This window comes from Lagopus muta, chromosome 14 (genome assembly GCF_023343835.1).
Source record: "Lagopus muta isolate bLagMut1 chromosome 14, bLagMut1 primary, whole genome shotgun sequence".
In the NCBI taxonomy this organism is placed as follows: domain Eukaryota; kingdom Metazoa; phylum Chordata; class Aves; order Galliformes; family Phasianidae; genus Lagopus; species Lagopus muta.
Window position 1 is genome coordinate 6747508 of NC_064446.1, and position 144179 is coordinate 6891686.

At 36.9% G+C, this 144179-nt stretch overlaps 1 protein-coding gene across 2 annotated transcripts; it reads right to left on the minus strand.

Annotated features, from left to right (window-relative positions):
- Positions 1-29756: 29756 nt before the first annotated feature.
- GABRG2 (gamma-aminobutyric acid type A receptor subunit gamma2) lies at positions 29757-98483 on the minus strand. Of its 2 annotated transcripts, XM_048960406.1 has the most exons (10): positions 97631-98483; positions 72610-72758; positions 70646-70713; positions 69498-69718; positions 66587-66669; positions 65757-65894; positions 37198-37350; positions 34969-35174; positions 33129-33152; positions 29757-31721 (listed from the first exon to the last, which is right to left on the minus strand). In XM_048960406.1, the coding sequence occupies exons 1-10, from the start codon at positions 97735-97737 to the stop codon at positions 31446-31448; spliced, it is 1425 nt and encodes a 474-aa protein (XP_048816363.1). In that variant the 5' UTR covers positions 97738-98483; the 3' UTR covers positions 29757-31445. The 2 variants fall into 2 exon arrangements, with proteins under 2 accessions (XP_048816363.1, XP_048816365.1); XM_048960408.1 differs by lacking the exon at positions 33129-33152.
- Between the last annotated feature and the right edge of the window lie 45696 nt (positions 98484-144179).

Genomic DNA, 144179 nt, shown 5'->3' on the forward strand with positions numbered 1-144179 from the left:
GATGCAGAATGAGTCAGTGCTAGCCAATGGGAAAAGTGGGTGATCCATCCTAGAATGAAATTGGCCATGTGTAGCAGAAATGCTGATTCATGGCTTGTAACAGTGATTGAGCACCTGGTGGGAAGGCAGGGCCAACCCAGGGATGCTCAGGTGTATGTAATGACCTCATTTAAGGGTTGGCTTTGGGCGTGATGGTATCTTGCTAGAGATCTTTGTGTGCCTGAGGTCTTCCAAAGGTAAGCAGCAGCTTTTCTTTATTTTTGTTCCTGTGGCTGTTGCATTTGAACAAATCTTTACTTTCTATAGCCTGGGACCTTGCTGATCTGCGATCTTTGCTGTGCTTTCCATCACATTACACCATGATTCAATTGTGTGAATCACCAAGCTTCCATTTGAATTCTGGTTTTAATAGGGAAAATGGTTGCGTGAAGTTGAGCCTTTAGGCCATAGTGTGAAACCAGCTGGACTTGAAGAAGTCATGCCTATTAATTTGAATGAGTGTTGAATTAGCCTCACAGTAAATAAATATAACGACCTATAAAAAGCAAATATGAAATGTAACCTGTCAGCCTGGTGATGTGCACACAAACATGGCAACCTAGTTTATTAACTCACTATACCTTTCCTTCGCCTATGGATCACTTAGATTCTTAGTTCTCGGATATAATGAAGTAAATAGGACGCCGTGATTGATAAATGAATATTGATGAGGAAATGACTCATGATTCTTAACAATTTATAATAAGGATCAGAGAGGAGGGTGCCTGAATTCATAAAGATGTTATACAGAGCTGTGCGGCATGGAGTGCTTCCTGATAGTAATGCTGCTAGACAGAGAGGAGCACCAGCACCTGTTCCTGAGTGCTGCCTCCTGCTTCTACTGGGGTTCTGCTTTTTGGTTACAGTCTTCAGCTTTGAAAAAATTTCTACTAAGGAAAATAAGATAAAGGAATTGAAGATGATACTTGAATTCAAAAAGAAAGGTCCTTTTCTCCTCATAGTTTGAAATGTGAGTTGTGTGGGATTCCTTTTAAAGGGGAGGACAAGTTCTCCATGTCAAATACTCCCCTGCTTAAACTAGAACACCTGATTTCTGTTCAGGTCAAGATGCTGTAACCAGTGTAAGGCAGTTAATTTTCTCAAAGAACAAGGACCAGTGGGAAACTTATGAAACAAAAATTGGCAGCTATGTGGGTGTTGTTTTCTTCTTCCTAATTATATTCTGAGGGAAATGAAAATTGGATGCACTTGAGAAGTTATTTTGTAGATTTTCTCATTTATTAGAGACTTGCTAGTCTGTAAGTCAAGAATCTTTTAAAGAAGGATATATATATATATATATTTTTTTTTCTGTGGGAACTTCTAGACGGAAGCAAAACTGTGTTTATTTCTAGACTGGTGTCTTAGGAGGAAGGGAAATGCTTAAGACAAATTTTGTAGTTGAGCTAGGAAACAAATCCAGGTTAGAACCTTAAACATATCTAAATACGGTGTAATTCCATGTTCTCTTAATCTCTTGTACCAGCTTTACTTGTTACCTTAGTTGTTCAGTTACTTACACTGAAAAGCACAAAAAAATACGCTTCCAACTACATGTCTTATATTACTTCCCCCTGTTTTTGCTTTTCCTGTTAGCAGATCTTTTGTCTCACAGATTTGTCTCTATCTTGTCTGGTGTTTAGCAAGGCTGAAGTTGCTGGGAATTTTTTCTTCTTTTTTCTCTCTTCCATCTGAATCATCTTTCTGCATGTGCCAATTCATAGCAGATGCTGAGCAGCACTAGTATGTGAGTGATTGTATTAGTTAGACTCATTTGGGAATTTTTGGTTTCTCTTAAAAAACTTAGCTCTGCTGCTTAATGCAGGTGGTAGTCCTTTGAGGAGTTGCACATCTTCTGTATTTTCAAATATTACTTGAATTGCTATTGTATATAAGACTGCTCATATACAAATTGAAGTATGCTTTGCTGTATGTGTTGCTGTTCTTTGCAGTAACCTGATAGAGAGAAGGTTTTTTTTTAAAAAAAATTTTTATAATTTTTTTCCCTTACCTGCCTTTAAATTGATACTGCTAATGAACCTACAGTTACAAAAGTTAAACAACTTTAACTTTAAAATAGTAAAGAAGGAAAGGGAAATACTGTAATTTGTTCCCAAATCATGAAATACCATCATTTCTATATTCCTTAATCCATGACTTTGAATCCATGACTTATTTCTGTTCTTGACTGCTAACAGTTGAGAGGACTCCTGTAAGGAGTAGGCTGTTCCCTACCTGGCTCATAGTCTGACAGAAATGGAAGGAAGGCTGCCCCAACTTGGCCATTTATCAAACCTTTTACTTTATTGACCACAGTTAAGATAAATGTCTAATGCATAGTTTGCAAGTGAAACTGGTATTGCATCCCTCTTTGGGCATTTTAAGCCCATTGTTTTGTTCTATGTGATGATGTTTTCTATTGCTTATGACAGTCATTAATGTTTTATGAAGTGCTGCATTTATTTGCTTAATGTTATTCCAAATCTGTTCTAAACAGCCCTGAATCGGGCATGCCTGACTGCCTGGAACACTGACAAATATCAGTGCTTGTGGATGGTTAACTAGGCAATGAACTATTCACCACCCCAGTGTGGAGCATACTGCATTTTCAAAAAGGAGTAAGAACGAAAGTATTTTTTTCTCATGCAATACAGAATGTAAATTAGGTTTATAACTGGCAATAACAGAAACAGCTTAATTGGTGTGGCCAATGCAAGCTAAGTTTTGCTAAACTTCAACTGAGGAAAGAGTGCTCAGTTAAGAATTGCTCGTTGTGTGCCTGCATACAGGTAGTCTTGTTGTATATATTAAGTAAACAGCTTCTTCACCAGTTATATAAGATCCTGTTTTACTCATGCAAAAGGGTTTCTTTGTTGCTTTGTTTGACTTTTTCTCTAGTACAGCCCTGATTTGAGTCTCCCTATGAATGATGTTGACTAATGAATATTTCAGTAGTACCTTTATTTCCTGAATTGACTGAAGTACTTGATATTAAAAATGAGTACTGGACAGTATCATTTAAACTGTGTGTATGCCCTATGAGATTAAGATAGCCAAGAGCTCACGTGGCTATTCCAGTGAACTTCCTGCTTAAAGATGGTAATTCATCTAAAAAAATGTACATCCACAGATGTCAGTAAGGTTAAAAAAAGAAAAAAAAAAACAAGGGAGGAGAACAAAAAAAACGGAAAGAACAAAACAAACTTATATGCCTTGGTGTGGTTGGTATGTACTGAAGCCCTTTGTTCCAAAACCAATAGTAGAGATCAGGGCAGGTAGAGCAGTCTTGTCTGTGAGTCAGTCTCCCTACAGTATCCAGAGTATGGGCCAAAAAGCAATGGCACAGTCAGCGCAGCTTTACAGAAAGCACTAAGGCAGCAAAGCCGGGGGTTTCTCAGCACCACAGACCACTGCACTCAGTGTCATCAGCTCAGGTTCAGTACCTTGCAGATCAGAAATATTGAGTATGAACAATGAAAGTGTGTAGTCTGCATCCCAAATTCTCTGACCAATCAACATGCACAACTTCAAATTACCTTGCAGGATATAATTTTTTTAAATAAAAACTTAATATGAGCATTATTTTTAGAAGCACTGTATTGACTTTGCTGTAGGCAATAGGTGGAAGTATAATGACACTGTCTCAAGAAAGGATTGTTAGCATTCAGTTAGAGTCGATGACTGCTGTTAGGATTCAGCTGGAGTAAATTACTGTCGAGAGACAGCTATGCTGCAAGCTCTTCAGCTGCTGTGTGTGTTTCAGTGTGACTGCGTATCATTAAAGAGCCTTCCAAAATCTTGCATTCAGTCTTTGAGAATAGATTATCAGAATATCAGATTACTTTTTCTGTGGGAGTGAAATGAAAAAAGTCTGTGTATATATATATAAATATCTATCTCTATGTAACAGGAATAAAGAAAAATCTACAGTACTTTTTCAGCAGCTTGAGAAACAGTTAGGGGTCTGGATAGTTGTTTACAATCAAACAGTTGCTTTCATGTTAATTGGAGAAGGACCATGAGAGGTTAAAGACAAGATGTGGTTGCTTCCTTTAATGCTACACCACATGCACTTGGCCAGCTACAGGCAGGTTTCGTACATCCCAAATTTTATTTAATGTTGGAACAGCAGGAGTTTACTGAAAATAACTGAAATAAAAATGAACCGTGTAACTCCTTCCACAGAAGATATTTATTTCAAGAGATGCCATGAATTTAGAAAAACTGCATGTCTCCAAGTTGTTCATGGGTAATGGCACTATGGTGGTCAAATTGTAGAAAACAAATGCAAAACAAGATGATGATAAATTAAGTTGTGCTAACGTGAGGCCAGAGAGTCACTTTGTGTTTTCTAATTTACTGAGAAGGATGGCTTTGAAAGATTTCTGTGGGCACCAAAATACAATCGCATGGCCTTTTCAGCTTTCATCATTCAGGTAGAACGTGCAGTCCTTCACAAACCAAATTCTCTGACCTCTCAAAATGTGCACCTTTGGGGTGGCTTCTAGCATGAGATTAAAAAAAAAAAGAAAGTCAGACAAAGGCAGTGGCTATTGAAAGTGGCAGCCTGCTGGAGGGCTTGATGGCTTTCCACCTGACTTGGTCTATGCAGAAGGAGCCTGACTTCTCAGCATCATAACCTACCAAGCAACCAGTGCCCAGCTCTTGCCTTCAGCCCGCTGCTGCTGCAGGACAGAACCCTTCCCAGCACTGTAGGGCAGCAGCAGCCACTGCTTGCAGATCTTTGCAGCAGCGTTGGAAACAAGGCACCACAGCTGATGAGAGCTCCTGATCCAGGGCTGCCAGCAGGGTTTGAATTGTTAAGTCCTCAGTACTACTTACATGTGTTTTTGCAGCAGTATTGCTGCCAGCTTTTAACCGTTCTGAATCTTGGTCCCTGTTTATGCAGCTCTCTGCAGGCTGTGATCAAAAGACCTCAGCTGTGTGGAGCCCTGAGAAGAACTGAAAGCAGATTTTTTGGGAACATGAGTGTGCCTGAAAGAGTACTTCAGACTTGCAGGAGGGAAGATAGGAGAGAATAATGCAGGAAGTCTTTATAAATTCAATTAAAAAGAAAATCAATGTATGATTCTATATGACAAAAATCCCTCAAATTTGATGATTTACCATTACTTTTAAGTGTGTTCATTATTCTTTTGAGCTCTGCAAGAAAAATAACTGTTAACAATTTATACAAAAATGCATCTCTCTACAGAGCTCCCTCAGCATGCTTGCTCATACTCATTTAAACTTATTTTTTTCTAAAAACAAATATTACCTGCTACAGATGTTAGGCATACGGATATATTTCCTGTACTAACTTTTCCAATTCTGCCACAAGAGTGTTCTTCCTGTGGAGAAGCTTAAAATTCTTTCCCAATCTAACTTTCTAAAGCCAAGAACTACATATATAAAGGAGATGTTAATGTATCTGATTAAGTGCATACAAGCATTCTTATGTTGGCTACAAACTAGGAGGGTAGATGGATCTGGCCATCTGCTGACTGAATATGAAGGGATTTTGAAATATATACATTCTGGAGGAATTTATACCAAGAGTGGAAGGCGCATGTTCTGGTTATCTTGTGCCTGCTCAAACCAAGGTGCAATATTTACCAGGAAAAAAAGCGAATATGCAAAATATGTTACCCACTGATGGACATCATCAAGAAAGATGATTGCCATTTACTCAGTTTAAATTTTAGGCCTCCAGAGAGGGGGGGAAAAAACCAAACCTCTGTGTTATCCTCAGCCCAGTGGTTACAAAGAACCCTAACGTGACTGATGTTGGCATGCTCCAGAGTAGGTTTTGGGCTCAGTAACTGATATGTTGAATATCTTTTAAGTTTAGAGCATCTGAAAGAAATTGGTTATAGTGTAGAAGTAAGGATTATATGGGAGCAACACTGCTGAAACAGTATCTCATAAAATCAACCAGAGGTAGAAATTCCTTTGTATCCTAAAGTGACAACATACTGCTTTAATCATAGACTCTATGCATAAAGGCAGGATTGAAATACAGATCCTGATAGTTTCATGAAACTGGTCAAATTCAGAAGCAGGCGACCAAGTTTTTAGCTGGCATAGATTAGGGGAACTCCATGGAATGACTATCAGGAAATGTATTTTGTTAATACTTGCACTGTCATAGAAAAAGGCTTTACAGGTTCACACTGAAATTCAGTTTTTTGAGGGCTGTAACGCAGTACTTACCTTGCTCCAAAAGAATGCCTGGTACTTTTTTTCAATGCTTTGTTGCCATTACAGTAATTTGTTCCTTGCTCTTAAGCTGGCCAGTATAGCTCAGTGTCCATTAATAGCTGTTGAATAAAAATGTAAATACCCAGCACCTGAAAGCACCTGCTACTATGAGATTTCTTCTACTTTGAAATTTGCTGCTTGAGTTAATATTTCAAACAATACATTCTTGAAGAGCTCTTACAAATAAAGGGGAAATTTAATGTCATGGAAATTCTTTTAAATAGATGAATTAAAAAATAGATGACCTGTTACTCATTGCACAAAGAAATGAGTAACAAAAGATTTCTTGGTACTCAATAATATATGCTTGGTTTTGAAACAAAGAATGAAACTATTTCATATTTGCCCAGAATTACTTATTTGCTATAACATTTCAACATATTTTAGCAAATATGTGTGCTGTGCGTTTTTTATTTTGGAAATAGATTATCTGGATTACAAAGTTAAATCACAGGCAACTCTTTGTACTGTGTAGATGCACTGAAGCAATGATGAGTTAGTGTTGACTTCACCATTTCTCCACTGTCTTTGCATAGTACGTATTTTGATGTCCTGGGTGGTTCTGGAAGTTTGTGTGTGCAATAGATGGACAGCAGTTATTTCTAAGCTGTAACTTCTTTCCTATGGGGCAAGCTTTCATTATGTATTTCTTGTTCTCCTTTCACTCTAACCTTGACCTCTGCAACTGGCTGTGTAATTCAGGAAATTAGCAATTTAGTTCGTAGTTTATAGCTTATTTTTTCAGAATTTCTCACACAATTGCAGGAAAATTGAATTAAGACCTTCTGAGTACCTTCTACTATATAAGAGGCTACAGATTATTTTTCAAGGGAGCACCCTGATAGTCTGTGACAGCTCTTCTCAAGTGAACAAATTTAAATCTGGACCTTTCACCTCTCTTGTCTGTATTCTCTACCAAAAAAAATGCAGATGTGGATGCAGATGGAGTGCCTTGTGGCTTAACTCCACGGCTGCAGCTTGTTGTCACTGGAGGTCCTTTGAAAAGCCAGCAATACTTTTTAAGTTTCACTGGCTTTTTCAAGAGTGTGGCTTGTCTCTTTTGAAGATGTCCAAAAGTTAAAATTTTACTTCCTTTTTATTCCTGTTTACAAATATTTCTCATTTAGTGATGCAGTGTCAGCAAAATGAATAGGAGCACTGCTTCAAGTGCATCTGCACTATATTTGCTTATCAATACTGAATATTTGAACAAGCTAGCAAAGTAGAATAAAAGCATTAAAATAAATTTTACAGCACAAACTGATGTTATGTTGCCAGTATATACACAGAATGAGTTTTCATTTTAGGTAACCCTTTAAGATGAGTAATCATCTTCTTTCCTGTCTGGAGTGTTAACAATCACCGGCTATGTTCTTTGATTTTTGTTTTGTTTTTAAGAAAAAGAAAGTCTACATAAAGAAAAAAATCTGTTGGACATGAAAATCCCAATGCTCATTTTTACTGAAGATTAATAGCACAGTGTAACAGGCAAACTTTCATTGCTGTGCATCCCTTTTAAAACAAGCAATTCCTCTAGGCTATCTGCCAAAATTTGGTAATTGTAAGATCTGAGTTATTTTTTTTCTAGTCCATTTGGAATATTCTAAATACTGTATCTGAAGAGATGAAATTTGGCATTTTAAAAGGGATTTAGGGAGCAATAAGATGACTATATTAATTACTAATTTTATTATTACTACTAGGCATAATATCGAGTATTAGTAGTCACAATACTGGTAGTACAGCAGGTGAAAAGCCACTTTGAGGACCTTTCTATTTACTTTACCCATGTAACAAGCTACTATAGATGATACAGACCAAAAATATGTTCATAGAAAAAAAAAAAAAAAAAAAAAAAAAACTTTATAGCATTGAATGCAGTCTTACTGCTCTACCAATTTAACTTCATTGGGATTGGTGTCTCAGCAAGTGACAGTTCCAAAAAAAATCATTAGTAAAGATAAAGAGCATAAAGAGCAGCCTGGAACAGATGTTAACATCACCAGTAAGGAGTTGGGTTCCTAATTAAAAGATAACTGTAATTTTTACATATTTAATTTACTTTTTGTCATATCGATATATGATTTTATGTGGAAGTACTTGAAAAATTAATTCAAGTGAACTCTGCCTTGCAAATGAATAGGAGTGCAGCTTGGAACGAGTTCTGACTCACCTAAGTAGTCAAATACTGAGATACAATATTACTAGCACCAAGTACATTTGCAAATGCAAACAGTGTATAGATGAGAAAATTATGTTGATAATGCAGCAGCAAGACCCGTGTTGTTCTGCTATGAATACCATAATCTGTGAGCAACACTTATCTATGTACTCCTGGTCATTTCACAAAAGAATTTGCACTTTAAAGAAATACTGCAGGCTGGGAGTACCCAGCCTTGTGTGTATGTGTATATATATATATATATATATATATATATATATATATATATATATATATACACATACATATATACATACATATACATATACATATATATATATGTATATATATATATGTTATATATATATATATATAAAGCATATATATATGCTTTATAGATAACGGAGCTACACACAGGTGGGTGCGAAAAACCCTATGCATCAATATTTTCTAAAGAATCTGTCAGTTTTAAACAAATAGCCTCTTTGAATTCAAGGTGAAATGTAGTGGAAAGGACTTCAGTGCTTTTGTGAAATGCGTCCTGTTTGGTAATCATCTCGGATGTGGGTTTCCTACGGGAAGCATTCCTGTAAGTCTGAAAAGAACTGCAGGCATCAAGAAAATTTTTTATAGTGACAAAGTTTGATCCGTTATTGAGAAAATGAGAACTCGCCTCTGCAATCTATTGAAAATGTGCTGACTTGTGCCGACCCCAAGATTTAGTGAAAGACTTTTAAAGTAGGGAAGTTTCTCAGTTTTCTTTCTCATGTGCTTCAGAGAAAAAGTATTTCCAGGCACATTTATTTACTTCAAATGAAATGTTTGCTGCTCTTCTTAAACGGAAATTGTTTAAATTTATTCATTTTTACTCAATTAGGAAATGTTCTCATTTAACTTGCTTGCAGCACAGATGAGTATTGCAAGGTGAAGTTATGTTGCTCATTGTGATGGCTATGGGCACCTACAAGATGTAGCTCTGAACCAACTCTGTTCCGTCTCTACTATCACAGAACTAAGAATTATGTATATAGAAGCTAAACTAGCTCATATAATATAAGCATCAGCTTTTAAGTTGTGTTAATATATTTGTGTGACTGTAACATTTATTTGCTCATGGAAAATTAAAATAAAAATAAACTTGGTACAAATAAAAACAGAGCTTTCTATGGCAGCTGGGGAGGAAGAGGTGCTCAATATCCAGTAGTGACAGCAATTCTGTTAGGGAGTTAAGTTTAGGTGGTGTATGCAGTCATACAAAAAGATCCTTCAATCTTTCAAAAGGAAGTACTCTCTTTTCAACCTCATTTAATTTTTCAAGTAGTTGTTGAGTATAAAATTCTAAATATAATTTGCGCAAATAATGGTCTGGGATATAACTACATGCCAGAGTTTACGTGACCATGTATTAGAACATAGGCATTGTGCTGATCAAGTAGGATTCATTACTGTGAAGGTCAGCACACTTGGCAATTGTTTCTCTGTTGTTTGAAATTTGCTATACTTGTCAAGGTTGCTCTGATTCCAGGATGGATTATAAATGGTAGCATATGGATATTCTCACAGACTATAATGCCTTACCTGTTATGTTATTCTAATATAACAAATAAAGGTGTAAAACAATTAGATCAGTATCAACAAACTATTATTCTAGAGATTTCTTTCTCATCAGGCTAGGTAAGAATGAAGAATCTACTCTCATTGTAGAAAGCACTAAAAATAGAAGGATGAAAATTCACTGACTTGACATTCGACTGTTTTGTAATGTTTGTGATTGGTAGGCCCATCTGCAAGCAGGTGTTTCCCAGGCAACCACAGCTCAAACACAGCCCCAAACAGTTTGAGAGAAACAACATCACGCTAATTATCTGGCAGTAATACATACAAACGTGAATCTGCTCATCATCCTTCTTCACAGAGGGCTTGTAGGTTGTTTCTATAAACAATAGGCACCCAAATATACCAACTCTGTTGCAGCTCTGAGATACTAGTGATAGCCTAGTTTGTATACAGTTAGGTCATGAGGTGTTCTGCAATCCCATCAAATTAATCTAGCGTAATGGAAGTACTGAAATACCACATCATGTTATTCTAGTAGGCCTAGCAGTTATATTGTCTTTATTGATCCCCTAGGTACAGCACTGGGATGGTGACAGTGCTGTTTTCTGTTATGTACCTGCTGAAGAAAAACAAACAAGAGTTGCTGTTAGACTTTAATTAGAGACTAGAAATACACAGATTCTTTGTGTTTAGGAGAAAATAACTATAACCTCTAAGATTCCAAACTGAATTATCAAATGTCTTCACAAAGAAAACCTCAGAGAGGATGCCTGTTCACAGCAATCCAGAAGCAACCTTACATTAATAAGTAATCCATTAAAAAGAAAATTGGGTGAATGCTTGGATTCATTACAGTTGCTGTTACCTGGTGAAATTCACCTGCTTTCTGGCTCATTTCCTGCTTTTTATGTGACCGCTCCCAGAATGGGCAAGGACAGCTTCAATGACTTAGCCATGTTATTGTTTGTGAACAATGTCTTTCAGAGGTTTTGTCCTTTGCCTCAAAGTTTGAACTCGAGTATTAATTACACAGTAGCTCTTTTCAGTAGCTCTACTCGTTAGCCACAGAAACTAATGAACATTTGAGAGTGTTTGAAAGAAGGAAATGAGTTTTTGAGCACAGTTTCATAGTGAATGTCACAATCTGTAAAAAGCTTGTGTGTCTGCTTTTTTTTTTCATATGTATATAAGACTGATAATGATGTATGCCAGCTGTATGACAGGAATCTGTTTCCATTAAATATAAGCATTGGCTCCTGCTCAACACAGGTTAGCTTTCTTTACTTACATGGCTTTTTCTGCCTTTTTTTATGAAAGAAAGGAACCGTGGGGTTTGAACGGTGTTATATTTAAGAATCGTAATTCAAAAAAAGCACAAGAACCCTGGCATTTGAATTTCACCGTTCTGCTCCTCAAATACAATATTTCTTTATTTGACAGAAGAGTTTGTCTGTTCCAAGTCGGTAATATGAAGAATTTGCTTTTACTCACTGTTGTCAGAGTTTCTGGTCCGCTTATGGAACATATTGATGTACAACTGTGAAGGAAACAATCATTTGTAATGTGGATGAAAGCTGCAGCTCAGTAATGAATTTCAGAAAAAGGAAAATGGAAGAGTGCTTCTACAAGTAGAATTCAACCTCCAGTAGCTGTTAAAGTAGCAGAAATTGTGTATTTGTACATACTTGGAGGAAGCTATTCTTTTTCCTCGTATTCAGCAAATATTCTTTTCAATGTTCAGTAAAACAGTGATAGAGTAAAAATAGGTAGGAATGGCAAGCAAGTGGTGGTGATACTGAGATGGTATAAGACAGTCTTATAGACTGCAGTAATCAATAAAATACAGTAACTACTTTCCTAACTTTATTTTCCAAAATGGCACAGGAAAGGTATGGAGTTTGGAGCACTGCAGGGCAGCTTCTGGGCTAGTCCAGTAGTAAAGGAACACACACAGGCCTCAGATTATCCTAGGCCCCTTGATATCAGGGGTATCAGGATATCAGATATAGGATATTATTCAGTAGATTTCAATGAAACTTTAATATAAGAAGCAATAATCCATGATAAACTTTCTGTCCTATGTTTTCTTAAGCAAGGGTCAGTAGCTAAAACTTTTAACTCTTCTGATTTGGCAGAGAGAAATGCCAGGTTAATTTACACACAAACATTTCTCTGAAGTTACTCTGTTCCATATCTTCTAATTAAGGTTTATTAAATTTTTGGATACTGCAGGCATTTTTAGGACAGTTTTACTGATGGCCCTTGAGTACCACCACTAATCTATTTAACTTTATAAAAAATTTCAGAGAACATGCATTTTACAGAAATAATAATGTCAAGAAACTCTAAGAAAATTTAATATTATGTTATCTGGTTGTTTCATCTATGAGTTTTTAAGGTTTATGCTGGTTCTGCTCTACCTGCATCTTCCAGAGTTTAGAATGTTACTGAATTAGTGCAACAGTAAATACTGAGTGGTAAATTAATAGCCTGACTGCATCCTTTACAGCTGCATGATGTTCTAGTGCTGACAGTAGAGCCTATGTGGGTTTGAGATTAAACAAAATGCCATCACACTAAGAGGAAAAAAAGACTGAAGGATGTGAAAGAATAGATTGAAAAGATATTTATTCTAATCTTGATATGGCTTTTAACATACAAACTGTCTTATGCTACTCTGCACTGCTAAAATCACCACCACCTAGCATCTGCTAGTACTGTTCCCATTTAAATAGGAGATTCCTAGCAGGAAAGTCTCCTTAGGCAATTTTAGTCCCATGTCAAGAGTAAGAGTTTGTAGTATGACAGGGAGGGTTACTGGGGAATCAGTTTGGTTGGCTTCCCAAATACATTGTATGTACTCTAATAACTAACAACTAAAGGCACACCAGATAGTATATAGACTAGTATTAATTGCTACTTGCTAGAATCATAGAAATATATGAGTTGGAAGAGACCTTTAAAGATCATCTAGTGCAAATCCCCTGCAATGAACAGGGATGTCTACAGCTCAGCCAGGTGCTCAGAGCTCTGTCCATTCTCACCTTGAATGTCTTCAGGAGTGGGTCATCCACCATCTCTCTGGGCATCCTGTGCCAGTGCCTCACTACCCTTATTGAAAAAAAACTCTTCCTTATGTCTGGGTAGAGATGTACAGAATTCAGACAGCTGACTTAAACAGGCCTTAGGGATATTCCATAGCATATGGCATCAAGCAAAAGGAGTTTTGAAAGAGGTGGGGAGTTCATCTCTCTCACTCCTGCTGCTCAGGGGGCTAGCTGGGCAGCAGTCAGGGACTGGTAAGCAATTCTTTGTGCATCATTTGTTATATGCATTTATACATACATGTAGTCATAAGTATTTTCCCTTTTCTCTCCTTTGGTAAATATTTTTATCTCGACTCGTGATTGACTTTGTTTTTTCCATTTTCTCTCCTGTCTCACTGGGAAGGGGGGGAGTGGGCGAACGGCTGTGTGGTGCTGAGCCACCCACCAGGTTAAACTCCCACACTGGTGTATGCTCATTAAATTTAAATGCTGTAACTTGACAGAAATGCATTTGCAATTGAAATGTAATTTGTAGCAAACAGAACATTCTCACTTTAAGCAGTATTGGTTATTTATATGAAGCAGCTAATCAGAAACATTAAAAAAAAGAAATGGCGTTGCATAACTTTATCAATACTTCATATATTTTAAACATGAAATACTCGTTACGAGCTACTCCATGTGAGGTTCACAGACTTGGAGTTGTTTGCTGAGGGAAGGGATTGAACATTTCAATTGATAATCACAGGCAATTTGAAGATTAAAAGAGGAAAAATAACGATCTGTACACTGGAGCAAGTACGCATCAGCATTCAGGAACATTATTAATAATTTACAAACTAAAAATTATGAAAACACATGTTTGTTCTAGCAAGATATATTTTGGATGAAGACATAGATGGTTTAAAAGGAAACTATTCTTGCTCTTGAAGGCGCTCTTCATCTGAAATGGGTAGAGATATTTCTGAGGCAATGGGAGTGAAGATGCTTAGGTTTTCATCCTGAATTGTCTGTTGCCAGTAAGAGATTTCTAGTGTGAGCATAACTACTTTCAAACTGGCAGCTACAGCTGTCTGTCGATATACTGTACCAGCCATGGTCATCTTGGATCTATGTGGGAAGATGCATGGGTGGGCTAGCAAAAAGTTATCTTATATGATAATGAGGTGTAACAGCCTGGGAAATGCCTTTCTGTAGTACGTCTGGATTGACAGCAAGCCAGGCACATCAAAGGAACTAAATCCCTGACAAGGGGGTTGAAAAATAGGTCTGGACATACAGAGAAACAAGAACCTAACACACATAGAAGGAAATGAAATTCTGATGGAAAACATCCGGAAAAATAATGCTTTGAGAATGGACATCTCTTTCTAGAATTCAGTTACTGCTTTAGTGAATGCTTTCTCTGAGAGGGGTTTTCAGAAATGTTATTTTCTGTCACCAATTCCTCCTACACAGCTGCCACTTTCTCCTTTATTTCTGTTTTTAATGAATCTCTTTGAAAATACCTTTTGAGAATTAGACTGGCTTGTACAGTTTGTCACCTACAGGAGAATAAAATCCTTTCATGTATGAGGAAAAGTAATAAAGGATGAAAGCTTGGAGTTTGGAAGCTGGTATCTTTCTCTTATTTGCTGTTTTAAGAGACTTCAAAAACAAAGCTGACATAAATGGGCAAGAAAGTTGGTAAGGAGAGATCCAGGAGCAGCAACTGGCAGTTTTTGTGATGTGAGCTATAGTAAAATCATCTGAGTTTTGGCAAAGAAATTGAATTTGGTATCTTTTTTTCAGTCATGCCACAGTTGTTCTTGGTTTTGTTTTTATGGCTGTGAGAGCAGAAGTAGGAAGTAATGCTTGAATTGAAAGTACCTAAATGAGAGAAGTGAAATGAGGGAGATTTCTAAAGTATGCCTCCGTTCTCAAAATTAAATGTTATAAAATATATATTCCATAAGACTTGGTTTCAAATCTCAGTTTTATTTAGCTGTACTAGTTCTTGGCAAATGCGTGAAAAGAGACCTTGGAAAACAAGTCAGAGAACTGACTTGCTACATTTTTTTGCAGTAGTTCTGACTTATAGAAGAAAACAAGACAACTGTCTTTATTAATTTAATATATTTTGTTGAGCTACTATTTACATATACCTTCTCAGCAATGTATATTTGTCAATGTATTTGTGCTTGTCTGTATGGGCATGGTGCTTAATTAAGGCAACATAAAGCAAAAATAATTTTCTAGAGTTATAAACTTTTTTTGCTATGTTCTCAGTGCTTCCATTCATCTCCTGTCCCCAAGGCGTGTTCCGTTCTTTTTAATTTACATCCATTCCACTGTAAAGTAATAGAGGCAACTTTCCAGAAGTCTTTTAGGTGTTGGTTTTTTTTTTTTGTTTTTTTTTTTTTTTGGCACTGCTTATTAGTGATAATTTTTCCATCAAGTCCCTTTTTTCTGTCTTGCATCAGCAATCATTTTTAGCACCTGACTATTACTGGGCACTTGGCCTAAAACTTCTTCAGGTTGTTTCCAGTGACCTGAATTTCAAAACCTGAAGGCAGTTGAAGCTGTGGTGCTCAGCAGCTATGGAAAACGAAGACAAAATTAGCTAGTGTGAATATAGTCTAGTTAGGCTTTCATCTGCAAAAAGAATTTCAATTTTGTTTCCAAAAACTGCAGTGACTTGCCTTTCTTACCAAGCTCTATTTTGTAGTGCGTTCAAGGCACCAGCAGACCTGTCAATACTCTTCTGGCAGTCCAGCAACTTGTGATATTATGCCCTCTCTAATAGATTCATGCACAGTTAATTACGAAGGGCTGTTTTCCTTGACCACAGCCAGAATTCAAAGCTTTTCTCTGCTCCCAGAAGATGAGGGCTATGAGGTTTGCTGCTTATCCATACTGCAGATGGTAGCAGTGCCAATTTCTGTAGAACCAACTTACAAAAACACTGATGTAGAGGATCAATCCTTTGAAATTAAAGGTTAATTAAAGATCTCACACTTTTGAATTCTACTTTTTTGAGCAACAGTGCTGATTTAGTTTCATTGAGAATTCAAATAATGCCAACTTGCCAGCATCAACATATGCCATGTATCTCCATTATCTTTCAAAAGTCTGAGATCCAGATTCTGCAATCTGACTAAAGCTATTTTATTCACACTGTGTAGGACAACTTAGAGCAGAGGGAGATAACTGTAGAGACTTGGTTTTCATTAGCAAAACTATAGTAATAACTATGGAGAGGGTATAGTTAGGTCTATCTTTAAGTATAATTTTTGGCTTAAAAATGGGGAAGAAAAAAGCACAATAAATTTGAGTTCAGCTGTATTTACTTAATATTTAGGAAAGAGGAGACACTGAGCAGGATACTCTCTATGATTTGATGCTGGTTTGAACAAACTTGGTTCACTGAAGCCGAGTTATCTAGCAGCAGTATAATTGTTGACTAAGTTTTCCAGAAATAAGTCACTGAAAGAAATAGCATAGACTCTCAATTCACTTTTGGGGTATTGAGAGTATGGTGGCACAGCTGAGAAATCTATTTCACTCTAGAATTCTTGGGAAGATTTTGCTCTGACACAAACAGAAATCAGAGGAAGTTTCTAATCTCTAAGTTTTGGTAAAAGTCGTAACTTCAGTCTCAGTCTGAAGAGGAGTGGAGGGCATCTGTCTCTTGCTGCATTTCCACTTACCTCCTGAGATTGTATCCTCATTGTACTGGGGAGACTCAACTGTTTATTTAAGAATTTTCATTCTTTACAACAAGACACATTAGGCTATTAGCATAAACTAAGTCAGTGCCTGTTTAATGTGTGATGGTTCAACCATTACTTCATAAACAGCTGAGAAGTCTCTGCAGGGAGAAAATGAACTTTTCAGAGGTAGATGTGAAAAAAGCCAGGGAGAGGGTTCCCAAAGTTTCTCACTGTGGTGAAGATGCAGGAAGCGTAGTGAAAACCCATAAGTAACCTCCTGGTCTTGGTGTAAGTCAGTGTTGCTGCTGTGAGTTATGAATTTTCAGTAAATCTATTATCTTGAACTTGTCCATTCTAAATCAGTAATATTTCTTTTTTTTTTAATCAGTTCAATTAAAGTTTATCAGACTCTTAAGATGGAACGTGTGCAAGTGTGCCCATGAATATCAGATGCCTTTCCTAAATTCATGAATGAATTTTGGATACCAAATTCTTCAAGGAAAAAAAAGAAAAATAACAAGATGTCTTATTGTTCTGGTTTAAGGAAGCTAAAAGCATTAAAAAAAAAAAAGTCAGCATTCTCATGTGGAATACTGCGTCCAGATGTGGAGTCCTCAGCACAGGAGAAACTTGGACTGGTTAGAGCACATCCAGAAGAGGGCCACAAAAATGTGAAATGGAACGTATGATAAAATGTAATGCAGAGATGGCTTGTATTTAACTTAACCTAGTTTTCATGCTCCCTTTTTTCACGCAGCGTGTGCTGGCCTTAATGATATCACCCTCCTTTTCAGATTATCAATTAATTCAGTTAGACGTCTGACATGCCTTTAAAATCAATTTGACAGTATAAAAGAAGGCGTTTTTCTTCAACTATGTTCTGCTGTTTGATTCTTGAATAATTTAATGTAATCAACTGACCATCTTCATTTCTGTGTCATAATAGCTGAAAGAGACACAGTCATGGACCAGTTAAATAATGGGGCTATACTGTCTACAGTAACCTTTCCAGTAAAAGGAAACCTGCAGCCCATGAATGTGCCTTCATATTTAGTGGGGGAAAAACAATTTCTAAACATTTTCAGTTTTAATTAGGATACTGTATCCCTCAGACCCTCTTGTATACTGGTTCTCCATAATCACTTTTGCAAGTGTGACTTGGTTTGTGTGAATGTTGATTAAATAAAAATTTGATACGATACTAAGACTTGAGTAATCAAAGCAAGACTTCAGCAAGTGGGAATAGCTTGCAAAGGTCAGATCACATAATCAGGAACAGAATTGGTCTAATGTGACTTTGGTGATCACTGTAAAAGGACTGAGTGCTTGAACAGCCTACAGGTTGAAATCCAGAGCCTAAATAAATATATATACATATGTATACATATATGTATACATATATGTATATACATATACATACATATATGTATATATATGTGTATATATATATGTATATATAGGGAGAGAGAGAGGGAGAGTTTAGTTTCTTAAGAGTTCAAAGCAAGAAATTACACAGAGAGAATGTGAAACTAATCAAGGAAGTTTGAGAAGTGAAATAGTGAGCAGAATGTTTCCTGATGCATGAGTACACACTGAGGATATTTTAGTATGAGTTTGCTGCTAGAACAGTAGAACAGCTGGGTATTGAAAATTAATATAGTAGTTAAGAATCATTTGTAAATTATTTTGTCAATTTACATTTACTATGGAAAATAATGTCATTTAGATGCATCATTAAATCTGTAATGTAAATATAACCTAATATCTGAAAACTGTTAATGATAATAATATCTTTCCTTGGGTTCTTGTATGTTTAAATGACTTAAAAGTTTCAGTCTCCTAATGGCTACCACAATTGGAGGCTGGAAAAGGAGAATCAGCTGAGGAACAAAATACTAATCCTCCAATCTGAGAAGTTAGAAAAAGATTTGCAAATTTCTGTTTTCCTAGCAATAGATCATAACAACAGTTATGACCTGCTGACAGACTGTTTAACACAGAACATCTGAAAACAGATGTGTTTGCGATGTTATAAACTGATGTTAAATCTTCAGGGAGTTGCAGATGTACAAGAAGAGAAAGATGCAAAAGCAAAAATGTACTGTGAACTTGGGGTTTTTGGAGCTAAGAGCATCAAAATGGTGCTTTGCATTTCTGCAAGAGGAAACAGTGATTGAGATAGAGATGGATGAGGTTAGGTTGCCTCCCAGTTGCAGGAGGTTGTCACCCCCAAAACGATGTGTTCCATACACACTTTTTTCAAAACTCAAAGGAAAAGGAGGTAACATTCTATCCGGTGTCAGGCAAGGTCTGCAGTGCGTTGATATCAGATAGCCATGGTTCTGAAAAGAGCAAAAGCAATGATCTTGTCACCTCTCAGTAGTCTTATCGGCACTGTAAAATGGAGAAGGAACTAACCGCATGTGTAATTTGCAAAACAGTTAAATTGTTATAGGGAAACAGAAAATGGTGTCTTGAGTCAGATCACTGCTTGTACTGTGTAGCTGTAGTGCACAACTGAAAAAGTTCCACTGCATCTTCTGAGTCTCAAGATGATTTTAAGTAGAAAGCAGATCAGGAATTCTGGCTAGTGGTCTGTTTTCTACTCTTAGTGAGACTTACTGTGACTCCATTCTCAGTCATGGTCTCAGCAGTACATGTGATGCTGGCATACACTCTCAGCAGGGCTGCTCTGAGCATAACTTGTACTAGAGGTAGTAATCTGTGGGTTTCCATCCAGTCTGGCAAAATGCTGTTGTGGTCCAGTTTGTGTGAGAGCTGTTCATCGTTAGCTGAGGTGAAAGGCTCCCTAATACACTGCATTTAATATTCTTTTTGCCCAGGTTTACAGGTTCAGACACCGGGAGTCCTAGTGCACTTTTGTCCACGAGAAACTTCTGTTTACTTTTTTTTTTTTAATTTTATTCCATCCCATGCCTGTTATTAAACCTCTGTGTGACCTTAAGATACCAAGAGAAGGGGAATTAACTGCCAAATCAATATAATTGTGAATAATTTTAGGGTTGTTCTGCGTCCTTCTTTACTCCAGGAGTAGTTCTGGGGAGGAAATCACAAGAGTTGCAGTAACTTTTAAAAACTGCTCATTTATTTGGGAGATTTTGCAGAAAATATTAATTACTACTTGTTAACGCATGACAAGATTTTTTCACTCTTTTCATTTAAACTGAAAACTTCCACATTTGAGCAATATGCTGCTTTACTCACTTGCTTGATAGCTTACTCTTTTTGCTTTTTTCTATTATTTCTACTTCTTATGCAGGAGCCCTCTCAACACTTTCACTTTGCTCTCTCGAAGCAATTTGTTGTTTTTCACAGTTTGATCTTCACTGACAGTTTCTTTGCTGTGTTTTCTGTGCATAAAGAGCAAAACATACATTTCATTCTCAGTGACTTTCATTCTAGATTAGGAAAACTAAAATACAAAGTGAGAACAAATAAAATCTTCATGAGAGAGAGAGTGAAGAATCTGTAAGATCTGCAGTTTAAAACCCTCTGTAAAGCCTTTCATCTTTAATCTTCTTATAATGCTGTCACTGGCTGACAGGCAGGTGGAGAGATTTTTTTATTTTCTGGCATAGAAAGACAGATATGTGATTAAGGCATAGATTGAGTCTCAAAGGATTCTAGTTCAGTTTACATCTTTTGGTATAAACTTTGTATGTGTGTCAGTTCAGACTTCACATTGTCTGTATCTTTCTTTTCCTCTCCTCTGTAATATGGGGATAATAGTGTACCTCGGTCTATTTAGATGCTGTAGTCTGCAAAATGCCTATGTACTGGAAGAGCTAACCTTGCTATAATCTGAAATTTAGGCCTGGTTGGTGTTGCATGATATCTCCAGTTCAGGGGAGCAATTGTGCACATGCTAATAATCCCTTCAGAATGTGTGGCTGAGGGCATACTCATTGTAGGTCTCTTCTCTCACCTGAACTGACGAGGTATTCCTGAATGAAATAAAATGCCAGATATGTCTATTAGCAATATGAAATATAGATAGCAGAAAGTAAACATTAAGCAGACTTCAGTGATGTGAAAAGAATGAGGATATGTTTGTATTTCAACATGTAGATGTCTCTGATCTGTAAGCACAAATGAAAATTCATCTTTCTGATGCTGCACAGACAGCAGTGGCTATTTCAAGGGCAATATAGTAGCATATAAACGCAGGTCAACACTTCAAAACACTCCCATTGGAAGTTATTACTTTTTCACTTGTGATATCTTACTGAAGGCAATTTATTTTACGCCATTCTCATTTAGTTATGGATTGATATCTCATCTGACTTTCATCTTGTTAAACTCGCAATGAAACCAGATTCCTTTTCAGCTGGGCGTTTATCTCTTGCTTAATTTTAACCAATTTTTCTTTTTTGTGTATTGGAAGTATACAAAAAATAAGAAAGAAGTGCTTTGGAAAACAATACAGGAACTCTAATGGTGTTCAGTCTTCTGTACTTACAGCATCAGTCAAGTGAAGAGTTCTGTGCTAGTGAATGAGTGAACTGGTGTCATTCTACAAATAATTTTTTTTTTCCCAGCTGATGAAAGTAGGATGATGTTTTTTGTTGTACATTAAGCAATCTTAAACGACTGTTTGAAAGCCATCTGGTATTACCTGCTGACAGTTTTAATAGCTATAGGAAAGGAGAACAGTGTGTCAAGCTGACTTTTACCTTCACTCAGAGTCTGTGAAATATGCTCAGGAGGAAAAGAATCAACCAAATGAATGGAAAAAGAGAATTAAGAAGAGGCTTGAACAAACGGCCATTACATTTACCACTGTCCCCAGGAGCATCACCATCAGAAATGTTCTTGATAGGAAGAATTGCATGGCAATACAAACCAATTTACCCGCTTTTTACTTGCAGATTGGGGAGCCTATACAAAAATACAGGAGGAAAGCTCTGCACAGATGCACAAAATTGCTGCAATTGCTCTGTCTCCCTGATTCTTTTGTCCTGCCCTAGAAGGCTAGAACTAAATCATTATACTTCTGTGCAAAAAGCTTTTAGCCATGGGTTTTCAGTTCATCATGGACTCTGAATGTGAAACTCAACATAAAATGAGCCAACTCAGATGATAGGTGTATCTTGCAGATCAGCTGTAGAGTATGCATCCTTGGTTTATATTGTAGCAAAACTAATTTCTCTGAAGATAACCCATACAAAGCAAATCAACATACAGTTTATAATACTAGCCAAGTGTGATTACTCCAAGGAGGATTCAGTTTTAAGCTATTGTTTCTTGAAACAGAGAAAATCTTAACATTTTAGATTTAAAAGGGATGGAATAATGCAGTATAACTTTATATGTTACCCCTCAACCTGCAAAAAACACAAGTATCCCTTAAGACAAATAAGACTGCTGCTCTCTTAAGGTGACATTGAAAGTGTTTCCCTCCTTAATGGGATCAGGCAGATTGCTAGGCAGTTTGAAAATGCAAAGCGTGGCTTCACCTGCTCTCAGAACATATCCAGGTAGCCTGATATTTCCCAAAGAATTTTTGGGTAATTTTTATAAATAATCAATAAAACTGAAGATTACTTAAAAGATGCTATACCTAATGGCATTTTTAATGCTGTTAACTTGTATAAGACTTTGCAGGTATGAGTAAGACAAGAAAAAATGAATATTGTTGCCTTTTTATGTGTATTTATATTGAGCTTTATAAAAAGAAGTGTGGCCATCCACATGTGTCTGTGAGGCTTGGATAGTCAGTAAAATCTCCGACAAAATGCAGAAGGTCACAGCAGATGTTTCTGTAGTTCTGGGGTCAGTTTTGGCTAACGCTGTTCACAGTGTTCTCATTCAGTTGTGTCCTCCATGCTAAGCCTCACTGGCAATTTATCCGGTACACCATAGATCATATAAATGGGCATGTGAGATATTGGGCTAATCATAAAAAAAGAATAGGTTCCTTATTAGCTAAAGGTAATTTCTTTGTCTGTTCTCCAGTAAACAGAAAGTAATTTTTTTTACCATGAGATTATTATCTTGATAATTAATAACTTATTTTTTATAATGTTTTGTAGAAAAGATCGAAGGTTGTTTCTGAACAAGATAAATCTGAATAAAATTATAGATAGGTGCTAAGTTACTTTCAGGTGGCAATGAATTCATTGATACTTGTAATATAAATGCAAGGAATTGGATTTTTAATTGTAATATATTTGAAATTACAATGAAAAGAAGAGTATGAAGTTTTTCAAGGGTCCTAAGCCTTAAAAAATGTAGGTAGTGACTTTTTCAACTTGCAGTTTCCATTATTTTACTGTATTTTTGGTCATACTTCTTTCTGCCAGCTTTCCTTTGATTTCCTTTAAAGCCACAGAATTGTAGGGGTTGGAAGGGACCTCTGGAGATCATTGAGCCCAACCTCTGGTTGGACTTTTTCATCTTTTTCTTAACAACAATAATAATAAGGAGCTGAGTCTGCATTTTATTTATTTTAAAAAGATATTGTTCTTCATGACTGTTAAGCACCTTTAGAAATTCACTGTCGCTACCTTTTAACAAGGAAAAAAAGCATTTCGTTCTTCTGCTACAACTCACGTGATTTTTGTTTAGCATTTTGATCAATGCTTTGCCTGCTACCTTTACATTAAACAAAGCTATAAAAGTTAGTAAGGTTTTTTGTTACTAAAATTGAAAACTGGAACCCTTTCATTCTGTTCTAAATGTTCATTGAACACATGCTCTAGGTAACATCAGAATGTCAATCCGCTTATTAGAACTGTGACAAATTATTCAAGCAAGATAGGATGATTTTAACATATTGGTTCTCAGAATGATTTAGAAACTAATGTACTTCTTGTAGAACTGGTCATAATGGTCTTACCACACCAAGATTCCTTTTCTCAATTACTAGCTGCTCATTCTCCTAAAATTTTAAGGAGAATGCAGACCAGGAATTAGACTGCCAATGTTTTATCTTTCTTTATGTGGAAATGTTGATGGCCACCTTGCAGTTTTTTTCCTTCTTAAAATTTCCTCAAATGCTACTTTCAGTTCTGTGATTTTTTTTTTTTTTTTTTTTTCTTTCTAAAATATGTGTAAAGAAGGGCTGTTTTTGAAATTTCTATTCTTCCTTTACACTGTGTGTGAAAGGAGAAATCTCCAGTGAGCTTACATCTACAGAGAGCTTACCTCTCCTGTGCCTGGTGGCTAGGCAGTGTGAGGTGGTAGGAGCAATAATGTAATACTTTGCATTTATGGGGCAAAATCCTCAGAAGAATTTTTTGCAATTATCTGAGCTGTACATGGGATGTGAACTTCCACCTGCTAACGCAATCAATGCCCTCATGTCTGCATTGACTGCTCATCTCTACAACAGCATTATCATTGGTCCTCCTTGTACAGATAGAAAAAAAAATCTCTAGGGGGTAAATTATATGCTCACACAATGAGCTTGTTTCCAGCTCATCCTTAGGAAATTTTACCACAGTGTATCTTATTTCAGATTTGGGATGAATATTAAGACCTCTCTCAGAAAGGTCAGTGTTTTGTTCTTTAACTCTTTGTGAAGGACAAAAATCATATACAGTGGAAAAAAAAAAATGGGGGGGACCAAGTGATTCTCAAATTTCAGGCATACTGAACAGAGCTATCCGCTACATCTTCACTGGGTGGACTTCCTGCACTTTTGTCAACTTTCAAATAGCTGTAAATATGCAGTTACGGAGAAAGTTATGCTTACAGAAAGCTGCAGCACACTGCAGGTGAGAAGGCTCTGTAAAAATTGTGGCAGAAAGTTATGATTTGGGCTAAAACAGCTTCACAAACTGTTTAAGAGTTCTGTTCAGTTCTGTTCCCAGATATCTGGGGCTTAGCTTTGTTTCCTTGCACACAAGTGGTAGGGGATGAGGTCGGCCACAGCTGGAAGGAGGAGCTGCCCTACGTTTTCTTTGAAGTGAACGTCTGAAGGACAAAAATCCCTAAAATGTTATTTTGTTAAAACATAGGCTAATCTACTAGAACAAGATGACTCTTCAAATAGAATAATTTCTGATTAACTATGGCAGATCGTGCAGAGCAGTTTGAAGCAAATCTCGTTGTGCATATTAGGAGTTTGCAAGGTTGTTTCTTCCACACATTTGTACTTTCTATGTAGAAATTTTCAGTAGGTTTGTACTTTGAAACAATGCATTCCATACACAGTTCTATAACAGAAGCTGCCTGTTACCTGTCTGTCCAAATGCTCTGATGGACCTTCTCTATGGGACCAGGACCACCAGAGATGCTCCTGCCACTTCCTCAGCTTTCTAAAAATTCTTAGGTTATCTTTATATTAAATTTGAAATTAAATTATTCTGACAAATCAAAACAAGAGCCTTCCTTCATATCTTTGTATTTTTAAATTTTTTTTTATAGTATCTTTACAAAATTATTCTTAGAAATAAGGGGAGGAAAACTCTTCAATAGCTAAATGGCCATCCCTTGAGCTGCTCCTGCAGTATCACTCAGTAAACGTTCCTATTCTGCAGAGCTGATATTTCTTCCCTATCCCAGGTGTTTAAGCCAAACAACAAAAGTTCTGTTATCAGTTCACTGCTAATAGAAGACTTAGGGAGCTCCCCTTTCTCAGTTGTCAGTGTCCTCTGTCAAGGTGAGCTCTCACTGATCTACTCTATATCTGTGATTCTCAGACACTGTGAGTCTCCAAGAGCCATCAGGGTGTGCTCACTTGGTGCACACTGTTCCAAAAAACACTGCTGGAGACTTCTGAGGGAGCAGCAAAATTACAGGATCCACTGAGGGCAGCCAAAAACTTCTGATGAAGTGTCGCTCAGGTTTGGAAGGAGGTCATGACAGCTGTGTCTGTGTGACCACTGTCTTTGTTTTCCAGAAGTATTAAAGGAGTTGGAGCACCTGGATGTAGAAGGCATCTCCAGGTGCTTGACACTGCAGGAGTGCTGCTGTATGAGGAGAGCACAGCACCGGGGAGCTTAGGCCACAGCGATGTGCCACCATGGTTTGTAGGCTGTGCAAATGAATGTGTTCTCTGGGCTACCAACATTCAGTCTATAAAGACTGGGCCTTATCACTACCTGGCATCAGCTCTGCTGAAATCAAGGAAAGTGAAGGCAAGCTTGAATGTAGCAATATGTTTGTCTTACTAACTTCTTAGTATTGAGTATTAACTCTGTAATTTCACTTTGAGTTTCTTTAAAAGTGATAGTTTGCAAATTACCAGAATTTTTCAGAATTGAAGTGGAGTCAGAAAAAAAGCTGGAAGAAGCTGTGAATACAGCCATTTGTGGGACAGAAAAAGGATTCTTCACAGTGAGGGTGATGGAACACTGGAACAGTCTGTACAGAGAGGTTGTGGAGTCTCCTTCTCTGGAGATGTTCAAGACCCATCTGGAAGCCTACCTGTGCAACCTGGTCTAGGGAGCCTGCTTCGGGGGGGGGGGTTGGACTCGGTCATCTCTGGAGGTCCCTTTCAGCCCCTAGAATTCTGTGATTCTGTGATTGAGAGCTGTCAGATAAAGCAGGAAATATATCAAATTCATGTGAGTGTTCTGAGAGGGCAAAAGAGAAATGCTTTTTTTCTGTGATAAAAGAAATATTAATCTCACTGTGGCAGTGTGTTTAGCAGACCTAATATAAATAAGAGAAGGATCTCAGAAACAGAAAAAGTGGTGAAATCCATACAGTTTTATGAGATTATACAATAGGAAAAGCTATCTGCAATTGCTGAAATTATAAGTTCCATCTTTTGCTTTAAGACTGAAGGGAAATACTGAAACGAATTTTGCAAATCTCTGAATTTGCAGTCTCTTCAATACAAGGATGCAGGTTTATTTATTTAGCAAAAATTGCAATTTTCATTTTCTTTCACACAGCAAAGTCTCCTACCATGCAAAATTCTCTTTGGCAGGTCTCTCTAACTTTCAAAGAGTTTGTGGCCTAAGCTACTATTTCTATATGCACCTTATAAACGTATAAAGTTGACAGATGTTCCTGTGCTCTTGTCTGTCTTCAAGAATGAAATGAAAAGATTGTGTGTTGTGTTGCTTTTTTTTCTTCTTTTTTTGTGAGTGACTTAATGTGAAGCTTCTCAAAGCAAAATATTTGAGTTTATAATTAGGCTTATAGCACATACCTGAAAATTCTAGGGAAAAATAGGAATGTCAGGAATACTTGAAGCTCATCAGAAACAGATTTCAATGTGCTGGTATCACAAGCCGTGTCTCTGGTGGGAAGATTAATATTTCTAATATATTTCATTCTAGTTGAATTAAATTTATACTCATGTTTCTTCATTTCTTATTTTCCCTGTTCTCATTCTGATAATGGTTATGAATTTTATGTAAGTCTAAATGAGAAAATCTTATCCAGTCTCATCATACTGTGCCTTTTATTTTTCCTATAAGAAAGGCAAACTTTTTTAATATTTCTTTTTCTGAACTAATTCAGCATTCCTCAATGAAATATTCAGAGAGGCTTTCTGATACGTAAGCAAGGCTTTTAGTTTATGTCTGTTATTCAACGTCTTTTAAAGGTCATGAACTTTCTTTTTCATATTCAACAGATACATTTTCCATTGCGAATCTTGAATTTAAAAAGAAAAATATGGTGGCATGTAAATAGGAATTCCAAATCTTATAATCTGTAGGATTCTTCTAAATAAGTAAGGGAAGTGCACTGGCTTTTAATTTTTATAAATGGAACAATAGATCTCTCATGAGTTTAATAAGCTGATTTACCTGTGAAGTTTTTCATAAGATTTAATTAAATTCTCTTTACAAAGCAATTGAATTTTTTTATGGAAGACAACACTTGCATTTTAAAATGTCACTTTTTCCCCTGGGCTTTAATTAAGTTTCATCTTGATGGGTCTTTTATATTTGCATCTTTCTTTCCATGTTCGTACTTGGAAGAATTCAATCTTCCTTGTATCCCTCAGCTTATTTTAGAACAGGCATTTTTTTTTCTTCCAGCTGCTATGAATAGGCTTCATTTTTTCCCTTAGTCCTTACACTGGACATCCTCATTCATTTCTAAATAACCTGAACTTCCTCCTATAGTGTCATCAAAATCTGGTTCCTCACCAATGTAGTGAAAGCCTGAACCCAAACTGTGCTCTAGTTGGTTCAGAGACCTGCACCTTTTGTGGTTCTGACCTTGACAATCACTTTCTCCTGCAGATCATATTGCTTCTTATCTCCTCTTCTTAGCATGTTGCTTCTTATCTTCTTATCATGGTAAAAATGAAAAATTACAGCTGTGAGACACAGAGGCTTAAAAGTCTTCAGTACTGACTATTTATGTTCTGTTCAAATTTTTCTGATTGCCAAGTTTTGATGATAGGAGGTTATATAGAAGTTATATACAAACTGGAGATTATATAAATTTTATAAACTTCTAATTTTTAAAAGCCTTGAGTGTATTCTCTGTTGATAAGCTATGTTGATATGCATATTTGCCATGATTTCTGGGATACAAATGTGTTGTCTTGATCGGGACATTAGGTATACTTGCAACACAAATAGCAAATAAGTAATTGCACTGCTAACCTGTACTTGATTGAATTTTAACAATTATCCGAACATCTAGAGACACATACCAGAGCAGCTGTAGCAGTCTGCATTATGATGAACTTGAACACATTTTAATAAATGTGATGAGTCAGGAGAGTGTTTCTTCCCTAAAATGCAGCAGGGAAGGTTAATATATGTAAAATATATAAAAATATTATATATATAAATATGTACAAATATTTATATAGCTAGGTTTCTGAGCAGTTTTCTTCTGAATAACAACCCTCCTCACACCAAAAGAGCATTTTTCTCACTATTTTGTTTGCTGTGATGGCAGTCTAACCACAATACAAAAGTCATTGTTTGATTCTGGGCAGCATAGCTAGTGCTGTCGCTGTTCTGAGGAACATTGTGCTTCTTGCTCAGTCAGCACTGCATCATGCACTTCCCTGCTGTAATTACATGTTTCAGCATGAAATGTCTTTTTCAGATTCGTGCATCTGCTTTTGGAGGAAATTATAAATTTCCTAAACAGGAGTGGTAGAACCTGAGGTATTTGGTTACAGTTGAGGAAGGGCTTGTTTGCTCTCCTTTCAGTAATGATACATGGTAAGAAAATGTCACTCAAATCCTGAGCTGCAGAGTTGGCATGATTCTTTTTGTATACTGTGCTTTATTTCATTGGGGGTATTGTGATTTTTGAGCTGAACCGCTGTCCTGCTGGGGGGAGGAGACGCTGCTGCACAAGCAACCTGATCGTTCGCTCCTCATTAGTGCCTGCAATTTGGTTGTGCCGTGGGCCTTCCATAGGCATGTTCAGCCTGATGGTTGAACTAGGCTAATGGGTTCTGAGCATCTGAATCCTTCATTTCAGTGACCTTGACAGAAAAACAATGTAAGCATGTTAACTGAAATCCACTTGGCCTGAGGGAATTAAAGGTCTGATTTAGGCTGAGACTCATAATGATCTTTATACAGGCTATTTGGGAGAAGAGAAAAGATGCAGGTAAAAATTGAATTCATAAATGTTTGACGCCTGCCACTCATTAAATGAAAGCTGCTAACAGAAAGCTGCTAAGTCACTGACTGCTGCAGAAAATAATTAGCCAGCGATCTGTCTGGCAGCAGCTGATATGCATTTCCTTGTGAAAGATGATTGGAACCCATTCAGGGAGTAGAGATACTCTGCTCAAAATAAAGAAGGAAAAGTTCTCTCTTTTCATGATGATAAGTCTAGCTCAGAGATTTTTTTTTTTTTTTTTTTTGGTAGAATAAGGTAATCTTCAAAATACTTTTGAAGATGCTTAGTCTCAAACCATGAAAATGTGAGTGGGCCATTTGACTACAAAATGAGACAGTGCAGAGGGTTACGAGGATTATTGTCACTTTATGTTTAGACAGCTGATGAATCGAACTTCTTAGGGCCGAGTGTAGTCCTTGACATGTGCTTTTAACAAACTAATCAAAAGAAAACTCTGGAGCTGAGTGCAGCAGTTTTATTGGAAAAAGTCCACAGGTGTGTGCAATTCCTTTATTAAAAGATTTTCAAATACATTGGACAAGAAGCAATTGATGATTGAGTTAATCCTTTTTTATACATTTTTTTTATTTCCAAAACTATACAAACATTGGAAAACTTTCATTTTCCTCCATTTCAGCTATTAGTAATTCTGTAATGATAATTAAATATCTCCCATTTCAGTCTGCAAACCCACTTTTCAGGAGTTGACATTTTACATCTTTGACAGTAAAAAAAAAAAAAGTCAGTCATATGTACATGTGCTTAAGGTTGCATAATTGAGCATCATTAGGTGCTGAAAACTAGTGAGTATGTGGGTTTCAAGATTCACCCAGGAGGGCTGAAGGTTCTGAATACACATAAACTGCGTACATATGATTTAGTAGCCAAGACACTCTTTGTTCCCTTTTGTTTTCAAGGATATATATCTGTGTGCTAGCTATGGTTTAAGGGTTTCTTTAGTAAAGGTACTCACGGAGTGAAAAGCAGCACTGGCAACAACTATTGCTGATCAAGGACATGAATGGGCAGAGAACTGTATGCGTATACACAATACAAATATTTCAGAAAGAAGTTCTTATGTAAAAATAATATCTAGAATAAAACCTGTTTCTTGGACTGGACTAAAGGACAGGGAAAAGAAAAAAAAAGCCTTATGTGAATATAATAGTTCAGCATGGGAGAAGAACAATGGAAACACGTGGATTAAATTCAGAAGCTGATCTTGCAATGTATAATTACTGGAAATTCATTTGAAATATAGCAACATTATCGATGGAAAATGAAGGCTACAACTGCAGCAGACATGTACAGTATATTTTATGAGCTATTATATTGGCCATACAGATTTGTCTACATGTTATTTATTTGAATCCTTAAGGCTTCTCTAATGTCTTACATGAAAGTGCTGTCTGCTTGGATCTTCCATGCATGAGGGAAAGGGGACATTTTTCAAGGAAAAAAATATGATTTTTATTCACATTTCAATTACAATAGCACAGCCAGAGACACAAAATAAAAGACAATACTTTATGGTACCTTTGTTTCATTTATTTTGGCCCCCAAAAGATGCATGCACTAGACTTTATGTACTACAAGGTATTGAAATATTTACAGCAATTGTACATGTGCTCTTAAAGGGATGGCAAAGGGAAAGGTCTATTTTTATCTGGATGGGAGTAAAAGTTATTTTCCTAGCTTATTAATACATATTCAAAGTGAGAGATGACTCTTCCAAAAAGAAAAGCCCACGAAGAATAAAGCTATAACATAATTATAGCCAATGTTAACAAACTGTACAGTACTTTACCTGGGAATTCTGCTCTCTGTCACTCCTGTTTTAAATGGCAGCGCCTACTAGTGAGTGATGTTGCCATGCTCCCCTTGCCCTGTCTGCCCTGATTCTCCTTATTCCATCAGGTATAGCTGAGTATTACCTGTTTATGATATTTTTATTTTGAGATATTTTAATATGTTGAATGGACAATTAATTCGCAATAACCTGATGGCAATTTTTGGATAAATGATATAATTGGTATTTACTGGGTTATGGCACTAAAGAATTCAGACCACTATAAAGCGCGTCATCAATACTTCAAGTGGACTTTGGGAACCATCTCTCTAAGAAATTCAGTGAGTAAGGCTCGTATCACTGATCTCCTGCTTTTAAAGGTAAAGATATGATACCCAATACACCAAGTTAAACAAACAGAAGGCAGTGGGGAAGAAGATGCGGGCATAGGAGTCCATTTTGGCAATGCGGATATGTATTCTTCCATGCCTCCATGCTCCTGTTCGACAATCCTCAAAGCAGCAAAAAAAACTAGCACAGTCCTTGCCATCAAGACACTCATACCCGTATTCTTCGTCCCTTTCTTGGAGGTGTGTAGCATTGTTCATTTGAATAGTAGCTGATCGAGGTCGGATGTCAATTGTGGGTGCCTAGGATGGAATGGCAGAAAAGGAAAAGATGGCAGGAGGGAGACACTCTGTTACTATCACCAGACCAACAGGAAATAGAAATTAATGGTCAACATGGGAGTGATAGTTCTACAGGGGTGTATGGGAGACTGGTAATATTACCTTGAACTTAAAAATCAGCTTAAATCAATTGCATCATACACTAACTTTACAGGAAAGCAGCACAAATCAAGATCAAGTTGACAGCTGAGGACAGTTAGCTTTAATGCCAGACTAAGTAAACCATAGAGGTTAAAAGAAACAGAACTGATGGTATTTGGAATTGTTTTTGTTTTATACTTCACGTAACTGCCTGATATATGAAGGCAATTTGGGTGTTGAGCATGGGTGGAACGAAAATAATCAGTTGGAAATGCAGGATTATTTGTATTACTGGGCTGGTTTGTGCAAATATATATATATATATATGGAAAAAAGGCACAATTAAAGTATTTTTAGTAAGGTTATGAAAATCTTGGTAAGACTCTCCAATAGTTAATTTGAATGTATGCAGTCCACCGTCTATTAGTGTTCACCAACTGAAAGATTCATCATGTACCCAACTTTATATGGCAGGCATACATTTATTCGAGTGACTTGAATGAGCTGTGTATCTAAAATGCAGTTAAGCACTGGTGAACATTACTATGATGAGCCTTAAAATTTGCTGCAGATTGTGTAAAATAATTATAGTTTCATTCCATGAGCACGTATAATTCTTGGCTTTCATTTTATGGTGGTTCTTTGTTTTGGACAAAATCTCTGCATTTCTGAATGAAGATAAGATTTAGACGTATTACAAAGTTAGATATATTTGCTAATTTTGCTAAGAATATGTTGGTCAAGTGTCAGCATTAAAAAATATGTGCATCTTAAACCCTTTCAAAACTCTGACTTTTTTTTGCATAAGGAACAGCATTTGAGTGATTGATGATGACACTGAATTTTATTCATGTCAATATCAAAACAAATTTAGTTTTATCATTTGAAGTTAAGTCATAAACTGAGGGATCAGATCTGAGTTCTAAAAGGGTGTATTGCGGTTTCTGGTGCAGCTGGTGGCATTGGATCCCATGGGCAATTAACAAAGAGAGAAGCAGAAATATTTTGAACAGAAACTCTCTTAATTCATGCGATCCAATAATGTTGGTCACTCTTGAACTTAGTGTAAGTTCAAAATCATAGTGAATCAATAATTGGGCTGCTGAATCAACTCTACGTATTATTTAGAGAAGCATAAACATTCTACTTAATTAGGAAGTTACCTAGAGTAGAATGCTTAGATGTCTAATTTAAGAAAACAAACAAACAACAGCACTCTCATATAAGCTCTAATAGTTAAATTCAGCAGTCGCATGCAGTGAATTTCCATTCCAAAAAACATTATACCTTGAAGGAAAACATCCGAAGAAGCTTTCATTTTGTAGACAGAAAAGAGAATCAGAGGGTTTTGGTTTAAATTAAAGAAAAAAAAAAAAAAAGAAAGAAAAAAAAAAAAAAGAAAGAAAGAGAAAAAAGTAATGTAAATTAAAAATATGTTTCTAAAACATAGTAAGTCAAAAAGAACTAAATTTATAGAAAGTTTGGGGTAACAGCCATTTAAACAAGAATCTATGCTATGAAACCCACACATCTTTATCTTATCTCTGACTTGTAACTACATCCAGACCAAAGACAAAGTGTATCAAATTCCATTTAGATCTTTTCATATTCTCAAGGTATTCCAGTCTTTTATGTTGAACTGCTTTGAAAGAAGAGACAATTCAGAGCTTATGAAAGCAAATTTTAGAAAAAGCTACCTGAATACTGAGTACTGAAGACTCTACTGTTAAGTTTTCTAGACTCTTGGTTTAGATTTGGAGAATTGTTATTTCTATTTGTCCCAGGATTGTCCGAGATAAAAGGTGTAAAGAGCAACTAATCTCTAAGCAAGGTAAATAGATCTGAGATAGTTAATCTTTGCTCTCTTAATTGTCTGTGACACAGGTTCACATAAGCAGCCATTTATTTCAGCCTAAGACAGACATATGTGCCACCATCAAAAAGTGCTTTTTGATCTAAACACACCTATGATGAAATCCAAATTCACCACACCTAAAGTAATGTGAAAATTCTTCCTGTGTAGTCTTACGGATGTTTAGCTGGCTGTTTATCCACTGCAGTGTATATCTGTAATTTTAAGAGTGTATTTCTCATCAAGCTTTAAAATTGAAATTATGACAAGTGTAATGAAAACTACTTTAATTTATATATTTTACTATTTTTTTTCTTTCTTGCAAGCTTTCTTGCTTCTGTGTAACTAAGAGAGAATATCTTAAGGACTTTAGCAGAGCAAATCCAGACACTTTCATTATTTCCTAGATGCCTGAAGTGGATTTGAAAATATTCTTAACTAATGTAAAACACTTGTGTTCGTCACATCTTGCAGATGCATATTTGATTTTTCTGTGAAGAAGATTAGGCTGCTTTTGTTCCCTGTAGTATTCTACACTCATTCCTTTCACCTCACAGTTTCTAGACAACACACTTCTCAATCAGCAGCAAAAGGCAAGAAGTCTGCCCTGGACAAAATAAGACAATACTTTTTCCCTACCTAAGCATACTCTTAGAAATCTCCTAAGGGTATTCCTGGGTCTTTTCTTTTTACTGTCGTTATTATATACATTATTTATTATTGTGTAGCATGCATCAATACGTAACATTGCCAATGCTGATAAATCACTTTCAAAAGGAGAGAAATACATAATGGAGAGAGAGAATACAAGAAAAAGAAGATAAGGAAACAATAAAAAGGAAACAGATGCTTACGGGGGAATTAGAAAGAAAGCACAGTCCATAGTTTGAACATAACGTTACAAAAAGTAGAATCATGCCAATAATACGTATGTCAGTTAATGGCAGAGAATATTGCTAAAGATAACAAAGAGACAATGAGAGTTCTTCTATGGCGGTCATAGTAAAAGCTCTATCTATAATATAAATAACAATTTCATTGATAGTTATTTGTAGAACAATTTGGCAAAAAGGGTCCTTGTTTTAAGACATTTGTTTCTCTGCTGTCTAGACAACTGTGATATATGCATTCTTAATTATTGAGGTAAATGATTTTATTCCTATTAATACAGAAGTGTAGATATGCTCAAATGAGAGTACAGGCATAGAGAGAAGATAAGTATTCCTTCAGATAATATAATTTAATTTTATACCTCACTGGTAAAAAGATACATACTGGATTTTTCTTCTTTTTGTCTTTATCCTTGCTTGGCTTTCTGTTGCTGACAAAGTAGTGCAAAGTTCCGTATTCCACCAGTGCAGAGAAAACAAAAATAAAGCAAACTGACACAAAAAGATCCATTGCTGTCACATAAGAGACTTTTGGAAGAGATTTACGAGCAATCGTACTTAGGGTGGTCATTGTCAGGACAGTTGTAATACCTGGTAGACAGACAGAAAACATCAGAAATGTTATAACTTCATGTAACAAAGCCATGCTGCCATTTCTCTCTGACTGTTTCTGAAGGATGCCAGCAGTTCTGATAGAGAGCAAAAATATCATCCCATCCCAAGCAGTGAAATGTGGATTCAGTGAGAGCTTCAAGGATGAATAGGGAGCGTGAATCATTTTTGCATAGTCATTGCAAGTGTTGCCCTGCTGATGGATTCTAATTTTAAAAAATGTATTTAATTCAGCTTTGTTGCTTTATAGTTTTGCTTTTAGGTATCCATTTTTCATTTCTAATTGAGAAATGCAGTTTTAGGGTTTATGTTCTTGAATCCCAAAACTGATAGAGAGAAAAGAACTTTTTCTAACAGAGTGAGAGGTCAGGTGGAGAAAAAAATATACCTGTCACTTTAATCCATTCTTTGAAGTACTCCAAAGGCTAATATAAAAGGCTCTAAATATAAATATAATTATAATTTATATTATATATTATAAATAATATATTATCATATATTTATTATATATATAATAAATAATAAAATAAAAATATAAAAGGCTCTAATATAAAACTTTCCATGCTGTCCAGCATGTGTCATTTATGGAATTCATATCAGTAATGACAACAATGCCAGTAAGAAATGCATTTGCAGCCATTATATGATTTAGAAATTATGAAAATTCTTAAGGAAGCCTGTAATCCAGATGAAAATTCAGATCAAAAAGTGTATTTATTTGTATGTGTACTGTGTAAACGAGACTTTGTTTCCTTTCTCTTATTTTTAATGCATTCTAGTTGTAAGCAAATGATACTAGCCCCAGATTTCCACACAAATTCTGTTGCTGCTTATTTAAGTGATTTATTGCAAATAAAGCTGGAAGAGAGTCTCTCAGGACTGTTTACAATTGTCACGCTGTGAGGTCAGATTTCTCTCAGCAGTGCCTCCTCTGGTTTTCAGAAGTGACTGTGGCTCATAACTGAAAAGTATTAGGACAGGCCTCACCTTCCCTTCTCCTTTCAGAACATTATTGCCTGTCCTGTGATGTAAATAACATTAAAAATGCATCAGAACGGTTAAAATTCATCATATTTTTATGGCAAATTTCATACCACTGATTTTATCTTAGAGGTATGAATAGCCAAGTTTTCAGCAGAGAGAGTCTAAGCAAAAACAAAAATAACAGCTGAATGCCTTTATTCATTATATACTTTAAGGCACATTTTCCTGTTTCAGAGAGTGGAAAAAAAAGCAATAAAACACTTAAAGCATTATGCATTGGGGCTGTTGGTCCTCTATTCCTGTATTTCTTTCAAGGGAAATCTGTAATGAAAATGCTGACCCTCCCTGCAGTGCTCTATTCTGTAGTTCTTGAGGAAATGAAAATGCAGAAGGAAAAACTAAAATGATTCTTAGTAGCACAGGTTTAATTCAGAAGTAGAAAACAATGTTTTTTAATCTCCTGAGTTTGGTTTCTGCTCTGCTAGCTCTTACAGATGCAGCTGGTTTGTGTGAGCAGGCTGAATTCGGTAGCTCCTTCATTCGTGTCAGAGCTGCTAACTGTGTAGAAAATGCTAATTCAGATTAATTGCATTTCACCTTTTAGATATAGACAAATTCAGTTGATTTTTTGGTCTGAAGGCCATATTTGACCTTTGGAGCTTCAAGCTGAAGGCTGGTACCGCATTCTTCACTTTTTACCACTGCGTCACACAGCCAGAGAGATTGCTTCATTCATGGTATTTATTTCATTCTTTTTGGTGTTCATTAAAAAAATCAAAAAAGGTAATCAGAAAAGATGCAAAAGCTTTTGGAGATGATCGTCAGTACTCCTGGTTAGGTTGTGACAAGGTAAAATGGAAGAGAGACAAATATGGTCTAAGTGCTGTTACTCCTTGGAAGTGATTACATTATTCTAAACAGGGGGAACTTGTATTAAATTCTCCCCTCTTGCATTTAGAAACTGGTGTCAGTTTAACATCATAATGCTGAATAAAAGCAGGAAAGTAAAGCAACTCACCCAGTGATGTTCTGGCTGGAACTGCATCCTTGTTAATCCAGAAGGAGACCCAGGACAACACAACAATAAGTGTGCAGGGAATGTAGGTCTGAATAGTGAAATAACCCATTCTCCTGCTCAGGTTAAAGTAAACAGACATGACTACATAGTCTCCTGTAAAATAAAAAGATACTGAAGTAGAATAATATGTTAAATAAGGTCGTAGAATTTCTAGATGTTGGCTAGGACTTTCTTATTCTATGTCTGTAGTATATATGAAAGCCATGTGTGTTCACTTATGTAGCTTGAACTTCAGATTTCAAGGGTAATCTCTTTTGCATAGCACAGCAGGCTTCTAGTTTACCACTTCATTCATCACATCTTGCAGATATATAGATATTTCTCTTCAGGATTCAGGAATAAAGCAAAGCTCTGGATTTTGATGTATTTCTTCTAAGCTAAACAAAACAAAAAACAAAACAAAAAGAAAACCCTGGATCTCATCTTTGGTTCAGATTACAGCACTCCTGGGAAATCTTGATTGCAAAAGAACTGCAAAACCCCAGGCTGCAAAAGACTTCATTGCAATTCTATGAAATGCGGTCTAGAGATAATTCCCAAACTCAAACAGAAGGTTTGCAAATCCAGAGTGAGATGCTTTCCCGGAGATACCCAAAAGTCTCTATGGCTATTATGCATTCCGTTTAGATCAGTACTGTTCCTTAACAGAGAAAGTTCTGTTTTCAGATGTAATGAAAATGTTAATTTGCCCGCCTTTGAACTTAGTCACAGAAGAAGCTTCAAAGTTAATTTTTCAGCTGGTGTGGCTTTTTTTTTGTTGTTGTTATTTTTTCCCTCCAATATGAATGTCTGTTTACAAGGGATTAATTGGTTTTTAATTTCATTGCATTATAAGGAAACTAGAAACTTTAAAAAGCAACTTATGTACTTGGGATTTACAAGATATGGTTGAGCATGAGCAACCAGTTTTAACAAGTAGATATCATCTGATTATCCCCTGAGTTCACAGATAAACTTGTCTTGTATGTTTGTGTCATGCGCTAAGCAAGGCATTGACCAGGATCACTAGAACTGGAGCCTGTCTCATTCTTCATCTCTGTGGTACATCTACTGACTTCTTGGAAAGTGTCTATTTTATCAGTTTGGGCAACCAATTTCTTAACATAGGTTTTTCAAAAACACTTATTTTTTTTCCTATTTTCCTCTTCTGTATTATTGTAGAGATCACTTAAAGCAGTACTTGTGTTACTTAAAGTGAACAGTCTCAGAGAAAAGGCTGTCTTCAAGTTTAGTGTTACTGTATTGCTTTAGTGAATCAACAAATTACCAGAAAGAAGAGATGGGAAATATAAAGCCAAAAGCATGTGACAACATAAGAAGTTAGAAAAGATTAGCTCAGAATTGAAACAAAATTTGGTTGTTTTCTCTCTGCTCTTGCTTCTTTTTAAGTTCCAGCTGCAGTAGAACATCCTGGGGAGTAGCTGAGCAGATATATCAGATCTGAGCTAATAACTACTTTCATATATTTTGCCCATAATGTTTGTCCTGTAGTTGGGCACGTCTGTTTGCCTGTTTTGTTGGTTTTACACTCTTGCTTTGTAGGTTCTTTTACTCAAAAGAACAAAAAATATTGCAATTAAGTACAGAAGCCAGCACTACTGCTCAAAGGTGTTAGAGCCAAATCCACAACTCAGCACCAGCATTGAAAAAATTAACAGTAAATCCATCTGACCCAGACTGGGGTGTGCTGCAAAGACTTCATACAGAGACTCCTTCTTCAATAACCATGTGTGCAACTGCACCAAGTGGTGTGAATAACACAAAAATGCGTTTATATCAGGGAGAGGAAGCGACTGCAATCTTTCAGTTTTTTAGGTGATTTTCACAAATACTATTTCACTGTTTTCCCTAGGAAACCTGGTGGAGATTATCAGGTCTCCAGTGAGATTTATTTAGATTTTTATTTTGATGGAAGTCGTTTTTTTTTTTTTTTTTTTTTTTTGAATTGTGAACTATTGTACTGATATTTTTACAATTTACGCATTTATTTAAATTAAACACGTATTTTGTCAACAATGTAATGCATATCAGGTTTTAAAATGCTAACTAACGTGTGAAGGTCTTGGTCCATTCCACAGCAATGAGTCATTACTTCGAAATCTCTGTCATCTCAATGACATGCTCTGAGGACAGTCCATTTACACAGAGCGACAGCAGCATCCCAAACACAAAGCTTTTGCTACTGGAGACAATCCAAGTGGAAGAAATTTACATATAATTTAACACAATTCCTTCTGCTTTTTTTTTTTTTTTTTTTAATACTGACCTTAACCAATTTAGAAATAGCATATTTCTGCTAGTGTGTTCTCAAAATTAGAAAGTGATGTAATTGTTCTAGATAATGCTCATTTCCCATAAATGTTATTGGACTTTTCATCATGCAAAGCCTGTCTTAGTGCATCTGTACATAAAAAATTCCAGCCACTCCAGAACAATATTTAATGGAAATTCTTTTTGTCAGTTTCTGATACTTGTAGCAAAGCCCACAGCACTGTTTTGGCAGACCTTATTTCACACCTTGTATAATCTGAAACATTCTACAGAAAGCTCAACTAAATAAACCCCTATATACTTAACAAGCTTTAAGGTTTTTACAAACTGAGCAGTTAAAGCAGAGGAAGTCAGGACTTGAATATCCGATATAACTTGCCCAGCAGCATGGAGATTTCCAGTCTGAAGAACTATTTAAGTATATGTAAATTCTTTTAAATTACATGTTGCTTTCTAATGTGAAAGCCTACTGGTGCTATAAATGTTGTTGTGCTGTGGAGTAAATACTACTACTTCAGAGAATCTTACTAGAGAAAGGAATAACATTAAAACCACAAAGATAAATAATTTTTCCTTATCTTGCTTTGTTCTGATTTTGGGAAGTGGGATGTAGAGATGATTTTTTACCAGTATATGACAGGAAAGGCTGTGTGACAAGGCAAGCCAATAATTCTGTAAAGTATTGAATATTTCCTCCAGGCTTTGAGTAACATGAACAAATGTAATATGTAATATGTAGTAATATGAAAACAAGATTGCCCCATAGAGGCATGATGCTAAATGTTGCCTTTATATGTAATGGTGCAATGTACACAATATAACGGTGTGAAAGCAGGACTTCGAGATGTGTGGTTTAAAATAAGGCAAGTAGTCTGGAAATAATCAAATACGTAATGCTATAGAAGCATACAAAGTAATGCAAGACCAAACATGTGCAATTTAGGACCTAATACCAGTTGTCGTAAGATGTACATCCAAAAGGTAAAGCACATTAAGTCCTCTGTGAGACATGGACTTGGCAGCATTTTGCTTTAATCCCACTTTTCATGACTTAAAACCATAGCCTCTTAAAATGGATTCTTGCCTCAGTGCTGTTTTTATCCATATTTGTTTTATTTCTGACTTTATTCATGGTCTTCTCTGCTCTTCAGCTGGGGCCAGCTTAAACACTTTGTTATTTTCAGATTATCTCTGTGCCTGAGGTGATTTTTCACTCCTGGTGTGATGCCTGCATGAAGCTGTCAAGCTAAGACACTATTTTAGTAAAAAATGACCAGAATTGATACTTAGCACAGTGTTATTCACTAGTTCTCACTTGGTAAATTGTTATTTTTTTTTCATTATTACCTCATCCTTGTTCCCTGAACTCTGATTCTTGTCTATCCAATGTTGCATACTGCAGCTACAGAGATTCTCAGACTGCCAGATGGCTGTTGGGAAGACTGATATACTTTTGGACTTCTTTGGAAATGAATGATAATGTAACCTGGCAGCTTCTCTGCGACACAGCATACCTACATAGTTAACATTTGGCACTATAATTAGATAATTATTGGATTATTTTAGCCTTTCACTAGAGATGTTACAGTCCTACCCTTTCTATGGTTTATATACATTATTATATATGTTTAGAAAATACCTAGTGTTTTTTACTTGTAAAGAAATACAGTATTTCTCTGGCAAAAATAATCCTCTTACATTGAAGAGCACAAGTCATTCTTAATATATTTACACATCATTTCTCTCTCCCCTCCACCCTATGAATATGTATATATCTTCCATTCCTCTATGTCAGTATATATAGATAGCTAGATGTAGTCTACAGATATGATAATCAGTTCAGCAGTTTCTTCAGCAACATGTATTCAGATTTTTAACCAGAATGCAGTCTCTTGGGAAAGTGTTCTTCAGATCATGCTTATATTCATGTACAAATACTCATCACATTTTCTACTAAGTGCATATTCCCGTTATTTATTTTCTGAAGAGCAGGAGACGTGAAGCAGGATTCTGACTTCAGGCACAGCCTCTTCATGATGCTACTTCTAATTGGAAATAGGGGATCTCTCTTGGTGGCAAAAATCCTTGTTACATATAGAGAAAGTGTGTGGGCTTAAATTCACATCTATAGAGCAAGAGATATTTTGAAATGGAGATCAATTTTCCATCAGTGTCAGATGATCATGACTTCTGTGAGCCCTTACAAGAGGATTTTTTTTCAAACAGTCCTATACCATTCTAATATACACAGACTCAACGCTTGGAGTGGGAACTTGAATCTCTTCTTTCCATATACTTGTGTAATACAGCAATTTGAGTACTCAGATTCCGACTCTGTTAGACATAAGGGGAAGTGAATTCCTGATTTGAGGAACCATCTGTGCGTACGTCCTGGCCTAATTCCCAAAGGTTCAATAGAAGGAATTAGTTGTGCCAGGAAGTGTAGCCAGGGGGAGATGTACATTGCACTTAGTTGATTTAATCAGCACAGTGGGTGTGATCCTTCACTACATCCCACTTGTGGAATCAGTTATACCTGTGCAAAGTGGGGGGGAAATTATACCTACTAGTAATGCATGTTTAAGTGACTGTGCAATGTGTGAGGTGCTGGGGCAACAAGACTCTAATTTGTTCTCTAAACCTATTTGGAAGCTGGTAAAAATGCTAGAGAGAAGAACAGCTTTCTATTGCAGGGAATTGGTGTCTTAATTATAGTTCAGGTAGCAACACTTACAGCTCAGATTGCCTCACCCTTACTATTATTATAGGATCCCATTTTCTGTTGTTTTAAACCACAAGTTTAAATTATAAAAAAAAGTTCAGAAGAGCTTCAAAAATGTTATGTTAGCAATTTGATCGAGTTACCCATATGTATCATTTCAGTTCATTCCTATAGATAGTTTTGGAGTGGGTAAAATTCAGTGTCACTCCTGTTAAATATACAGAGTTTCTAGCAAGAAAATTCAGTTAAGTGAAGGTCTGGCCTTTTTACATGATGGCATTTCTGTGGAAATCTTTTTAAGCTAACAGTTTGGAAAACAACCCATGTGTCCATAGACGTAGGCATTTTGAGAATTTTTGCTAAGACTTGATCCTGATAAGCTTCATGCTGCCTCCGCTGCCTACCAAACCACACACTGCTCTGCAGGACGCAGCAAAAAGAGACAAGAAGAGATGGATGCTCGTACAGTGAGATGTCTCTGTTCTCCTCATACTTTCTTTGTTCCTTCAGACAGGATGATACCTAAAATCTCCAGAAATTCTGTAAGTGATGGAAGTTTACAGAGCAAGAGTTCTTCAATTTGTGCCGATTCCATAGTGTAGGAGCAATTCTCCCCCAAGAACATGAACGTTCTGAACATGAATTTCCTTCAATATTTTGGTTACCTTGAATATATTCATTAGGTATAACAGCGTGAAAATCCACGAGTGCTTTAGTAAGTCTTCATATTATTTATAATTTTGTACTTTTCATGCTTGAAATACAAAAATCTGCGGAGAAAATATATTCCATAGCAGAATAATAATGATGAATCAGTATCTGGCAGAAAAAAATTCTATCAAGTAGCTACATAATACTGAAGAAAGCAAGGGTAATATATGAGCCAAATTCCCCCGGAATTTTCCCTACAGGCCGTCATTTGTTCTTCAAGGACTGCTCAAATGACTAGCCACTGGGATTTAACATAAGTCACTGTTTATACAGCAACTAACAGGCACAATTTTGTTTACGCAGCTAACAGCATCCACATGGTGCATACAGACCCAGACACACACCAGCTGCCCCGATTTCCACTGCTGATTTTCTTTTTTTCTCCTAATCTTAAAAAGAAACCAAATAGCAGATTTATCTGGAAAAACATACATATAGAAATATAGTTAGAAATGGAAGGTTTTGTCATTTAACTGGTATAAACGAGTACATAAATGAGTCATTATATATGGAAAACTCTGCTTAGCTCTGTCACTGGATGGACTGTACATAGGGAAAAAAAAATCATGCCACAGGAGGGCACTGTCACCTCAGACTGGAAATGAGCAGCGTTTCCAAGTCTGCCCGTGGAAAACTGAATTGTAAAAATTTCTGTGATTATTTTCCATTTGACTTACACAAACACTGGAATGGCATAACTGATTCCTACAGCTGTGTTAATATAGCAACACTTGTATGAATAAAACTAATTTTTGTACGAAAGAAATATTACCAGAGGAATATCACCTTTGTGCTACACGTAATGAGTGTATAAACTGCATAAATTGTTAATGAGGAACAACCATAGCAGCAGAATTTATTTTCTTTTCCTCATAAATAAGTAATAGAAACATCCTTGTTCTCTCTCTCTTTTACTGTTAACATGGCCAGAGGTCTCATTTTCAGTGAGGAGGAGATCATAGCTAATGCTGCTTTCTTTTATCGTTTTGTTTGCTTCTTTAAAAAAAGAATGAACAGGTAAATGGGAGTTTAATGGAATAGAGCAGCTGTAGTGATAAGTTCATTGCTGTCAGTGCTCAAGGTAAGCTGTCTCTGAATTAATCTCAGTAAAAAAGACAAAGGAAGGCCATTCACATTGTGAGACATTTAAAAGAATGCCTTTGAAAAATGTCTACAGTATTTTTACAGAATTGAAAGGCCTTAGTCACTGATTGGTTTCTGTGACGATTTACCCACACATAAAACAAAATGTTCCCAGACCCAAACGGGCCATTGTTTGAGATGCTCAGATTTCTAGAATATATGAAAACCATCTGTTATTTTTCTAGAGCTGACAGAATTGCACCTTGCTGTGTATTAATTCAGTGCTGTAAGTATCTGGACTGGAGATATATACTTAAATCCTACTGAATCCAGACGAGATTCTAATTCTCTCAAGTTCTTAAAAATTCAATTTTTTTAGACCAGTACTTAGTATAAAAATATTAGCAAATGGGACCAACAGAGATTCTAAATGCATCTATCTTTTTTAAAGGACTGGGTTTGGTGCCATTTTTAATACAAATATTCAGATATTTGTATATTCAGATATTCAAATACAGAGGAGGCCATGAGGATGCTCAGAGGGCTGGAGCACTTCTCTTATGAGGACAGGCTGAGAGAGCTGGGCTTGTTCAGCCTGGCGAAGAGAAGGCTCCAGGGTGACCTCACTACAGCCTTCTGGTACTTAGAAGAGGCCTAAGGGAGAACTTGGTTGGAACTCTATCAGGAACAAGCATAACTGGTTTTAAACCATAAAAGGGTAGATTTAGATTAGGCATTAGAATAAATTCTTCGCTCAGAGGGCAGTGAGGCACTGGCACAGGCTGTCCAGAGAAGCTGTGGATGCTCCATCCCTGGAGGTGCTCAATGCCAGGTTGGATGGGATGCTGGGCAGCCTGACCTGGTGAGGGCAACCCTGCCTATGGCAGGAAAACTGAATGAGCTTTAATAATAATAAATGCACTTTAATAATAATAAATAATATGATAATGATAAATGATAATAATAAATAACTAATTGGTAATTAAATTGCCTGTAAGATGACGGACTTCTGGTATATTATGTATACTTCCACTTCTGACACATTGGAGTGCAGCAGGGCAAACAGACAAAAAGAACTGGTAAAACATGGGGAAAGCCTTTTCTCTTTCATGTCAGAAAAGCGATGGCAGCTGAGCTCTGGTGCTCAGCAGTGGTTGGGGCAGAGTGCTATCCCCAGGGCAGGCAGGAGAAGAGACAACAGGAGATGGGACTCCGGTCTCTCCCAAACCAGGCCAGTGTCAGACTGTGGGCTGCATTGCACAGTGCATCTTTAATCTAGAAAGAAGTATCACGTAAATAGTTTAAGATTGGTGTACTCATTTCAGTGCTTTTGCTTCCATCTCTTTTCTTGCCTTGACAGGGTCTGTGTTTGGAATTCTTGCTAGCATTTATTGTTTTGTTAGGGGTAAGAGGTCAGTGAGATGTCTTGTGATGTTACTGTGATATAAGAAAAACATATTCCTTTCTCAGCACAGAATTTTTTGTGTGGATTCATATTTAACCTACACAAATTACTCTTTTATATAACATCTAATATCACATATTTTTGATATGTTATTTCTTTCTTACTGCAGATCAGGAAGTCCTAAGGTTTGCCTGGTCCTGCAAACCCATTTTGCTAATGGAAACGAACTTCTAAAAGTGGTTATTTGTCAAAGGAAGAGATGATGACATTTACTTATCTTTGCATTGTGCTTTTACATATATCACAGTAAAATCGTTTTGGCCAAAATATTTGATCACAGGAGCACTTGAGTGAATTTTCATAAAGACAGATACTTGATCACAGTGCCAATCATAAGCTGATAATTATAAGATTTATTGCTTTCTACAGCCAGGTAAAATAAAAGACTGGGGAAGAGGGAGAGTCAGAAAGAGTACTGCACCCTAGGTATCTGACCATGACTCCTCATTATTTCATCCTTTCCTAGATACCCTTTCATTGCTTCTGTACTTTACAATTTTAGATTCTTTCATCGACTCATTTTTGAAATGCATAAGTGCCAGACAGCTTCAGAAAATAATTAGGTCTTTTCCTTTTCAAAACTGCTCAACATTCTCTTTTCCTCTGAGTTTTAGCAGTGAAATACCAGTATTGTGTCATAGGAAGTCATGATGTGAAATAAAATACAGTGAATGTTTAGCCTTCGGGGCAAAGAAAGAAAGAAAATCTGCAATGGCATTGTATTTGCTTGCAACAGACTTGAAGCACTTGGAAACAGTCTCATTTTCTACCTGACTGCTGGTGCTTGCTGTGCCTGGGTGTTACATAAAGGACAAGGCGATTCATAGTCATCACTGATCCAACGTGGCAGCTGTACTAAGTGACTTCCACCCCAATGCTAAATATCTATTTCTAAGCCATGATTATAGCTTGATTATGTAATGGGGTAAAACAACATTAAGACTTTCACAAAGCTTGTACTATAGTCCATTTATATAAGATTATCTTTGGGATTCAGATAGCAGCAAGCCCGGTTTTCAATTTACATTCCAAAGAATGAATCCTAACGACACTGAACAGCAGGGTGGAAGGCGGGAAGAGATTTCCTCCTCTTTTTTTCTGTTTTTAAAGAGTAACACATGTATGTCTGTGTGTGGATGTGTCTGACGTCAAACACCTTGATTTCCAGCAGGACCAGGGGAGAGGAGCTGGAATTAGTTTGTGTTTGTGTGAAATGACAACTCGAGCTGATGAAATTCCTGCAAAATGAGATGAATCATTATAGCTATCCAAAGAAATGGAATTTCTTTATGTATGACATGATGTTCTGACCACAGTTCTGAATTTCTTTCTGGTCCTTGGCTGCTCGTTCCACATGACGTGCTGTTTTCTCTGTTTGCTTGACAGAATGTGTTCCACTTCTCATTAGTTTCTAATTATAGAAGGAAAGAATGTAATGACTCTAGACAGTAATTAAAATCTATTATTGTTGTTCCCACCTTCCCTTTGAATTCACAGAGACATGCTTCACCCTAACAATTTTTTGTTGCTAAGAAATATCACTACACAGGAATGGAGGTATAATTCTGTATGTTTCTATTCCTCAGTCCATTCTACAGTTTTGAAAGAAAAATGTATGATACAGAGCCTTTCTTTTTTTTAACACATATATATATATATATTTTTCCTGATTGGGGATGTAATTATGAACTTTTTGAATTTGTTTTGGAGTATTTGTTATGAAGGCAGCTTAGCTACTACAGCGGCATCAGCAAATGCAGGAGGATTCTTAGTGTGCAGGATTAGTGTTCAGATGTGGCAGCAGCATGATGTAATAGGTTGCAACTGCTGTGAGGGAGTCATTAAGTGCCAGTGTGCAAATAGTCTGCAAATTAAAGAACCTTCTGCTCCTTTTCCAACTTCTCTCTTCTCCAGGAAGTGTTAGCCCAGCTCAGCATCTCATCTCATCTCTGGGCAGTTAGAAGTTGGGTTTCTAAATAACTTGTTTGATGTACTGTGGTAGGAAATAGGAACAAATAGATGAGCAAATGTGAGACTGACAAAAATTTCAACTAAAATGAGAAAGCAGACAGCAACAATCCCCACAGGCAGGCATCCTGTGTCCTTGACTCTTTTGGATGTCTGTTTGTTCTCTGAACAACCAAGTAAAGCCTGTTCACTTCAGCAAATAAATAATAAAACGACACTCCAACAGCTGACAGCTCCACATGTGTTTAAAGCAAGACTTGATTAGTTTTGAATTGCCAGTGTTATAAGAAAGGTTTTGAGATGCAGTGAGATCAGCAAAGAAATATGATTTATTGTATTTAATTCATTTCAAGGTATCCAAATCATATACCCCTAGTATACACATTTCCTGGCAGTATCCAACCCTGGCTGCTCTTAAACTCAGGAGATAACTACCTATGTACCTAAGTACCTATGAGAACAAGTCAACCGAATGGTCAGTCAAGGGAGACAAACAGATCCCAAAGTGAATCAGTTCTCAGGTGGGCTTGCGAGACTTTCTCATCTCAGCTGACATTGTGCTTAGAGCATAGAGTCTGTTGAGGTCAGTGAATGAATCTATGGGCAGAACTACTCATGACTGAACAGGAAGGTTCACATCCTATCATGCATTTATGTACCCTACTGCAGACTTCTCAGAATTTCAGAAATGGTAGAAAACTAGATGCAAGCCTATTTGATGAAGAAGATAAAACAAAGAAAATAGACAGAAATATAGAAGAAAATAAACTATAGAAGGAGATAAAACGATGTAATATTTCTGATCTAAATAACAGACTTACAGGCATGTTAGCAAACTCCCTGAAATAAGCACTCTTTAACAAGCTTTGTGTGTGCTCTGCTTGCTGAATTGACTGCACAGGACTAATGTCGTTTGTACAGCAGTGCTTCATAGGTTTGCTTTTAAATCTTCCTAAATTGTTTTGCATGGCAAAGGTCATTTTGGAATTCCTCTGAAGGCCTTTCATTCTGAGAGAAGAGGAATTTGAGGATACAGTACATTTAATCTTTTCTCTTGATGTTTCCAGTTATTTTCAGAGCCAAGAGACAGTATTACATAACCTGGGGCTGCAACAACACTTGATGTTTTCTTCTCTTTCCTCTCCAGAGGAGAGAAGACATGAGTGCATGGAGGCAAAGTTCTGCAGGGAAGCTATGGGTTTCACAGATTCATTCTGTCTTAACCCCCCAGCAAAAGAAATATTTATAAAAGAAAGTACCACTTGAACACCAGCATTTCTTCCACTGAATGCACAGGGAGATCACTAAAAGACAGTACGATAAACAAAAAGCCCAAGGGATGCTGGGAGGAATACAACATGCTTTATTGCTTGACTTCCAGCAGTATATTTATTTTAGACCTTTAATTTCATTTATTTTTGGCATCCTTTAAATATTTTAGAAGATTTAATCAGCAGATATTTAATTTTAAACCCCCAGGAAACCATTCTAAGTAACCAAGAAAAGACTAAAATTTGCCCAGCTATGAGATCCTGGAAGGCAGAACATCAAGGAACAAAAGTAGCATAGATCAAAACCAACTTTCTTCAGAGCTCAGTGTGATCGGCTACCAAATGTCAGGGGCTGCAGAGAGCTAAGGCAGCTCAGTAATAAGAGAAGATGACTTTGAGCTCAAGAACCCAACACAGATACAGAATGAAAAATAAACTGACTTCTTGAAAGGCAGCAGAGCCCAAGCAACAGGCTTCAATCTCAGGTCTATCTCAGGTCTAGTTCCAGCACCTCCATGAACAATTTTAGGGCTGTAAAACAGCTGTTCTTCTTCTCTCAACCCCATCTTTCTTCCCATGGAGGTTTTGGAACATTTGCCCACTGTATGCTTGAACTACATCTGGCAGATTCTATTTTGAACTTAAGTGAAAATATTTAATGGGAGTGGCTGAGAAAAAGAAGAAATAGTCATTGCATAATATATGATTTATATTTTATGTCTATATTTATACATATTATATAATATCTTTCTCTTTGCTTTCACACCCTAAGGAAATTTCAACAAATCTGTTAAACATTCTTGTCTTCCTGTTGACACTAAAAACCATTCAATATAGGTATAGTTGAGCAAAGAAGCAAAATAAAATAAACTCACTGCAAATAAGGGCCAATCATTATTATAAGAATGGGTCTGAAACTTTCTCCATTTCTACAAACAGTGTTTTCTTAAAAATAGAAGAAAAAAACTCAAACTTTCCAGTTTTGTCATGTTCATTACAGTGTTTTGAAAAAGAACAGTTGTTTTGTAATATTTGTATATATTTAACAACGTGGAAGTAAGGTAACAACTACAGATAACAGAACCTTGTAAAAAAATAACACCCCTCCAACACTGGCACTTGCAAAATGTTAGAATGGCAAGATGAAGAATGCCAACACTTTTAAATTTGCATTATTTCCTGCTGCTGAGTAAACTTAATAAATAAATAAATTCATAGCAAAAGATTATTCTGTCTCTTAAAAAAAAAAAAAAAAAAAAAAAAAAAAAGAAGGCAAAAAAAACCCCATCAAACATAAAAACCCCATGGTTTAATTATAAGGAGTTTCAGTGTAGAAAAGCCTGCTAAATTCTGCAGGAATCCTCCTCAGCTTCCAGTTCTGCTTGTTGGCATATTGAGTTCTTCAGAAAGCTGTTATTTTCTCAAGACAGAGTCAGGAAGAGAGGATGTTCGTACACTTTGTTAAACTGTGGTCTAATGCTAAATACTTGTTTAAAACTTTCTTATTTGACTACATAGTGTGTATGACTATGATGTATATGACTATTCCTGTGTATATCTTAGTATTCATTTGCATTAACAAGACGTAGTGGAATTAGTTTCCTGTTATATAAAGCAAACACCAAAACATAAATTGTCAATCTCAGCACTGGCTTTTTAGCATTTAGCACTACTGAGTTAACATGGAATAATAACATCTATATATTCAAAAAAACAAACAAATAAACAAAAAAAAATAAAAAATTAAAAAAAAAAAGAGAGAGAAAAGCAGGAGGAAATGGCAGTATTTAGCCTGTAGCATTCAGAATTTGTTAATGAGGTTTTTGCTATGAAACCAAAATGATCAGCAGCAGATACAGTTTCTGGGAGGAATATTTTGACCAAAAATATTGCATTTAAAACGTTAGCCCAAGCCTTGCATGTGGGATGCCCTTTCATGCCTCAACTGTGCTGGTCTGAGCACGCACTGGGTTACTATTTCCAGGTACTTCGGTGTCTGCCCTGTTTGAAGATTTGCTCAGTCCTGGCTACCTCTTTATGGAGCCATTCTTGTAGCCTCCTCACGTCATTTTTGAATTGAGCTGCCTCCACTTCCCAGCAAATAAAGCACTGGAGTAAGCATGAACTTGTGACATAGGGTAATCTTGATTCAGCACTTATCAGGTTTGCTGTTGATCTGTACAAGTTGCCTACACCAGGAAAAGCTGCTGATGAAAGAGATCTGAATGTCTGTGTATGGAAGTGGAAAGGAAGAACAGAGAAGAAGGTGGGAATTTTAAGTAACTATTTGTGAAATATTGGTACCCATCAATGTTCTCAGAATTATTATATGCTATGGGATGCTCTTGCTTTCTCTGCCTATATTCAGCAGTATGCAATTTGTTTTTATACCAGAAAAGTGAGCTTTATGCTATTACTAATGCTGCATGGGCACCTTTCTGAACTTGCAGCCAAATACAGTTGCTGTCAGGGCTCCAGTTCTGGTACAACTCCTTCATAGGCTTCTGTTTAGTGTCATAGAACTGTTTCTAAAAAGGAATGATTACTTTCTGGGGACATGGGCTTACCCTCATAAACCATTAACCAAAGAAGCACTGGTGTCTTAGACTGCCTGGAGCAAGGAATCTTCCCAGCTATGCACACAACATACAAATTTCCTTCAGTTTGGAGTCCCACCCCCACTGGAAGTAGCAGTAGTTCTAATATACAGATAATCTCAGGGCCTTTTTGAAGCTGCACAGAAGTATACTTGGCTTTTTCCTCTCACTGTAGTATGTGATTGCCTGGAATTGAAGCTGAGTTATGTTTAACTCTCATTTTTAAAAATGAGTTTGTTTGCATTTAAATTGTACAAATAAAACTAGAAATTAATGTGGTCTATGGTTCGTTCATTCTCTGAGATTGGTGATTCTGGGGAGAATGTGTTTCTATTTAGCTAATGTAGATATACCTTCATATATAGATTTGAGCTTGTTTCATAGAAATTTGGCTAATAGACTTCATAGCAAACAGTTTGGATTGGTTAGAAGAGCGCTTTTTGAAGTAAGAGATCAGGTGAGACTTGAAAGAATCAGTTTTCTAATCTGAAGGATAGAAAACCTGAAAATATGCTTAATTTGGCTATTATGGAGGTATGCATTGTTCCGAAGACCAATACAGCTTTCTTTATCTTGCATGATCTGTCCAAGGTATGGAAATTACAGTGTTCTCTGTCTCAGGATAACCTGTTGCTTTACTTTCTTTCTGAGCACCTACTATCTCAAACAAGAACATTCTCTTCCACATAAGCTGTGCTTTTATCTTTCTGTACATGCAAACCTGCTATGTCAGGTAAGGTTGCTCCTGCTCATGAATATGTTTTGGGAAAGTATACACCTGAAAACTGCATTATTTCCAATGAGGAACATGGAAGAATTTGAGACACGTTCTCTTTTCTGATGATAAGTAGATAAATCCAATTTATTGCTATAAGAGTCTGCCAGCCTACCTGGAGTGATTTGTTACTTCAGAGTTCACATCTAGAAATATTAAAAGTAAGACATTTTGAATTGCATTATTTTTTTAATGATTACTTAGAACATTTTTAATTAAAAATATCACAAATGCATTTGTATTCCAATTTGCGACATTCCTCTGAAGAGGCTACCATGGATGAGTGCTTGAGAGGTAAATAGTAGCAGTCATTCCCCTGCTATCAATTTGCCTGAGGACAATGACTGCTCTGTGAACAGATTCAAAATTGTTTCTGGTTTCTTGAGCATTTTGTCTCACAGAAGCCAGGTGCAAGCCTTCAGCAAAGTGCAAATTAATCTTGTTCACAATCACAGCTAATGTCACAGCAGAAACATACGCTGACAAAAGTAGGTGTTGCAAACTAGTCCAAAGTGTGATTGGTGAGGAAATGGAATGGAAATAACTAGCTCTAACAGAGCAGTTATTGATATGCTAAGAAAGGATATAGCAAATGTCTGGGTATATTTTTAACCTCTTGAGCTTTTTACGGGGATGTAATTGACAGTAGGTAGAAAATAAAATCCATGGAGGAAGGAAAACTGTCAAATCCAGAATCTCTTCAGCTCTCAGAGAGAAAGAAGAAATAAAGGCACTGAGCAGAAGAAACTAGGATATAGTTAAATGCTGATACAAGAAACTAAAAAATCATACAAGAAAATGGTAAGCAGTGAGTCAGTGTTCTAAAATTACCTTTACTACCTGGCATGAGCATCAGGTAGGCCACAGGTCTGCATGCAACAGGCCTGTTGGGAAGAATGGAGATGAAGAGAATGCTTAGTTTGTAGATCATGTCTCAGAAGAAATAGCTCTGAAACATGAATAATTTATAACTAGTAGCACTATTTGAAGTCAAAGAGATCAAGCTTAGGATGAAAAAAACTTCTTTAGAGACTGCAGATACCATCTTGAAGTTACCAAGCTTTGCAGGGATAAAGGTAGAGCTTCTAGATGTGTGTAATCACACTGGTTCAAATCCTACAAGGTATTTAAATGACTTGCCCTTTTCAAGAGGATACTTTTGAGGATCTATTTATTTCTCAAATAGACGTATTCAGGATGATGTTCATGGCTACTGCAGAACAGGTTCCCTTGGGATCCCATTCCACATCACAGTATGAATAGCATCACACTGTGTTTTCAGGCCATGAAGTACAAACTCTTAATCTTTTCCAAAATGTGAGGTTATAACATTGTGATTCCTGTGGGTTATATCTTCTTAAAACTTTCTTCTGTTAACATTTGAAAATGCTATATAGTGTAAAGCTTTTTAAAATGAACTGATGATACTGGAACTAAAATGCTGTGTGGCATACAGAGAAGGTTGCATTTGGAACGCTGTGGGACCCTCACTTCTGAGTTGATCTGTGTTACATGGGCTAGACCATATCCTACAAAGAGGTGTTGTAGTAGGGTCTCCTTGACTCTTCTCTAGAAAAATAGCTGCTGTGTTTGTAACTCCATAAAAAGAAAAGGCTGCAACTTGGGCTAAGAACAAGAAAATCTTAAACATGCCCCAGTTACCTGTTGTTTTTTTCACTTATCTTTCTGTGGAGGCTGCTATCATAAAAGACTTGAGGGATGAGATGTTAGACTACATGAAGAAATGATACAGTGGTCATTTCTATCTCACAGGGATAGCTTGTTATGGAGTACTGCAGATCAGACTTGAAGTTACATCACTTAGCACAAGGATGAAATCATAAAATTGTAAGCAGTGAGTCCTTATGCTCAGGAAAACAATGTTTTCTTTGAAACTGGCTTTTGAGTTTCATGGAAAGGATATGGCTATGGAAATACCATCCAGTTTCCTTTGGGAAATCATCACTTCCTCCCCACAAGCACAGCATTGCTCTACCAGAGGCTGTATCAGCAGCAGTCTGCCCTATGGGTTCAGCTCTGTTAACCCCATGTCCTATCAGCACCTCACGTTTCCTTTGTGCATACAGCAGCTGGGAGAGCAATTGGAGCCAAGAGAGAATTTAGAATACTTCAAAAGAAGTAGAGTCAAAAGAAGTTCATCTTTTTCTTTTCTTTTCTTTTCTTTTTTTTTTTTTTTTTTTTTTTTTTTAAGACTAGCTTTTACTGTGGAAACGACAGCAGTGTTGTTATCAAATTGCACCTCAAAGGGTTCCCAGACACATGAATCTTTATTTTTTTTTTTATTTCCAGTAGTAGAATAAGTTCAAAAGAAGATGATTGATGGCATATTTCTGAAAAATCTGTTGTATGATGTAGATTCTTTCATGCCAAGCTATGTGAATGTTTGAAAGTATGAACACAAGTGTAAAGTTCTGTAGGCAGGTGAACACGATATAATTTGTTGTTCAGTTGTACTACCATGAGCTAGCAATCCTGATTGTTGACTGAGATTCTGCCATAAAAGATATTACATCAAGAAGAAAAGAAGTTTTTATTCCTCAAGTTTATATTACCCAGAATTACAACTTTACCATATTAAAAACATTAGTCCTTATTGCCCTTTTCTGAAGGGCTACTTATTCATTTACATTTAGTTTTATGTAGTGTCTTACAAATTTTGTGCTTGGGTAGTACCTCTGGTACTCCATTCAGATAAGAAAATTAGTAATGATCATACACTTGTCTTTGATTTTACTTAGTAGAGATGGAATGAAGTCTCTGCATTAACGTAATCTAATCTGGAGGGTAGAGACTATATGAATCACTTCAGCTTGAGCTGAATTTCCTTTTTTTCAGAGGTATAGAACCAGATATTACTAATTTTCTATTCATTTCTTTATATCTGCTAGAGAATTTTCATGCAAGCATTCAGTGACTATTTGAATATTACTATTCCTTTGATTCCACGAACACTATATACTGATACGGAAATATGTTTATCTGAACTGAACATAAAATGATTTCCATTTTTCAACCTACAAAGATTAGGCTAAAAACTCAGGTTTCCAGAAAGCTCCCAATTGTTTCCCGGTTTCATTTCAATTCCCAGTATTCTCATTGCAGCATTTTTGCTCATAGACCTTGAGTCCCATCTGGGGGCTGAAATTACAATGGCTTGTGAAATTTAATTAAAAATGAAACAAAGAGTGAATAGACATTTTTTAGAGCCTCAAAGCTGATATTGTTTAAGTTCTTGGTAAAATGAAGAGATGCATATTGCCTTTTATCCTGTTCCCGTAAGAGAAATCAAGGTTATACTATCTCAGGACCTCCACGTTTATAGTTCTGAACACACTGATCAATTGTGACTATTAAACCAGAAGTTGCAAGATGTGAAAATACACACAGAGGGACTGGAGAGGTTGTCACATAAGATTGCAGTGCTGCTTTCCATACCATCCACTGCTCCATACGTTTCTTCTCCCAAGAAAGGTTAAAGCATGAATTTGGCTCTTATCAGACTCCAGAGAAACTGAGAGAGCACCTGTGAGGAATGCTTCAGCTGCTGAAAAAGCTAAGTTGGCATTTACATGTTCATTAGACAGTGGGGAATTCTGCCACAAGATCTAAATTTGCACGAAATAAGCTTTCTGCTCACAGAACTATTCATTTTTCATTTTTAATTCTCCATACGTAAAATCTCCTATCATGCTGCGAAATGAAAATCCATTCTAAACTTTTCAGGAGGTGACTGCAAGAAAGAGGGCAGGCCACAAGGAAAGAGATAAGGAGAGGTTTTTTCACCCCAGCATTACGTCTGGGATGTGGCTAACCAGGATGGGCTCCAAAGCTGACAAGCTCAGCAGGTTTGTCTGCTTGGGGTAGCTTCATTCTGAGTTGGTTTGGAATGTAATGTCCAGGAGTTGTGGCAGCTTTATTGTGAGGGCTAAATGATTTATTCCACCGCGTGAAACAGGCGTTACCATGTCTAATGGCATGGGTTATTGCAGGTCAGCCAGTTGGTAGGACACTCAGTGACAGTCTCCATCATTGCCAAGCTCTAAGACAGTGCTACCAGGATGGATGGATGAGAGAGCGCCTTTACTTTCTGGTGTAGGGCTGGGGTTGGATTTCCAATCATAAAATGAGCTATTCCATGAGTTGGCAGAAATGTTTCCATATTTCAGAATTCTGAAGGTTGATGTTTTTCTCTTTCCTTTTTCTTCTCTGACTTATAGATCCATAATTACTTTTTCCTATTTGCTTAGTAAAACATAATCCCAACAAAGTTCCTTGCTGCATGCATGCTATCTGATTGAAGGATATCACAGATTTCCCATGCTTGAAAGTGTATTTTTTTCCTGCAGCACTGCTGCATCTAGTCATTCTGTTTTTGAAAATTCTGGTTTTTAAAATAATAATAAGCAATATAAAATGTAATTTCTTCAAATCAAATAAAATCAAATCAAATTGATTTTCTTCAAAACTGAGATTTTTCCAGAATGAAGACAAATGGTGTTTTTCATGAACTCTTATTTCATTGCTCAGACCCTCAGCTCTATTATAAACAGCAGGAGAGTGACAGTTGTGCTCTAATAAGTTATCCTAATTAGTTATTTATTTAGGATATAGGAATTGGTGCTTTTGTTTATGATTTTTACTTCTTTTGATTATTTCTGCAGCTCTGTTTCAGAACAGCAGCTTGCTACAGTAATATACAAAAACAAATTGTGAAGAGTGGTAGGAATCACTAGCAATTTCTATTTTATTTTATTATTTTATTTTATTAAATGTTACTAGATAACAGTAAGAAATAAGAACTTGCTGCTAGTTATTTACTGACCATGGTTATGCATTTTGCATATCTAGAGAAGGAATGTTAAAGTCAAATAGTTACTGCTGTCTGTAAATTGAATGGGCAAGGAATGGGCTTTAGATTTTTGAGCTGTACAAGAGAAGAGAGTTGTTTGCTTTTTTAACCCACATACTCACAGGATGTAAGCAGCTCTATACGGCTATTGCTACTAATATAATGATACAACTCTACTTCCTCTTCAAACTTATGTTCTCAAGGTTAAAAAGAACTAACGATGAGATACAGTCAACAAGAACACAGTATTTATAATAAAGGTCACAGAATCACAGAATCACCCGGGTTGGAAGGGACCCCAAGGATCATGTAGTTCCAACCCCCCTGCCTAGCAGGGCCACCAACATACACATTCAGATCAGGTTGCCCAGGACCCCGTCCAACCTGGCCTTAAACACGTCCAAGGATGGGGCATCCACAACCTCCCTGGGCAGCCCGTTCCAGGGCCTAACCACTCTCCTAGTAAAGAACTTATTAAGGTATTTTGTTTTTTTAAAGTAATTTTTTCCATTTTAAGAACCATATACAAAACAGACAGCAATTTGATAACTAGCTGCATGGTCATTTCTAGTCACTAGCATCAAGGAACAAAAAGGGTGTTGTGATACTTTATGCATTAAATTTTGAAAAATATTTTAAGGTTCTTCTATGTAGGTCATGAGACAAGAAAGTATTGTTACATAAATTTTATCCTGCAGCTCTTTGGCTTTAATTATGCAGTCTTCTTGAAAATAGCAAAGAGCTGACTTAATAGACTGTATCACATTTTGAGATAAGTGCCATATTTATAGCTTCTGTAATGTACATCAAAATGAGGACAATTATGCCTTGTTTAAAAAAGCAATGTTGAAACTTGCTATTTACAATTAAGAATTTATTTTTACAATGAAAATGAGGGAGTTAATTCTTATAAAAATTGATAATGACAAATATTTGAAAGCTACTACCATGCATGTTATTCTATTATGTTTCTCTTTGGGAGTATGTTGTCAAAATTGTTTTGTGGTATTGCAGACCACATGGATCTAACGATACAAATAGAACTCTTACATTCATAAGGTACTGCAGAGAGTTCCAAGTTTTTACGTACTGCACACATTTTCATTTACCACTTTGATCTATTTTCTTTCTGTTTCTTCTGTTTTATTTGACGTAAAAAAAACCCAAAGCTGTCTTTAAATGTAGTCATTTTACGTTAGTTTAGTTTTCTTTTTAAGTCAGATATTTGTCTGAGTATTATTAACTCCTAGCAATGCATCTGACTCTGATGTTTACAAAGCCTGGCATATCTTCTCCAATCAGCCTTACATTTATATCAATTCAAATACAGTGACAATTCTAATACAGTTTATATCAATTCAAATACTGTCACTGTATTTAGTATTGCCCAAACGAAACAATATCTTAGATAAGTAGCTTGCTGAGAATGCAAAGTAGTGATGTGAGATTGAGAACTTCAGAAGTGTGCTTACAAACTGAAGAGACTTAGCTGTGCAAGCACAGTGTTTGAAACATATGGTTTTTTTTATTTAGGACAGGTATGTGCCCAAGGCAAATCCAAACTTATTTCACATAACCTATCCCTACACTGTACAAATCATGAACATTAAATGCTCATCACCTTCAAATATCCTTCCTGAGTTTGTTTCTCTGAAACAAATTTTGAGCACAAAGATAATAAGGAAGTTAAGACCCATGGAAAAAATAAAGAAATTATCTTAAAATCACTGGACTACAAATGTGTTTTTTGAACACAAAGAGGGATTACGAGTGAAGCATCAGACTGAAAATCAAGTGCCAGTGCTGTGCTGACCAATTCACAGGCTACTAGAATTACTTTGACTCTACCATTGAAAGACTTAGGTGCACACAAAACCTCTAATTTATTACACGATTGCTTGAAGTTTAATTTAAATAGCACAATAAAAAAATTATTCAAATCAATAATTTAAATATACATATTGACTATGACAAAAAACTTCTAAAAATGTTTAATATTCATTTATCTTATTGCTAAAATAATTGTAAGTAGACGTTTTTTGTTTAACTTCTAATCTATCCCACAATTCATTATAATTAGATCTAACATGAATTAAGTGGAATTACAATGATTTTCTCTTGCGATATTGCAAAAGTTTCTATGAATGTTAATCAATAGGTGGAATGTGATGATTTCATTACCAAACATAAATTTAAAAGAGACCTGGTATGTTAATATACTTTGTGTCTCAGACTCATTAGTATTTACATAAACATATTCATAGATATACTAGAGGCATTGCATACATTTTTGTACTAAGATATTTGCAGGAAATCCTTCGAAAGGATCACTTCATTAATTTGCTTATTTTGGCATAAATTTATTACTTTTAAGATTGCCATCATTGGTTATTTTTCTATCAAAAAAAATCCTAAAATTCCGAATTATTTTCTTGCTCTTAAATGGACAAATATTTTCCTTAAATGCATTGTTCTTTTGTACCAAGAAAATTTTGTTTCTAGAAAATCACTCCTGCCTTTTTTAGCATTTGTGCTCTTGCAATTACATTGCATTTGGTTTAGCTGAAGTGCTTGTAAGGTTCCACATTATCCCCTGTTCTCTAGCTCCTTGTATATTAATCCTTTTTATCCTTACCTGACCTTTCTAAAGCTCAGTTTACATTGGAGCAAACCATGCTTTCACATATAGGAAACCTTCAGAAAGCCTTTTTTTTTTTTTTTTTTTTTTCAGAAAGACAAACGACCCTTGAGAGTCTTTGTTCAGTTGAGAGGTCAAGAAGTTTTGGGCTCTAACAGCCCTTTTCTTCAGGGACAGTCACTGCTGGGTGACTCAATTGCCATTAATGAGCCTTGGAAAAACTGAGAGTAAAAGAGCTGAATTTCTGTTACTGGAATATTAAGAATGCTCATCTCAAAAGATTAAAAAAAAAAAAAAAATCCACAAGACATTCAACTCTAATATGTATCCCTTGGATCCATTTTTTTGGTATATGATTTGTGTTAAATTCCCTTCCATCTGGCCTATGCTGTTAAGGTGCCATGGATCTTCATATTGCTTTGCTGTCACAGGAATGGGTCTATAGTTATTAAAAACAGCTATGAACCAGATGATGGAAAGAGAAGTGTTTGAATGGATAGAGGAAGCAGAAAGACAACTGTGCAGATATCCTTTAGGTCTTTAAAAGTGCCACCAAGCAGCTGGCACAGTAGAAGAGCTGTCACTGAAGTTGGCTTGAATTCTTCCCAGCCACTCCAGGAGCAGCCTCTCTCTGGTCTGCCATGGTCCAGTTCCTCAGAAGGCCTTCAGCTCAGCCCTGTCGTCTTGTCTGTCTGGCACACAGCACATGGGGATAAATAGATATAAGGTGTTCTGACTTTGCAGTTTTGAAATGGGACTTGTGCATAGAGTTTGGTAGTCTAACAGGAATGAAACAGAAACCTTGCTTACAGAATTAGCACATTTATGCAGTTTTGTGTGAATTAATTTATGAATGCTCATTTGCCACACAATTAACCAGCTTGGATGAGAAAATGTGGAGTATATAATAGTTTTGGGAGGTAGGGATGGAACTGTATTATATCTCTACTCTGAAGATGTGAGTATGAAAAATAGGCAATTTTCAGTGACCAAACTTTACAACATTATAACTTTAGCAGACATTCTTTAGTTTGATGAATTGCTGGAGCACATGTGAGTTATCTGGTTTATCTGAATAAAGTTTGCTATTTACACTCAGAGTTCCTTGTAAATAATTATGCAGGAGCATTTACCTTGTCTATTTTATTCCCTGACAGCAGTATCAAACTTGTGAGCCACAGCCATAACAAAAACATCTCCCTTCTGCTCACAGATCACCTGTAACTCTGTAATGGTTCATAATGGTGCTATGTGAAAGTTAAATAATTATGCCAGTTCTGTATTTTTTTCCAAATAGTTGTACCCTGGATATGGAACTGCTTAGAAGTGGTTTATGTGAGCAACCTTGAATCGGTAAAATAAGGGAGAGTTGAAATGGCAAAAGGAAAGAAAAGAAATCTCATTTACTCACTGGTGCTCTCTTTGTACAGAAGTGATAAGAATATTTATAATAAGAGTAAAATGTTAACTTTTTTTTAAGATATTTTAAGTGTTAAGGATATTAGCTTGGGCTTGTGGGTTTCCTTCAGAGCAGCAAACATAATTTCAGTCTGTTGTATCTGCCTGCTGCTTTAAATATTTCACATATACAGTGAGTATACTTTTGTGAAAGATAATAATATAGCATTCATTTAAAAAAAAAAAACAAAACACAAAAAAAACCTAAGATATTGAGATAAATACCCTGTCAAGTTATCAGGAGAACAATGAAGGTGCACAGAACAACTTAAGACACAGTGTGGTGGGTTCTCTGACTTACAGATCACATCAACATTTACTCCTCTGCAAAGCTGAGTACAAAGCATGTTCAAAAGCCAAATGCAGGGACTTGTATCTTGTAGCCATTCACTGGATCAGTATCTTTAAACAGGGAGTTTGTCAGTTTTCAGACAAACATTCTCCCTGACAAAGCACATATTGGAAACTAAAACAGTTTTAAACTATCTCTAAGCACAGTGGAAATCCACATCTAGTCATTTTTTAATGCCAGGTCTGTTTCCCAACAGAGGGAAATATCTTCGAATATTCAGTGTGCCTGTCATACCATATCTTGACTTTATGAAAAAATATGAGAAAGGGCTCCTGTTCTTTTGGAGTGCTGTGAGACCGTGTGCCTGCCAACAGTTCAATTCATTAATATGGCATTAAGATAAAATATAAAAGACTGTAAATTTATCCTCTTCCATGAGATAACAGCCTTGACCACGTTTTTTAGATAAAGCAGAAATCAGACCCACATCTATTTATGTAGCTAAATAGATGCAGAGCAAGATAAATATTTAATTACAAATTTTACACTGTTTATCAGTTATGAGCAATACAAAATCTCTGTTACACCACTCTGATTACCTCTGCAAAACACAGAGCGGAAAGAAAGTAAAATGGAATTCAGAGATGTTGGCTTACCAGAGTCATGGGTCTTGCACAGCTTGCTGAATTGTTGTTTATTAATATACAATGCCTGTGTATCTAATTAAATAAAACTTCAGGGCTTGCTCTGTAGCTAAGGAATATACAATATCCAATCCAAAAAAGGAACTACTCAGTCATGGAGGTGAACTGGGAATAGCAGAACCTCCCTAATAATAGCACATTCACAAACGATTTTGCAAATACAGTACTCAGGAACACAATATTCACTGCAAAGCACCAAATAGCCAGCAGAACTAACCTTTGTAACAGTATCACATTCCATATCTTAATGTGGTTTTTGACTACTGCAGCCCCCAGACTCTTTTTTCCTTTCTCCTTTTTTAGCTTTATCCTTATCATAAATGATTGCTCTATCACATCTTTTTCCATTTTCAATAAGCTCATTCAGTATTGCTCTATATTTTTAATTCAAATGAAGGAGAGTTCTTGTTTTTACTGTAAAAAATATTTTATATCTGGTTTTTGACGTTTTAGATTCAATGTGGATTAAAAATAAGAAATAAATTAGGTGGGAAAACAATGCAGCAAGTCCATCACTTTTCTTAGCAGTTCCCATTACTATTGACAGCGGATTCCTCTGGCTGAGACATAGTTTATTGCTTGGTCTGTGACTTTTGAAAAACATGAGAGTCGCATTAGAATGTTCTGTGCAGAGATAAAGAAGCTGACAACTCTGAATGACTTGCTTCAGATACAATAAACAGACAGGATGGTTTGTCTCTTCCAGTTTGCCTTGTTTTTCCATCTTTGTCTTATTTTGACAGGATTTTCTAACCGACAGGTAGTCACTTCAGCAAGTCCATCTGATCTTACAGAGCTTACACTCAAACAATTCTTATATGCTTTTGCCCATAACTCAGCACAAACCTCAAATATTCAGCTATGGCGTGACAGAAATAGAGGTGACAGAGTTTTCAATAACCAAGTCACAGCCATCCTTTCTGATTTTATTTTTTTTGCTCCAGTCACCAAGCCAGCATGGCCCTCAAAGACTAGGATGTGTTAGTCACTGGGAGATGTGAAGCCAGAACCAAAAGGTTATTTTGAAATGGAAGTAAATGAAGTTAGAGAAAGTTTACCCGATTTTCTCACATGCCTGGATACTACCTGTAGGCTCCTCCTGATTTACATCTGTTCAATCTCATTCACTTTTAACTCCTCCTTCTTGTGTTCAGGTTTTACTGATTTCTGTTATCAGCCAAATTAAGTTAGGAGGAAGAGCTGTGGGTAGTCTTGTACAACACTGAAGTGGGACTACTGTCAGTTTGTACCTAAACTACATTATCCACAGCACTGTAATTAGTTGCATAAATGGTTGTATCTCATTTTGGTTATGCAGGCATTCAAACTTGTAACTTGCGTACTCAGGGTGCACACAGGTTTCATGTTTTTCCCTGTCTTTTATCTTAGGGAAACTGTTAAAAATGTGTGTACGTTAGAGTAATTATAGGTAGAGAATTTGTTGGGCAAAGGAATATTGAGCTTAATGCAGTTCCCAGCATGCTAATAAGAACTTATGTAACAATGAACATTCTTTGGGCCCTGCAAGCTATATCACAATATCTGTAGGGGGTAGATGATATTAATGACAATCTCTATTTTAATTTATTTTTTCCCCATTTTCTAATTATTTAGATTCTGCACCTGGATCAAAATCAAATCTAATTTTCTTGCCCATTTATGACTGTACAACCCAAAGGATCAGGGAAAATCAAATGTAGGATAACTGCAGGAGGAGAAGCACAGGCTAGTTTTGCAAATTTTTGTACTCAGCAGATCTTTAAGGTAGTTCAGGAGGCTGAGTAGCTTTCAGGAGTCTTTTTTAGTAGCTGAGCGATTAGAGTTACTTTTTGCTTCTTTGAAGGGTGTGCTAACTGGTAATTACTTTTTTCATTTAAAAGGTGTGTTGTCATGTGAAAATTACTGATGCAACATTGTGGTAGTACTCCAGGTTAGTACAACAGCCTTTAATGGCTATTTCCTGAAGAAAGTTTTATCTTTGCATGAGAAAGTATTTGTCTGTGTGTGTGCTTTACTACCTGTATTTTCCGGTTAATCTCATTACACAACAGCAGATCATCAGAGAGTGCTTTGGATTCACCAGTGCAAGATGTGGATCTGAATGTGTAGCATGTTAGAATTGTAGTGATTTCTATTTCTGACCAAAATAAGTTTATTAGAGAATGGGTCAAAGCAGAAAAGGAAAGAAAAAGTGCAAATAAAAGAAACTCAAGTAATTGAAGTAAAGCTAGTGTTAAGCCTGGGCAGGATGAGACCTTAGTGGTTACTGCTGCTTTTATGCTGTGACTGCTGCAGGGGAGGTTGAGGTGAGATGCATTGTTTTGTGTTTGGTTGGTTTTTTTTTGCTTAGAAAGCAACTTCAACATGTCATGTGCTATGGTAGTTACTAGCAGCTATGGCTCCATACACAAAAGTGCTACCTTGTCCTCTTTTGCACCTTTATTTCTCTGGGAAAATGAGAAAGGTCAAATGCTTTCCTAAATAGCTGACTAAATATTTCCCTCAGCTAAAATGGCAGAAGACGCCATAAGGCAAATGTGACTACAGCTGGGAGGCTTCATCTCATTTTTGCCCTGCTCATAAGACTAAACATGCCAGTGGTGCTTAATATCCAGTGACTCAGGAGTTGGGAGCTGAATTAATTCTCAAACTCTTTGCTTGCACTCCAGTGCAACGCACAGCAGGCTGCTCTCAGCTCTAGTGTAGCTCACTTGCCTTTTGAATATAACAGTGATGCTGACCTTTTAGAAAGAATTGTGTTATTCTTTCCAATGGATGGGGAGATTTCTCAGGTCAGACTAAACACAGATTTCTGAATTTGAATTAATATATTTGCCAGAGCAATAAAATCAGGTGAAAATCAAAAGCAATCTGAAAGAAAAAATGCTTTCATTAAAGTAAGGAATCAAAGACAAGGGATATCATGATGTACACGAACATTAAAATGTTATTCTTCTTTGCATCCTTTCTCATATTCACTGATTTCCTTTCTGCTGACAAATAAAACAATATATATGTCTAGAAGAATGTACTTTCTGCAAAGCTAGCAGGATTCAAATTGCCATTTTTATTAAAAGCAGAGTCCTTCCTCATTTATTATTTTAAATTCCATTACTTGTTTCCAAGGAGATAAAAATATGCAGGAAAGTCATCTGAGATTCAGGCTTGCAAGGCTGTTTTCTTTACTGAGAGCTAAATGTGCCCTGTTTTAATGAACAAAATACACTTGGAGCTGCTGTAGTAAAAGAGGCTGGGACTTTGGATTTGATTTCTGTCCAGGTCAACTTTCTGCTTGTGAGTGTTGGGAACAGGACTATTAAATATTCAAACCAGTATCAGATAATTACTTTGTGACTCAGCTGTGCTGTTCCCTATGCTGACGCAGGCTAGGAAGTTCTTTTGCCCACCCACCCTTAGCAGTAGTGGCTGTCTCTTGGCAGTGCCAGGTATTTCAGAAGCACAAGGCAAGAACTGATAGCAGGCAGCAACTTTTTCTTCCTGTAAGATTCTCTTAGGAAATACTAAAGCCTAGATAGTTCCTTATTTAAAAGGCTGTATCTGTTCTGTGAATTGCCAATGTCAAGTTCCAAACAGTAAGAGATTTCTTTCTTCTTAGTTTCCTTCAATAAAATCATAACAAGAAAGTATACTGGTAAATAGATCAGTTGTCTTACCTGATGTTGTCTTCACCACCTCGGTTGTATTTCTTAGTCCCGTAAAGGAGAACTGGTAGAGCCTCCAGGACCTGGTATCTCCCACCTCCACTGAGCTGCGCTTCCATTGGTAAATGATCTCTTCCCTTGGGTAACCATCTTATTGCAATGGAAAATACAGAATGCTTTGTTTCATAGTCATTGCTAGGATTTTAATGTACTCTGGGGAGTAAAAATACTATTTTCTATTTCTGGAAGAAACTGGAGAAGCATATCGCAAATAAGTTTATATATATACATATATACTTTTCCCTCTAGTTACTTAGTAGTAAATGTAGTAGTAATGTAGCATTTTTACTATTATAAAATTTGAGGTACATTTTTCAATATTGAATTTTGCACTTTATTGTGCAATAGGATGTAGTTTTGACCATCTGTTTGTTTTAAGGCCCAAATCACTTCAGTTGGGCTCAGTATTCACTCTTTGACCTAAACACAGAATTCAAACCCTTGTCTCCATCTCTTGGAATAGCATAGCACCCATTTGCGAAGAGAAAGTATCAGACCACAAGACTCCAATGCCAAAGATAAAACATTTTACTTTTGTGCTGAAATTTAAGCATAAATATTAATTGCAATGTTTGCAGAAGTCATATCAATTTTACATAATATTCTTAAATTATCTTTGTGCACATGTGATTTCCTTACTTCCAAATAAATACAAAATAAAACTGAAAATCATTGCATTATGTTTAGCAAAAACATAACCCTAACTGACTCTAAGTATATAAGTTTTTAATAAGTAGTTCAGCACGGGTCAGGGAAGAGCTATTTCTAAGCATGTTACTTACAGCTTGAAAATTCCAGGGGGCAGGAATGGGCATCCATTGGGAAGTTGTGTAACTGTAGCTGACACTCAGCATCAATCGTCAGTCTGAGGAGAAAGAGATCAGATATACAGAACATACATGAGAAGCTTATACTAAAAGCTTCATAATGGCTAGCAAAACAGGATTGTTATGAGTATGGAACCTGAGTATGAAATATGCATACATACAATGAATATAGAAAGGAAGAGGAAATTATTAGTATGTGTGTATTAATTTGTATTCCAAACTGTTTTTATGCTTTTGAAGCAGCATTACTCATGATTAACAAATCCCTAAGTGGATACACAGATCTTCTCATGAGTAGTAGCAAATTTCTTTGTTACAACATGCCAAAGAACACTATGGAAACATATTTTACAGGAAAAAAAAAGTACTTCTTAAGAAGCAATAGTCAGGAGACCAAATTCAGACATCTGCATCCAAGATAGCCATCTCAACTATCTTCTTATCTAGTGGAAAGAAAGGCACTCTGGGGATATTCTTGATTTCATTCCAAAATAGACATCTAAATTAAATCTGAAGAGGAATGCACCAGAAAGGTTTTTCTCTCTACTGAATATCAAGTGGTGTAGGTGCTGCAGATCTTTATGAGGCAGACACATGTACTTTTAGAAATCCAAAATTAAACGAGATGCATCCCCTTATTTGCCTGCTAAAAACTCCATTATTTTTCATTTAGTTAGCCTATATGTAGCCTCAGTCGTGCATGACCTGCATGATACCTGAATTGTTACGCAAATAAGCAGCAAAAGAAAAGGCTTTGAAAAGGAGGAAGGAGTGGGAGAGAGGAAAAAGCAATAGTGTTTATCTGCTCCTTGAATCTCTATGAATGGGTTGTCCATGAGGATTCTCATGTCTTTTCCTGCAAGATATTTTCCAGTTGTTTGGCCCCCTTGATTTGTCTTAATGCATAGGATTATTCCTCTGCTGTTACAGATCTTCAAATTTTCATATGCTAAACTCCATCAGAGTCATCTTGGCCCATTTCTCCAGCGTCTTATGGACCTGGACTTGGGATTTCTGAAAGCTAGTCTTAGCAGTAAAGTCTGAGGCAAAGAAAGCATTGTGTACCTTGACCTTTTCTATGTTCTTTGAGACCAGATCCCCATTCCCATTCAGTGGTGTGCCCACACTTTTCCTAATCTTTCTTTTGCTGAAGATGCATGTGTAAGGACTCTTAGTGCTTTCCTGTCCATCACTGAATTCAATTTCAATTGAATTTTGGCTTTCCTAATCCTGTATCTGGGTGCTTGGGCACTGTCTCTATATTCTCTTGTATGTTTTCTTTTCATGTAGGAGTTTTGTCAGGAGCTTTGTGTTGATCCATGCAGACCTGCTTGCTTGATTTGTTTGCTGGTCTGGATTGACTGTTCTTGAGTTTGGGAGAAGGAATTGAGGAAATCAACCATCTCTCTCAAACAGAATCCCAGATCTGCAATGATACTACCACATTTCTCCTCAGGATTAAACCAGGTTGAATCCTTACTGGTGTTTGCTGTGACTCACCAGAGAAACTAGGCATACATAAATATTTGATACAACTGTAAGTTTTGTCACATATATCTCATTCTAATGAAGGAAACCAAGAGGTCTGAAGAGAAAGGTGACAAAGTCCAAAGAGATTGTAGTGTATCTAAGTCCAATTTAACATTTCAAAAGTTGATCTAGGATCTTCTTTATCAGGCATACTTTGATTTACCTTGGATTTCAATTCCAGTCATTCTCTTATCTCTTGCAATGTGGTGCAATGTGTAATGAATGTAAAATAACTACAAAATGAAACTCCTTTTTGTAATTCAAATATTTGCAACATTAAAAGGTTGTCTTAAGGAAAGCTTCAAATGATTCATTAGAATGCTAATGAGCATACTTTTCTGCTTTTTTTTCTTTTTGCCACCCAATAAAACAAGAGCATAAAATCAAAATCACTTTGTAAAAATAGTCTGAAAGTCTGATGGTCTGATAGTCTGTCTTACAGCTAACATCTTTGATTCTGTATTCTCCTTTTAAATTTTAAATTCTCTTGAAGAGATACCATCTTTGCTTTACATATCTTTGCTTTACCTAGGCCCAACTACTATAACACTTTAGAAAAACAACAAAAAAAAACATACCTAGAACTTCCATATTTAGGAAATATAATTGAATATATATTATTTAATTAGTACACGTTGCATATGTAACATCAAAGTGTAGGTATGCATGTAACTCCATTATTTAAAAGATTTGTAAAAGTCTCAAAATAAAAATTATCCAGGCTGATGAGAAATCTGAAGACAGACGTTTCAAATTTGGGTTCATGGAAATTTTAGTGAAACAGGGCATATCTGAGAATTTGACCTAAACTGTAAATGACCAATGAAAAAAAGTTATTCCTTTTTCTCATAATATATTTGAGGAATAAAATATTTTGTCAAGGTGAAGCCTTATCTATCTAAATAGTAATTGGTTCAGAGTACAAGGCCTCTGCTGCAGATAGTACCTTATTTGTAACATCTCCTTGATTCAAGGACATTCCTAATTCGTTATTTTAACCGAATAAAAAGTTAGGCAATATGGTCCAAAGCACAGGTAAACAATAAAACACATGAAAATGAAGATGAGTTACTTTAACCGTGCTTATCTTCTTTTAAGTATAGAAATAGAACTATTTTGAGAGCAAGGCAGTAAAATCTGTAAGTAGAAATGAAACTATTTTACTGTGTCAGTATCAAATAAATTGCATGCAAATAGTGTATTCTAAATACGTCTCCTTTTTAGGGTTGCACACGTAAGGGAAAAACAGTGTGTTGATGTCAAGTGACCTGTATTCACAGAACCCATCTTTTTGGTTTTCCCTTGAGAAACTGAAATTAAAGTCAAGTATAAATACCTCAGTGTGTATAACACTCTGCCATCATTCCAGATCCTGAGCATCCTATTAGGAGTTGTTATCCAATGAGCATCAGCTTTCTTGGAATTTCGGAAAAATGTATCAGGTATCCAGATCTTCCCAACCATGTTGCTGTTTAATCTGAGCACTTTTATAGTGCTGTTGAACTTCAGACGTCTGTCATACCACGTTTGGGCGAAAAATATATCAATTGTATATTCCTGTTGTGTTAACCAGAAATACTGATGAAAACATAGCACTCAGCATTTCACATTACTCCTGACATACTTTCCTTAACGTCATATGAAAAACAAAAAATACAGATGATACTAGAAGTGATAAAAACATTTTAATGAGACTTTTGAGAGGGTTGTTTAACAAAGATTATTGTTTAAAAAAAAGTTTGTCATTATTTTCCTATCGACAGATTGACCCGCATTAAAATGGAGTTATGTATCTACTATACATATACCCCCATGCCTCAACCCACACTTGATCATGTTAGAGTACAATTACTTATTCCCTTGGACCTAGAACAGCTAAGATTTCAGCTGATATGATTGTCTTTATTGGCTGTGACTGCAAGTTAATGTCAAAGTGGTGAAGTCTCACTTTCACCGGCATCCACCAGGCAGCCAATTGCTGCAAAGTGAATTGTAGAATGCAAAAGAGTCATTTGAGATTTCTTTCTGAACATTAAAACTACAAGGATGAAGCAAGTAGCCATTGTTCTGCTAAGGCTAGACCAATTTCCATCAGCTATACAAAGACATAATTAAACTTTGCTCTTAGGGTCTAAGTTTTCCTCTTTTATTTCTCTATGGCAGGAATGGTAGTATCACTGGTGAATGCTTTTGCCTCTTTTGTTGTAATCTGGAAACTCAAACTCATCGGAGCTAATCTGTCACAAAACAATGCAGAATACGGTAATAGATTTGTGAAGATATATTAAAATTATTATTATTCACAGTTTAGCTTGTTTTCTCATCCAGATTCATAGCTCATCTAGTCCTCACATCAATAATAATGAGGTTTGAAAATAATTTATATATAATATGACATTAAAACTATGGAAACCTTGTAATGTCAAAAATGATGGAGGCTTTGCAACAAATTGAACATTATAGAAAAATGTGGCATTCACCTACCATATTGATAGCATTCACTGGCCCAATGCTGTTCACATACATGTCAGTGTGAATTACTGTTGGTTTAACTGTAAGAGAAACAAGAGTCACTACTATGAGTGAAGGTCAAAGTCAACTGCAAAAGAGTCAAAATGATGAAAAGATTGCTTTAATACCTCTGTTGTATAGCTATGGATGCCTCACATTAAAATATGCTGATAGAATAAATATAATTTTACAGCAATGTCTCCAGCTTAAAATAAGTTGAACAATACAACTTATTGTATATCTATTCTTGTATAATATCTGTCAGATACATAATTATATCAGAACAAATTCTCTTATGCTATGAGAACTAATACAGAAACCAGCGTCATTACTTTAGTGAGTCATATCTGATGGAGAGTATGTGTATTTCATGTCAAATCACAGCAACACATCAGACAAAACACTATCAACAAAAGTAAACTTATTCCTCTCACAGTGCGTTGCATCACTAATTTAACGTTACTATGCCGAAAGCAATGTGACTGCTGTTGCCTGCAGAGATAGCTGTAGATAAGTGACAATTTCATGAACCCCAAATAGTATTAATACTCAAAGTTCTAAAACAGGAAATAAAACCAGTTGTTAGAATAATTTATTTTGAAATTACTTCAGCTTTATTATTCTCACGTACCTTGAGTAAAACACATTTGGTTGTTTTCCCAGATGCTTTTTATGAATGCTTAATTTCTCTCAGCCTTCTAATGTAGAGAGAATAAGGCAAATTCCTCTGTTAATTTAGATGTACATGTGCTGGAGGTTAAATGTCTTTAGTTTGTAAACCCATATAAACTTGTTAGAAGATTCTTTCATTAACCTGGCTGTTCTCTGTGTTCCTCTGCCTACCAGTGAATTCTCTTCTAGTTTTACTGCAATCTTGCTATTTATGTATCCTCTTCTACAGACATATCTTCTGGCTGTTCTGTGCCCACATGGGGCCTTCTCAGTCTAACTCCTGTGAGCTGAAGGACCTTTATTTCTCAGGTCCCTCAGTAATCAATGGAAACATCCCTGCAAAAGCTGTTTCACTTCAAGTAAGATTTCCATTACAGGTCTGAGCTCGAGTCTATATACATGCATTAGTTGTGGGGGAAATCTAGGGAAATAGAGTAAATTTACTTGATTGTATTTATCTTTTGTGAAACCTCCTGAGTCACTTCTTGCTCTGCTGAGCAATGATTCAACAGATCGACATGGAGCTGTGTCAGTGGAGGGTCAGGTTGGATATTAGGAAAATGTTGATCACCAGAGGATGGTTGGGCACTGGAACAGGCTCCCCAGGACAGTGGTCATGGCAACAAGTCGCTGGAGTTGAAGGAGCATCTGGACAATGCACTCAGACAGGGTTTGGATTTTGGGTGGTACTGTGTGGAGCCAGGAGTTGGACTTAATCCTTGAGGATCCCTTCCAGCTTAGGATATTCTTTCATTCCATGGTTCTAAATGGCATCAGTCAATTCAGACCTGTTACTGTCAGAGTCTCTGAGAGTCCATCACTCTGTGCAAGGATCAGCATGCATTCTCCTTAGTTAGGCCTTCCTTTCCAATATATATATCTTTTGACATATATATATTTTGATAAAGGATGTATATATATATATATATACTTTCGATTTTTTAACAACCTCTCTTAGGTACACAAAGAAGAAAAAACCCTTCCTAATTCCCCAGAATCCTGTGCAGGTGCATGATTACATGTGGCCTGATTCAGCAAATCACAGCAGTCTTATTAGCTGTTTCAGGAGAGATTTAGGAATCTTAAAAATATATGCAATTTCCAAAATCATGGCTTCTTTTTGTGCCAGTGATATTTTACTATCTCTTGTCTTGTTCTCATAACCACTTTAGATGGATTCTGCTTCATGCACAGTATAATATTGTATGAAAATGCTTTCCCTTCACCACTTAATCAAAGTTGGGCTTAAAAGAAAACCAACATACCTCCTATATCAGGTCTTAATTTGTTGTCATATCCTTCCAGCAAGCCATTTAAAATAAGAGTGACATCACTCTCATGAACTTTGGGAGTCAGAACCCAGGTCTTATTTGAAGTGTAATCTTCGTAATCATCATCTCCCTTTTGTGTAGAACTGTTAAAGACATAATAATGAAGAAATGGAAAGCCTTGAAAGTACAAATTTGCAGGTAAACTCTCTGGAAACAATACACACTTCAGATTTAAATAGTATTGTACAAAACACTGAAAAGTAGCCTGCTTTATAAATGGAGACTCACAGGAAAGATCACACATTACTGCAGAGGTTGTAGTTCACTTTAGCAAAATCTTTTAATATGGTTGAGCTCATACTCTGTATATTCAGAGAAGCATCAGTGCTTACCACCTTTGGCATGTCTGTTTTTCCTCTCACTGACTCAGGTGGGACCTATTATAAAACAAATCTAATTGTCATTTAGCTTATGCAACTCTCCACCAAAATATCACTTAGTATGTACACAGTGTTGTTGAATTACTTTCCTTTGAGAGAACAATTTGATGCAACACATTACTGACAAGAACAATAATTAGATTCATTCAGTCACACAGCTTCTCTCCACTCTGATGAACTTGAGCTTATTGCGCATTTGGAAAGTTCAGCATAAATTTTTTCTAGTGTTTTTCACTTTTGCTAACCAGAACACACACACAAAAAAAATAGTCCATCCATCATTTTTTTTCAGCTTCTGAGCAGTATGGCAGCAGATGTAGTAAATTCAGCCTTCCTTGTGCAATAAAAAAGAAGTTCAGCACCAGAAACATGTAGACTAGCATTAATGGTTGTTGTGCTATCTTGAAGTCTGTGCTGCCAGGTATAGAGGAGATGACAGAATCTAACTTAGAATATGACATCACCAGCTATGTCAGTGCTTATCAGAATGGAATGGTGCTGAACAGTTGTAAGATTGTTTCTGGCAGAACATACCAGTGCCTTCCTTCCCTGACCTTCTTCTACAACAAAGTTTGAGCTCTGCTGGATATTGAAACTGTTAATGACAATACAAATGTCTTAAGCAAGTGAGTGGAGTTTGGATATGAATGAGTCAAAAATTAATGTTCCTATTTGGGACTGAGTTTGTGTAGTCTCTCCTTAACAGCACGAAAGTGGGAAAGTGCAGGGAAGCATATTTGTAGGGGGTCAAGAGCACGTGCTTGGCACATGTGAAGAAAGCAGACACAGCCGATCGTGTTTGTGGGAGTGATAGCGAAGGAATAATTAGTCCCAGAGTCTAAAATCTCTGTTCTTCTAACACAGATCTTTGCTCAGCTTTGGCCTTGCATGTTCCTCCGTACAGTGCTCTCTGATGCCTCCAGCTTAGACCTACCCAGTGTGAATAGCCTGAGGGCTTCCCCTGTCTTGAGCCTTTGGAGGTGTAAGCCAGTGGCACAAATACAACTTCAGTAGGAAAGAGACTTTCAGTTCTTTGTCCTCCATCAGCACAGGCTACTGAGAAAGAGCCATAGCACTGCCTGGCCTCATCACATAAGACTGCTTTTTCCCAGGAGGTGCTGAAGGTATAGTGGACTTGGAAGCAGCATGAGACTGTGCACAGGATAAAAGCAAGCAGGAACACACAGCATGAATGAGAGAGCCAGGCTTGCATTGCGCTGAGCTTGCTGGTGAAGCTACATCAACCTGTACCTTCATTGCCTGTACTAAATACCACTACTGTAGCCTCCAGGCATCCCCTAACCCATCCTGCATCAGCAATACATCCCTTGGAGCTTCAGCATTCCATGTCAAACAATAGCCATCCAGCCATCCTCCCTTTGGCAATACAGACCACAACCTGTCCGTAGCATTTTACTGGCAATCAGAGGCTGAATTCTAAACAGCAGTATGCTACATAGTAATCTGCTGGTAATGAAAAACAGGCCAAGATAATTAAATTGGTGAGGGAAATTTGTTTATTCAGCTGTCTAGGGTTGAAAGATCTAATTGCAATTCAAAAGAACATAATTGAAGCGGGTTCCCCCTCCTGAAGGAAATCCTTCTAAATAGATTCATTCCAAACAGAAGGCACTAGATTGTATGTTTTTAGTCTTCAGAGTAAATGAAAAAATGATTTGAAGCATAAAAACCCATACTCCTGTTGTATAGTCAGCTAAATATCCCTTCTCCAAGAAGAAATCATTTTCTGAATGGAAAAGAGGAAGCAAATCAAATACATCCTTTCACAAAGACAGCAAGGCCCTGAATATGAAGGTGCTGCAAACGTGTCCAAAGTCAGGCAGACAGGACTGAGTGCGTTATATTGGACATTGTGAAATGAGAAGATGAAAAACCACATGCTTGTCTGGGACACCTCTCAAATCTAGAAAAACCTTATAGAAGAGCAGCCTGCAGGCACTTCTTTCCCTTGGTATTGATTTATAGGAAAGTAATAGACATTTGTTTGCTTATCTGTCATTCCAAACCATTTTGGCACTCTGAATCTCAAACTGCAACAAATATTTTATGAGATTAGCATGGAAGAGAAGGAGGGGAATACAGCCAATGCAACTAAGGATAAAGCCACCAAATTCCATCTTTTATCTGAATTCCAAGTAGATCATAAGTCAACATGGATATCCAATTGCCTAAATGTCTGTCTTTGTAAAATTGCATACCAGCCAGAATGATCAGGGGTGCATCTATATCCAGATGAGCAGAGTTTTTGCAGTGCAAGTGCCATTAATACTAATGAAAGTTATAATGACAAAGCCCTTTTCATCTCCTTAAGACTTTCAGATCAGTCCTTCTGATTATATGGCCTAAATTCTGCAAGAGCTTTTAATATCCAGAACAAATTTGGTAAAGTCCAGATTATATTTAAATACACACAGAAATCTGTTTTTATTTTTGACTGCTAGAAGTTTTCATGTCTAGCAACAGAGACAAGCAAAGGCACATGTGCTTCCCTATTTGCAGATAACAGTAAGTTTTTTGAAAGTTAATGTTTTGGACATCACAGTAAAATCTCACTCATTGAGATATTCCTACTTCTCACATTAATGTTGTAGTAAGATGTGTTTGAGACCAATGTAGGTATGCACAGTTTTGCTATTTGAAAAACAGACAGTTTGAGGGGTTGGAATGTGAATCTGAGACTTCATATCATAGAGTAATTAGAGTTGGAAGGTGCTTTTGGAGGTCATCTGGTCCAATCCCTTCTCATCTTGTTACTTGAGACTTCAGGAGTTTGCTATGCTTGTAATTAGTAGGTATATAACTACTATTCAGCCTGAAGTTCAGAGAGGTTCTTTGGATGTGTCACATTACCTGAAACACCTCATCACAAAGCAGATAGAGGGCAGAAATGATTAGACATTTATAAACATTTTTTAGTTTGGATTATAAAGTACATTCCTTTAGACAACATGCTTTGTGGAGAGAGGACAGCACAAGACTGAGTCCCTTTTTTCATTATTTTGTGATAAAATGTGTAAGATCTGTAAATTGGTAAACCACTCTACATTTGTATATGAAAGTCACTGTGTCAGTGAAGCATTTACTGTAGCAGGGTCGAAAAAGTTTCAACTCATGTTCCTTAGCTTCCTCAGCTCCTCACTATAATGATCCTAATTCTGAATTAAATTGTTACTTGATTTATAACATTTACATAGCTCTTTTGTGAGGCTCTCATTGGTGAGGTGTAACTTCAGGCAAAACTGAGATTATATAAGCTAAAATTTTAGATTATCAACTCCTTTGCTAGTGCACATCATCCATATGTTTTTTTTACAGTACCATCTGGGCAAAATTTTGTCATTGTTCTTCATGGAGCGACTGTCATCTCTTTAGGCAGAGCTATCTACTGCAGGTAGAAATGGGTTTTCCTATCAAGGGATGAAGAACTAATAAAGAGATGCTCTATTTGATTGTCACAGACACTATTACAGACACCTTAGCATCAAAAGCATCATTTCTACGCTGGAAATATGTTGAAATAGTGGAAGATTAGTTCATTCACTCTGAGATGATACTTCTGCTTTGAAATTACTGATGCTTTGGGAAAGTCATTTTTTCCATCTTCTTTTCTTAACCTCATCCAGAATAGAAAGCAAAGCCTGCTTGTCAAAAACTTCATTAATGTCCTATCTTCTTAGCAGTACAGAGCTACAGTTCTCCACATAACAGTTTCAGAATCCAGTCTTCCACTTAATAGACTCAATATGATGGCTTTTTCATTTTTGCTTTTATTTCCCTGAAATAAAATTGAGAGCTACGTAAAAAATTTTTTTTTTATTTGGCAAGTAATAATATTAACAGTATTTAGCTGCCCTAAATTAGTATGCTTCTGAGCCCTCTGGACTAAATTCTTAAGTTCAAAATTCAAATTAAGAGCGGATTATCTTTTTCAGAGCCACCATATTTATTTAATTGCTAACTTACAGTCAGTGTTAAAACTTTTTACAATCTCTGATGTTCTGTGTCTTTATATGAAAGACACTCTTATGTGGCTTCCAGAAGCACCATATGTAGCATTTCTTGGAACGACACCACCATTTGTCAGTAAGGATGCACTACACGTCATTTAAAATCACAGTCAACAGCAACAATTTTTCAGTCTAAGCTGAGAGACAGATTGGGCACATCTTTTTTCATTAGTTAGCAATCGCTCACAAAGGATATTCCTCTGAAATACGGTAGATATTTCCTAATCTACAGGATGGTGATTTTCACAACTTGGCACTGCAGAATTTGAATGATGGTATAGACAATAAAAGGGATGTAATGCTCTAATCTGAACAGACACCTACCATGATAGCTCCATCTTTCAGCACTCAGATATGAAATCTTATATTTAACTGGTTAAAATGTCTAGAATTTGCCATTCTGTGATTCTGTGGAATTTCACTGACTTCAACGAAGATATTCTGAGTTTTACCTTATGTACCTCTATATTTAACTTTTCTAAACATAGAAAATGAATTTTAACCATTTGCAAGTGTTCTGGTAAGAAACTTCAAGCAAGTGTCTGTTATCCCTGCTGGAATCCATGTGCTGTTGCATTGCTGTTTGCAAGTAGAATCACAGTGGTCACGAAGTGCCTGAAGAAAAAGACCTGCAGCAGTACTGAATAGCCAACAACTAATTAGTTTAACTACAGTTAAAATTTATCCGTCAAAAAAAATCCGACAATTGTATCTTTTATACCAAACATCTATAGAAGCTACAGATCCTACAACAAAGGCTTAATAAAGCACTCACGCACACAGTAAATCTCCGCTTACAGCGCCAACGTTTTCTACCTCTCAGTGAAGGACTGAAACAAAGCTTGCTGGTTTACTTCACAGCATTGTTTAACTTAATGAATAGTCAAGCTAAATCCTTTCCTGTGCATAAAAATTCACTGCAATCTGTATGTTATACATTATTCATGATGATAAAATGGTCACTGGGAGGGAAGGATATATTCTGTGTTTCCCTACAGATACAAAGATGTGAGTGTTCAGCGAATAGCATATTTGCAGGAGATTATAGTTCCTGTGGAAATATAACTGTATCTATTCTCTCTTCTGTTGTCTGCTGATTGTATTTTAAGTAAAACTATTTCATTTAAAGTAGAAAATGTTTTCAAACGCAATGTACCAAATTTTCTCTCCCTGCTTACATCTCTGCTCTATCCATTTGCATTGTTTAAATCCTAAAGTCTTACCCAGGACCAGACCTGACATAGAATCATACAGGTTAGAAAAGGTCCTTAAAGTCAACCAGTCCAAGTCCTCACCTAACACTGTCCACTACTAAACCATGCCCCTAAAGCACTGCATCCACACACCATTGCCTTGTGTTCTCTTTCTTGTCACCTGACAAAAGAGATTGAAATGTCCTCACCACAGTGATTTCTGTTTGCTGCTTTATTATAGAGTACACTACAGGACTGAATCATTTTCCTCAGAATTGTAGTTCATTTAATGTGAAGAGTATTCTCTTCTCAAGTAACTTGTCAATTCCAACATCTGAGACAGAAACTAAGAATGATGCTTTGCTTAGAGAGAAAGATGGAAAATACAGTTATCTGAAGTTGCATAAAAGGAAATGGAAAATATTTTGAGAGATTTGGACTGAGAGAAAGTGTACTGATGTCTTCCTCCCTCTCCTAGAGCACTGGTACTGATAAGACCATGATTGGTATTCAGATGGATCTTTGTCCCAGAAGGGCCACACAACATCTGAAATTCTAAGATTCAATATTTCTAGAAAAGCCTTGTTTTAGAGACGGCTTTTAGTGTGTTAGCTACTTCAGGCCACTTAGTTGTGTCATGAAGGTGCCTAGAGAAGTTCACAACAAGGAGAAAGAAAATGTTTTTTATTGTTACTTAATGGTTTGGGTAGTTGGATTTTAGGTAGGTCACCTGTGGAAGATTATTTCCTGGACTACTGTTACAGCTATCATTCCATGAAATATTCTAATCATTTAAATTACTGAATAATTGATCGTGAAATGATCACACTAATGACTTGGATAACTAATGTAATGTTGCTGGTAGCCATGGCAAATGACACAGGTCTGTGAGCTCCCATTCACAACTGGGAGCCCTGCTTTAAACAACAAAAAAAAAAAGTTGAGTTTTTCCATCATTCTTAAGTCACAGAACAGGTGAAGCATAGAAGAAAAACATGATAAAAGTAATACAGTAAGATGTGCAGTCAGCTACTACACCTTAACACATCATAAGTTTTAGCCCTTAGTAGTTGTATTTAAGTAATCTATTTTCCATTTTTAAAGATTCAGCACAAATTGGTTATAACAAGTATTTATAAAGAACAGATGAACTCAGGAGTTAAGTTATGGAGACAAGCATCCATAACTTAAAATGATTGTTTTAAATTCTTTTTTAGCTGTAATTTTGTGTGGATTTATTTTCTTACAATTTGTTTACAGGCTATATGATGATGTCTGTTTTTACTGTGGTTATGGCAACACACTAAAGTAGCAAGTGAAGGAGAGCATTAGATAGAAATGAAAAGAAAATGAGTAATAGGCTCAGGTATTCTGTGCATGAAGTTTGAGTTTAGCTTCTGCTTTATCTGAAATTGCCTAGGCATACCTAATTGTTAAAGGAGTAAACCTGGAATTACAAAAGTCTCAGAAGATATATTTTTGGTTTACCTCTATCTCTCCCCTCTCTTTTATTTCCCCCCCTTTTCTCTTAGAACAGTACTACACAACTCTGTGTGTAAAATCTGAGGAACTTAGGGCAGGATTGTTGTTGTTCAATTGCTTAATTTGATTTGAAGAAATGGAATAAAGATTCTTGTTCTGTAATACTCGATGAGATGTTTATATTTATGGCTTGTCAGAATACTTGTGCAATTTTTCTGTATTTTGCCAGCATGGTAATTTCACCCAGAAGGAAGTCACTTCTGGAATCAGTCATTCATGGTGTAGTCATCTCTACCTCGTGATCTGTCAGTGTTTAGAAACAAACATGTGAGATGCCAGAAATTTCAGCAGTTTTTCATATTAAATAACCCCCTGAACTTTTTTTTTGAGATTGGGAGTTATTTTATTTTTGTCTACAGATGTAAGCTTTAAAATTCATTTTGAACTGATTATAAATCTTCATTAGACTAAAATATGTAACATAGAATGTTTACATTGTCTTCTCACGTGTTCAAGAACACAGCAGAACAGTATAGTGTGATGTTCCCCATACTGGGCAGGGGAGTCAGAAACATTGTATGCTTATCCCAATTAAGGAACTGCTGTCATTCTACTTGTTATATTAACCCAGGTCATTTAAGAAATACTGAGCTAATAATATTACACTGTACAGGATATCTTCTGTTTTGTACCTGACAGTACTGTGATAAATGTTATTAGAAGGGCAAAGCTATAAGCAATTGCATTGACAACTGAGAAAATAAAGAATCTTGCCTTGCTCCATTAGTTCTGGAGTGGATTATTTAGCTGAATTCAGGAAATAAAAACCTTAAGCATAGCCTCCCAACTTTGAGAAAATCTTTTTGCTGGGCACAACAGTTGCTTTTCTAACTATGGAACAGGAAAAGTCTTTCTGTGAAAAACAAACTTATTTTGTGCTTCCTTTCTTTGCACATCGTCTTAATAAGGTAGCATTAAAATGTTTGACATGGAGGTTATCACTGTATCAATGCTATGTAAAACCAAACTATCAATACTGCAATTTGAGCATTCAGAATCAGATCTTGAATAGCCGTACACAGGGCACAGGAATAATAATAATAAAAAATTATAGACTTCTCTTTCAAGGCTGAACTGGGATGTTTCTTTTATAGCTTAAGTGAAAGAAGGTGAGAAGGAATTTCTTTTACATGAAGAAAGCTGTTAAACTTCTGTAAAATGCTGGGCTGAAGCATCTTTGTAACCAAGGATATTAGAGATAGTGCTTGTCAATAGGAACCCTCTGGTCTTTATCAAGGGTGTATTATCAACTTTTAGGCTAGCCAAGGCTTTCTTTTTAAGTCTGGAGAGCAATGGTAATGGAGGATATGGATTTTGTAATGTCAATAATCTGAACAGCAACACTTAGACACAAATGCGTGGAAATGAAATGAGTTTTCTAGCAATCTGCATTGTCAACATTTTTTCTTCCTTTTAACATGATGATTATCAATCAAGTTTAGGGTATCAATTAGAATACAGACATCTCATCCTAATTGCTAGAACAGGCATCCACACTCTGACAAGTCCTGTCCTCAGATTTGCTCGTTCCAAAATAAATACTTTAAAAGGCTTTCCCAGCAGAGTTCCTGCGGAAGTAAACTTCAGATGTCCCACTCCTGCTAATTGATTCAATTAGGTCATTGACTTATCTTATTCAGGTATGCCAATGCAGTACTGTTGAAGGCAAATTTGTTTCTGTCACCTGGAGAAATCTTTGGACTGTATCTCCTGAGTGAGTAGACTTAATCTAATCTTGGAACCTAATTGCTTAGTAGCAAGTCCATTTTCTTACTGTAAATGTGCTTTTCACTGAAAGATGTTGGTAAGGAAAAGTTACATCAACTCTGCGTGTATGTGTGTATTTTTACAAAATAAATAGGCACATAAATGTGCTTTGTTATTTGTGTTTGGTAAAGACTAGGCATGATGGAAGACTAGACATCTCATGATGGAAGAAGAAACAATCACTAGCCACACCTTACTGGAAATCAGATTTCATTGTACTTAATAGCCATATGATAGCCCTTCTCTTTAGTCAAGTGCATTAGGTAATTCCAAAATATTTAGGGAGCCAGGCAATAATAAATTATAAACAATACAGGTATATTTGTTTCTTCTGAGTATATTTTTCAATTCTTGTTTCTTTTGATCATGGAAGTGTCATAACAGTCATTTTTGTCAGAAAATGTGTCTTGAAGTAAGGGCTCGATGAACAGAAAACAGTTGCTTGATACATAGCTTTTTAATTAACTCATCATGAAACTAACTCATTCACAAAATGAGTGTAAGCAAATAGTGAAAATTAAATTATTATTTTCTTAAACAGTCCTGTTGATTTCACTTCATTTTTTAATGCACAGTAACCAGTAGTAACTGATGTGCTCCCACTTAAACCAACTTAACCATGCAAGACGCTGTTTGCACTCATACCCATAAAACAGACTGTGCATGGGTGGATATGGAGTTTAGTCCTAATCACAGGGTAAATGTGTGATACGTTAAGAATGTAAGTGTTGAGCTACTGTCTCTGTGTCAGCTGAGTAGGAAATCTGTCAACAAGTGTGCCTGAATTTTCCCAGTAGAATGCATTTATTTTGATAAAATGGACCGTGTTGGTTTTGTCATGAAATCCCAGTGGACTTTCCTTGGTGGTTGGTACTATCAACATGTTCTGGTCAGAATCTCCTTACTTTTGTTTGTTGTACAAGCATCCTGGCTTCAATATAGGAATTTTTAGCTCCTCTGCTGTTACATGCACGTTAGGGTGAATATAGTGGTAATATTATGACCTGTACGCCTCTGGAGTAGCCCCTTATTTTATATCTCTTTTTTTTTCTATTGAAGAAAGAATGACCATAAATAAATCTTTACCACATAAAGAGGAGGAGTAAAATTCTATAATATTGTTAGAACTATATTTCAATCTCTTATTCTTACATAAGAATAAACTATCTCATTCAGAGGAAATTGTCACATTTCTTCCCTACCAGCAAGTGCAAAAGGAAAATTTCATCTTATTTCCAGTGCGTGAGAAGAGACATGGAGCTCAATCCATGGCGTATGATACTCATGCTACATTGCAGTGGAGAACTGACATATTCTCTATTTATTTTTCATATAAATCGTTCAATGAAATCTTTAAAAAAAAAAACTTCTAAAAATGCTATTTCTTAAACCCTTCCAATTTTAAGGCACTTTTCAAAAGAAAATAATGCACACAAACATTCACAGGTCATGCTTCAGTATGTCAGAAAATAGAGTGATCATTATTATACCTTTCAGATTTGCAACAATGAGAGATGCAAACTAATGATCTGTTGGTGACTTTGAGCAAACAACAGACTACTCACAAACAGAAAAAAGAAAAAAAAAGTGAATACTCATGCTGAAGGCTGTGGCTATTATGGGTAGGGAACAGTTTTCACAGAATTGTCAAAGGAGACAGTTTCATCAAGCAGGATCTGATGTGTACATGTATGTACAGAACTCCATTCCATTTTTGCACAGTAAGAAATTATTATGAACCCAAGTTTCATTTCTACATTTCCATTGCTGCTTTTGTGATTTCATGATGAAAGATTTGCTTTGTTAGCCTTACTCTTCTGTCCCTGACAAGGCTGTTGTCTGTATAAGATTTGGCTCCAAGAAGTAGAGCTCTGAAGATAAACTCTCAAGTATCAGTGGAGATTTATTGCATGCTTATGTAGCTTGCAGAGCATTTTTAATGTGTCAAAACTAGATTCCTGTAGGAGGAAACAACTCAGAAGCCCCACTTGATTATGCACACAAAGTTAGTCCTCAGCAAAGACACAAACAATCCATCAGTGCTTTGACTTTTGGACAAATTCAGGACCAAGCAAGAAACATTTAGTTCAGGGAATTAGAACATATGTTTCCCTGCTTAAAAACACAGCAGTTCTGAAGGCGAAACGTTTTGGACACCTTTCACACCCCGACAGGGAAGAAACAAAGAAAGAATCCAAGTTTGTCTCAGGCATTCTTACTTCCATCAAAGATCCTTTGAAGCTGTGGTGTGAAGGAAAGTATTCTCCAGTGCTAGCAAAGTATCCAAACTCCATGGGAATCACGATTCTATTGTGTTCTTGTGTGTGGACAAAGAAGCACACCTTACTGAACGAGCCAAGAACTTGTAACACAAATCACAGTAGATCAATACAAGAATCATCATCATCAGTGCAGATGTAATTGCGTAGAGAAATAATATTTTTTGAAGAAAAATTTTCAATAATAATAATAAAGTTTTTATATATGTGCTACATATTCATTCTATGCTTTTTCCTGATGTTAGTTTCAGCTTTTCCGTCCTCAATTAGGTCCTGAGATTGGTGGTGTCATAATGCTGGCAGTAGGGTGTTACAGTGAGATCTAGCATTCTTGTCTGGAAGGAATGTGATGGTGATGTCAGTAGTTTCTTGTTTCTCACCCAAATTATCTATTTGGGATCAGTTCTTTTTTTTATGTTTGTTAACATGCTTTTACATCTTTTCTTTTTCTTTACCATCTACAGCTCCACATTAATCCAGGCTTGCCACATAAGGTATCTAATTCATAGTACCACATAAGGTATTAATTTGTGATTCCTTTTACCTCTAAACCACATTTGCCTAGCTCTATGTCTACAATTCTTAAACAGGCCACCAGTGACATGTTTATAGCTATGGGCTCTCCGTTCCCAGCCTGTGCCCTATCCCTTATCACCTCATGCCTATACTCCTCTATGCTGTATCCCATGTCTTCAGTTCTCAAGGCCTCAGCTATAGTACTACACTTTCTCTGCACTGCATCACTTTGTAAATTCTTCATTCTTCATAGAGTCATCACTTGTAGCTGTTGTCAATGAAACCATGGTTATACCATACAAAGATAAATAAAAGTCATACAAGTTAGCCATAGAGATCTTTTTTTTTTCCTTTTGACTTTTCTGGTCATATCTGGTCAATTAGAGAAATTGCTGTGGCAGCTAAACCAGTTAAAAGAAAGCTGTAAGCAGGTCAAGAAAAGTCCAGACCCAGCAGGCCTGGTGCAGAGCTTATGGCTTGTAATAAGCAGTGCCAGGGTACAGAAAAAGATGTAAAAAGAAAATAAAAATGCTTTGTATATCTATTGCATAGAAAGATAATCATTTGTATTAAGCTTTTTATGCAAGAAACTTCAATTTTTTTTCTGAATAAAAAAGCTAGTTTAATGATGAAACTAATAAGATATCTCAGCAACTTCTATCAGTCTCCAATAAATAAAATGGTAGGCATGTAATATGCAAATTTTACCTACCTCTCAAATTTCTGACATGTGAGTGGGCTGGGCATAATGATCACTGCAAAGCCTATCTTCCCATCACTTATGTTTAAATGTGACTATTAACTCAAGTCAAAACACCAGGAAAATAGGAGCCATTTCTATTTCACATACACACACACATACACAAACATGTATCTCTCAGACTTCTTCCTCCAGAAATATTTTGGTAGATCTTATTTCACTCTCTCTCATCAGTTAAGTAGGATTTTATTTTATAAATAAACATTCATTGCATTGCTTATAAGCAGAAAAAATCTTTCTTTGTAAAAGAAATAAAGTTTTTTAAAGATAAAGCTGCTAGGAGCATATTTTAGAGGTAAAAGATACTCAGACATAGAGGAATATGGATACTTCATAAGTCAAAAAGAGGGCAAGAATCAGAACAGTCACAGTGTACAAGCAGTAGCTAAGAAAGTTGTCTCATTGAGTTTGAGTAATGTGTGGAACTGGCTACAAGGGTCAGAAATAGCAGCAGATGTAACCATGACAATATTCCAAAAACAGAGAAAATAGCATTGGGAACAAAGATTATAGAGTACAACTATTACTGATTTATTTCTGGAATACTTTCATTTCTGAAATTCTTTCATGAGAGGAAACAATAATATTAAGATCTCTAATGAGACTCAGGTAAATAGATTTTCAAAACTTATTTATCATTACGACAGTAAGAAGTGCAGAACATATCAAAGAGAATTATACAGAGTAAGGAAAGACAGAAGTGAAAGCAATTCTTTCATTTTAAAAGATTATATAAGAGGATATTTTATTTTTTGGTCTTCGCTGCAGCTAAAATGAAAGACCCACTAAAGATACTGCAGAGCATTTTTCAAATATAAACCAAAATTCCATGTGTTCAAGACCACAGTGTCTAGATCCCTAGCAGGTTCCTTGGCCCCTTCTCAGAGCTCTAAGTAACCTCCACTATGACCATGACAGTCATAAGTTTTAAAGCTGAACAGATGCAAAACCAAGCAGTGATGGACAGCTGCTAAAATCTAATATTACCAGCTCATCTAGAACTCGTTCATTCCCAGCTGCTGGGTCTCTGTTTAGAAAATGTAGGCACCAAATCCATGAGCTGCCATTGGTGGAGGGTATACTATTTGTGAGCTCAGAAGGAAGATCCATGTTAATACCTGGGGTAGCAGCAAAACCATCATGACGTTGAAAAATAAGGTAACTGGCAAAACGTGCTGTTTCATAGCCCATTTTCTATGGGTGCAGAGAAGATTCCACAATAAAAAATGTAGAACACTTGACAACTCTATGATGCTTCCGAGCTTATGTGGGTACTTTGCAAATGGCATCATCAAGATCTCTTAAAAACAAGAAGTGTTTTCATGGATTGAGCAGATGACAGAAGGGACAATTAGCTAACAATGGAGACTGGAAAACCTGAAAAGAGGGCAAAGCCTTGAAATTAACAGAACATGAGCAGAAGCTGAAGTAGGATGAAGATGTTTTACTAATCATAGCGTATCTTCCACATGGCTAAATTCATATTCAGTTTTCCCTGCTCCAACATCCTTTTATGAACAGACTTATGCAGAGTAACTGGCAGAGGACTGATGAGAAGAAATTCCCCTGGGAGCCAGCAGAGCAAGCCTTTTACATGCAGTTTGTTCCCCTGAATCCCTAGGAAATTTGGCAAATATGCCTCAAGATATTTTATTAAATGAAGAACAGGTGCTGTTACAAACCTTACCATTTTCCAGGAGACATTCTCAGTAAAATGATTTAGAAGAAAGGACGTAAGTGGAATACACTGAACTGGCAATGTTGCCATTTTTGCGTATCTCCATCAGATTTTTTGTGATTCTGCTCTTCACACTGCTAATTGCTTAGCATCATGATTCTTGTGCAGAAAACCATACTGGTAAACTTGTCATTGGTAGACATGACAACTCTATCAAAGTAATAAATGCTTCACATGCTTCACATTCTTCACAAATTTGGATTTTTGCAGGTAAAGTGAAATGAGAAGTCCGATTTAAAATACATACAATTTATTCATTATTGAGCTTCCATTTTTTTCATTAAAACCTTTTGTTACTATTTAATTGAAGAGCTGAAACCACTGTGTGTGCAGGTAGCAACTGCAGATAATACGTTTCTCTTTCTCTAATCTGAATGCATATGACAATGAATTTAATCACCTCTGCTGCTAATCTACTATAACGAGAATAAAACAAATATTGCTTTGTGTACTCTAATTGAAGAATTGATTTTACAGATATAGTACTTGTCCTCTTCCTTTTTTTTTCCTTCCTTAACAGCTGTTGTAGCGAAAGCTGCAAATTGTTTTCTGTTCTAAGTCTCTGTGGAAGTCTTCAAACACTCAGAAAATTCTCAGAGTTACCGTGTGAGCCATAGTTCTTAGCTTCTTTCCAAAGATTAATTTTACTACAAAACTCCAAAAGTAATGCCTCCTATTTATTTCCATAAAAAATGCAACAGATGTGAAGAGCACAACAGTGCTATTTGAAAGAGCAAATTCTCAGCTACAAAACACTATTTTTCAACATAGTCACCACCATTAGCTGTGCATTTGTGCTAGCAATGAACAAGAACTTGCATGCTGTGAGTGTAAAAATCTGTACCAGCGGAGGTGACCTGCTGTCACTGTTGCCACAGATGGAATGCACCACCCACCACCTCATTGTGCTCACATCCACTGTTTGGTCTCCATAAACATTTAGCAGGCATTTGATGAATGGAGGAATTCAATTCCACAATTTTGCTTCATACGCACTTCTGTGTCAGACGCCATTTTGTCAGACTGCCCCTCTGCAGCCATCTGTTGGACAGCAACAACATGTGATGGATACTGGTGGAAAGGTTCAACATTTACTGTCATCCCACCAACATCTGCTTCTGATATAATGGGCCGAAATAATAAAATAGGAGGCATTAATTCCACACCAGCCCTTGTAAAATACACTTTTTGAAATTTGTGAAAATGAAATTGTTCTTATTGCTCTTAAAATGAAGCCCACATAAGGTTTGTTTTCACACAGGCATTCTCCGGATAAATGAATGGTAAATTCTGAAACTCAAAAAAATAACCCTTATGGCGATGCCTATCCAGAGTAAAGGGTCAGAAGTTGTTGGATATTAATAGCAAATATGAACTTGGAACTGCTTCATTCTAACACTGAGAAGCTACCACTCTAGAGACGGTGGTGCTATGGAGACGGGCTATAAGATGAAAGGAACACTGTCCTCATGTGTGGAAAATTCAGGTACCTTAGCTTTGTAACCTTTTTGACAGCAAGCAGGTAGGGTTGAAGAACTGTATTACCATGACCAGTGGAAGAAGAGAATGCTTTCATGTTACTCTTCATTGCCTCTTAAATATTGTGTTCATAGCCTGATTAGTTACGCTGGACTTGGAAGTTAAGAATTTGGTTCTAAAGATTTGTGGCAATTTAATCTCATGTGTTGCATTAGAGATTTAGTAAGGTTTTAAGTCATTTTAAGCACATGCTTTAAGTCTTTAATGCAGCTTAGTAAGGTTTTGAGCTTTTCCATAGAAACCAGGGAGAGAAAATGAATATATATATATATGTATAAAATTAATGTAACGCTGATTGTCCTTGCCCTAAGGAGTTTACAAATATCAATATATATTTATTCACTGTAAAGCAGTCTTTGACTATAGCTAACTATTTTGGTCCAACAAAAGAGCAGTAATATTTTGGATTGTCCTTTAAGGTGCTCAGAGCTTTTAACAACTGCAGTCTTCCCCTCTTCTAAATCCCAATCTGCCAATAAGACAGTGATTCCTTTACTACCTTACAAAACAGTAATGTAATGTATAAACAGATTAGGGTTCATAGGCTTCATTGGCCATAGGATCAAATTGCATCATATCAGTTATTTATTTATACAGAAGCAGAAATGAGGGTTTTCATTCTTAAGTTCAGCTACTAAGATAGTTCTTGGCAATGCAAATATTATTACACTATCACGTGCCTTCTTTCTTCCAAATCCTCTTACCACATCACTAGATCTCCAATCAAAGTTGCATGCTGTAGTAATGGATTTGCTTTGCTTCTCATTTTTCTGCGCGACTGAGATCTACTGTCAGCCCAACAACCTAACATATCAACCTTCCCATCTGTGTTCTCATTCCACGGTGGCCTTTCCCTTCTCTCTAATTAAAAAAAAAAAACTGCCCAACTTCACTTCATACAAAAGGTTGCCCTGCATTCATCATTTTGGTCTCTTAATTTGATCATAACAACCCATCCTCTTGAATCCCTGCATCTGAAGTAACGCCAGGCTTCTTGCCGCTCTGTTTGAAACACTGTGTAATTCCTATTCATAATTCATTTCCATATCTCCTTCAGTTCTACCTCCAATTCGTAACAACTGTGCAGCCTTTCTCACAGATAAAGCCCTTGCTCTCAGAAGTCTCCCTAAGAGCTATCAATGATTCATCTGCAGAAAGTCAGGCTGACTGTAATTTGAATTATATCAATTATTTGATTATATTCTTCATCTGCCTGCTTGTTTGCCTTAAGTGTGATATCTGTTTGGGCAATGGTTTCTCAAGTGTTTGAAAATATTGCCTGTACCACAAATAAGTATGAGCCAGTAATCTGCACTGATCTATATTATTGATTTATTTGTGTTTTTTGGTCAGTTGAGTACATTTCTGTACACAGGCACATTTTGAGTGCCTAAATTTAGGTAATAATGACTCTTTGACGTATAAAAGTAGAAATAAGACATTTAGTTTGGGATGGCAAAAGGAGAAAGATGCATGAACTTTATGAACTTAATGAACCTTAATCAGCTCTGCTCCCTTGCCTATTTGATGTACACCTAATCAAAGACTTTTAAGTGTTAATCTACAGTGAAAAGTTTTTTGTGCCTTCATCGGTTTTTGGAGTACAAAAGCAGAGTATGTCCTGTACCATCTTTTTAAAGATTGTACAAGAAGTGAGCAAGTGACTGATTTCTTTATCAGACCATTATGAGTATAATTCAGACTGATATGATGACTTCCTTTGTCTTAGCCACCAATATGCACGGATCAGCGAGTTACAGAAAGAAGTGCAGCAGCACTTACTAGCATATTTAATAGTAATAAGGCTTTCTAACTTTACCTCATTAATGTTAGTTTTTCTTAATTTCTCCTTTTATCATTCTTTTTATTTCTATCTCTTTTCCTGCTTTCTCTTGAAAAACAATCTGAAGGACATTTTTTTACAGGATAAATGAAGTGAAAGTGCAATTCAGTACATAATCCTCAATCTGTTGCAGCAGGCAGATTTCTGTTTATATCTGAAGATATTTCACTACAGATTAACAAAAGCTTCATATAACCAGAACATGCTATTTGTGTTACACAATACAGCATTGAATCACTATTGAAGGAAAGCATTTTCTGATTTCATCCAGTGTTTTCCAAGGAATTCTGTCAGACAGTTATTTTTGGGTATGCGTGAGAACCTTTTTGAGATGCACTTATCAGTCTATAGTGCCATAACTATTTTTCTGTAAGAATAAAGAGCTCATAAAGCTTAATATAAGTGGTTCAGAGAACAGCTGGCCTTTCATCTCAAGAGTTCACACCAACATCCAAGGTGGCATTCAGTAAGAAAATATAATTTCATATGTGATTACCTGCATCATTTGGAATAATGCAGGCATAAAAAGTAAATATATACTCCTCATTCCATTCTTTCCAATGCTTATTGTTATCTTTCATTTCTTTTAAATGTTTTTCTTTCCATGTACTGATATTTTATAGTAATAATCTGTATACATTGGCTTAGGTTTTGCAAAAGTGCTATTTCTTTTATGTTTTGCTATTTGTGAACAGATGAAAGTTCTATCTTGTAAGAGCAATATTTAGTTTGATATACAATGGCCAGATTTCACAGTTAGGCCTACGCATTGTGTTGTACATTACAGATTATGTGTGAAAATGTCCTTCAACTAAATCTGAAAAAAAATAGAACTGATTCTGTAGTGAAGAAAATATGACACATAAATGATTTTCTTACTTAATTGTTTGCTTAATTGAGATTCTTGTATAAATTACTGAACTTTTATCAGCTGCCGTCACTTTGCGGGCATGAGGATAAAATAATGATTACTCTGGGTCAGATCAGCAATATATCAGGTCATGTATTTTGCATCTGATATGCCAGTAGCAGAAGAGTGAAAACTGTGGCAAGAACATAGCAATTCTTCCCTAGTAAAATCTCTCTGCTTTCAGAAACATGCAGCTAGAGATTTCCTGTAATGAAATCTTGCCACTGACTTTAATACTCCTTGGTGTATTTTTCTTGGTTTTGATTCTATATAAAACTTTAGACTTTGCAGTTTCTGATTAGAAAGAAAAACATTTTGTTAAGTTTTCACACAGTAGTGATCATTTCTTGAGGGGCTCTGTGCCTTTTATGTAGGAGAACACAAGCGCTGCTTCTGTCATGAACTTTTTTGATGTTGCTTAGAACATCATATGAAAAAGCATTATGCAGCTGAGGCAGTCATTTGTATGGGAAGGTGTTTGCAAGATTTCTTCTCTGCTTATGCAGTCACTGAATTACTTCTCCTCAGTGATGGCTTTCAGCAGCAGTAAAGCCTCCTTTTCATGAAAGTAGTTGCATTAAAAATATTATCCATTCAGATAAATAAGAGGATATCATTGTGTGCCAGAATGAATGCCCAATATTCAGTCTGACAAGATTCACATATTAATTTCCTGTCCCAACTATACAACCAACCCAGAATCACACTAACTGTAATCCTCACTGTTATCTCTACAGCTGTTTTCAACCTACTGCCTTACCCCTCTTTCACTTTGTCTCAGTAAGTTGGCAGATGCTGGATCTTGTGAAAATATCTAACCACAATCCCCCTCTTTTTAAATTCTTCTTTGAATGAATAAAATGAAAAATATGTTTTATATATAATTTTCTCACTTGAAATAGTTGCATAGTACGTTATAAATGAATTTCTAACCAAAAGCGATCCCTGCTCTTTAATGAAGAAATTCTTTTATGGCCAGAGGGTCAGGACAAGACCTGTGTGCCACTTCAGATCAATTTATGTTATAGTTTGTGGGCAGAAGTGCAGTGTTAAGTTTAAGCTGATATTCTATTGGGAATAAATTTCACCCTGGAAGAAAAAAAGCCTGTTTGTAGCTATTGTAAATCAGTTAGCAGGAATGTAGGTTGAAATCTTTTTGTGAAGAGTAAAAGCATTGTAAGTGTAAGAAACACTTCCTGAAGATTCTTTTAAGCTACAAGTTAACTTTGGGTTATTCCCAGCTCTGAGCTTGAATATAACTAGCAATAACATTTCACATCAAATAGGTCCTGGCTTTTCTCTCAGCAGCAGACTGACTTCATTTTGTCAAGCATTGCTGAGAGGATTAAACTAGGTCCATTATATGAGGCTGCTGAGATGTTCAGAATTAGATGTAGAATAAAGTGCTGAATTCTTAGGAGACATCACTGCAGTGAAATGAAATTGAAAATGCAAAATCAAACCTTACTTATGATGCAATAAATCTACGATGCATCAAAACAAACAAAACTTTCAATTCTATCTTCCCTGAGTCAGTCTTTTTGTGTGTGTGTGCATATATTGCAAGTCTGAATCTGTATTAAGGGAGCCTTTAGCTAGCATTGTATTCTCCACTGCCATACAGTAGTTTGTAAAGCAGCAGTTTATACTGCACTGGTGATGCAGAGGACAGCAGTGCACTTTAGTCATTTTGTTGTATGTTTTCAAATAACAATCCAATGAAAACTGTATTATAAATTTATAAATTATAAAATTGGTATCTAGCAATGTGTAAAACTTTTATAGCTGAGCATAACATGAGAAGGGCTACGAAGTACTGAGATAACTTTAAATCAACTAGTACACCTCTCTGGTGCAGGACAGAGCTGGAACAGTCTCAGCAGAAATATGAGATGAAAATATGAAAAAATCAACCTTCCTATAAGCATGTGTGTCAGTTGTTTCTCACCTATATCTAATGTTTTACCTACTTCTTATTCATAATTTACAACTCAGTTCTTTGTAGGAGCAAGAAGTGGTCATTACTTGAGTACAAAAGTGTTTAAGCATCGCAGGACTGACACTTGCAGTGAGTTTTCTTTGACCAAATATGTGCTTCCTTTCCTTTAATGCATTTGCTCCTGATGGTCTCTCTTTTAACTTTTTGTGCAGTGTTACAGTTTCTCAACCAGCCAACTGAGCAAGAAACAAGAAAACAAGACCACAGTCCAAATCAACAAGACATTTTTTTCCAGATCAGTTTAGACTTAAGACACAAAGCTGTGTTTTGAATGGCCACTGAGAAAATATGTAATACAAACTGTATGGGAAATAGTACATTTAATGAGTAGATTCATTCCTAAGGCTATATTTTCTGTAGTTTGTTGTTATTTTTATTAGGAAGTTTTGCTTCTCAGATTTTCAAAGGCTTTCTAATGTTACTTTGCATATTCATCACAGTAATTTGTAATAAATTAATTTTAGCATGCAAGTTATGGCTAAGTGGTATAGTCACTAACACAGAAGTCAGTTACAGGGTTTAATCCACGCTTCCAAGTGCAAGTAGGGAAATTATGTCTACTATTTTTTACGCTCCCATCAAGATATCAGTAATGAGCAAGGGAGAATCTTGTTTAATTGTTCAAATCTAGTTTATGTCATTGCTTTTTGTAGTCTTTCTATTAGAATCATAGATGTTCCACGTTCCTTCTCTGAAACAGTTTGAATCCTGGCATTATAACTGATGATTGATAGCAGTCAGAAATACAGTATGGCTGTAAAAACTCAAAGGCAGTTTTGCCCTCCTTGCTGCCCCCCACTATTCCAAGTAGAGTTCAGGTCCTCTGTCCAGACAGTCTCACCTCTGCTCAAATAAACACCGTGTTATACAGGCCGGTCAGCACTAGATCTTCACTTTCACAGTAGCATGGACAAGTCACTGTTTAATGGCACCTAGATTCACATTTTCTGTCCTGATGCCTCTTTAGAAAGGACCATTCCTTGTTAGTTGAGAAACTCGCTCTTGCTGAACTACGTCATATTCCAGTAACTCTCCTGGTGACTTCTGCAGGACCTCTGGCTTAATACAAGTGCTGTGCACTGTGTGAAAGCATTGGAAGCTAGTGTATGAATGACTACATCTACCAGATTAATACCAAACTGATGTTAGCAATCTTTACAGTAATTCTAAAGGACTGTTCAGCTCAGGGATATTCATGCCCCTTTTAATCATTGTTATTGTATCACTTCTCACACAGCACAAGAAGCCAGCTGACACTGCTAGTGCTTTGCAAGAACAATTTTATTTATATCCATGCTAACAAATATGTGCGCATTCACATACACACCAAAATATTTTGGTGTTAAAATGATTTTCTGACTTGTGTTTTTTCTGACCAATCTTGACAGTTTTCAATTTTAGGTATCTAGTTGCAGCATAGAAACATTGCTGTTCCACTACTTGGGTACTTATAAGAAGAAAAATAAAAGTAGTCAGTGTCCAACATTTCACATCTAGGCATTGCTCTGTACTATTCTCATGTGATTTTGCTGACAATTTGTTAGAACCAATGGCTGTGCAAAAATAACAAATAAAACCTGCATGTAAACAGTATGCAGGGTATAGCTCTAAATCTGTCTGAACCTTTGCTGGTCAGCAAGCTCTATTACATGTAATAAGCATTAAATACTCATTGCATGTTTGATAAGTTTAATCAAATATTAGTTCCAATTAAACGCCACACTGATATATGCAAATCTTAAAGTATTATCTGTACATTTTTAAAACCTGTTCTCAAACACAGGATTTTGGTGCACAGAACTTTGGAGTTTTGTTTGGTTCATTTTCACTAAAAGAGTGTTTCAGTCAAGAAGGTGGGCTGCACAATGCAGTGCACGTGTTTGAGTGATGGGACGGTGGGGAAACTCTATGCAGTTTGTTACAAACATCATGAAACATGGAAGGAAGTGCTTCCTAGAACTTTTCTGTGCACAATTATAGGGATGTACTGTGCGGGTGTGATGAAACTAATTATATTAAATTACTGCAAAGGTAATATGCTACTGTGCAGTAATGGGACATTTATTCTGAAATTATTGAAATCGTGGTTTATTGTTTTCAGTGGTGCTTGAATGGTTTTCTCCAATGAATTTCTCAAGAGTATAATCTTTTCATATTGAATTGGGGAAATACTCTACGCAGTATTAATCTGTGTAACTTCCATCAGATTCTGCAAAGACTGAAACTTTTGCACATACTGACTATAGCAACACTTTTGTTCACACGCATAACACGGAACATGTTAGTGTTCAGTTCCATAGGTCTGTAAGAATTTCAGTGTCCAAGACAAGTGACACATACTGCAATTAATTTCCCTTCCATCTGAACTGTTTGATGAATTTTAAGAACGAAAAAATTTGCTTCTGAATGATGTCTATAAAGAAACACTATCTAAAATCAACATTCGTAACTATCAGTCCATGACTTTCCAAAACTAACACTGAAGTTTCTTCCACAACAGGAGGAGAAAGGTATTTCGATTATTAGAATTAGAACATCTTCATGCTGATCCATTGAAAATATTTTTGTAAAGCATTTAGGAGAATTTTCCCCTTAAACTATATTTACATGATGTTTCTTCTCTGTCTGCTATTTTTCTTTAAAATATGATGTAAAGAAGGTGTTAGAGGAAACCATCTTGCCAATTAGATGATTATGAGCAGAAAACAACCCTTTTCTGAGCTGAAACTTTAATTTCCACTATAAAGAGTTTCTTTTAAAGCTTTTGAAATAATTTTGGCAAAATTCCTTGAAGGTTACGTCAATCTGTAAGATGAGTGAAAAGAAGGAAGTGTGTTGAAATAACTATCAGGGATTATTTTGGTGGAAGTTTTATGGCAAAATGAGACTGTGTTTGTGTAACCTGAATGCTTAACAATGGGAAAGAAGGAATAATCACACAGAGCCATAGAAACACAGGTCTAGCCACCTCAGCTGAAGTCCTCAGCATTGTTCAGGTGAAGTGCTTTCTTGAAATCCTCTAAAACCTCATTTTCCATTGCTATATTCACATAGTAATCTTACGGAATTCTTACAAAATCAGACAAGCCTTAAGCTTTTCTTACTTCTGATAATGAAGTATTTCTCCTAGTGGACTCACCAAGTTTTCTTTCACTGTCTACTCGATTTTCATCCATTTTACATGTATCTTTAGAGAAATTCTTCACAAAGTTCTCTTAATGTGATGAAAGTTACCATAAAAACCAGCAACTTTAGTTTTCCTGGCCATCAATTTTGGCCTTTTGTTTTCCTTGAAAGTAAAATCCTACCCCAGTAGCTACAAAGTTCAATTGTTCTTAAACAGAAAAACCAGAAAGAAAAATGAGTAAAGCCACGTTTTAGTACAGCAATGTCCAGGGAAAAGAACTGAGATAAGAAAGAAGGTAAATTTGAATGAGGAGACTGTATGAATACAGCATTAATAAATTAGAAGTAGTGGGCTCTAACTTCTATGATGTATATATGACAACATGGCTTGTGCAGCTGTGAGGAAAAGTCTATTACCATTTAAAAGGCCAGGTACTTTGCAATGCAGTGCTACTTTCTCCTTCAAACTGTTAAATGCACAGTCCACAATTTTTTGCAAGAATGCCTAGTTCAGCGTAATGCTTGGCACTGCAGCTTTACTCACTCCCCCCCCATCCACTTTCTGCCCATCCGTATATAAACTCCTTCTTCCTCTGCTATAAATTTTTGGCTCTTTACATTCATGTTTACATTGCACACATGCAACATGCAGAGGTTATCTTCAAACACAACATGTGCCAGCCTGTGGGGGTAAAAGCGATTGTAAACATTCATCCAATCTAAGTGCCTGTGTGATTTGCAAACACTTTATTACATCCCATTGCTTGTTCCATCAGCATTAAAAGCATCTCAGAAACTGGGAAATGTGGGCAGCACCCCACTGCCTGCCTTGGGAGGGTTGCAGAGATCTGCATCCCTGTCCTTGGTCCTAAATCCTCGCGCTGGCTCCTTGCAGATGGAGCTAACTACAGTGCTTCTGAGCCCAGAGCCCGGGCACAGCCATGATGCGGCTGCTTCGGTGGAAGCAAACATGAAGGCACAGATAATCTGCCCACAAAACACAGCTGTATTGTAACTCCTTGCACTCTAGCAAACAATAATTCAGAGACAGAAGGCTTCATTAATATGGCATCAAATTCCATGAAACACCCGGCATGTACCATCGCCACACACACCCGCTGCTTACCCTCCCCATCCGTTTCAGAGCAGCCACAATTGTAACAGAAATAAAACATTCTAAGATCTAGTCTTCTAGGAGACAGATGAATGCAATGCCGTTATACAAACCTCCGGCATTCTCACTATGGCTCTGCAAATTTGCAAACAGCATCTTCACCCCCCAGCTCTCCCTCCCTCCCCCCCCCCCAACAAACAGAATCAGAAAGCACATCTTACCACTGGATGAGAGAGATGAACACAAGTGCCCACACCATCATTTTGAGAGAAAATGCAGGATTCAAGAGTGCAGTGCTCCCCAGGCTTGTTGGATTTGAAGGAATCATCTCTTTCTCTCTCCCCCCCAACCCTGTTTTTTCCCCTTTCCTCTTGGTTGCAGATGGATCCGTCCCCTGCTTTAATTTTTTTTTTTTTTTTTGGTAGTGGTTCTCCCCCCTCCCTACCAGGTCCCGTCAGTGGGATGATACATTGCTCCCAGCTGCGGGAATTAATATGCAGGGGGGCAGAAATTAGATCTGCACAAGCCCTTTGCAGATATAATCAAAAAACGTCAGCTCAGGCAGCAGGCAGCAGCTTCCCGATCCAGGGGAATAATATAATTGGGAGAAAAGAACAGAAAAAACACACACACACATAGACACTCACAGAATAAAAACAGTCAAGGGAAGGAGAAACACATACACATGCACATATCTACAGAACTACTCACATACATGCAAAAAAAAAAAATAAAATCTGAAACAGCAATGGAAAGAGTAAATGAGAGGAAAAAAAAAGAAATGAAAGAATAAAGCAATGGAGCTTCTGCCTGAATGCAGATTAACTCCGAGGTCAAAGTGGAAATGATGCACTCTGCTGCAGCACAGATTAACACATGCGTGGTGTCAGCCGTGGTGCTTTTTAACCTTTGATTACACATATGCAGGCAGCCGGGATTTTCGTTTTGAAGGCGAGAAGGATTTGGCAGGCATAAAAAGGGAGGTTGGAAGGAAAAGCTTGCCCTGTGCTGCTGAGCATCCTCATTTTTCTAAACAGCTTGAAAATCGTGATTGCAAAGCGAAAAAATAAAAGGATGGATGGGGGAGTGGAAAGGGGAGGGATGGTTGTTGCTAAGTAACTCAGGAAATAAGGAAAGCAGCATTGGTGGAGTCAGTATGAATGAGGTGATTTAGTGTGTGATAGGATTAGGGAGAAATGCAAGGTTTTCATCTCCCCTCCCCCTAATAAAATCAGGTTAGACTAACACAGGAAATACTTCCCAGACAGAGGGGAAACATTAGATGCCCATAAAAGCTGGATATTGCCAAATTTTGGAATCCCAAGTTCCACTGTTCAAACCTGTAATCTAGCTGCTTTTTTGGCAGTAAAACAAATGGAATCTCATGATTTCCCAGAGGCAGGGCACTTCTTGCTAACACAGTCACTTGGACCATTAACAAATTGTTGACCCTCAATTTTTTTTATGCCTAAAAGCAAAACAAACATAGAGAGCACTAAGCTTCCTCAAACCTGCTTAGGAGCTGGGAGACTGATGTGCAAACATAACAAGCAGGAAGCGATAAGTGTAACCCAATGCCATCTCACTTCCAAGCCCATCCCTCTAGAAGAGAGAAAAATTGTTTTAAGGAGCACTCAAACAGAAAGCAAGTAAACTGCTTCAGATAGGATAAAGACATCAGCATTTACTTCAGTACCAAATTTGATGACTGGATCCTACTAAAACCTGCCAATACTTGGGCTGATGTGGCAACTCCAATGACCAAATGCAGAATGTATTTTATCCATGAAAAACAGACAGTAATTGTTCCGCTGACAGCTCAAAAAACATAGATCCAGCGCTCAGCCATCAAGCTATGTATTTTTGTTTTTCATTTCCAAATACTGCATATGTAACTACAACAGTAGATAGATCAATGTCATCAAATGAATGAAACACATCTGGGAACTAGATACTATCTTCCATGATCATTCATGCCCATATCTAACATTGTCTCTGTATGTTCATCAGTGTTTCCAAGCAAAGTACCAAGTTAGGAGCTTGATTCTTAATATTTCCAATCACTGATCTTATTTTTCATTGTCACTTCACCAATCTGTGAAATATTCACAGATAAAAAGCTATAAAATATTCCAAATGCTCTCCCTGTATTCCTCTATCAATATATGTGTGTAAATATATGTGTATGATGTATGCATATTCAAACATTAACATTTGCTCATCGTTCATTTTATTACTTGTCAGCATGACACTTGTGGTTTTACTACTGCAGTCTCTCTCATTAGTTACCCAAACATACCTTTGAAGGTTAACAATAGTGTGTATGTTTTGATGTGGGAGTCAGTGTTGTTTATAGTTGATCTAAGCATCTGAACTCTGCTCATGTTATCATTTTCACTACACTGTGTCTGCTGTAACATAGGGAGTACCAACTTTACACTACAGATTATTTACTGAAATTTGTCCCATAGCAAAATCTTTCCTAACCTTTTTGTATGAAAATAATTCCTCAACTCCCTGCAAAATTATTCTGCATGTTTACTCCAGAGGTGCAGCTCCTTATGCTCTGCTGGAGAGGCTAAGGGTCTGCAAATGGAGAAAAAAACTCATGGTGTCAAGGTTTTATGGGGTTTTTGTGTGTGTGCAGGATTTTTTTATTTGTTTGTTTTCTCCTTGCACTTCCCATCACAGATAGGGTATCTCAAAAGGAGTTATAAAGTGTTATATTAATCCTCTACCACTTGGAATTCATTAAGATGTACAAAGATATAGCCCATCAATAATATTATTCTGATAGGTGTGATGTTAACTGTACCTTTTATTTATATTGTTGATCGGCTGTCATTGCATTTTGATGAGTAAGTGTGTCCTAAAGATTGTATACATTGTTCTGCATATTAAAAGCGGCATCATTTTATGACACATGATGATTTTCAGACGTGTGCAGTTAACTATGGACATCAACTTAGGTAGTGGGAATTAAGGATTTAGCCTCTGGTACAGTCAGTGGACCACACAGAGGTCAAATCACATTTCTCAGAGCTCCTAGAGAGTAGATATCAGAGCTGACATCATTTCAGTACCTGAATATTTGACCATGATTCATAAAACGTACCCACTGTTAATGTTGGTTGTAATTAGTCTTGAATGCAAAATCATCCTACAGTTCGTAGCCCTGTCTTAGAGGACGGGATAGCAAAACCAGGCTTTACACAGTGCATTTAAATATTGTAATTATATTATAATTCTGGATATGATGACAACCTTTGTGGGGAAAAACATTGTTTATTTGCAGCAGATGTAACTGCTCCAGCAAACAAAAATCTAGTAGACTGTTTTCTATTCAAGTACATTGCCTTTGAATCTCAGGTTTCTGCATTTTATATCTGCAAGCTTAAATCGTACAGCAATCTTCCAGAACTGCATCATAATAAATTATCACAAAGGACCAAATTTACAAGAGGATGCTGCCTGGTGTCAAATGTTTATCTGGCACTTTGTGTGTGATAAATCAATCCCACATATTAACTTGTCCCTGAGCACAGACGTGATATCTTCACAACAAATGACTTAAAGGTTTTGTATAGAAAAAGATGTCTTATGAAAAATAACTGAACACAAATGTGATTGTTCCAAAGCATACTTTCTGTATCAGACAAGAATAATACAGCAGCATCCTACTATCCTTTAGCAGACATTTCATTCATTTACGTATAGGTTTCCAGATCCCATTGATTTCCAAGGTGTCTTTAAGCCCAAAGAAAACCTGGCTCTTCCTTACTATTGAAATTATTTTTCCTGTGTATCAAATACTGTATCATACATTACCAGAGAAGACAAAAGGATCCAATTTGAAATAAGAACAAAGTATTGAACTCAGGTCAGGCCCTCCACTCATTTCCTGCAGCCAGAGCAATTTCTTCCACAGCTGACAGCACCCCTTTGGTCTCCAGAAAGAAATAATGGGAGAGAAGGAAGGGGTAAAGTGAAAATATACACACTGCCAATGTCAAGAGGTTGCCATGTTATCACCAGAAAAGACTGCATTTATCTTTTCCCTATCTGGAAGTCCTTTCCGTATCAGCTTGTCATTTCTCATGACATTTTAGAAAAGAATAACAATCAGACAAACAAACAAAAACCTCCACAACAAAATATTCCTGAAGCTCATTTGCTACTTTTCAAGTGGCATAAAACTGGGATAAGAGGTAACACTGGATTATATGGGTCATGATAAAGATGTTTCTTAAAGTCAAAAAAAAGAAGGGAAACATTGTCTTGGCACCTAAGCTGTCTAGTGATGATTTAGCAGACATTGATAACTACATATCAACTAATCTTTTGATCCTTAGAAAAACAGATGAAATGTTTAAAGTTATTTTTGTTTTCAGAAATATTTTTATTTAAGATATTTCATCAGGTTTCTATTCCAAGATATCGATTTCTGAGCATCTGACTTACAATTCTGGTAGCCTAAATGCTGCCATAACACAATCCCAAAATACTGGCTTTGTTTATATGCTTTGATCTTCTGTTAGAACAGAAATATGTTTTTAACTACAAGCTCACTTACTGTACTTAGATCTTCGAGTTTCTGCCAGCAAAAGCCATACCAAAGGGTACTTTTTACTATAAACAGCTACTATTCTTTGATCACCAAACCCTTTCAGCAAACTGTGTTCCACATATTCCAGCCACTGACCTTGAGAAAGCTGTCTTCCCTTGCTGTAATGTTCAAAGAACCTGCTCCATTACACTAACTCTTCTTGGAAAAAAATCACCATATCAAGACATGTTCTAGGGAGCACAATAATGGTTCTTTTCTAAACAGTATCATTAATGCCTAGGAGATATCTCAACTCCACAAGTGTTTCAGAAAAGCACTATTTTTAGGAGCCGTATGTAGATATATATTCATATATGTGTTCATCTTTAGCAAGGTTTCTTACACATAGTATTTTGAGTATGTTTGTATTGGACAAGCTTAGGTCAAGAAACTGTGTTTGAACTACAGCTTTCTCCACATACCTTGTGCTAAATCTCTAAGTTAAAGACCAATGTGTTTTGAGACCACCTCAGGAAGGCAGTTCCTGCTTATGCTAGTCAGGTACTGAAACGAGGGGGAAAGGAATAAACTAGAGTTGTCTTCATTCTCTCATTCCTGAAAGAACAGCAGACAGGTAATGTCACTGCTGTCTCTGGGATCATGCTGGAATTTTTATCTGGAGTTATGAGGGAACTCTATGTTGGAAGGCTGCTCCAAAAATAATGCCTTCTATTTTATTATGATGGCCCACAACATCAGAAGCAGATGTTGGTGGGATGGCGAGAGAGGTTGAACCTTCCCAGCAATATTCCATTACATGTTGTTGCTTCAGAAGGGCAGTCTGACAAAACGTCATCTGACATGGAAGTGTGTATGGAGCAGAAGTGGGACACTGAATTCTTCCAGAAAAAAATGCACCTGATGACATTCACTGATTCTTATTGAATGTGACCAGACAGTGGATGTGAGCACGGTGAGGCAATGGGTGGTGCCTTTCAGCATTGGTCACATAGATACGAAAGACATGCCATATTCCAGACAGCCATGCACAGCTGCCCCACCAAAAATGAAGAGCATCTTGATAAGGTTATCCATGCAAATCTGCAGATTATTATCAGGGAACTGCATACAGAGCTGAGTATCAGCTTCAGTGCATTGGAAATGATGATAGTAATGTTGGAATATCTCAAAGTTTGCACCAAGTGGGTCCCACAAATGCTTACAGAGGAAGAGAAAGAACACCACGTGCAAGTTTGTCAGGACCTACTGAACCAATATAAGGCCGAAGCTGACAGTTTTCTGGATTGCATCATTACCATTGATGAGATGTGGTGTCACTGCTGTGAGCCAGAGTCAAAACGGTAGTCCACTGAGTGGTGAGATGTGAATTCCACACTGAAGAAAAAGTTGCAGCTCTCAGCATCTTGTGATGTACAATTTTTTGGGATAGAAAAGGGGTTATCCTTCTGGATGTCCTGGAACCCAGACAAACCATCAACTCTGACCACTACATTGAAATGAGGACCAAGATAAAGGCTTGAACTTCCAGAGTCAGGCCAGAGAAGAAGGCAACCTTTCTCTTGCAACGTGATAAAGGCAGGCTTGGTAATTGTTTGAAGACCACAGACCACATCGTCGGACCACAGACCACGTCATCAGTCTTGGCTGCACTTTCCTACCACACCCACATATAGTCCAGATTTGACACCTTCTGACTTCTATCTCTTTGGGACAATGAAAGATGCACTGGGTAGAAGTGGCCAACATTTTCCTAGCAATGCTGCTGTCGTAGCAGCTGTGAAACACTGCATCAACTCTGCTTGTACAGCATGCAGGCTCTTGTTCATTGCTGGCAAAAATGCATAGCTACTGGTGCTGACTACATTGAAGAATAGTGTTTCCTAGCTGAAAAACTGAAATAAATAGGAGACATTATTTTCAAAGCAACCTACGTACTTTCAGTGGGATGAGTTCCAATCAATCATTTCCAGTATAATTGGGATCAGTCATCATTCAACCTATTTACATACTTTTTTTAGAAGTTTGCTTTCAATATGTGCATAGCATAAAGTTCTAACTGCATGTATACTGTACCAATTAATTAAATTCAGAAATAAAAAATGTAAGTCCTATGGCAGAAATCTTGGAACGCTGGAACAGTTTGCTGAAGTCAAACAGGTATATAAAGGTCCCTTCACTGTTGTTTCTAAAGACTGACAGAGAAGTGCTGTGTATACATTGTAGCTGAAGGCTTATATTAAAAAATGGACTGAAATTAAACAAACGAGAATTTCTCAGATAAGCTTTTAAACATAAAAGTAAAAAGCCAGTATCTTTTTATCTGTAGATTTTTTTCTTTCTTTGTTGACCCAGAGAAATTCATTCCTTTAGTAGGTTAAAGGGCAGTGAAAATATTTGAAGCCACTTAAATATAAAGATGTATTTTTGATGATTTAAATGAGAAAAAAAAAATAAGAAAAACAACACATATTGAAGGTAATGAGAAATTGGGCATATGAGATAAAAAGCAAATGGAGAAAAAATGATGGGAAATGGGGAGTATTGCGAACAAGATCAAAAGAAAATGAAGAAAAAATGTGATTTCCTAGGATGTTACATAAAGTCTATAGCTTCTTTTCATCTCTCCCTCTCAAGCTCAGTTTTCTGAAATGAAAGCCTACTGCTAAGTAATGATTTTCAGGATAATATTTCTAAAATAAACTCACTATGTTTCATGGTATTTGGTCTGGTATTACTTTCAACATACTCAGAACAGTAACTGCATCAGAAATCTCTTCAGATCACTGTGTCTGCTAGAGAACTGCAATACACTTATTTCCCTTCCCTGTTTGCTTGCCTTTTTTTAAATAGTAAATATTAGTAATTTTTAATAGTGAATATTTTTATAGTAAATTTTTTATTACATTATCCTCCTTAGCACCTATAAATTATACAGACTGTATAACAATAAAATAGAAGTGAGCTCTGAATTATCTCTTTTCCACTGAAATGTAGGTTGTCTGATGATCTCAGTTGCAGACTTGATTCGAGCTTTTACATATATTTCCCCATAGAAGTTTACAAGAATACTATTGCCCCCAAATATAAATACAGTGCTATAGTTCTAAATATAGTGCTATATAGTTCTATGTCATGCATATATGTCACTCAGCAAGTCCAATGTATACTGCAAGAAATGTTTCCCCTATTGGCCGCCACAGTTTATTTTTTCATATGAAATGAGATTTTGGGAGATGCTATGACTCCACACAGTAATAGGAAGATAAAAAATCATACTAATTCAGTATTTTACTCTCTTCAGCACTTCAGTTTTCACAATTGGGACTGAAAACACAAAATATTTCTGAAGAGCTGCAATAGAAACTCTTAACAGCTCAGGCTGAAATCTGAGGTCTGGGTAAAAAGAAAAGAAAAAAGAAAAAAGAAGAAAAAAACCCACAAAAATAATTTGTAAGCTGCCTCCAGTTTCAAAGCTTGCTAGTTTAGTTTTCCAGTTCTCTTACTGCAAAGTCAGAGGAGCTGTTGTGATTAGAACTAATGGATTAATCTATCAACACAACCCCTTTAGTACTCCAGTGTAAACAAAACTAATTTTAGAGCAGAAATAACTGCAAAAATACAAATGTTCAAATAAATTTAAACATATTAAACACTGTAATGTCTAATAAGGTTAGGATAATGATTTGCAATGTTAATTATTAAACAGTTGTGCTGTTATTAAAATTGATAACGTCATAATCATGATTAGGTAGCTCTGCTTATTTTGAAGTCTGAAGGACTTGTGATGTGTGTTCTATTATTCCAAACGCTTGGACTAAATCAAATATTAATTTATATATTAATAAACACTAGAGCAAGACAAGAGAAATGGAATTAAAAAGACTGCTATAAGAAAGACCTATTTTTACATTCCCTGTGTCTACTAGCACTCTCAAATATATAGGGTCAGAAATTGAAGTGGGAGAATCCCCAGATTTGCCCACTTGAGGTAGTACTGATCTGCTACTGAACTGACACTGCAACAGAACTTTAGAAGGCTTTCAAGTACTTCTTAGTTATTGGGTTAATTGTACACACTCCCGTTATTTTAGAAAGATGTCTCAGAAACTAAAACCAAGATTTAATTTCTTAAAACTTTTGAGCTATTTCTTTCAGCAAATATTAATTCTTTGTACTTCTATCAAAGAAAAAGCCAAGAAACTAATGGACTGTACGCTTTCATATTTGTCAGACCACATCAACAACATCTCAGAAGGTATCCAGGAATAAATGCTGTTTTGCTGCTTTTCTGTCTGCATGTGTAGCAGCAGACGCCAGTGTCCTTATTTAAACTAGTAATTCAAAATAAAGTGGCTGAATTTTTTCAGAGATGCTTTTTAATTAAGTTTTTTATAATTTCAGAGCAACGCCCTCAGCAACAGAAGCAACGTGTTGTGCCTCTGAGGTGGCGTGTTTGCATAACCACCGGCAGAAAGGCATTTATGTCTTTCTTTATTAATAATTCATCAGGTCCTACAAAACAGATTCTAAGAAAAACACAGAGAGGTGGGGCCAAGCTCACAAGTTCACATCTAAACTGAAATTTCCCAGTCCTCAGTGGGAAATAAAAAATTCTGAAGTTTTAATTTGTTTTAAAGTTAATTAGCCTAATGTCTCTGACATTAGCTTTTACAAACAAAATTTCTTTCTTTCCAGTCTTGAAACAGATAATCTTATCTTATGGCCCAGAGTTTGGCTTTAAGTGCCAAGCCGTGGAAATGGGCAGCTGCCCCAGCACTTCTTTGAGTATTTTTGCCCTGACGGATGTGAAAAAGCAACAAGTCAGCCCTATTCTGCTGGCTCCCACACGTCTCCAGCAGAGCTAAACTGCTGGCAGGGAGAACAGAAAGTGGCCTTTTTTGCAGCAAACCATACTGTTGAGGTATCAAGGAATTTAATTAAAAGCCACAGGTTACAGTGCATTAAAAGATGCACTCTTTATGTGTATAATCTTCCATATGAAGGTAAATCTATTCTTATTCTCAATTAAACAAACACTGGTATTTAAAACTGCTCCGTTCAGTTAGGTTTCCTAGGTGCTCCTTCCAGGCTTCTGCTACATAGTGGAAATGGAATGTATGGACAGCTTTCCCAGGGAGGAAAAAAATTGCTCAACACTGTTTGAAAGAGACAACAGATGGAGAGACTGTTTCTCAGAATAATCCTCCCTAGTGGACGTTGAAGTCACAATCCTGCAGAAAGACAGAGGGCAAAATTTCTCTTGCAACATCTGTGAAAGGCAATCCAGGGAAAACAAATAAATTAGCCTCTTTTAAATGACAGATGACTGCACATGACCCAGAGTTATTTATATATGACAACATGTTTGCTTATTTGCATCCTTTCATTTTGTTTATGGATGGTTTAACTGAATTTTCAGATATGTTTTGTCAGATCACGCTCCCAACCCTGGTTCTTTTACACTGTTCAAAGTAGGGACAGAAAATGTACTTAAACAGCTGGGGAATTCTTGACATCAATATTCAAAAGGTAATTCCAGCCAGGTGTAGGCCAGCTTTTTTTTTTTTTTTTTTTTCCCATTTATTCTGATCCTTCTCCCCAGCATAGAAAGCAAAATGCTAGAATAGAAAATTCTCCCTCCATCTTTTTTTTTCTTGAAATGTCATCCACATATGCAAATATTTCTCATCATTTCTGTTCTCCCTTTGGCAGTGAATAAACTATTAAACTGTAAAACTTTACAGTTTTCTAGTTCTATCTCCATTCATTTTTAGCATAATTAAATATTTTTTTCTTTATTCCATTTGTTGGTCTGGGCAGTGTATCCTATATTGCTTTGTAGCGTCTAGAGGCTAATTACAATATTCATTCTCCTTTGTAACATTCATTACAGCTGCTCTCTAACATTTTGGTTCTGTGTTTATCAGTAGATTCTTTTTCTTTTTTTTCCCCACAGTTCTTTTTCAAGTCTTGCTATTTCCAGAATTTGAATATTCATTGTTTGATTGAGTGTATTAAATTGTATAGAAGCAAATATGGGTTTTCCCTGTAGCAGAATGTCACAGAATGAGTTTCAGTACTGCTAAAACGAGTTAAACTGAGGGAATGCAACAAAAACAAAAAAAAGTATGCTGGAAATAGGAATAAGAACAGATGGCCAAAGTTAGCATTTTTAGATTCTGATATTACATAAAGTGGTAGGAGGAAAACTAAAAAGGTCAGTAGCAAGCTTTTCAATAGTAGAAAGATTCTGTTGATACTCTCTTATCCAAGCTCATTTACAGTAATGAGGTAAATAGATAGCCTTTTAAATGAGAGTTGTTTTTTCCGTGTTTGTGGCAACTGAAAATCTCATTGCGAAAGCCACCAGTTTCAACATGAAAATGCTTAATCTGCTAAATTGGGATTGCAAGGAGACCTATAGCTATGACTACTTGCTCTTCGTGGTTTTTTAAGGCTTTTGCATTTATTTGAAAGAAATTACTAATCAATTATTTCACATGATCACATCTGCAAATTAAATCCCCAGCAATAACCATCAGAGACACTGCCACAGCCTGTCCCCAAAGGAAAGACAAGTGTCTCTAGTTCCTGGCTCAAAGCTGTTTACCGCACTTCACGCCTCATTTCTCCAATATCAAACACTTTATTTGGGAGCTCAGTTACTATCCAAAATTTTGTAACATTGCCAAGGAACTTTCACGTGCATTCAGGATGCACAGTTTATTTTATTGTGTGAAATAAAACCAGAGTAGACTCGCTTGTATAATCTGTGCTGTGAAACAGAGGCTGTAATGAGACAAAGAACATTTAGAAAGGGATATTACTAATAGCTCACCTATTTGTTTTTTATATATTCTTTTAATTTTGCTAAATCACAACAATATATATTATCCACTATAATGCCTGATGAAAGAATTATTCACTTAACCCAGAATTTTTATTTACTTCATATTAAGTAGCTGGCAGTTCAGAAAATATTCGAATAAATTTTGCAAAATGATCTGATAATAGGAGACTTCCTAAATCCCAGAAGTTAATCATGTGTTCGTTAATTTTTTCTAGAGGATACAAGGCAGAGTTTTGATCATTTTATTGCTCAGGTTCTTCTCTAAGCTACTTTGACTCCAGCTTATAGATCTGAATCCTACTTACAACTTGAAATTATTTTCTCAAAATTTGTTGAAAAGGTACATCAGTGCCAGATCCTGTATTTTAACAAATGAATTTGTAGATATTTTGTTAATTTTACTCAGTAAGGAAGAATTTATCCAATAAGAATAAAACACATGAAGCATACTTTGGTGATTCAGATTTGAGAGGGAGAGCTTTTTGTTACTGTAGTGTGTTAACAAAGATTATGCCTTCCATGACAGTGGAAGCTGCAGCACCAACAACCTACTGCACTATGAAAGCTGTGCTGATGACAAGGGAAATGATACATCACCTACCAGCCTCCTTCACTAGTTCTTCTCAGCACTTCAGGTGAGCATTCCATCTGCACAGCATGCCCAGGATGGATTGCCTTCTCCATCTTGGTGCACTTTCTTCCAGTCTGAGTGTCTCATGAAAGAAATTGTGTTTGATATTAAGATTTTGAAGGAAAAGAAGCGCTCACTTTGTAGGCAGTCCCAGCTTGACAAAGAATGAACAAGTTTAGATAGCAGTATTACACAGCGATATGAGTTGCTCACTTCAGTTTTTGACTGGATTTGGACCTGCATGCCTGCTTGAGAGAGCAATTGCAATCTGGGATGTTTTTTGAAGTACTGTACACTTCAGAAGTGTGCAACAGGTGCTGGGCAATCAGGAACATCAGGGATTTCTTGCTGACAGCATCTGTGCTGCATCAAGCTCCCAGAAACTGAATGATTGTGGTCAAGAGTTACTTGGCAAAATAAAAAGTGCCTCCTCTTAAAATCAAAGTTCACTTTAGGTCTTCCAATCCTTTCCCGAGTCCGGAAAAATGCACTGAAAATATAAATAGAACAGATGATGAAGAAAGGGGAAAAGAAAAGAAAGAAAACATTTCCAAAATATGCATTTACTTGCCCCAAAATTGTGCATTGTAGTGAATCTACTGAGCCATAAAACAGAATGAGTCTTTAGATGGTAAAATTTAATATTGGTGTCAGATGATCTTCACTCATTTACTAGCTAAAAAACTTTTCTTGCTTATTCATTTAGTACGTTTTCTCTCTATTCCTGTCTAATCTGATTTATATACAAGTATAAAACATATTTCACTGTCCAATTTAGTTTGTCTGCAATTAGAAAAGACCAAAGCAGCTGTTCAGAATATAGCCATAAAGCTCTTTATGGCTGCACCTATCTCATATGGAAAATTAGTTTCATTATATTCACAGCTTTTGGCGAAGTAATGCTCCCTCACATTACAAGTAGCCATTTTCCTTTACCTTTTGATGTCTGCCATTCAAAGAATGTCATTTACAAAAGTTAGTGAAAATGTCATAGGAATCAACATAACTTCCATGTGTAACTCTGGTGGGTCAGTTTCATCCATGCATAAATAATTGATTTGTTTATGTCATTCTATGTTTTTATTTGTTTGCTTTTGTAGTTGTGTAGTATTGTGCTCTTACTGAACATCTTCAATGTAGTATTTTCCAATAGATATCAGATCCTTACATTATATAATCTCTTAGGATAACATATTAAAGAGTACTGTGAATGAGGCTCATCATTAACAGATTAATCTGCCTGAAGAAGCCGTCTCTACTTTTTTCAGGAAAGTAATTAAAAAATCATTTCCTCTAGGTTGCCAAGATAGCTGTGGGTACCCCACCTCTAAGGATGCTCAAGGCCAGACTGGCTGGGGCCCTGGGCAGCCTGATCTGGAGTTGGGACTGGATAGGCATTAAGGTCTTCTGCAACCCAAGCCATTCTGTGATTCTACGAAATTTCCTCTCTCAGTGAGCTCTCAGTTCTCCGTCTGATGTGCATGCCACATCTCAGTTGTCTGCGCTCCCACCTGCAGGGAGCGCTAACTGCCCTGCTGCACTGTATGGAGGAGCTGCTCCTGGGCGGAGCTCTCACTGCAGCCCTGCCCACTTGCCAGCAGCTCTCACGTCTCCGGTGCCGGCCCTGTAAGCAGCAGAGGCCAAGGCCCAGCCCAAGGCCTCACCTCCTCTGCTGCCCACCGCGCTCCCTGGTGGGGTCCTTGGGGCAGGGAGGGGCGAGCAGGGAGGGTCATTTCTTCCCCTCTTCTTCTCTCTCCTCTCCTCTCTCCTCCTTTGAGACCTCTAGGGTGTTGCTGCCTCTTATAATGGTGGGCACCGATCGCAGTGGCCAGGCAGAGGCAGCAACCCAGACTGAGCGGACACAGCCTCTCTGGGCTCATGTGGGCAACCCAAGGGCTCATGTGGCAGTCCAGACTGTTGACTGTGAGGAGCTCCGGAATCTGGAAGTCCCCCTGGGTCCTGAGGAAGGAGAGGTCTCTCATGGGTGCAAGTGTGTCCTGCTCAAGGAGCTGCCTGAGCAGATGGCCAGGCTGCAGTGAGAAATCAGCAGCATGAGGGGCTCCTGCGAATGTCTCAGGGAGACACATAGGAATAGGAGTGAACCTACACCTACTGCAGAGTGGCAACCTTCTCCTAAGTCCACGCAAGTAGAAGTAGCCAATCCAGCTGCTCACCTGCAGAACAGAGGACTTGACAACCCATGAGAGGAACAGGGCTGGGCCCTCATCTCTGCTCGAAGCAAAAGGAAGCGTCTGCCCCCAACAGCCACAGTGCCACCAACCCCTGCATTGTCCCTGAGTAACAGATTTAAGGCTTTCAAGCTGGAAAGGGATGATGGTCTGGAAAGCTGTCAGAACCCAGGTCCTAAGAAACACATCTGGGGCTGGGGGGAAGATCCCACCTCCACATCCAACTCTGAAGAAAGAGGTATGGAGGCTGCAAGCAGGCATCGGTGGGCCTGGTATGAGTAATGAGGGGAGCTCTGCACTTTCTCCCTTGACTCAAACACATGGAGCCTGAAGGGGATGACAGCCTGTGTTCCTGGCAGGGAATACCACGTTCCCCCTTAAACGTGCCCCAGGCTGTTCTGCAGCTTTGCGGATGCTGAACCTACATGTGTAGCACATTCCCACTGCACAGATGCCCAAATGTATCTTACAGCTTCTGAGATATACCTCTATCTTTTATTACAGGGGTCCTGCTTTGTTTACTTGATGGAATAAACATCTAATTTTTAATTGTTTCATTATACTCTATTCCATCTTTATGGCCATTCTTGTTACTGATGTCACCTCTCTCTCTCTCCTAGCCCCACTCTTGCTTTCTGCTCATTTATCACTTCTCAGCTCCAACTCTGCATCCTCTGTCACCATATTGTTTCTCTTTGATGTGGTCAGCCATCCGAGTGCCTCTTTCCTGTCCTGATTCACGGCAGCTCAGGGAACCCATTTGGACATCAAGTCTCCTTGGCACATCCAGTCTTGTGGGTTAGAGCCTGGTGGCAGCTGTCTCACTCCAATTTATAGGAGGGGGAGGAGATTCTTTTAATGTATGTGTACCCAGTGGCAAGATTAAGACATAAAAGGTCAAATGTTAGCCCAACCAGTTTATTATAAATCCCAGTTGCTTAGAGAGATGGGGAAGGGAAGCCGGTTGATAGAAAAGAGATAGGAAATAAAAGCAAGGAGTCCTTGTAGAAAGCAAGAGAGTCACCACCATGGATCCAGTGTTGTTCATAGTACAGATGCTGATCTGTGATCTGATGCTATGATCAGTTGCGATGGGTCATCGGAGGTTGTTGTTTGATTGAAGACAACGACAACTTTGTGCAACGACAGTTCAAGCTTATTTGTAAGTCCGAAGTGGTCAAGTCAGATCCTTTTGGAGTGACAGCTTCTGGCTTTTGGAACTCCTTTTGTTCCCATCTTCTGGGCCTTGCCAGCAGATAAGAGGGAGCAGAGAGGTGCCCACTTGTATCTTGCCTTCACAGGATACAATGGTGTCATCCCCCAATCTTCCATACCAAGCTGGAGTTATTTGGTCACAGGCGAGATTTTCCACCAGTAAACACTATGAGCACTCCCTTCAGAAGGCAAACAGCTCCAAAGAAATAGTTCCAAATGTAAATCTGTCCACAAAGTGATGCTGACTGCCACATAGTGACACCCACCTCTCACCTTCCACCTCTTGCCTCCTAGATAAGTTGGAGGTCTTATTGCAAGATATGGATGTCTGGAGAATAGCCACCATCAATACAAGAGCTGCTGGGACATGCTGCTAGAGATGAGGCATCTGCACTCATGTTGCTGTAAAGCTGAGTGAATTCTGGTGCAAAAGTGCTGGGGTATGGGCTAAGGCTGTTGTTGATGTTCTCATCTTCTTGGGTTAAGAATATCATTTTGTTTCTTCCCTTGACGCTGCATCTCCAGTTTGATCTTGTCCAATTGAGGCAGCATCAGTGTTAGCTTGTCCCGGTGCTGTCTCTTCTTTTTCTTTCATTCTGTAAGAATGGATTCCAGAAAATACTACTGATCATGTGGGAATTAAGAAGCCAGTTTAAAAAATCTTACAACAGGAATTGAGCAGATTACTGCCAACAGCTGACTTGGCCAAGCAGGATACCGTAACTTCAGCGGTTTCATTGCCAATTGAAGCAATGAGGATTTTTGGGGAAAAGCCAACTTACAGTTCTTTTTTCTTCTGATACAATTTGCGAATTAAAAATGTCAGACGCAAAGACAGCATCATCATCGGGACCACTGAAGACAATGTAATATACAACCGCAGACGTTTGTCACTGCCTGCGTTTGTGCTCTTCCGAGAGTCCACCTCTAGAGGAAAAAAAAAAAATTCAACTCAGTATCGAGTTCTTTGCTACAGATAATCTAGCAGTCTGCTTCACACGTCCAAAAGATCTCATGCAGTAGAGGATTCCTCCATCTATGGTGGCTTGGTAACAAAGGACAAGAAGGATCGCAGTGGGAGGCTGCACCAATCTGTTCTTCCAGTCTATGGGCTAGAGCTGGGTGTTGAGAATCCAGTCTTCATCCAAGGGGGGAAGAGCTGGAGCAGAAATGCTCTCCAAAGAGCACATCTCCTGAGCCCCCTCAAAGGATGCCTTCCAGGGTGGATGCTAGACTCCAACCTGGCAGCAGCAGAGGGAAGGCTGACCCCAGCGCAGAACAGCTTGGGTCATATCCCTTAAATTGACCAGTTCTTAAAAGAGAGCATTCCTAATGTTCCCAAGACCTGGGAACTGAGTATAGTGGGGAGTTGAAAATGTCTAAGCACTCCACATACGTCTACAAGCATCTCTATAGCTCACTGGTGGCACTGATCTCCACAACAGCCATCCTCATGAGCCATTCCTGGCTTCTTCTACAGCACTTGCTTCATTCAGGTTTAGATGGTGACTTGAGAGGTGACTGGGGCCAGGGCCAACTGACATGCAGTAATTCTGGTTTGTGACACTGGGTAGCCAGGGAACAGCACTTACCAGGTATGTTAGCTGCATGCATTGCCTTTCTATCTACATCAGAAACTGGTGGCATTTGACGGCTTCCTTTCTGCTGCATAGTTTTTGCAGATCGGTCTTTAGAAAGAAAGCATGAGAGTTGGATTATAAGTATCTGTTCCACATCAGGAGGATGCTATCTTCAGGAAGCAGGTCTTCCACAAATACATCCATAAAGTTTTAGAAAAAAAGATTTGGAACTCACCAAAGTCTACCTGCACCAGTTTCTTCACAGTTTTAGCTAAGATTTCAGATGTCTTTTGGGGCTTTTTTCCTCTTCTAGCTGTATAACGTGCTCTCTGAGTACCTTAACATAAAGTATGAAGTTAAATTTTGCATGAAAAAGATATAGAAAAGTAGTGCTTATTCTGTTAAGTCAATAAAGATTGACTGCCTATCTCTTGGATGCCAGCTTGGATCCAGCACAGGAGGCTGCGGAAGACCTGGAACACCCTTCCTTGAGGGCATATCTGTAACCAAATATGAAAACATAAGAAGTTCCCATCACATACTGTGATCGCCATCAGCATAACTGAATAGCAGAGCATATCAGGGATCATGCAGTGGCAGGACACACACATGCAGATGCAATTTTCAAACCTGCAGAGAACCTGCCTTGCATTTGGCCTGAAAGCTCTCAAAGGAAGTAAGAAACCACATACCCATGTGATTTCCTGGATGTTCAGTGCTGGAACGCAGCTGGAAAGCTGGATAACCATCACCTACTGCCACGTCTTTAAATAAACGTGGGACAGAGAATTTCCAGTGAACTATGTCAGTAGAATTCTTCTGATCAAAATAACAGTGAATTCATTTCAAGCACAAGATTGTTCTACAGTGCTTGTCTCTCTCTTCTACTGACAGGCATCTTCCAAAGAGTTACCTTCACTAGCAATGTACTGGTACAAAACTAATCATGTGGGATGCCAGGAGCTTCAGGGAGCCCACACCAGGTTCAAATGCAACTTCAGTATGCCAACTGTTTTTTTAGCAGGTGTTGGGAGCATAAAAGTACTGCAGTGGCTAGCAAGAACATTTTCCCAAAGTGCTTGGCAAATCACCAAGCTTAACCTGTTCTTAGTCTGCTCTTTTCCATGTCTGTATATTGGCCAAGGAAAGGTGAAGTTACATTTCGCATGAAAGGAACACTGAAATGCTCATTTCTTCAAGCAGCTTACCTTCAGAATTACCCTGAGGCTTGCCAGGAGGAGTAGGCCACAGAACTCTGTACTCATCACCAACAAGCACAACTGTAATTAAGCAGAAGGGAGAAATGTTTCCAGTGTATGTTGTGATCTCCTTCGTCCTTAGTGACCTGTCATGAAGTGGCTGGGTAATGACAGGGGGTGCAGATGTGGGTTGACTACCTACTTTTGGGATGCCAGTTTGGATCAAATGCAGGAGGCCGTGAAAGGGCTGGTAAAGTCCTCTCTGGAGGCACATCTGTAACCAAATATGAAAATATGAGAACCTATAATCAAGCACAAAGGAGAAATACCCTCACTATATATTGTGATCTCCTTCATCCTTAGTAACCTGTTACGAGTTGGCCAGGTAATAACAGGAAATATTTATGTGGGTCAGGATTTCCAAAGCTGCAGAGCGGCCTGGTGGCTTGTAGATAGCATCTTTCGGAAAACTCTTGCAGGCTCTGTGCTACACCCCTCGAGGACTGGATGGACATCCAGCCCTCGTGCCACTGGTACAGGGAAGTAACGTACACAAAGTAAGGCCTAGTTAGAGCAATAGAAAATAAAACGATCATCCATGCTTCTTGTGGGGAAGACTTGCACCTGGGCAGTGCGAAACTGCTCCAAAGCTGCCCCTGGCTGTTCCTCAGGCCTGCAGCAGGGCCTCTATATGGAGGGCCTGGGTTTCATCCACAGAGAGCACTGCAGTGCAACCTGTGCTGCCCATCGATGGGGCCTCATCTCTACTCACCTGCTCTCAATCTTTGCCATGGAACAGCCTGCGTGCCAGAGGCCTGCAGGGCCACGACGAAGAGAAGAAGAAGGAGGTGTCCAGGGACCATGGTCACCCACACACATGCAACACTGCTACCACCACTGCAGCAGCCACTGCAAGTGCCGGAACAGTGCCTGTGCCCCAGCACAGGCTTACTGTGGTGCTTTGTGAGCTCACAGAGCCTCACAGCCTGTCATCAGAACATGGTGACCTCATAAAGGGTCTGCAGGCACAGACTCCTGCCTTACACCTTTACCTGGTGTAGGGAACCTGCTTTGGCAGTGGGGTTGGACTCGATGATCTCTGGAGGTCCCTTCCAACCCCTACAATTCTGTAATTCTGTGATTCTGTGACTCAGAGGCATGAAGGAGCACTGGGGAGGCCCGAAACATCCATCTACTCAAAAGGTATTTGTCTGATTGTGATTCAAAAGAATTAACACAAAGCCTTACATAATCTTTCTTGTGGTGTGTCTCCCATTTCTTTCTTTATTAAGAGTACATTTCAGAGTTTGGTGAGCATACTCAATGACAGCTTGTCCAGTGGCAGAATGGGGAATGCCTGTAACACATGTAACTCCCCATTCTTGAAGAAAAGAAAATTCTGAGTGGCCTTAGAAGTATATGAAGGGACACTGTCTGTTTTTATAGTAGGTGGGGTTAACTTCTCTAGACTCCAGGAGTCTGGCATGTCATACAGCCCACACAGGACAACGTGAAAAGCTGTTGGCAAGAATCAAGGAGAAATTCCTGGGTCTGTGTTAAAAACCATCTTTGATTTTTTTTTTTCTCTCAAGTAACTGATTTCTCATCCTCTTTCACCTCCTCTCCATAATCTTGAAGACTTAGGTGTAATTTGGTTTGATAGCAGCCTTGTTGTCCATCTGCCTGAGAATCAGGATTTTGTCCCAAACCGCTCTGTCAATCAGATGCTGGAAAATCAGGGACATTTTTTCTTGTCCATTAAAGGAAGTTGACTAATGCTATGGCAGATACAAATCTGAGATTTTAAAATTTTCTGTAATACTTCCAGGATTTACTTGTTGCTCCTTAGTGAATTTCCCATGGTTCCCAACTGCTCACTTTCTGTCCTGAGGAACTGATCCTCCAGTGGTTCACTCAGCCTCAGCATGTTTTTGCACCACACAGTGGGTGCCATTTGCAGCCACAGACTCAGATGTGTGAACTATCCAAATCCTTTATTGTGGGTTCTAACATCCCTTATATACATCTCTAGCTTCATCCCCTAACTTTCTATCCCCCTACATATCAACAGAACACTTAACAAGTCTTCTTCACATAACTGCCCCTGCAAGTGCTTATCCAATCGGAGCCACAGTTGCTTTTTCTGTTCACATGCTTCTCCTCCGGTCAGGGTCGTTACCCGCCCCACTTCTGCTTCTGTCTCCTAGAGAGAGCCTTTGTTCTCACTATTCTGTTCTACACCCTATCAAACTTGTTTTTCAGCCTCTATTCTGAACGTTGTCTTGAATCCCCACAGCCTCGTGGCTCCTCATAGCAGAAGACGGTGATCTGCACAACCTCATAGAGGGGCTTTGTGACCTCACGATCCTCTGCTGCTAAGCAAGGGCTTCCCCCAGTCTGCGCCTCTCACACTACGCCGCACCGGGACTGCATGGGGCCAGCGCTCGTGGCACCAAATCACAGGCAAGTGCAGGGTTGTTTGGGGAGATCCGCAGCAGTGCACTCCCAGGGAGCTGCCAAAAAAGCTGTTAGGCTCCAGTTTCATTGTTGGGTAACACGGAGTGAGGAGGTTGCTCTCTATTTGCCCTGTGTGATGATGTTAAATATTGTCAATTCTTTTAACTAAGTTGAATATCTGTAGTGTAGTCATCAGGAAAGTCTCTTTGTTTCTAATTCTCAACATAAATCAGATAGAACTAGAAAAATGAATGGATCACCTACCTTCTTTGTAAGTCTGTAATGTATTTTCTGCTAAATACCCCTTTATTATGTACCTCATTTCTGGGTGTAGCTAGTTAGGAAGCAAATGAACGGAAGCAAAGATGTCCTGCTTTCAGGATTGATCCAAGAGTAACAAATGAAGAAGTTAACGTACAAGTAGGTGAAATGTGATGTGTTTCCATAGGTCCTACCTATTCTGCTACAGTGTGTATTTTCATTTCCTTGTCCATAAAACATAATTAGAATGTTTCTCTGTCCCTTCAAAATGTACTATAATGTCTCAGAGGAAAAAGTTCTTGATGTGTGTATGAACTATGTATGCCAGTTCTGATCTTAGGTGTGAGCACTGCTGGAGCACAGATAAATCATCTACCAAGGGCTTAGATTAGGCTTCTGAGTACTAAAGGTCAGCCATTTGTATTTTCTTGTTGTGCACAGTATCACAGTGGCTCTATCTCGCTCAAAACCAAGCTGGATCCTCTTAAAAACCTATGACATCATAACAGGATTTACTGTATGCAGATCTACCACTTATAATCAAATTATCATTTCCTCTATCAGTTTGGTAGTGTTATTAAGTGACACTTATAAGTAATCTTGATGATTAAATGAGCTGTTCTTCACAACAAGCACGTAATTTTCTGATTTCCATGAAGAATGCAAATCAAGACATAATGACAGAAGTTCTGTACTTGGCGCATTTATGGCAGGTGTAGTAAGATTGGTTCAGAGTTTTGCTTCCTTCTTTACCCACTTCTTAAATGTTTCCATAACTTGTAGCATATTTTGTCCAGCCTGCTTATTTGATTGTGAAAAATTATTTTGATACCAGAGGCAAACCTGACAATTGTTGTGAATAATTATATTCTTTAGTAGAATAGGAAAAGCAAGTTGAATATGCTGATTCAATTATTTCTTTTGATTCCTTTCGAAGTTTTCAGCTGTCATTGTGATATCAGGTGGTATCTCATTTTTAAAAAATTGTAATGCAAATGGAAGCGTTATTCTTTTCACTTAGTCATCAAAATGTTATTCATATTATGTTTAAAGCTGTTCATAGTAATGAAAGTCTCTGTTGTTACCTTTGTTCAATATTTGATTGAAGATACTAAGAAAACATGGCTAGTATTTGTTATTATGTTATCTTTAATTAATCAGTATATGACTAATTTTCATTTAAAACAGAATATATTGCCTTGTTACCCTCTTAATTATATGTTGGAATGACAGGACAGTGTATGAGATTTTTCAGGAACGTAGCTGTTTTCCTTTGATGCGCAAATGTTGAATTTTACTTTCTGAAAAAAAAGCAAAAAACAAAAAACAAAAAAACTTTAGCTGCTGCAGTAATGGATTCTATTTGTTTGGCAGGTAAGATTTATATTATGTGTACAATATTCTATTATGTATATAATATTCTATCTTTATATGGAATAAAAATAGAAACATTGTGTCTGTAGGTAACAATATTCATGTCTTCATTTATATATATTTTATGGCCTTTGGGTATTTCTGTTTCGTAGATGTTTATGGTTTTATTTGTTTGTTTTGTTGCTAGAAAAGCTAGAATTTCTGTTTTTAAAAAAGGAAAATATATCAAACTCTCAGTCATATTTGAGAACAGATTCTTGTCATAAAAAGGCAGTATACATAGACAAATGCTAGGAAACTGTACTAGGTTTTCAGAACCCCAAATTCTGAATGTTCCTGTCTGTAGCGATAATATTTGCAACATTCATAAACTCAAGTATTATTCTATCATTCGGTATTTATATTGAAACAATATTTTCAGGCTCATCTGAGTTAATTTCTAATTCATTCCCTCCCATCTTTTAAAAAACCCCCTACACTGGAACATGTGGAGTACTATTCTAGCCATGTCTGTACTAGCTAGGTTTGGTTTCATTCACTGCCAATAATACTCTTTTACATCACATAATCCTAAAGTATCTAATAATCTGTACACTTCATTTTTATTTGTGCGTAACAGTATGTTTCTTTTCCTGTTGCTTACTCAACCCAATTTTTTTTCTTATTATGTAAACGCAGTAACGTATTTCAACATAAGCTTTTGGAAATCTCCAGAAATGATGAAAGAAATTTCCAAAGCAATAAGTGTTGGCATGCTCACCAGAGAAAACTTCTGTCAACTTTATGAGTTCAGAACTATTCAGTTTCTGGCATCATCAGTTCTTTTAAAAATGAAGAAGTATACGAATTCTGTTCTGTTGGCTGGGAACATACTATTATCGTTCAGATGTCTGCAGTGTGTTACCTACTTGTTCATTTTGTTACTCAAATTTAATTTTAGATTATGTTTAAAATTATCAGCTCTGTTCTTGGTATCAGCTGCCAAGCGCATGATATTCTGGAAAGCCAAAACTGCTAGGCCTCTCATGAACATTTTTGTTCTAAACATTATCTCTAATTTTAGCACCGTTAACATTGACATCTTGCAACTATACAGGGGCATATACAGCACAAACTGAAAGTAATACATGTGTAAAGGGTTTTCCCTCCTACAGTCTTCTATTTCAAATGCTTCATGAAATCAGAAGGTATATAAAAGTTATTCTAAGCTGGTAGCCCACCTACAGCATGTCACTGTGGATTGCCGAACAGTGCTGTTAAGAAATAAAGAGGGTGAAGGAGATTGGCGTCATTATTTCATTTGTTGTGATGGAATTTGCAAACTATTCAGCTTTATAAGTCAGTTAAAAGCAAAAGAGAGAAATAATGTAGTGTATCAACCCACAGCTTCACCAAAGTAATTTCATGAGTTAGAATTCTGCCAAGTGCCAGATGGTCAGTGACTTATCTGGGGGCTTAGATAATTTATTGAATATCACATCCTTCTTTTTTTTTTCCTAGCAAAATTCTGTTTGTCAACAATTTGAGGTCTTTCTTTCTTCCTATGCAGTCAGCAAGTAAATGAAGAGATTTTACAGTGTTTTTGGCTGCTTTGTCCAGTACTTGGGCAGAAATTAATAGAGTCATTTGAACTTGTTGATGGAAAGACAAGATATATTCATTCACAATGACTTCCCAGTTCTGAAGCATTAGGAGAACTGCTGGAGAGTAAGGAAAAGAGCTGGTACAAAATTTGATACCGTATTATTCAGCAAACATTGGCAAGACTAGAAGTTCTCAGTTAATTGAGAAAACATGCTTCTACACAAGGGTAATTATCCAAACAGTGGTGCAGGTGACTGTTTATGGAATGGAGGGAACAAAGAGGCTCTGTATGACAGCTAATGACAGCTAATCTTTCTTCTACTACCCTTCCAGCTTCACCTTTTTTTAAATTATTCTTGTTGCTGGAAAAGTGTGGGTTTTTTTTATTCCTAAGAAGCATGATCCCAGCACTCTTGCTGCCACAGATCCTAGAGGTGTAATGTGTAGTAAAAGGTGGAAATTCAAAACAATTAAGTATCTGAAACTAAAAGTCCTGGAGTAGGGATAATCTTTCAAGAACTGAGCAGAGATAAGGAAGTTGTTAGAAAAGTCCTTTAATTTCCACTTCTTCAAAGTTTACTCCAGATTTCTTTCTTAAAAAATCCCCCTCTATAATAAGGAACGTTACTGAGGTTTTTTAACTGAAATTTAGGAGATTTCAAAGAGAAATAGAAATGATCTTTACAATGGTCTAAAACACATCCGATGCACAGAAAATATAATTTCATCATATCCAACTTAACTGTTGCTCCCTCTCTCAGCAGTACCTTTGTTGCCTGGGTGCTTGCCCACCTGAACTGCGCTCAGATAGTCATCGATCTTGCTTGAACTTGGGAGGTGATGTACAAGGAAGGAAAATGTGGGGATAGATAATTAAATACTCAAAAAAAAAAAAAAAAGAGCAGATTGGATGTGCTAGCTGTCATCCAAAATCCATGATGTTTTTAAGCTTAGCTTCATATTCAAGTAACACAATTATCTAATAGTCTGTTGATCTGTTGAAGTCAATGAGTTAGACATCAGACTAATGCTGGATATTCGGAGCAAGCATCTTTCCTTTGGTCACCAGGAAGTAAACAGAAGGCTTGTAGTTCAAATCAGGCTTCTCTGGGCCTAAACTAATAATTGTTATGGCAATTATAACTTAATGAAGTCTAAACAGAGGAACTTCAGTGAAACAGTCCTAGCATGAGAGAAAGACATTGCACATTATTAGCGGGGAGTGATGCAGCTTCTATGAGGGCTGCTCTGAATGTAATGCCTCCTGTTTTATTATGTTGGCCCATGATGTCATAGGCACATGTTGGTGGGATAGAGGTTGAACCTTCCTGCCAACATTATTTTACGTTTTGTTGCCTTGCAACAGATGGCAGCAGAGGGGCAGTCTGACAAAATGGCATCTGACATGGAATTGTGTATAAAACAAAAGTGTGTAATTGAATTCCTCCATGTGAAAAAGTGGATGTGAACACAGTGAGGCAGTGGGTGGTGCGTTTCAGTATTGGCAATAGAGGGTTTACTGGTGCAGACTTTTATGAGCACAGCATGCAGGCTCAGTTCATTGCTGGTGAAAAGATATAGCTAGTGGTGGTGGTGATTGTGTTGGAAAATAATGTTTCAGAGGTAAGAATTTGCTCTGTCAAGTAGTGTTATTTTGGTCTTTTTATCTATTGTAGTTCTATGGAAATACATAGGAGGCATTACTTTTGGAGCAACCTACATATTAGTAGTAAATTGGTCTGTTTGTGTTGTTTATGTTACAGCACATTGCTTATTTCACTGTGATTGTCACAATGGAACTCTTCCTTGACATGGACACTCAGTGCAAGAATCCTGCTTATGCTCTAAAAATTTAAATCTTGCAGTCACCACAATAGATTGATTACTGAATGAAAAGTGGAATATTTAACTCAGATCAAATCCATTGAATGTCTTATATCATAGCAAAAAATACAAGTAAAAAAAAAATCCCAAATCTTGGCTCTAATAAAAAGAGAGGAATTGAGAAAATGTGCTGGCTCTAAAATAGCATTATAAAATAGAAGAAATAAAAATATTTTTCTCAAAATGCTATGTAAATTTACTGTTCTGTTAAATTTGTATTCTGATACCAGTTGTAGAAGAAGCACTCTATGCCAGTTCGGTGTATTTAGTGTGATAGTTAATTTAAAGCTGTGATTGACTTCTGGAAAATCTAACAAGCATTTAGTTTCATTTATTAACATCTGAAGATGCAGTATTCATCATCAGTGGTTTTAATTAATGTTCCCCTTCAGTAATGATATACAACAGTTAGGTGACCTTGACAAGAGAACATTCCACACTATTAAATAGTAGACAACCAAAAGATTATTTTGATTTCTGCCGCTGCCTGATTCATTCCTTTGGCAAAACGTGTTCTTGGTAGAATAAAGCCATGCGAGCAGTGAGGCAGTTCTTTGAATTTTAATCCATTTTGCTTTAATTGTAAATTGTGGTTTAATTTTCTTTAGGTGTTTATTGTTAAAGGTCACTTCTTGATGAATTGTTTTTTTTCCTGTGATTTGCTTATGCTCTGGAATTTTTCTTGTCCTTTCCATATCATTCTTATAAAACATAGTCTGTAAGTTCCAAATAGTAGTAACTAGATAGTACATATTTCTAAGACAACCTGTGTAGGTACTTCTCTATGACAGTCTGGAGGAAACTATTCAGTGAAATTAATAAAAAGACCAGGAGAAAAAGTACTTTTGTCTTCCACTTGATATAGAAATGATCCAAAGATGGGAAAAAGTTCTGTAAGTCTGAGGAACATTCAAAGAAAGCAATTTTATCATTAAGGATTTGATTTAACAAGTAATATCTACCACAAAACTTCAAGGAGAAATAAATGATTAAGCATTACAGGAAGAGACTATTTTATCTTGAAAATTTATTCTTATTCCAAAATCTTCAACTTCAGTCCATGGTCAGTTCCAGCTATGAACAGCATGGAACAAATTTGTTGTGTAATTATTATTTCTGTGCTAGTCACATGGAAAAGAGAAACCTAATTCTGCACACAAGTGCATTGGCTTTAATTTTCTTCTTAGAGTGGGCTCTCTTCTGTATCACTTCTGTATCTGTATCTATCATTGAAAAGCTTGAAATAAATGCGCCATGAATGAGGAGGCACAGCACTGGCTCTGCTGTGTTGAAAATAATTTTTCAACCCTTTCAGCTTGCCCATCATCTGCTGAAATAAAATGTATTAAAGATTCTACATCAAGGCATGTTTAAATATTTGCTTTTAGTTATATCAGGATTTGCTTTTATCACATTGCCCAGGAAGCCATTTCTGAATGTACGTAGGTTTTACTCTATTCTCAGTTGATATTTATTGATTTATTTAGTGGTGATACGGATAAAGAACAAAATCAGTGATGGTATTCACTTAATACCATAATCATTTGTCCTCAGATTGCTCCTCATGTTCTCTCACCCTTCAGCTTCTTAGGTTAGCTGCCGAATGTCCCAGATGTGTATCACGAGACTACTTACACTAACAAATTTAATAGCAGCCATATTATTCTCTCTTTATTTTGGAAATGACAGCCTCGGAGTTTATATTAATTTCAGTAGTGGATAATCTTGTTTTTCTCCATGTGTGTTTTATCTTGAATAATTACTGTGAGCCATAACTGGAATCAAGGAATGCATGGTGAAATCAGTAAGGTTCTTTTTCTACATTTAAGACTATCTTGAATTTGACCAATTGAAACTTCTTCTAGCAAGCAGATTTGATAGCAGAACAGTGAAAGTTCTTTAGACAAATTACTGTTATAAGGAAAAAGGATATTAAGATTCAAAAGATAGAGAAAAAGAATTCACCAAAAGGAAAAGTGGAGAAATTAATACTTTTTCACATATACTTCAACTACTGCTTTCCTTTCAGAGTCTCATGAATTAAATTTACTAGGGTCATGAAACATCTGTTCCTTCTTGTTGAACTATAAGGTCAATATGAAATAAAGATGAGCTCTTTTTGCTTGTTAGAGCTTGAAAATGACCTTTCATTAGAATTGCTTGCATTTGGGAAAACATCAGTCCTTGTTTTGCAGATTACTTAATTAACAATGCTTCAAGTGGAAAGTGCTTTTCTAAATACCTTTGAAACTCATCCTGTGGTCATTTTGGATGAAACTGATCTCTTTAGAGTTCTGATTTATATATGAATTAGAATTTTTAGTCTCTAATTAAGAGGTCCTGTGTACAACAGTTGTTTGTATCCTCAGTGAAAGTGTGCTCAGGTGTGTGGTCTTTAGTAAAAACTTCAGTGCCTATAAAAGTCTGGTGCCAGAAGAAGCTGGCTGGCATTTGGATGTCAGGATTTAGCTTCTGAGAGGAGAAGGAGGTAAGTGTTGTAAATGCTATGTGAGATATCTGAGAATTTGGCTAGAGGCTGTTAAAAGAAAAGCTGTTAAATTTCTGTTGTCATTCTATGATAGTAATTAGTAGTTATATAATAGGAAGGAAGAAGACACACGATGCTACAGTCAGAAGCTTTTTGTTATACAGGTCTGCTCTCTATTTTCCTTTGTACAGTAGCTAGCACTTCTGATCTGGTTTAGCTTTTTTAGAAATTGATATGTGAATCTCTGTTATGGTTTCTTAAAAAAGTAGTTCTCTGCATATAATCAGTGGCCTAATCTACTGTAAGGTACTGAAGAAAGTTCAGTAATAACATACTTCTGACAAAATTGGCAGTAAGATAATTATTTCTGTTAAAATAGATTGCAAACTAGGTTTTTTAATGGTTGTTTTCAGAAGTTAATGTGTCATGAGCAAGTAAGACTTTTCATGGCACACTTAAGTGGTTGTCTTTTGATAAGAAGTGGTCAATCATATCACTCAAGTTGGATATTGAAGAAGTTGCTATCATGTGTTCAGAAGACATGGTAGCTCAACACTAGGAGTTTTATACAGGTAGTTGAAACAAATGAGTTCTATGTTGTGATGCTGGATTATAACTCTTCAAACAGGCTTTTTGATTTAACTTCTGTCTGTTCTGGTAAAAGGGAAAAAAGGAAAATAAGTATTATCTAGAATTTAGTTAATACTTGTAATTTTAAAAAAGTCGAGCTGTGTGATTAATATTAATGCTGAAACAAATTCTTTGAAGGAGAAAAAACATGCTTCATCAGGTGAATAACTGACTTGATTACATATTTTCAGAGCTAATTCTGTAGGTTTTTTGGTCATGTTTTGTATCTGTGGCTTCACCATAAAAACAAACAAACAAACAAAAAAGCATAATAAGGAAGCTGGAACAATTTTGCTTTAGCTGCTGAAGGACCGTGAAAAATTTCCCAAGTGACTTTTTTTCCAAATATCTTTAATCTATTTCAGTTTTCTCTATCTAATCTTCTAAGATTTCTCATGCTGTTCATGTGATTTCATATGGAGGCAAATAAAATATATCAGAATGAATAGTGGAGATATTTAGACTGCACTTTTCATTGCTGTTGAATTGATTCCTCATGAGGGAAGTAGAGGGGCAATGCTGAGCTCTGTTCTATAACCAAGTACATTTGCACTCTTTAAAATAGACAAGCTTAAGATAAAAAGTTAAGACTTCTTTTTTAGCTTAGGGAATAAGTTACTTGATTCTCAGTACTTCAGTTCGTGATACGTATTTATACTGAGCCCTTTTCTCAACAAGGTATGTCCAGTTAGATAGCCTTTAAGTAACTGTTTTAAACTGTTTTTTCTACTTTTAAAATTCGTAGCGAGTATTAGTAGGAATATAGTATGTCAAAAACAGTCTTAGATGTCTACAACTGGTTGTTTAAAATCAGCATGGCAAATCTTTCCAGAAGAGACTGGAAATGAAAAAAGATGGTGGCAAGATATAAATTAGGTGTGGGATGTTACCTGGAGGATGTAGCAGTACTGTCTGGAAAAAATGGGGTTGTCTTCTGGATTTCATAGGTGATTGATTTATGCTTTATTTGAAATGTGATCTCACCTCAAGAATAGTGACTTGTGTTTTTGTAAGTCTTTCCAGCACTACAAGAAATGTGGAGTAGCTGCTTTCTGAAAGACTGGCTCACAATTGAGTTTTGTGATTAAGCGTACTGAGTTAAAGTTTAGTCCAAGTTTAACTTTCCAGTGAATTACTTGCACTTTAGCTCACTCCACTTGAAGAGCACGTGGGTATTCATCCTACTGGGGTTTTTGTATGCCTCAGAAAAAAAGAGTATTTAATTCTTTAGAGTTCTTAGAAAGCTGAACAGCAGCAACATCATTTGTTATGACAGTGCTACAGTAGGTTAATAATTTCATTGTGGAGGGAATTCTGTATCTAAGTGCTTGACAAATACACTTTGCAATGTAGGTTTGAAGGAGGAAAACTAAAAATTTAATTAGTGTTTCTGTTGGAATGACATTTGAGAAGGGTTGGAACAGGAGTATTCCAATTATTAACAGCTTTAGGAATGTTTGATAAAATATTAGATATTTTTATGCATTCATTTAATTAAAGGGTAATATTTCTAATAATTATTTTAGATTTCACCTTCTAAGTAAATGAAAAATGCACTATATCTTCTGTAGCTGTGGTAGTTGGGTAGGAATTTTATTGAGAGGCTGTGGAAAAAGACAATAGGAAACTTAAAGAATTAGCCTTTTGATGAGTAACTTTCTGAAGCTTTTACATGGTGTCCCTACGTATAGATTTGGAAGCATAGAATATTTAAAACATATATGCTGTAACTTTAATTATGCCTTCAAAATGTGTGTTGTCATGTCTGTTGTTTAGTTTTTGGTTGCTTTTTGCGAATGGCTATGCAACAACTGGATACTCATGGCCATTGCTGGAGATTTTGCAGTATGATTTTTGTAAGGGAACTCATTTTCTATCCTGTGTTTTCAAATCTTGTATGTATACAAGCTGGCTGGTGTAATACAGAGCAGTCATGTAGTGATGTTTTGTTAAACCTCTCATGTCATGTTTAGGCTAAATTTTAGGATGAGGAAAATACAGAATAGTACTACAGCCACTGCTAAAGAATACATAACAGATCAATTGCTCATGTCTGGGGATTGTGACCATTATAATGAAACAGCTCATCAACTGCATCTAATCTGCTACCGTTCACCTTTCTAGTTTTATGAAAGATTGTCTAGCCATTAGGATTAACAATATGAGCAGTATGAAATCACACTGGATGAACAGACAACTCTTGTTTTCTTTTCTTTGAAACATTGATCTACTACAGTTTACCATTTCACTTGCTTTACTTGAGCAATGTTCCTGTTCTTGTGCTTGCAGTCCAAAACAAACAGTAGACTCATCAGACCGTTATTTCTTATAAATGGTTACAATTAATGAAATGTTTAGAAATAACTGTTCTGAAAGGTATCTGTTTATTTGTTGCTAAGTAGACTGCTCATCTTGTTCATGGTACACAGATGCATCCGTTAGAATAAATTCGGACACTGCTAGTGTACATACAGCAACTATGTGATATTTTATATCACTTTTGTAATACAACAGCATAGGGATTTTGATCTCTCAAAAAACTTCAAGTCAAAACATTTGATTAGATATGGGTAGTAGTTAGATAAAACTGACTTACAGTAAGTGTCTTCCAGTGAAACAATGGGGGAAAGATAAGTGCTGTAGAAAGCAGCTCTGTTATAATGCAATAATATTGCATTGTATGCAATCAAATAGATAAATGTGACATTGAAAAATGTTTTATTTACCTATTTCTCAATAATGCAAATATAATGTGCTATTTGTCACTGTCACCTCTCAATTTTTATCTTATCATTCTCCTCCTTCTTTTTTCATGTATTTTCTCTCAAATTTTTATTATTTCACTTTGGTCACTCCATGCCATATAACTGCAGGTTATTTTCTGCAAACACCCTCTTCTCCTACCTCTGGAGTGACAGCCTTATGTAACTTCGCTGGCTCAATGTGAAATCATGGCATGTTTTTCTGACTTGTCCTCACAGCCAACTCACCACCTCTTAGACAAAAGTACACCCACCATATGCTCTCTCCTTTCTCAAAAACTGCTGTTTATCTCTCTTGTGCTTCAGGTTTTGCTAATTTTTGTATTTGCACAACTTTTAAATATTTTTCATACTTATTTCTGTCAAATGTGGATTTCAAATTTTACCAAACCGATTATGGGGTGTGGTAACTATTGCAGAGAAAAGTTTCAAGCTTAAAGATCCCTGATTTATTTCACAAAATGGTTAACAGGAACACATGAATGTTTGCTGAAATACTGTGACTACTGATGACTTTGGCTAATATTATCCCTTTGGTGGTTTCTGTCTTCAAGGTTTTTCAGACTGAGAAACCTTGAATGATGAGGTATTGTTATGTTTATGTATTTTGAATTAAGTTAGTTACAGAAGACGTTCCAATCTTCATCATTGCTCGTTGAGACAATCACTCAGTAGTGTAAATAATTCCAGTAAGTCACTAAGCTGTATTTTTCCTAAGCTTCTGCAGGTTCTCATGATAGTGTACTTTATCATGCTTTGCCGAAAGCTTTCATTTGTCAAGAAGCAGCAGGGTATCACTAACCTCTTCATTTTGGAGGATACTTGCTAAATCAAAACGTTGTAATTATTCTAATACTCATATGACTGAATCTTTTACTTCCATAGTACTTGATGTTTGACAATGGCACTACGTATATAAATCTAATTAGAGAATAACCCTGATTACAGAAAGAACAGGGCTATTCTTTTAACTTGTCTCACAAGATACAGTCTCTCATTAGACTTGTCTTTGTGAAATATTTATTTAATTAATGAAAATGGGGTCTCTGAAAATATTATCCAGCATAAAATTAGCTTGGATTTTCAAAGCAATAGTAGCGAGTCAGTGAGAAAAACAGCGCCTCAACCATCCACATTCTTCATAACTTGTCATGTAAAAAATTATGTTTGCTTTAAGTTAAATTATGTGAATGATTTAGAACATCTAACCAATGTATTTGGAGATTTTTAAATGAATGGGGCATCTGAAAGTAATCAACGTTGTTGTTGTTATTATTATTATTATTTGTATATTCCAGATTACAAAAACTCATGTTAATATTTAAGTATTTGCTATGAACTAGCAAGTACAAATCAATCCAGTGGGAGAAGTATAACATATTATTCTGGTCTTAGTTATCTTAACTGGTGCACTTCAAAGAGGCTTTTTGTGGTTGTTAGCTGTGGAGGGGGAAAAAAAAAACAAAACAAAACAACATTTATCCTTTAGGATTATTAAAAGATACTTTTGATAAAATACCAACATTAATGCCTTTGAAATTAGGCCTTCAGTGTTACAGACAAAACAAAGAAGAAATTTACCAGGAAATAAATATATTTTTTTAGAGAGTTAAATACTGTATCAGCTCAAAAACAGAAACGAAAACACCCTTAAGCAGGTTACATATAAGAACTTCCAGTATTGGAAAGTGGTTTTGTTTTCTGGGGGAATCTTTTTCAGGTTTCCTTAGTATGAATCCTTATTCTGACAAACACAATGTAAGCATTTACAAACAAGAATTAACAAAAATAGCAGATTGTAGTATTTACTGCTGTACCAGGATGCATCATTACTCCTTTGTATAAATACATTTTCACTGTTGTCTTGGTTTTATGATCATAGTGTCATGTAGTGTACTAGGAGTTAAAGCAGTGTTGCCCATGGATTGTCAATGCTTTTGCTATTATATCTGGTAAATCAAGTTTTTTTTGTTTTGTTTTTGTTTTGTTTTCCCATAGTTTGTTGCTGCTGTTTTTCTTGTCTTGGCCCATTTTCCTACCTTTCTGCTGCTTCCCCAGTTTTCTGGGGCGTGGGTCCACAGATCCCTTTGTCCCTTGTCATGGGTCCTAGGCTGAACTGTGACAACTGTGGTCCCATGAAGAGTATGGCTCATGACTGACTGCCAATGTCTTAACACTTTCATGTTCCCAGGATATGTAGGTGATGCCATTTTAGGACTGGTATGTTATGGGAAAGTCTGAAAGTGTGCCCTGAGACGAACAAATACCAGAACTACTGTTAAGGCAGGTTTTTGTATTTCAGCTATACAGCTTTCATTAATATAAAAGCTTCTTGAAGTATAGTCACCCTCATTTTTAAAGGCAAGTATATCCCTTCTGACTAGGTAATGATCAGTTGGAATGTAACTAGATTAACTAGAATCTCATCTAGGCCAAATACTGCAAGAGCTCCTCCTAATGGAGCTAACAGTGAGGGGGGAGGTATAAAGGAGAATTTCCCAGTGTCTGTTTTTACTTTTTTTTTTTATTTTTTATTTTTTTTCCCTGGCAGCGCTTCTCTTTTGTTCTAATCTGAATGCTCTGTTGTGTTGCGGAAAGACTTCAGTGTATATATTTACTTGAGAATACTTCAGAGTGAAGTATTAATTATCCCTGAAAATGATTTTAGTGTGAAATTCATACCTTGTTACATGGAGAGAAGCATGTATATAAGAATATTTTCCCTCATTTTTTCTTCAAGCATGTATATAAGAATAAGTTGGTGCAGTTTTCCTTTAGAAAGGTTTTAATGGAAAGAATGAGTGACACACTAAGCTGACCACAAATGCTCCTGTCTCTATGATTAGCATGCAGGAAACTAAATGCAAAGCTATTCTTTTTGAGTCAATCTGTATGCAGTGATTATTTACTCAATGAGAAGTTGGTTGGGCTAAGTTCTATGTTTAGCTTGTAATAAAGTTTTAAAGATTCCAGTCCTCTTTCACCTCTTCAGTTGACTGCATCCCTCTGCTCACTGGTCTGTGTGAGGATGACAAAACAGAATCTTAATTTAAATTGACAAAATGTTCTCAACAAACAGGTGAACATGTTTAAATTCAAGCAGTCACCAATAAATAATGGGCTCTCTGGGTATAGCAGCCTGTGGCAGGTTGATAGGGAGAGACTGTTTTTGTTCCATTTCTTTATTTTCTTTAGCATAGGGCAAAGTCACCTTGAAACAAATTTGAGATAATCACAGCTTGATTAAAATGAACTGTCATTTCAATAGAATGAATTATCATTAAGTCATTTCTACAGGCTGTAACTGAAGACTTTCATTCTTTGTATGAAAGAACTGTGGTATGTTTTGCCATCTGAATCAGTGGATTCTTCTTCTTGGGAAAGAAGTAGGGTAAAAGCAGTTTTTTGTCGTGATGTTACTGCTGGGCATTTCAATAAGAAGTGCGAAGGAGCAAGCCCTGGGGATTGGTGTTAACATCCAGCTGCTATAGTCTCTCAAAGGCTATTTTCATGTGTGTATGTGATTGAGCTGCGCATACCTGATATCCTCTGTGCCTAAGGCTCTCTAAAGGAGTGTGTATGACTTTATATGGAGATTCTCCACCCCTTTTTGAATCTTGTGACATATATAATTATTCAGATAATTGCTGCATTTAATTTGTGCAGTTACATCTGCTTTTTACTTTGCACAGATCTAACACAAGCAAAGTCTGTTCTACAACTCTTTCTGTGGGTATTTTTAACTCCCTCTGCAAAATGTGTGCATATGTTTGGTTCCTGCATATTCCAGAGTGGCAGCCATGATTAAATAAAAGTGGCATATATTGTCAACATGAAAGTTTGAAGAAAGCTGGTAGTAGTCTTCAGCTAAGGCATCATAGGCCTACCTCTATTTTCAGGATTTTGGAAATCCAGAGAAATGACACAACATGAGGGTATGACCATTTCTCTAATGATCTAATAGGTTTAAAATGTGTGTATACAATTAAATTTAAAAAAAAAAAAGGTGAAGGAAGGGCTAAATTCAGAATAGGCAGATTACTCGTTTAAACAGCTAATGGCTTTTTAGCAGTGCAGCTCTGTAACCCAGAGAAGTAACAATAGTATATTTTTTCTTACCATCTGAGTCAGAATTTAAGTGTGGTGAGGAAGTGTAATTTTGCTAGCACTGAACAAGGGCTCCATACAGCCATTATGCTTTTCTTTAATATTTTTTCCAGCAAGTCCTTAAAACTTGCTGACTCTTGTGAAATGAAAGGCTCTTCGTTCATGGAGTGAGTGCTGTGCAACAGAATTCATCAATTTTATGTAAATTATCTAAACTTGCATGGCATATAAGCTTCCTCTCAAGTTGTTTTAGAAGAACTGTTTCAAAAAGAATTAGGGTAGATTGTCATTTTACAAGTCGTTATATCCTAGGTGCCTACATAACAAACTTAAATTTAACATTTACTACTTATTCAGTGTAATTACTCTGCACAAACCATTTGCTGAATTTTAAGTGAGCAAATTTGTGTAGCTTAGATGTAAGTTCAGTTAATTCATCTATTAAATTAATTTTTGTAAATGAATTAAACTAATATTTGCTATAATTAACTTGTGCAACTTTAGTAGTGATATGAGTCACTAATCAATTCTAGAATGAAGAAATACGGAACTTGCTTTCACTTCAAAGCTAATATAGCAAGAGATCTACTAACTATAAACTTTAATCAGTACTTAATTTCTGTAGACTTCTCATCCATGTTCATCCTATGACAAACATAGTGTCTTCTTTTTTCTTTCCCAACTTCTATTAGGACAGTTTTCTTTTTGCATTTTGTTCCTCCATTTGGGCAAAGGATCTTTTCCTAGTTTGCATTTTTTACTTACCTTTGTTCTTGTGCCACCTTCCTCTCTGTCAAACATTAACTCTTTCTCCCCATCTTAGGACACTTGTATGACTTGCTGTTAGGCATCTGCACTACAACTTGGGAAAAGATGTTTAATTTTTTTTTTGCAAATGTTGCTCCTGACTTTTCATTTGGAAATGAGCAGTCATAAGGAAACATGGCTATTGATCACTATTCCAACAGCACTTAACGTTTTGTAAGTGAAATATTATCCTTAAAAAGTATCGATTGGAAAAGAGTTGAGGCGAGCAAAAACGCTGAATTCCCAAAGCAGTGTTAAGGCATATGCTGTGTGATCACATTCTGTGTGACAATGAGCCGCATTCAGGATCTAAATGCCCCCGTGGTTCTTTCATAAATAGTGGTCTGAATGGGGACTACCAGTGTTCTAGCTTTGAATGTGGTAAAAAAAAAGCTGCAACCTTTGACTTTATGGATATTCCAGACAAAGTATTTTCCAGAATGTTTTATGCAGTGTTTTCTACTCAATTTCTATTCTTCCTCATTAAGCTCAGTGAAAATGTCTGCAAGAAGAAGATGAGGTGGGCTTGGCTCATAAAGGGCAATGCAATACATTATATTGTAGACATGAGAGAAGATCAGATTGTCTGATTCTCCAAAAAGCATGAGCTGATTAATAACATTGCAAGTTTTATATCCATAGAAACACTTTTACTTAAAAAATAATAGTGCTATTAACTTGACAAAAACAGTGAACCTTTTTAAGGCTCTAAGTCTATGTCAACATTTTTTTTCCACAAGTCTGCAGTTTGCCACCTACTCCTGGTGTGATGATATTTGCCCTTTTATTTTTCTTTCTATTTATATCACCTCTGCAGATGATAATGACACCCTTCCCCCCCCCCAAACCTGTTAGAAGGGAGTTTTGTTTTATCCAATGTGTCTAAATATGAGATCTACAGGACAGAAGTCAGCTGGATGTCTTAGTTTCTGCCTGTTACAGGGAGCCTTTACAATCAAAGGAGGGAAAGCAATACTGGAACACTGTTGAATTCGTTGCTTGGTTCACCCTGACAGACTTTGGGATTTTGTTTCTATCTATCACTTATAGTGTAAGAGGCAACCCAATTTAAGAGCAATCAAGGGGAGTAAAGTGCCATGCAGTACACTTCCATTTCTCACTTAGTTGGAGAGTCTCTCAACAAAGTTACTGTTTTCTGCATTTATCTATTGTTGAACCACCCCACTTATTTAGACATGCTAAAAATGGAGCTCTGTGTTGGTCTAGCAGGTAGCACACCATCATTGTAGTTTGCCTTAATTTTTAGGAGTTGATTTATACGTGTAAAGGCATGTATTGCCTTCCTATTTCCAGATGTTTAAATACAGCTGTCTGTCTCAGTTATCTTGCAGGGTGAAGTCTTATCAATGCCAGATTTGACACAATTGACACATTTTAGCGTTTGCATTAAGACCTAATTGGAGCACTGCTCTGAGTGGGACTCTACAAACTTTCTTTTGTAGTACTACTGAACTTTTAAATAGACGTATGAATTGTCATTTTGAAATAAATCATCCTCATCTGTATCTTGACCCTATTCCTGGGCATTCCCACCAGCTCTATGCAGTGCCACTGGCCAGGGTAAACCTGGTTTTGATGTTGATGTAAGTTTGCAGCTCACATGTAACTAAGCAGATGTTCCTATTTGTGAAATGCATGCAGTGTGGTCAAATTCAATTAGTGTAGCCTATCTCAGGACAGCTCTCTTGGTGTTTATTTTTTTTATTTTTTTTTTTATTTTTAAACAGGCTTTGGGGGTGAAAAAGCACCCAGAAAAGCTGAGGGGAGGGTTGCCTGGCTTTTTATTTACCATTATAATAGTTATTTCTAGAGTGCCACACTGTAAGATTCCTGGCTTAATTTGAAAGAACAAAAACAGAATGGCATTTTAGAAGTTTATCTGCTCTTTGGCAGTTTGTCATAATGTCAGGAAAATAGATTCTCTTTTCAGAGTACAAATTTCCTCTTCCTGTCAAATTCTCTATTCTTGTTACATCATGCTTTCATTTTCTTAAGCAAATGTAAATATATCTAGTCTTGCTTAGAGACTGAAGTTTGCATTCAGGCACACACGCTCTTAGGTTTTTTGTTTTGAATACTCTGAATTGACAAATTAGGACTACAGCAAGTGTGATGTGTGTGTTTATTGAATGTCTGATGCTGTGACAGTTACTAGCCCAGTGGCAGTAAGCTGAAATTTTTTGGAGAACTGGAAAATGTTCAGGGACAATTCAACGGGTAGCAGCAGGCAACCATCTCCACAGCCACGTGCTGGGGAAGTGAGCAGGTGATGTGTCTGTACGGAGCAATGAACAGTCATATGGAGGTGACTATCACATCACTTCAAACCCACGAAATAAGGATTAGTCACTTATTCTTTCAGCACAGCTCATTCTTTCCCCAGTCTATGAGATGACAGCTGTTTGGTATTAGAGACAAGTCATCATGTTTCTAGCAGACGCCAGAGGAGAACACGTTCTAAGAATAACGATTTCTCATCGTGAGCATCATGCCAACACCTCTCTTAGACAAGGATGCTGCAGTTCAGATAGCTAGCTGGTTTTTTCTTTGACTTCGTCAGCACAATTTCTTGAAACTGGACTCTGAAATATCAGTGAACTGATGTACAGGATTCACTGTCAAGAGTGGGCAGAAAAATGTGGCATTTGATTTGGCTGTTAAATAGGGTTAGACAGCTAAAATGGAGCTGGCAAAAATATAGTAACTGTGCAAAGATTCTTATCAGCTTGCAAAGCTTCCCCCCACCCCTTTGCCTTCCCTACCAAGAATGGAGAAAGGATTAATCAATTTTTGTGGAGACAGCTGTATGAGGAAATACCACTTGAATCACCTTTTTCAGTATTTCTTCTATTTTCATTCAACTCATTTACTGGACCCTTCGAGGGTCTTTCTTCTACCGACTGAAAAGCTCAATGTAATTTTTTCATGCGATAATTAAAGGGGGTTTGGAAAGCTATGAAACACTTCAGAAAGAAAAAGGTAGATGGAACAGCTAACAGTGAGAAACTAATTATGTATACATAGTTCTGAATACAGCGGACTAAGCCATGAGAAATGCAAGGTGTAATGGCACAAACTCAGCTGTCCCCTGTTGGCATTGTTTTTTCTAACATGTTGGATAACTAATCTCTGGAGAACTTGTCTTGGTAAAACAGTGTTGATTTTAAGTATCTTGAAGGTTTGGAGTATTTTTTGAGAGGAGAGTGGTTGAGCGTAAAGGAGAGTTTTAGTGTGTTGCTTTTCTTTGTGCTTTTCTTTTTTAAATCCTTTGTTTGATTTTGAAGGAAAATCAGAGGTCCCGAAGAAATTACATGCTTGAGGTAAAAACACATCAGAAAAGCTCTATGGGTTAAGTTTTATATAGAAGGACAAAACTGAAGTTATGGCAGTCTCACTGTACTCTGAAATCCTTTAGCATGTTCATTTATTTTCCTACAGTTGAAACTGAAGGACTTTCAAGAGGCATCATTTGCTATCTAAGCTTTTAAACTAGGAGTACAGATAAAGAGAAAGCAGCCTCAGAAGTGAGCAGTACTAAAATCCTTTACTCACGTGCAGCTATGGGTAGAGTTTTTTGACTGGTTCATAACGAGAGCTGTGAACGCTCTAACTCCCCAGAAGGTCTGATTTGTGGCATAATTTAAGATGATGCCAAAAAAGTTTGTTACTGCTGGTTTCTTTGTCCTTCTGAATGGCAATAATTTCCAGTTACAAACTGAAAAGCTTTGAGAAGTACACATAAAGAAAAGGCTGTATTTTTTATTTTTTATTTTTTGACACTAGCAGCTGGATGCCATTTGAGTGCTTCAGTTTTTTCTTTAAAAGTGTGATTTATTTGGAGGAGATTTTTCTGTGGCACTTTGTTTCCCCTTGGGCTGTCTCTGAGTCCATAGCACTGGAGATGGTGGTTAATGAAGATAGATGACATTCCCAGCCTCCAGGCTACTGTTTTCATTTTTCAGCTCTAGCCTTTGCATCTAGCAGTGCAGAATGGCAGAGATGTTCTCTGCCAACAGCAGGGTCTTTGTTTTCTTTCCCAAGGTTTTTCCTTAACAAAAAAAAGTTTGTGTGCTGTAGGATCTTTAAAGGGCAGTATTAGTTATAAATAGCATGTAGAATATAGCAATGTTGAGCCTAATGAATGAGCATGGGCATGCAGTTTTTTCTTCTTGCACAGTTCCTGTCATTATTTGTAGTGGTGCTAACTGTGTAGAGGCTTGCCTGGTGATTGAGTTTGGCATCTTTGTAGTCAGTGAAGGTACACATTTTTTTTTCTCTTCTATGAATGTTCAAGTAGTTTATTTTTCTGAGAGGGATGCAGAAAACGTGTGTTTGCAGAGCAAACATCAAAATAAGGGCTTGGGATTTAATTAAAATATTGAAATTTTGCTTTGAGAGGAATACACTTGTTTTTCAGAATGTCGCTGTTGACCACTTCATTAGTCATTGGGGTCTCTCACATGATGCATATCCCATTACTGATACCTTTAATTTGGCTTAGATGAAATTGCAGTGGAACTTATTTTAAACAGTAGACAGTGGCTTTCTTTGCCTCTATTGAAGCATTTGTACAATAACTTCAATTACATTCTTTAACTTTGGTTAGCCTTGGAGTGGTCAGGTAGTTGGATTTGATCAAGTACTCAAGATTTCATGACCTCATTTCTATAGTATTCCATAATGTTCATATTGATACTCCTGCTGCAGTTTTTCTTCTATTGGGCTTATATGCTATAATATCTGTGATAAGCAAACAGTTATGTAAGTGAATGCATTTAAAATATAAAAGTGTTCATTTAAGAACGTGAAACTTCTATTTGTTTTGTACAATATAGGTTTTTAAAGAAGACAAGGAAGAGATTATTTAAAAATTTCTCCTTTGTTTTTGTAGCTTTCTATAATCTGTTTTCTGAAGTCTTCTGCTGTACTCTAATTTCATACACTTTCTGGTGTAAGAAGACAACTTTAAAAAAAAAAAAAAAGAAATTATTGAGATAGTTCAAGCCACATAGAGAGTAATCTTCTTTGCTCCCTTGAATCTAGCAACTTCAAAGTTAAATTCAGAAACTGTTATTATCTTGAAGAAGGACCATCTAAGAAATATGAAGGTCAATCCACCTGTTACTTATTCTTCTTATTCCTACAGAGATATGGGAATTTTGGGAATAGCATTACATAAATATGCATGTAATCATCTCTCAAGCATGAAATCCTCTTGAAGTCAATGATAATTTGTAGCTGACTTGAGTAGAATCAGTTTTTTCCACTTCTTGAATTGTATACTGGAAAAAGACTATCTCAATTCAGGGAGGGGTGGAAGAAGGGGAACAGAAGTACTAAGTCACATTAAGTTATATTTTTTCAGAAAATAAACCATAGTAAGTAATAATTGCAATTTTGGGGAGGGGGGAGGAAGGAACATCCTTTAGATTCTTGGTTAGTTTGGTCTTTTCATAGCATAGAGTTGTCAAATAATAAACTCTCTGAGGAGGAGGGGGGAAACTGAAAACAGCATTCTGCTGGTGATTTCAGTAAGGTGTTCAATTTCTTAGGATTTCTGTGCTGAAATGGTGGATCTCATCCCTAGCATATAGCTTTTTAGAGCATGTGGCAGGATGAACTGGAGTTAGTGTACAACGTGTCTTTCTGCTCTGTACTGTAGCAAGATAAAGTCTGTGCTAAAAAGGTTTATTTTGGGAAAGGCCACATCTGTTTGGAGAAGAGTAAAAGTAGCAATGTCCACAGGCATATCTTGTGGCTTTTTTTTTTTCTTTTCTACTCCTGAAAGGGAGTTCTAATTTAAGAAGCAAACCAGGCAACCTACCTGGCACTGCCAAATGCATTTGTAAAATCTTTTTTTCCTCCCTTCCTTTACACCCTTAAATCACCTTTTCACAATGGTACAGTGTATATTCTTTTATATATATATATGCTTGTATCTCTTATTGCTTTTCTGTTTTTTAGGGAGCTCTGTCTTGTTCTGTAAGATCACTAGTGATCTTATTCTGTTTCTCAGGGAGGAAGAAAAGTTCAAATTACGTGGTTACAGTACTGTATTTTCCAGCACTGCTTTCAAAAAATTTTGGAAATTTGTCTTAGGCTTGAGTGGGAGCTTTTTGCAAAGTTTCTTTAAATTCAGCAATTTTCTTTACAATGGAAGTAGTTGGTAAAATTTAAACGCATAGCTTAGAATGTTAGTTAAGATATATATACATATACACATAGATTTGGAGTTGTATGTGTAACTTTATATTTTTAAATATATGTAATATATTAATATGTATTTCAAATAGTCTGCACAAAACATTCACATAAGACATACTGTACTACTTTTTGCAAGTAAAACTTCTGAGACTGTTTTTCCCAGCTGGTCCTCAACTGTGTGTTAACTCTTTTCTCCCCATCTCATCAGAGTATGGAGCTAAATGGTGAAGTTTGTCATGACCTTACCAAGTGGATGTGCTTGAAGGAGTGGAAACAAGGCACACATGGAGTCCCCCTCTCTTGATTAGAAGTGGCAGTAAGCCATAGTACCAAGAATTCCCTGCCACTGGAAAAGCAAAGCAAAGCTGTATTACTGTAGGAGATGAGGATGAGAAATAATGTGAAGTCAGTGGAGTTGTGCCTGCTTCAGGACTGCAGGGAGTAGCCAGTGTCAGCAGGGAATAACAGTGTGAAAAGGGTCACTGATTGTTCAGCTTTGGCTAATGCAATCTCTTTCCAATTATAAACAGAACAATTGCACATTAAGCTTGTAGAATTACAAACGTCTCTTACATATTTGAGGAATTTTGTTCAGGGAAAGATCACAATAGATATCCTCGAATAAATCTTGGCCTCTTCCAAATTCTCTGAATTTTTTTGAACTCTGATGTTCCCTCTTTGTAAATATAGGAGTATTGAAATATATACTGTTTGGGATAGAAGCAGGGCAAAATACAGTTCTATTTAGGCCTATATACACAGTGCTGTTCTCATAGAAATATGTTCAAGATCATAGTTATATTAGATTTGTTTTCCTTTGATTATCCTTTCCTCTGTCCAATATTCAGTTTGTATTTTGTGTTAATAGAGTTAATTACTCCCTCTTTTTTTTTTTTTCTCCCCTCATTACTCCCTCTGCTGTGTGCAAGTTTTGCTTTTCTATGTTCAGTATGTACCTATAGCAAGGAGTTGAGATAAACTGGGAGAATTGCACTTCTTTTCAGAAGCATGCACCATGTAAATAAGTGCTTTGCAACTTAGCTGTGCTGTTTACTTCTCAGCGTGACCTTTCAGGGTCTATCGTCTCTGGAGGGTAAGAGTTTGTATAGCTATCTGCTAAGCAAATCTGTAATGCAAACAGGTCATAGTTATGCAGCTAGTATTGTGCAGTTTTGTTTTTTCTCAGAAAGGTCTTTAATGTAGTGAAAGAAGGCTACACTGAATATGCCACAGTAAAACTCTAAACCTCAATCTAGGTCATGCAAACTAACATTCTCTCTGAAATGAAATAGAATGCTGCAAATTTTATGGATGAGTTCCTAATTAAAACAAGTTGGTTTCCTTCTTGTGATGTTTTTTCTTTTGTTCCCACACAAAGACCAAAATAGTCTAAAATGTCCAGAAAGATAGACCTGTCAAAAGCTCAGAGTGCGCTCCAAGAGCAAGAACTGCAGAAATGTACCTCAGTTCTAGGAGATTTTGCTCATGGGGAGGAAAAAAAATTGTATGAAAATTTAATACAGTTTTCTGAAGAGCTACAGAAAGTGTAAATTGTTTCGTACAGAGCTCCCTTGTCTTACTGGGCTTGTGTGAGATAGCATATTGTATTTTTAATTGGAAGTTATTAAAATTGAAATTCAATATAACATGCTTGAAACTGATTTTTGTTTAAGTACAAACAAGGAACGCAAATGGAGGAAAAAACATAGATAATGGTTTAGATGAGTTTATAAAATCTCAAAGCAGTTATGTACCAGTGACTTACAACTTCATTATTTTCTTGATCAAACAGAATATAAAAATATTACCCAGAAAGCTTTGTACAGGGGCTGAAGGTAATGCCTCCTGTTTTATTTTGTTGGCCTCCAGTGTCAGGTGGATGCTGGTGGGATAGCAGTGGAGGCTGAACCTTCATTTCACCAACATTTCACTACATTTTTTTGGAGTTTGATAGATGGGAGCAGAAGGACAGGCTGACACAATGGCTTCTGATGTGGAATTGCACATGGAACAAAGATGTGAGATTGAATTGCTCCATGTGGAAAAAATGGCACTCATAGATGTTAATGCTTGCTGAACACTAACAGAGATCAACCAGTGGATGTGAGCATAGCGAGGCAGTAGGTGGAAGCAGTGGCTACAGCGACAGCGGGTCACCTCTGCTGGTACATATTTTTATGAGCACAGCATGCAAGCTCTTGTTTATTACTGGCAAAAAGTGATGGTGACTCTTAAAAATGGTGTTCTGTAGCTGAGATTTACTCTATCCAATAGTGTTGTTGCAGAATTTTCTGTCTGTTGCAATTTCTAGGGATATAAGTAGGAGGCATTACTTTTGAAGTGACCTACATACGAGACAAAACAAGGAAGTGTAGTAAAGGAAGCATAGAAGGACTCATCAGTACAGAAATAATCAGATGATGGTTATGAAATAATAGTATGAATTTTATTATGGTTATTTTAAATACCTAGCAAAACAAATATACTAGCAGAATTGGGTGCTGTCTCTGGAAAAATGCTTACTTAAGAGTTGTGGTGGATGAGTAAGGTAACATGGTAGGCAGAAAAAATTCCATTAATGTAACTCCCCTGTGGTGACTAAACTGTACTTCTGTATCTGTCACTGATGTTGGCAAGCATGAAGCTTCAGTAACAAAACAAAGTATAAACATCGGGCTTTAAGTGTCTAGTTAACTCTGAGAAAAGAATATCAAAGCTTTAGGGCAAAGCAGCAGCACAAATGTAAAATGAGAGTTGCTGAAATGAAATGCTGTGGCAGGAAAGCCATGGCTCACTGAGATAAAGGTTGTTGTGGAAGAATGGGCTTTTAGGGGGAAAAAAAAAGAATAAGGTTGCAAAAGAATGCAGCCAGATATGAATAGAATATGCTAATAAGCATGAACTAAATGACAAAATGTTGATTTGTTTGCATGTGGAAAGCAAGGTAGAATGTGGAGGCAAATAATTGACTGACTGGGCTTCCTCTCTCCCACTGTGCTGCTGACCGATTGCACAAGAGTTTGGCTAATGTCAGCATCCTGGTTGTGTTACCTCCTGGAGCAACTAGAGTACATGTTTTCAGGACATTGCATAAACTCATGAGGACCGGAAACTTAACAATGCTTTTGTCTCTAGTTGACCTCTATATTTAATCAAGGTATGAAAATTTAATATCCCCTTGAAATAAGAAAGAATGAGCATTTAGGTGTTGTTGTTATCTAGATACTGAGGCTTCAGTGGGAAAAGTGAAATTCAAGTATTCTGCTGTACCATTCTTGGCTAATTTTCTTTTTTTTTTTTTCCCCCTCCAATGGTTACTGTTGGGTGTTAGAAATGGAACTATTTGGGGCTATTGCAGCTCCTCAAGTTCTGCTGGTGTAGGACATTAGGAACAGTATGTCCTCTCCTACTGTTCTGTCAAGTGGGGGAGAAACGGAAACATACTCTATGTTTAGCATATGCAAATCGAGATATTATAATTTACATGATCAATTGTTGTTTATGTACTTTCTTCAGAAGTGACAGCTAACAGCTTGATTACAAGTGTAAGTGCTAATGCAATAGCACAAAGTGAGTTTTAGGAGCATGGAAATCTGTTATTGATGAGTTATTAGCTTGCCTGTTCTATGCAGTCCCTGAGGCACCCTCGCAGTGGAAAAGCCGGTTGGATGTCAATGTCTTTTCTGCTTGCTTTGACATATGGATTGAGCAACGGGCAGTAGGTCCAATTTCATTGCTACTGATGACATTATGGAGTAGGCTTTAAACTCTGGCCCTGATCCAGTCCTATAATGTGACTATTCCAACCATAGAGGTGCCGGTTACCTAGCTGAAACAAGAGCTGTCATTGATCTGAAACATTTCTTGAAACTTCAGACTTAAATTTCGCCATAGATAATCTCAGAACTTTATCTAGGGCTTCAAACTTGGTGATGGGGTACTGAAAGATCATGCATAATG

Coding starts and splice junctions, on each gene's coding strand:
- GABRG2 (XM_048960406.1), bottom strand. CDS start 97,737: ATGATTCCTTCAAATCCAACAAGCCTGGGGAGCACTGCACTCTTGAAT. Junction 70,714..72,609: donor ATTAAGACCTGATATAGGAG/GTATGTTGGTTT, acceptor TTTCTCTTACAG/TTAAACCAACAGTAATTCAC. Junction 66,670..69,497: donor AGAGTGTTATACACACTGAG/GTATTTATACTT, acceptor CTTTCTCCTCAG/ACTGACGATTGATGCTGAGT.